This window comes from Mustela nivalis (genome assembly GCF_964662115.1).
Source record: "Mustela nivalis genome assembly, chromosome: 5".
Classification (NCBI taxonomy): Eukaryota; Metazoa; Chordata; class Mammalia; order Carnivora; family Mustelidae; genus Mustela; species Mustela nivalis.
This window is the reverse complement of record NC_139024.1, coordinates 102151303-102295481: the sequence shown is the minus strand read 5'-3', so window position 1 is coordinate 102295481 and position 144179 is coordinate 102151303. Positions and strand designations below refer to the sequence as shown.

At 37.8% G+C, this 144179-nt stretch overlaps 1 protein-coding gene across 4 annotated transcripts; it reads right to left on the bottom strand.

Moving 5' to 3' along the window:
- Positions 1 to 56003: 56003 nt before the first annotated feature.
- Positions 56004 to 136778, bottom strand: PRIM2 (DNA primase subunit 2). 4 transcript variants are annotated; one of them, XM_082731271.1, is made up of 8 exons: positions 136680 to 136778; positions 135774 to 135935; positions 133865 to 133968; positions 131085 to 131164; positions 129598 to 129718; positions 77108 to 77209; positions 74412 to 74549; positions 56004 to 56320 (listed from the first exon to the last, which is right to left on the bottom strand). In XM_082731271.1, exons 2-8 carry the CDS (start codon positions 135925 to 135927, stop codon positions 56243 to 56245), a joined length of 777 nt encoding a protein of 258 aa, XP_082587397.1. In that variant the 5' UTR covers positions 135928 to 135935; positions 136680 to 136778; the 3' UTR covers positions 56004 to 56242. The 4 variants fall into 4 exon arrangements, 3 of the variants coding, with proteins under 3 accessions (XP_082587397.1, XP_082587398.1, XP_082587399.1); XM_082731272.1 differs by lacking the exon at positions 56004 to 56320 and adding an exon at positions 61836 to 63092; XR_014311943.1 differs by lacking the exons at positions 56004 to 56320; positions 74412 to 74549 and adding an exon at positions 120625 to 120774 and having other exon boundaries at positions 77176 to 77209.
- Positions 136779 to 144179: the final 7401 nt, after the last annotated feature.

Sequence of the window (144179 nt, the reverse complement as noted above, 5' to 3'; positions counted from 1 at the left end):
AAACAGAAATTAATGTGTAAATACAGATTATTGTGTTCTAAACACATAGATACATGAGAAAACTGAATATCCCCTCTGGTAGTATATATTAAAATATTAAAAGTTTATACTATTCAACATAAATTCACATCTACTGCATTGAATCCTGGCTCTCATTGCTTATTCTGAATCAAGGACAAAAACTCGAACTATTTTCATACCTTGCATACAAAACAGCTTGGTTCTCTAAAAATCAATAAGTCAAATATTTGACTGCTCTGTATGGTCTGATTAGAGAATTCACATCACTAAGGTCAGAGTGTTCTACCTGCTTTTTCAAGTTTTTCACATTAACAGTCAATATCAGAGGTTGAATTTTCCTAGGTTTAAATGTCACTATCTGTTCGCATTGTAATGGTGACAAAACCATAAATGTGATTCAGTAGTGTTTTTATACTGAGGGTGGTAAGAATTTGCCTGCTGTGAAAATACCAATAGTTCACCTTGCATGACATTTTCCCATTTGAAAGTATCTGCTTTCACAGACTGAAAGCTAATGTGCCAGGAGACATTGTGCTCCTCAGCCACATAAAGAAGAGTTCCAGAGGGAAACTCGGGCTCTGGATGGCCCTTCACTCAGGATGAAAAGTGAGTTAAATAGGCTTTTCATAGATTATCAGCAATAAATGTATGCCCAGATAATTGGAATGGTGAAGATAATGAAATCACCACCAGACAGACAGCCTAACTGTGCGGTGCATTTCACCCTTGGGGGGATCTCTGTTTGAGATTTTGCTCAAATACTGCAATAAGCCAGTAGTCAAAGCATGAGGTTTTGAAAGAAGGAAGTCAATCCAAAACAAACTAGAGAAGGAATTAAGCATTTTAATAAAAATAATACAAGGTTTGGCCCCAACGGACATGCAGAAATGGTTCTATAAATCCCTTCCGAAAAAGAAACCTAGGATGATGGTATGCCGTTCACACAGTTGCCATTCAACAAGTGTATGTTGTCTGGATCAGTCAGGGCGCTAAGCTGCAAGCTGTATACGCCAACCGACATATTCCAGCAGGAAAAAAAAATGTGTTAAAAAGATGATACATACTGGGACGCCTGGGTGGTTCAGTGGGTAAAAGCTTCTGCCTTCGGCTCGGGTCATGATCCCAGGGTCCTGGGATCGAGCCCTGCATCGGGCTCTCTGCTCAGTGGGGAGCCTGCTTCCTCCTCTCTCTCTCTCTGCCTGCCTCTCTGCCTAATTGTGATCTCTGTCAAATAAATAAATAAAAATCTTTAAAAAATAAAAAATAAAAATAAATGTTTAAATTAAAAAAAAAAAAGATGATACATACTTTCAGAAAATATCAAGGTCAGAAAACAATGATAGAAAACACTAATAAACATTGTAATAAGTATGCCAGATACTGTTCTAAGAGTTCACCTCCTCTAATCCTCACAACAACCCTGTGACATACATGCTATTATTTCTTCTTTTTCCATTTGAGGGAGCTAAGGCACAGAGAGATTCACCTCCCCAAGCAAGGTTACAAGCCTGGTGAGAGGCACTGCTGGGATTTGAACAAAGTCACTCCCGCACCAGAGGCCACTCTCTAGGCCGCCCCTCCCAGAGAGCCAGGTCAGGAGCAAAGTCCAAAATCATGCCTGCCTTAACACTGGTCCCATAAAGAAACTACTACTCTGTTTCTGGGCACAAACTCTACAGTTTGTACCACAAATACCACTACTTCTGCACTGTCTCTAGAATGGCTATCAGTGCAATTTCTGAAAACCCAGTTTAGCTACCATTCCTGCCTGACCAATCCTCAGCAGAATAGACTTCCCTTGGCACCGTCTTCTGTGTGTCACTTGCTTCTGATTTGGTAACTGGGACAACTGCATCAAATGCCTATACCTCAACTACAAGAAAAGCTGGGAAGGCAGGTATATGCCATTTTCTACTTCTGTAAAAAGAGGCAGGTTCTGTCCTCATTAAAGGGGAGACAGGATTTTGAAACACAGGAATTTCCCAAGAAATTAGATGTGTGGTAGCCAAAATAAATAACAAAGATAGCCTCTACACTCTGATGACAGTGCTAGATACAACGAAGAATACAAAAAGACTTATTATCAAATGATTTGATTTGCTGGGTTTGTTGGGTTTGCTGGATTTGAGCTGGGTAACAAATGCTAAAGAAAACTTTTGATCTTTTCCTATAATATTCCCAATTGTACAGGATGGTTGCCAAGGACACAGACTCTAGGGTCCATGCCTGGGTCAAAATACTCAGGAAATGGTTGTAATAATGATTATAAAATGTGAGATAATGGGGGCAAGAGCAGAAGAGAGTATGGCACACTGCCAGTACATAATAAATAGCCTCTCCTACTGTGGCTGCTGTTATCATTATTTATTCCAAGTCAGCAACTTTGGCTCATGCATTCATACGACAAATATATACTAAGCACCTACTATGTTCCAGTCACTAAGTTAGGCAACAGAAATAAATGTATACATACAATGGAATATTACTCAGCTACAAAACAGAATAAAACCTTCCCATCTGCAACAACACAGATGGAACTAGTGACTATTAATGTTAGATGAAATAAGTCAGTCACAGGGAAAGACTGTATGATTCCACTTACATGTGGAATTTAAGAAACAAAACAAAATTTAAGATGAACTTGGGGGGGTTGCTGTAGAGAGAGGGAGACAAACCAGAAAACAGACTCTTAACTATAGAGAACAAACTGAAGGTTGATGGAGAGAGGGAGGGGGGAGATGGGTTAAATGGATGACAGACATTAAGAAGGGCACTTGTGATGAGCACTGGGTACTGTATGTAAGTGATCAATAGCAAATTGTACACCTGAAACTAATATTATACTTTATGTCAACTAGCTGGAATTTCAATACAGACTTGGAAAATAAATAAAATACATATAAAGACTGCAAAAATGTGCATGATCCGCACTCTCAAGGAGCTTACAGTACACAGGGGAAGGAAAGACACAAATAAATGACATTATAATGATGGCAAGTGCTACAAAAGAAAGATATGTGGTACTGTGACTGTGTATAAGCAAAAGTGACCTTGTCAGTCAAGTCAGAAGAGTGGCTCCTTTTATGCGATGCTTGAGGGAAGACCTAGAGGGTACGAGTTAGCAACTCACAGAGGTTGAGACAACAAAGAACATTCCCCTGAGGAAGGTAGAACGGCAAAGTGCATTTGTTAGAAGGTTCAGGAGGGAGAGTAAAATATCCCCCAAACTTTTGAGACCAAAAAAAATGAAGCAGGCAGCTCCATCCAGTTTACACAGGGTTTTATTCAGGGTAACTTCCTGACAGTGGGGATCAATCAGGTAACAATCTGGATGCTGCATGGCTCTTCTCTGCAAAAGCTGGACCTTAGCCTGCACATTTTATAGAATGAGATGATACGTGGGAGGGTACTGCCATGAGATCAAAAGGTTTCCATGCACCTGACTGACACCTAACATTCAATTCGATTTCATGGCACCACTTGTGCATCTGGAAGGGAGAGACTACATTATCTTTAACAAATTTATGGGGGGCCAAAGCAAGCCTCTCCCTGTCCCAGCCTTGGTGGACATTTGTATATTAATTTCCAAGGGCCCTCAAACAAAGAGGCCTAGACCTGAACAAAACGGAAGGCTAAAGATGGAGTCAATGTTGTCAGCTCCCCTAAAGCATTCCTGGCAGGAGCAATAGCAAGTAAAAAGACAAGTCAGTGTCAGGAGGAAACACGGAACATCCCAGGAACTACAAGAAGGCCATTATGGCTAGACAGGAAGAAGCAAGGATCAGACTACAAGAGACTTCCAAATCATGTAAGGGAGGCTGATCCAATCCAAAGGCCAAAAAGTAGGACAACAGCACCCCATTTCTCTTCTTTAATCAGTGAATTAACCCACCCTGTGACTCCTGGAATATCACCATCACCTGAAGACCAGAACCTCTGAATGAGGAAAACAGTCTATGTGGGTTTAAGATTCCGTTAATACCCAGTGCTTAATGTACACTGTTGTGAAGACCTGAACAGTTTGCAACCTCTGAAGATGCTCTGAAAGACATTTGTTAGCACTTCTGCCCTCCACCTCTGAAAGAAGTGTTTTGAATCACAGAACCAAAGAAGGGATAATTTAAAGATAAGAAGGACATTATACAGCAGGATCTCCCTCACTTGCTAGTTGAAGAAATCATGCTGGTCGTCAGTAACAAAACCAGGACCAAAATTCAGTCCTCTATTTACAGTCTGAGGCTCTGCTGGCTACTCCACTGCTGCTCAGAAAAATCCCATCTCTTTAATCTGCCCAAAAGCCAGAAGAGCGTCTCAACATGCTGCAAAAGCTGGCTCAGTTCTCACTGCTGAGCACAAGCCTGCCCAGACAGAAACAATACTAACATGCAACATAATGAGCCAGAAACTAAAGAGTAGCAAATAGCTGGGGATGTCAGGCTATATTGGTTTAACAGCTGTCAGCTTTCCTCCAAAGCAGTTAAATCCTGATTAACTGGAAACTTCCCCTTTTTTGTTAAAGACTCTGCTTCCAAAAGAAATCAAATTAGAAGGAAAGAACTAACATCAGAGATTTTTTTGTTGTTAAAAAGAATTATTAAAGGAAAAAAATTAGTATAGGGAATAAAAACTTCTATAGCATACTGGGTGACAAGACACTCTTGACACTAATTCAATCAGAGGAGGAAAAGGTCATGGTCATGACAGCAGCTCCAGGGAAGTAGGGTCGTTTTATGCGGCCAAGGAAACACTCCTCCCAACACTGAGCTCTTCAGCTGCAGCAGCCAAAAGAGGCCAAAGTCTGGGTCTCAGCCAGGTCACAGAGGAAAAATCTAGGGAGAGTAAACCTCTGCACATCTCCTGACACAATCCTACATAAGGGCTGGGTCAGACATCTGAAAAGATCATTAATATTTTTAACAATCAGTAACAAAGATGTTAATTAATTTCATTTTTTCTAACATCAATGAAGGTCTTTGGCTTTTTGTCAAATAAGATAAAACATTAGTGCAAAATTATAACATCGGGACAATAGTTTGGTGAATCCGATATCATCTTCAAATGGATAGAACTGAAAATGCTAACAAATGAGTTGTTCTGAAATTTCACAATTATGTTTTGTTCATTCCTTCAATTTTCATAAAGAGATAGGACTTCTACAACATTCATCTTTGCATACCTCCTTTGATTTTATTTTAATCTTTTGACACAATGGTAACAATCTATATTAATCTAGTGCTATGGACTGAATTTTATCTCGCCAAAAAATCGTATTTTGAAGCCCCAGTACCCAATGCACCTGTATTTGGAGACTGGGTCTTTATGAGGTAATTAGGTGGTGAGAAGGTTAGGACCCTAATCAGATAGGGCTTAGAGGCCTTATAAGAAGAGAGATCCTCCTTCCCATCCTCCATCTGCCACCCAGGAAAAGGGCCCTCCATTAGGAATCATTGGCCCTCACTCTGATCTGAGGCTTCCTAGCCTCCAGGACCATAAGAAAATAAACTTCGGGGGCCCCTGGGTGGCTCAGTGGGTTAAAGCCTCTGTCTTCAGCTCAGGTCATGATCTCAGGGTTCTGGGATCAAGCCCCACATCAGGCTCTCTCTGCTCGGGTGGGAGCCTACTTCCTCCTCTCTCTATCTACCTCTCTGCCTACTTGTGATCTCTATCTGTCGGGTGAATAGAAAGAAAGGAAGGAAGGAAGGAAGGAAGGAAGGAAGGAAGGAAGGAAGGAAGGAAACAAACTTCGATATTTAAACCACCCAGTCTATAGTATTCTGTTATGTCAGCCTGAGCTTACGAAGATACCAAGCTTTCTGCATTTGTTTTGACTTACTGAGCAAAGAGATTGCCACTTCAAGTCACTCAAGGAAAGAGAATGAAGTCATCATCTTTACCATCAAGACAACCTAACATGCACTGAACAGGCGTATGTATCAACTACCCTTTTACCTAATATCTCATTTATAAATTCTTTTGCCAGGGTCACCTGGATGACTCAGGCAGTTAAGTGCTTGTCTCTTGATTCCAACTCAGATTGTGATCTCAGAAAGTGAGATCAAGCCCCAAGCTGGGCTCTGCACTCCATGCAGACTCTCCATGAGATTCTCTCTCCCCGACTCTCACTCTGCTCCTCCCCCAAGTCATGTGCACGCTCTCTCTCTCTCTCTCTCTGTTTCTCTCTCTCAAATAAATAAGACGTGGTTTGTTTTTAATTTTTTAATTTTTTTTAACTCTCTTGCCAGGGCACCTGGCTACCTCAGTCAGAAGAGCATGCAACTCTTGATCTCAGGAGTTGTGAGTTCTAGCAATACTAAAAAATAAAACATTTAAAAGCTCTTTGCCTATTACTAACTACCCTTAAGTTGCAGAAAAGGAAGTGACCCATTGGAGTGCATCAATATTAAAAGAGAAGTGATCTGAACACACAGTCTGATTCTAGGACCCAAGCTTCTAAATACTATACTATAGTATGGCTTTCATATCAGGCAGACTTTTTTTTAATTCTTAATATTTTAATGCCTCAGTTATCTTTTCTTATTTTCCAGGTACTTTCCTATGTAAATTTATTTTGATTGCTATCATTTTTACATGCAAGCTATTCTACAACTGGCTAATTCAACTCTAGAGAAATGCAGTGATTTGACTTCATCTGGGGTATACCATGGTACCCCCAACCCCAACCCCTTATCTGCAAAAATATAATCCAAGACCTTCAGTGGATATCTGAAACCATAGATAGTAATGAACCATATATATATACTACGTTTTTCCTATATATACACAGATCTATGATAGAGCTTCATTTATAAATTAGACACAATAAGTGATTAACAACAATAATAGACCAATTAGAACATACTGCAATAAAAGTTTTGTGAGTGAGGTCTCCCAAAATATCTTATTATATCCTATACTCACTCTTCTTGTGACGTGAGATAATAAAACATCTACGTGACAAGACGAAGTGAGGTGAATGGCACAGGCACTGTGACGTCGCATTAGGCTACTACAGTCCTCCTGAGGATACATTAGAAGGAGGACCATCTGCCTCAGAACCATAACTGAACCCAGGTAACTGAAACCTCAGAAAGCGAACCGCAAATAAGAGGGGACTTATGTATAAATTCTTTTTGCATGAGTTCCCTGTCATTTTATTAAAGGTATATACATTCAAAATTAAACAAAGTTGATCATGCTTATAAAATGTAAACCACAACAGCGCAACCTGATTTCTCATATTTCTCCTCTTCTAAAAGATGATTTACACCAAATTCTCTTGTCGGATTAAGTTACCCAGCATGTTAAAAGCTCTTCTATACTATCCACACATTCAGAAACACTGAAGATGCACTTGCACATCTGCCAGAAGCTTCTGTTGCCAGAACTTGTCAGAGTGAGAATGATTTAGTACTAATTGCAGTGCCCTTGACAGTCTCGAACTACAAGGTTTATCCGTCTCAGTAAGATGGAGCAGGTGAGGCAGCACGTGAGAGCAGATGGAGGAAGTAGCACCCCCTTCTCTGACAGCTAAACAACAAGACAATCAGTAACAGTGCTCATCTTTCTACTGTGTCAGCAAAGCCACTCACTCTACCAAGGTTTTATGTAATGTTTTGCTGGCTGCCCAGATGATTCTCCCCCCACCTCCCCTCAAGTTATTTTCCAAAACTATCACTGCAGGAGCCTTCTCTGTCCCTCCTCTCTCTTATCCACATGGCTTACCCAAACCTGACTTTTCCTTCTCTTTCACGGATCATATCATCCTTCAATAAAGACTTTCAAGTGTCTGACGATGAAAGGAGAGACTTCTAGTTTCCTTGATTCTAATCCCACCACTACACGGTACATTTTTCTTATCTGTGTCATTAATCAATAAAGTAGCTGACGAGAGAGTCACTCAAAATTATGAGCCATTCAGTTGAGCTGAAACATTGCTCAGGTAAAATTCAGAAGAAGTCGTCAGGCTTCATAAAATTGATCTTACCCCAATAAAACTTGGTTAAGGAGTCCTTCTTCATTTTTCATAGGGAAAATCCAAGAGCAAGGAAAACACAGCTTAGAAGCAGTCTTATAAAATTAATAATATTACTTTTGCAGTATATCAAACCCACAGAGAGATTCCAGAAGTTATACCTAGAAGTCAACCTGAAAGTTCAATTTAAAGGCATTTTTTAAAAAGTAAAATCAAGCTGACAGCTATAAGCCAGGCCTATCAAAAGACTTAAATCAGTAAACTCTTAAAAGGCACTCTTAAAAATGACAGAAGTTTAAAATCCAGTAGATATATATATATATATATATTTTTTTAAGATTATTTATTTATTTACTTGACAGACACAGAATATAAGTAAGCAGAGAGGCAGGCAGAAAAAGAGGAGGAAGCAGGCTCCCGACTGAGCAGAGAGCCCGATGTGGGGCTGGATCCCAGGATCTGGGATCATGACCTGAGCCGAAGGCAGGGGCTTTAACCCACTGAGCCACCCAGGTGCCCCCCCCCCCAGTAGATATATTTAACCTGCTAAAGAAGACAGGACTTAACGAGCACTACAGAATAATATCCTCCTGGTGGTTTTCAGAAGTATTATCATCTGTGAAATTGCCGTTCAATTCTCAAAGGAGCAGCTTACTGAGACTCAGGTATATTCTCAAATACCTGAGAAAGAGCTACAAAAGCCCACCAAAAACTATGACTAAATCTAGCACTCCAACACATTCCTAACTTCTCTATCGGTAGCAAGTGACCAGCAGCAGAAAATTTTTTCTCCACCCAACTTCCCTCTGATACTTAACAAGCTACTTTCAGCTCTAATAATGAATAAAACATATTTTTTCTTTAAATATAAGTTTAAGGGGCGCCTGGGTGGCTCATTGGGTTAAAGCCTCTGCCTTCAGCTCAGGTCATGATCTCAGGGTTTGGGATCGAGTCCTGCATCGGGCTCTCTGTTCGGCAGGGAGCCTGCTTCCCTTCCTCTCTCTCTCTGCCTGCCTCTCTGCCTACTTGTGATCTCGCTCTGTCAAATAAATAAATAAATAAAAATATAAGTTTAAGAAACAGAACCCCTGAACAGTTTGGAGACCACAACAAAAGCTCTTCACACTGGTTTATATGCTACTGCCCCCACCGGATGGCATCAAGTGCACTAAGAAAAGCATAGAGAACAAGGCTGCAACAACCTTCAACACAACTGGGGCAAAAGCAGAGTTTCTGAGTCTCAGTATGTCTCCTCTTCTTCTGCCCTTTTCACCTACAAGATGATTAATTTCACATGTCAACGTGACTAGGCTGTGGAGCCCAGTTGAGTCAAACACGAATCTACATATTCTAAGGAAGGTATTCTGTAGATGCAATTAATACTTAAAATCAATATTTACAAAAAGGAAATTACCCCCGACAATGTGGTTGGTTGAGGCTCATTCAATCAGTTCAAGGCCTTAAAAGCAAAAATAAGTTTCCTGGACAATCACTGCCCTCTCCATATTATCTCCTACTGCCTCTATTTCTCTGAAGAACCCAGACTGTTACAACCTGTTTGAATATCTGGAAAATATTTAGAAAATTACTGGGGTAGGAAAAAAAAAAAAAGTAAACAATAAAGAAGTCTTCAGATAAGAATAAAACAGAACATTTTATACTTTATTTTCCAAAATAGGTTGTTTTTCTTCTCTCTGCTCCTTTTAGTATGTTACTAAAAGCATTTTTAACCAGGAACAAATGAAATGTAAATTTTGATGTGACAACTTTTTTTGACTCATTCTGTCCCACTTAAAGGACACACTATATATTGAAAAATATAGTGGGTGTCACTAAAAGGATACTTTATTCAGAGATTTCACTAAGCATCAGTCATCTACTGCTGGGTAATAAATAATTCTAAAATGTATTATCTCACATTACACACTTGGGGTGCTCAGGTGCTTAAGCATCTGACTCCTAATTCACTCAGGTCATGATCTCAAGGTTGTAAGATCAAGCCCCAAGTCAGGTTCTATACTGGGCATGAAGCCAGCTTAGAGTTCTCTCTTTCCCTCTCCTTCCACTCCAACCCCCTTCTCTCCCTTTCTTTTAAAAAAGAAAAAAAAAAAATCTACTTGGCTTATTACTGCATAGGAACCCATCATTTGCAAAAAAAGATTAGTTATTAGAACATCATGGGCTCTCCTCAGAAGGAAATTCTTAAATTTGGGCTAAAAAGGTCCACTCGGGGCAAGCATTTTATCCAATCCCTAATCTCACAACTGATTCTTTTCAATTACCTAATTTCTTTCAAGTAATCCTGTACTTAAACAGGGTGGAAGTACAGGGAGGAGAAATTACATTTATGAACCCTTCTCATGTGTTGAGTACTATACTAAATATTTTTAAGTCATCCAATTTAATCCTCACATCAGAACTATAAGGTAGACATTATCTCCATTCTGCAGATGAAGAAACCCAGACTCAGGGAACTTAAATAACTTACCCAAAATCACACAGCCAGTAGAGTCAACACTCAAAGCCCAGTTTGTTTTAAGTCTAAATTCTGTTGTGTAACATAAGCTTTGCCTGGCAGCAACAAACCCAAAATCTCAGTGACCTAACACACCAAACGATGGTTTTTCTCTTCATGTTAAATGAAAGTTGTAAAGGCTGAGTGGAGCTCTGCTCCATGCTGCAGATCGACTATACAGGTCTCCTCACACTGAAATTCAAGCATAAGAAGCAGGACCTTTTTGGAAAGAATTCAAGTCAAACCACACAAACCACATTTAAAGCTTCTGCTCTGAGCTGCATATTATCATACCTATGTATGTTCCCCTGACCAAAAAGTCACATGGCAAACTTTACCATGGGGAAGAGAGTACACTCTGCCTACCAGAGTCACAGTAAGTCACAAGGCTAAGGACATAGATAAATAATTCCTGTTAGATTTTTAAACTGTATCCTAGGAAAAAAGAGAATGTATTCCATGTAGGAAGAAAAGTGAGTAGCTCTTAGCTAGAGGGGCCAATCGCAATAGCAACTAGTGTTGTCCACTTAAATAACTGAAGTTCTTTTCCAGGGCACACTGACGGATAATACCGTCTCATCCCATTAATGTCATGGGTAGTTAGGTAAGTTGGCCAATAAGAGTCAAAGCAACAGGTCACTTCCAGGTGAAAGCTATATAAGCTGGTATGTGATTGGGCCCTTTTTTTCCTGACAGTGCCTCAAATAATAGCTGCAGCTATTATTATCCTGGAATGAGGATAGTGAGGGATAGCATTCCCATCCAATACATGATGAACATACAGCATGAATAAGAAATTACATGACTCATTTCTGTTACCTCAACATAAATTAGCTTATTTTGGCTGATATACAAGTCAATTAGATTAGTTCCCTCAGGAATGTAAAAAAAGAAAGAGAGAGAACTGGGCGATGAACGGTAAGCAACAAATGCCAAGGTTGAATCTAAGACACTTTATGACAAACCAAAACTAATTATGAGTAAGTAGAAGCTGTGAGACAAAAAAGAGAAACCAAAAAAAAAGATGATGTAGGTAATATGCAGTTAGAATTCTAAAAATAGAGTTGACACAAAGAAAGAAACAGACACACAACACAAAAGGGATCATGTGGCTTATTAGTATATTGATGAAAGTCTCCAAACCCTAGAGCTGCTTTTAACACTATAGCTTTCCGACCCTATTCAGGAAAAGGAATCATTACAATCCCCTGTTTTCTTAAAGAGTCCAAGTTAAGTCTTCAGTGGGGAAAAAAAAGGTGTGGGGGTGGAGACAAGACTTCTTAAGTGCTCTAAGACAATTATTTAGAAAAACTCTATGGTGAGTCCAACTACAGAATAAAGATTCACTTCTTAATGTAAACATTATTTTTCCTTTCTACATAGTTTCTTCCTACATTAACTAACATACAACCAACATCAAGTTAGTTAATGTTCACATATAATCAAAGATAAAATATACACTTACATAAACTCATTAAATATATCCTACTAAATAGCACCCAGATTAATCTCAGAAAAATAGAGAATTAAGGTAAAAATAAGAAATGACTTCCACAGAATCAAGAGGCTAAAAACAAGAGAAAAAGAGGGTCTCACCTACCTAAAAAGTGTTTTTATTTTTATAAAGCTAAGGAAAGAAATGGATTCTTTTATAAACATAGGCTGATCATGTATAAGGCTTAGCCAAGGAAAGTCTTAAGCATATGAAAGTTCCTAGTATAATACTGGGCTCAGAACTGGAATTCAATAAATACTTGGTTGACTATCATATAAATCATTAGGGAAAGCAATTGCTTTATAAATTACTTAATACATACATGCATACTTTAGATCCCAGACAAAAAGCTATTGGTGATAATTACACTGGTAAACTATTAGGCCAGATGCTGTAATTCTAGATCTAAGATCTGAACAGAAATTAAATTAATTAGGCACATGATGGGAGAAACTGAATAGCTCAAGAACATACAGATTTTGTTTAAACACACATGCCAAGACTCTTAAATCAAAATAGGAGGTACTTACTGAAAACCTACTTTATGGCTGGCACAGGCTAAGTTTTTCACAGGAAAGAAGCAAAGAGCATTCAAAAATCTTTTATAAACTATGGTATACCTATTGAAGCACTGAATTTTTTTAGTAAATTCAAATAGTAAATTGGCCAAGTGGATAATAAAGTACAAAAAATTAGTTCCCAGCATGTTTGGGAATTAGACAAGGAAAAGAACTAATAAACAAAAAGTTGTTATGGTGGTTTCAATTGCATTTTTGCAGATCCAATTTTTTTTTTTTTAAGATTTTATTTATTTTGACAGACAGAAATCACAGGGAGGCAGAGAGGCAGAGAGAGGAAAGGAAGCAGGCTCCCTGCTGAGCAGAGAGCCCAATGCGGGGCTCAATCCCCGAACCCCGGGATCATGACCTGAGCCGAAGGCAGAGGCTTTAACCCACTGAGCCACCCAGGTGCCCCCAGATCCAATATTTAAAGCTGCAACTTTTTGAAAGTTATATTACAATCTGTATGCTTCCTCATTACTTAAATCTTGTTTCTGTGTTTAATTCAGCTAGGATGATGGACAGAAAGGAAAGCAACAAAATTTATACTTAATTGATTTTAAAAAGATTGGATAAATTTTCACCTTTAAGTGACAGGCTCTCTAGAATGACAAGTAATGTGACAGGTAAGAGTAAATGAAACAAAAACAAATTACCCTTGTCATCAATCTTGTTCCTTTGTGTGGTAAATCTAGTTTGGGAGTGACACATCCTGAATTTTACTATTCAAGCACTAAATGAATCTGTCTCTTCCACAATGATAGTTTCAGCACAGCAGTGATACATATCCTCATTTTAATTAACCTAATGGTCTATTCACTGATCATACTTGGAGGTCTATTTCATTACCCTAAATTAACATTTTCTTTTCATTAAAGTTACAGATAATAAAAAAAGACATTGCCTTCATGTGTGGTTTACAACACATTTAATCTATAGTACTCTTTTGCTTAGTGATTACAAGCACTTAAATACTCTCTGAAAACCACTTAGAACTACTAGCAGCCCGATGATTTATTCACTCATATGTAGGGAGGACCATTAATAAGGAGAATAAAAACTGCAATATTTCATGAATAAAAGTACCTATCAATTAGCTCAATGAAAGCAATTCTAAGAAAGGTGTTGATTGATCACATTTTAAAAGGTACAATGGTTCTCCTTCAAGTAAATGGCTTTGTATTTACATAAAATAATTGAATAATCCTAACTGACACATTTTGTCATTTTATTTCGCATTGCAATTATAAGATTTAGTTTCTGATGTTTAGAGTCAAACACGAGAACAACAATGAAGTAATTTTAATTGTTCAAGATGACTATTTAATGCAAATGTTTGTCAATTTAATAAGAAATTATTTGATCATAATTCTTTGATACAAATTCAGCACCTAAAGCTAAATGATCAACCCTTAGATAGAAATTTACATATATATCAGGCCATTATTGTTTACTTTCCAAATTAAGCCCTGTTGATCAAAATGAAAACATAAAACTTAATTTGATTTAAGATGGTTTAAATTTTTTTTCACATAATCCCAAGTATAAAACATAGCCTCAAAAGTGTTAACTATTAGACACAAATGCATTCCTTTGAACTTTTCCTCTTCCCGTTCAATCCCCACCTACCTGAGAATTTACTCTTAAAAACTACTAATGCCTCAAAGAAATCACAAATTGCAAGTGAACACTCTATTATCATTACATGATATTGTGAAACTCTTGTTGATATGAAAAATCCAAGTACCTTTTAAAAGTGACTGGATTTTCAGTTAATATATTTTGATTAAAATCTCTTGTCAGAAACACATTTTAGTAAGTGTTCAATTTTTCTATGGAAATTTCTATACAGCACTGTCTTAACAAAATAGTCTTGGAGGTTTGCACTTTAGAAAATGCTTGCCATACATTCAGAGATGGTATTTTTTCATTCTTTGAAACTCACTTCAGAAAACTGAATAATGATTTGGTTATTCCACCTTCCAGAAGTAAATTAAACAAATACTCATAAACACTTCAAGATGAACTATCTCCAGAGTTACCCAGGAAGCTCTGGGAATGGCTTTGCTGTCAATTAGGATAATATCAAAAATAAAAGGTTATGCATTCTAACTATTTTTCTTTAGTGATTAGTATAAAGGGTCCCCAACTTATAATCGCTTGACTTAAAATTTTTCGACTTTGCAATGGTGTGAAACAGATATGCATTCAGTAAAAACTGTACTTAAGAATTTTGACACTTGATCTTTCCCTGGGCTAGTGAGATTCTATAGGATACTTTCATATGCTATGCAGTGGCACTGGACCACAGCTCCTAGTCAGCCACACAATCAAGAGGGTAAAGAAGCAGTACACTTAAACCATTCTGTACCTACAGAAGGTGCAACCAGTAGTAGGCGCAGCCTAGTAAATTAGCAAACCGTAGACTGGTGGATAACCAGCTTAACAAACAAAAATGGAGGTAGCCAGCTGAGTCTGGACTCTTCTTGAGGGAGGAGTAAGCAGATCCCATTCCCAAGATCTACCCCCAGGAAACTAGCAAAGTCCTGTGCAGAAATTTAAAGTTCAGGGGCTGCTAAATGAGCAGCCCTGGACCCAGTCCCCATTAATAACTGCATGGATACTCCTGATGGCTCTCACCTATCCACCTCATTGCCTGTTCCCAACAAAGTAGCCCCCCTACAAGCCTGAATAAGGGATTGTATTCTCCTTCTTTTCTTTCTTGGCACTGAGACAATCCACCATCCACTTAATATGATCTATTACTTAGCTTTCAGACATTGTACTTTCAAACGTATATTCATGAAAGTATATAAATGAAAGTAAAGAGTGAAATCTCATCTATCTTAAATTCCATTTCATCTCTCCTCTAGTTTAAATGGTTGCTATCCATTTTATATGAGTTACAGCTATTCTACAACATTAAGATTGGAACTTAAAAATTAAGAATACTGACAGAGAAATAAGCTAAAGACATAAATAATTCAACATTTTCTAATACTAGTATTTAAAAAACAAAAATCTTTTTTTTAAATAACCCCACGACTGCCTCTCCCCACACACAAAAATCTTTTCTCAAGGATATTTTTAATGAGTAAATACATTGCCCTAAATGCTATGAAAGCTGAAGTTACTTACAATCAGTATTCCAAGATAATTATGTTACTTTGCAGTACCTCTACTGTACTGGATGAAATGGACTTCAGCCACAGCTGTAAGAATCATTCTGAATCAGCCTGAGCCAAGTGGCATAATTTCAGCTCCTTGCTACAATCTTTGGTTCAGGGATATTGAACATGACCTGACTTGCTCCAACCCACATAAAACCAAAATGTTAATTCTGGACCATGTGGTACGTGGATGCAAAATGTGAAACTATTACAGCCATTTTGCCACCACAGAGGACGTTACCCAAGGTCAAAGCTGAGAACAGAGCCAAGAGAATTACAAAGAAATGGAGCCAGGGCCCACCAGGCCTAAAGCCTACCATAACTCTAAATTTTGTCAGTGATATGAACAGATACATTCACCTGCAACTAAAAAGAAATGTCATTCGTAATTCTGAGAACGAAAAAGAGTAAGACCATAGGTTTTTCTAACACAAAGGATTCTTCTATCCTCAAGGGTAAGGATGCTAAAGTTTTATAAGAGACATTTTTCAGATACAACGCTGGCTAGAGCCACAACTTCTGACACAGCCCCTGGGTCTAAGAAAGTGAATACCAAGAAATGGCTTTGTGTGTCAGTACAGAAGAAGCTGGAATTATAGAGCTGGAAAGACTATGGCTGAGCCACTCTCCACCATCAGAAATAAATTCTAGACCATCACTGACAACACATATACCCATAACTGTCTGCTACAAGAACCACATTCTCTCTAGTGAACAAAGACTGTACTGGGCTACAGGGAACACAAGCCTTTTTGTTTCCCTTCTATGAAAATAGTAACCAAAACTGCAGGAATGAGTAAGCACCTGGAGATTCTCAGGCGCCTACACAGGAAGGAATCTTGAAAATAAAAAAAAAAAAATCTTAAGAAAATGTGGCGGAGCTAAGAGTAATATCTATGAAATATTAAAGAATTAGAACCTGCCCTTTCCTTTCCATCTTGCTTTCCTTTTTGTTTCCAGCATGCCAGAGTCAGCACAATAGCTGAGGTGAGTAAGAACACAGCAGTGAGAAAGGGGTAAGGGTTGCAGAGGCCCAGACCAGTCAGGGTACTGGCAGATGTGATATAGAAATGGTAAGCCACAAACACAGCATGGCTACTAGGAGATCTACATACAGCAAATTCTTTTGAATGAGCAAATTAAAAAAAAAAATCACTGCCAGGGAAAATTTTTTAAAAGAACTCCAAGATGCTGGGTTAGAATTGAAGATACCATTAGGAAGCCATGATTTTATTATGTACACACACATGAAAAGAAATAAATATTTATAATGTGTCTATGTAGGCATCTTCAGGGAGAGTGTGTGTGTGTGTGTGTGTGTGTGAGTGTAATCGTCAAATTCTGTCACTAGATAAGATCTTCTATTTCTGTCCCAAGATAAGTTCTCATTTTCTTCAGTTACAGAAAAGAAGAAAAACCCTAGAGTCATCCTGAATCCCTTCCAGCATTAGAATACGGGCAAACACAAAGATACCCACTTTCTGCAATCTGTCTAAACCTACAAAAAAATACCACTTCAGAAACAAACGTCACCGGCGCCTGGGTGGCTCAGCCAGTTCAATGTCTGCTTTCGCTCAGGTCATGATGCCAGAGTCCTGAGATGGGACCCCACATCAGGTTCCCTGCTCAGCGGGGAGTCTGCTTCTCCTTTTCCCTCTGCTCCGCCCCCCACTCATGCTCTCTCTTTCAAATAAATTAATAAATAATCTTTTTTTAAAAAGAAACATGTCATGACAGAAATCTTACAATCAACAGGAGAAAGCAGACTCACCAATTATATCTACCACACAACACACAATATGAAGTCACACATGATAAGTGTTCACTCTCTAGATGTTGTTAGCACTTAAAGAAATTATCACCTCAGCAAATGATTTCTCTTAATGCTAGAAAGACACAACATAAACATCACTCTGCTTTAAAAAGGGAGCAGGGAGGACTATCACTGACAAAAAGCTTATCACTCTAAGTGATTTCACTCCCACTTTACACTAGAGATGAAATTTTAAATATTTAAAGCCAAAATGCATAATACACAGAGAAGAGCCAAGCGAAAGCAATTAGAATTGTGAAATATTCATTTTAGGTTTTGCTTCTTACAACCTTGATAAATATATCAATCAAATTGTTAAGTTTTCTGTTAAAACTAAAGTACAAAAATGCCCTTGCAAAATGAGCACATATCTATGAACCCTTCCACTGTCTTTTACAACTTTGCCACTCCTACCAGTAACAGAAAGAAATTTAACATTAGATACCATAACACTAGAATTCCTACTCTACTCAGGGATTATTTTTCTTTTAAAGATTTTATTAATTTATTTGACAGAGAGAGAGAGATCACAAGTGGGGGGAGGGGGTGCCGCAGGGAGAAGCAGGCCCCCTGCTGGGCAGACAGCCCACTGCAGGGCTCAATCCCAGGACCCTGAGATCATGACCTGAGCCAAAGGCAAAGGCTTAACCCACTGAGCCACCCAGGCGCCCCTCTACTCAGGGATTATTTTGGGAAATACACATTTAGGTAATTGCCTACCATATAATTGGACAGGATTATGTATAGCCACTACTCTGAAATAATGTTTTTAAATAAACAAAATTCAATTTAAATTAACCCTTAACGGTCCCAGCAAGTGAAATCATTATACCAATGGCAGAACCAATACGATATACCACCAGGAATAAATGAGTTGACAAAAGTGGGCAAGGAGCTATACAAAGTCCCCCCCCCATAAAAACCAAACACCTCCCTGACCATAATTCCCTAGTCCTCTGGGCACTTACGTGTGCTACTTTTCATGGTTTTTTACCTTTTTAATATCTTCAACTCCAACCATTTCCTATTGAAAACTCTTAGAGCATGTACTCCCATTAACCACCCATTTAATACTTTGCATATATCCTTCCCTGGGTCATGAGTTTTTTAAAAAATAATATTCAGTACAGCCACTGTGGAAAACAGTATGGAGAGTCCTTAAAAAATTAGAAATGGAAATACCATATGATACAATAATCCCACTGGTTTCTTACCAGGGATATTAAACCGGATATTTACCAGGGAAAATGAAAACACTAACTCAAAAAAATATATGCACCTGTATTTTTATTGCAGCATTATTTTTAATAGCCAAGACATGGAGGCAACCTAAGTGGCCATCAAAAGATGAATGGAGGGGCACCTGGGTGGCTCAGTGGGTTAAAGCCTCTGCCTTCAGCTCAGGTCATGATCCCAGGGTGCTGGGATCGAGCCCCACATCCAGCTCTTTGCTCATCAGGGAGCCTGCTTCCTCCTCTCTCTCTGCCTGCCTCTGCCTACTTGTGATCTCTATCAAATAAACAAATAAAATCTTAAAAAAAAAAAAAAGATGAATGGATAAAGATGTGATACACACACACACACACACACACAGAGGAATATTACACAGCCATAAGAAAAGAACAAGGTCGTGCTATTCAAGTCAACATGGATGGACCTGGAGGATATTATGCTAAGCGAAATAAGTCAGACTAAGAAAGACAAATATTGTATATTTCCACTCATAAAAGGAATCTTTAAAACAACAACAAAAAAGAATACACCAAAAGCAGAATCAGGCAAAAAATACAGAAAACAAACTGATGGTTGTCAGAAGAGAAGAAGGTGAAAAACTGGGCAAAATGGTTGAAGGGGAGAGAGATATAGGCCTCTAGTTATGGAATGAATAAGTCATGGGAATAAAAAGCAGAGCATAAGGAATACAGTCAATGATATTACAGTAGTGATGTAATGGAACAGAGGGTAGCTATACTTGTGATAAACACAACATAATGTATAAACTTGTCAAATCACTAAGTTGTACACCTGAAATTAATGTAACACTATTTGTCAACCATACTCAAATTTAAAAAATTAATTTTAAACATTAAAAATCATGAGTTCCTGGGTGGCTCAGTCAGTTAAGCATCTGCCTTCAGCTCAGGTCATAATCTCAGGGTCCTAGGATGCAGAGCAGGGAGTCTGCTCCTCCCCCTGCCCTTTCCACTGCTTGCACTCAAGCGCTCTCTGTCTCTCTCTCACTCCCTCCTCTCTCACTCTCAAATTAAAAAAAAAAATCAAAAATCAAAACTAATATTCCGTCTCTTCAGCTAGAGCTTAAGCCTTCAAGAGTAGAGATCATAAACATCATATTTTTTTTGTAGTTTAAATATCTTGCACAGAGTTAGCAAGATAACAGTCACACAATAAACATCAAATAAAAATTTTAATTTTCTAAATACTAATGTTTCACAATTATGCATGGACCACAGCACTGTATCAACACTAAGATAGATGGATTTTAGATTTCATTCTGTCCAGAATTAGCCAACGAGTCAGTTACCCTCACTGTGACTCAGGTTCCTCATCCATATACAGAGATGACCTCTAAAATCCTTCTCACTCCAATTCTACATTACGGACCTTTTTTCGAACAATTTTTATTTCTCACAACAGCACAGGGTCTCAAAAGTTAACCAAAATATAAAATGACTCAATAAGTTAACTGCTCAAATGTTAACTGGATCATGGTTATACTGAGAGATTCATTCTAGTCAGCTGCGAAACAAACATGGGTCCTAAAACACGAATGATTCAACAATATCTACGCTTTTCCACTGGTTTTTGGAAAAGCAACTACATTACAGACTAGGAAAAAAGAGAAGATGTTTCCTCTATAACATGAAATGTAGGTGGGTTTTTTTAAGATCAAACACTATCAAAACAAACATTTCTTGCCCGATCAATTAATTCTCTTCTTCTTAATCTATTTCCCTTCATTTTCTCATTTGTAAAAGTCATGTCCTTTCCATCGTTTTCCTTTTCCTTATATCATAAAAAGTATCCAATACCTGGAAAACATCTGGGCACATCTTTTTAACAACAAATGGGGAGGGCAAAGGCACACCAAACAAAGGGACCTAATGAAATTCACTGTTCACTCTTGATAAAAGTCTCCAACTATCTGAAGTCACTTGCTAACTTGTAGATTTTTATTCGAGATGCAAAACATCTGAATTGATGGCTCACCAATTTTCTATCTAACCCAGACACTTCTTTGTTAAACTGCCTATATATATGCCTAACTTCTTAAATGCTCTTTGAACCAGCCATAACATTGCACTGATTTCCTCATCAATTTTGTGAGTTAAATAAAATCTTTGTCACGGGTTCATTTTATATTTACCTGAAAGTGATTTTACCTGAAACAGAAACCATGTCTGCAAAGAATTATGAAGAGCCTTTTTATTTAACCACGGTTATTAACTGCTTAAACAAAATACTGATGAAAATCAAAATCATTTACATATTATTATATACTACTGCCTCCCTTACAGGAATCATTATTTTCAGTGTGAAAAAAAACAACAAAAATTTTTTTGTGATATACTGGTTCATTTTCTCCTTTTGGGTTTATTACAATTTCTCTGGTAAGCTCAGAAAAACTTGAGGCGGCGGGGGGGGGGGGGGGCTGTTGACCATTAAGTATGGCAAAATCAAAAATTCATAGACAAGACAGGAACAGCTCTGGCACCTGGCAGGGGATTCTCTTCTTGACTGGGCTTTCTCTTGAAATTAAGCTTGAGAATGAAAGAGTATACAGAGGTGTGGAAAACCCCTACAAATACATGGATTAATGAGCAATGGGACCTACGCAGCTACAATCATTACAATATCACTGACTCTTATTAAATGACAATGCATTTGACTTCAGCAATCAATAAACAGCAACCTATGATTCTGGTCGCTTCCACAGAGATGCTAAGTCTGAGATGCAGACATTTCTTTATGTGAGGCTCAGTGAGAAGCTATGATGCTGTTTATGCCAAATCAGCACGATTTCTTTTCTGCTATATTTATTTTGTACAAGGGTATTATTTGAATTTTGCTGTTAAATGGCAAGTACAAAGGTCTTATTTTTCTTTGGGAATTTCTATAGGGAAAAGATTTAGACAAAGTGAGGCTTACAGAGAATGAACAAATAAGGCTACTGAGAAGCAATTTAATTTGGTCAACAAATACAGTTACTGTAAAACCTTGTTAGTTGATGGAATCATTCAGGTACTGCCCATCAAAAGTCAAAGTTCGTCTCTGAATGACAGGAGATTCCACGAAGACTGACTTAGAGTACTGGATTTTCAGCAGCCCAGAGAAAACTCTTGAGTCAAGGGCATGCAGTAATGTATGCATATGCTTAAAAGTAAATCAACTGTTTACAAACAACCACAATTGCTTTTTCAAAAGAGAGAATTAAAGACGAATATGATCCCAAACCAAGTACTAATCTCTAATTCCTCTTCTTACATTTCTCTTGTGCTGTCAAAAAATAATCAATACTCTTTACACAATCCTTGGTTGGAAGCCTGATTTAGAAGGTTCTCCTAAAGATAAAATACAATATGAGCTAGAAAAAGTAATGGAAAGCTATTTACCAGAATGTAAATTGTGGTTATTTCTATGTGATGAATTCTAAGTTATTTTAATTTTCTTACCAGCACTGTTCTGTATTTTCTTAAATTTCCAAAGGGAACATATATTACTCTAGTCCTCAGAAAAAGCAAACAGACAAATATATATACATGCGTGTATATGTAATTTTTAAAAAAAATTTTTTTAGATTTATTTGTTTGCTGGAGAGAGAAAGCATGAAAGAGAGAGTGCACGAGCTGGTGGGAAGGGCACAGAGAGAGGGAGAAGTAGATTCCCTGCTGAGCAGGGAGCCTGATGCGGGATTTGATCCCAGGACCCTGGTTTCATGACCTAGTCCAAAGGCAGATGCGCAACTAACTGAGCCACCCAGGTACCCCTAAAATATTTTTAAATGAACCAAGAGATCATTCAAAAGTCTTCTGCTTTAAAATAATTTAGGAAATAGGGGCGCCTGGGTGGCTCAGTGGGTTAAGCCGCTGCTTTTGGCTCAGGTCGTGATCTCAGAGTTCTGGGATCGAGTCCCGCATCTGGCTCTCTGCTCAGCGGGGAGCCTGCTTCCTCCTCTCTCTCTCTCTGCCTGCCTCTCTGCCTACTTGTGATCTCTCTCTGTCAAATAAATAAATAAAATCTTTAAAAATAATAATAATAATAATTTAGGAAATAAGCCTGAATTTTTTTTTAGATTCTGTTTGTTTATTTATTTATTTATTTATTTATTTGCTTGAGGCAGAGAGAGCCCACAAGCATGCAGAGCAGCAGGTAGACAAAGAGGGAAAAGCAGGCTCCCCGCTGAGCAGTGAGCCCTGACACACACATGGGGCTTGATCTCAGGCCCCTGGGATCATGACCTGAGCCAAAGATGCTTAACCAACTGAGATACCCGTGCGCCCCAACAAGCTTGATTTTAAACTGATAACCAAATAATTAGCTTTTTTTTTTAATGCATCAAAAAATTCAACTACAATGTCTGATGCATGAAAACTAAAATTTTGGCACCTATTTTAAATATAGTTTACATAATCTTATATAAAGCACATGAAGCAACATAATTTGCACACATTTTCACAAGGAAAAAAAAGTATTTTCTCAAAGTTCATGGCAGTCTAACCTTCTCAACATAAGAGAAAGGCAATAAAATAATTCAGACTACTGACTAGAATAGGAAGAAGTCCAAGAAAGAGACAGGTTTGCTGAGTTTAGACTCAAAGAAAAAAAGTTAAAATATATAATTTTTTTCCACACAATACTGCCAGCTCCACTAAAAGGACAAAACACCTAAAACCTTCAACAACCTATCCAAAGGACAGGTGACCACAGCTAAAATTTTTCGTTTCTTTTCTTTTTTGTTTTATTCCATGTGATTAGCAATTGAGCAACTAAATTCTTTTTTTTAAAACAAAACCAAAAAAGAGAGAGAGAGAGAAGGAGTCTGATCTAAAAACCATATTATAAATCCAAGAAATGGCTGCTGAACTCCCTTGAAAAACCACTAGTGACAAAGTGATTTCTATCCTATGATGCAACATTTCCTTCAAAAGCTCAAAAGCCAGATACAGAGTTCATTAACTTGGGGAATAAACCTAAGAGAGCCAGGGACCACCCTCCCCTGGAAATAGTATAGCTTTCTGTTCATATAAATAAGCACTGCTTTTAAAAAGATTCATAAAATTCTCCAAGTTCTAGAAAATGATCATTCTAAACTAAATCTCTCAAAAAATAGTAAAATGTATTCCATTTTCCTTCATGCTTGAGGTAATATAACTTTTATGCAACAACACCCAGAATTAGGATGATTTCAGAAATATCTTAATTTTAAAATATGTTCACATTCATTAAGCTCAAAGAGAGCTACAATTGCAGGCTAGGCTTCCTAGGTAATTCTAGAGGCCATCACCTCTTCAGTGGAGTTGTAAGAGTCTTTAAAGCACTTCCCATATTATTTTTAACTACAATTTTCCTTCTCTTCATTTCCCTCACAGTTCCCTAAAATTCAAGGGTATTTGAACCCAGCCCCAAACAATAACCCTTCCTTGAAGGGTTTTTTTGTTTCAAAGTAGTAAAGCTTATAAAGCTTCACTTTCAAAGGCAAAAAGCTTTGGTTGCTGATACACTACTAAAAGGAAAATCTTGCATTCTTTGAGGTTTCAGAAAAAAATCTTAAAGAGTAAATCATATGTTTGAGAAAAATAAGTACTGACCTTTTAATTTATCAATTTAGGCAAAAAGGCTACATTTTAAAAATTTCAAAACTGGGGGTGCCTGGGTGGCTCAGTGGGTTAAAGCCTCTCTGCCTTCAGCTCAGGTCATGATCCCAGGGTCCTGGGATCGAGCCCCGCATCGGGCTCTCTGCTCAGCAGGGAGCCTGCTTCCTTCTCTCTCTGCCTGCCTCTCTGCCTCCTTGTGATCACTGTGTCAAATAAATAAATAAGATCTTTAAAAATTTCAAAACTGAAAACAGACTTTTTAAAAACAATTTTAAAAATGCTTATTAGGAAAACATTTAAATTCTTTTAGTAACCAATACCATTTGAACAGAGAATAGAGTTGGAGAAAAAATATATTTAAAACTCCTTCTCAAGGATCTTTGTTATTTGCCAGTGTATACATCATCTCTCTTTCAATTGCTTAATCTCATAAAAATTCTACAATAAAAATGAAATCTAGGTCTTAACCCTCCCCTCCAAAAAATGTTTATCACCTATGCCACTCCACCTCTGCTAAGCAAAGGATATGAAAGAAAGCTTGAGCAAGAATGTTTAAGAGCCAACAAGATGAAGATAGAGTAACAAGAAGACAAAGACTGAGTGAATAAAAATGGGGTATATAATGACAGCAACCCAAAACTTGACCACTAAGCAAGATTAAAAAAAAAAAAAAAAAAAAGCCTAGTCTGCATGATTAGTTCACAAAAACTACAATAACAAGAGAGAGAGAGAATCTTAAAGTAGTAGTACTCTTCCAATTCCAAAACCAGTGCACAACATAGTAATTTTTGTTAGGCATGTACACACTCTCACAAGATCACAGGATTTGTGCAATTTAATTAAATATTAAAAAAATACCTTTGGGCAAAATGTCCTAGTTTTATTTTTTTCACTCGAATTCTTGGCCAATAGTAAAGTAAATCTGCTCATGATAACAACAAAAAAGGGATAAGCCTTTACATGAAATGGTACCACACAGAAATATATTTCATTACAGGTCCTTCGCACATCAACATTCAAGCCTAATGCACAATTCAAGGGCCCTAAGGGCTGCGTTAGCAGATCCAATCTAAGACAAGTCAGTCTGTATTTCACTCATGAACACTCCCCAGTGGTCAGCACTGCCAATGGGAATCCAACTCATTATTGCTTATAAGTTTGTGACTCTAAAAAAGCTGAAAATCACATTTTCTGAAGACAAATGATCAAACATTTAAATAGGAATTTTTCTCTCATGATTAATGACACCTGCAGCTCACAAAGGGTGACAACTGACAAATCATATTATGCTCTGGAAGAGATCTAGAGACCTTATAAAGATTTATAAGATATGATGTAGTTTCTCACACCTTTACTCACTCAAATCCTCTTCATCCAAAATAAAGTTGTCCCCATGGAGCTTAAAAATATAACCCAGTCAATACCACTGTTGGCGAATGCAGCAAAGGCTCTGAAATAAAGTAGTAGCCTCCTCATTCCAATACGTGAAAAGGAAGTGGGGTGAATCCAAGGAAGAGATAAACATGTAGAGAGGATGGGGCAGAACAAAAGGAGGAGATGGCAGAAGTAACTGAGAAGCTGAACTTAGAACTAATTTTATTACTGAAAATAAGATGGCATAGTTTTGCTAGATTCTAATTTGCCAACTACTGATAAGAAGAATCAATCAGAAGTTCCAGAGAATTCTAAATTAAAAATGATCAGTCACTACACTCAAGAAACATAATAAAGTCCATTGATGAATTAAAAGAATAAACACCCAAGAAACAATATGGGCAATGTCTAGTCACACAAAGGTGGGAGCAATGAAAGATCTTGGAGTCAAAATCAATCAACATTAAAAGAATATGTAAAAGAAACTTCATGTACAACTTGATGGTGGTACAGAAGAAATGAATCTATAACACTAATTAAATACTGGAACAGATTACCAGGACAGGTTGTGAGACTGTCCTTAGACTCTTTTAAAAATAAGAATAGAATAGCTTAAATGCCGGCCTCTCCATAGTCAGGAGAAACAGAAAAGAGCCCCCTACCAGCAATCATATTCCCTGACAATCCCTGCAACATTTGCTACAGGCATATATTTTACAGTGATAGTTACTGAATAACTCTCAATTATCCACAATAATGTTGGCCAGAAGTTGCACATCAAAAGAACCCTGCCCTGGGGCACCTGGATGGCTCAGCTGGTTAAGCATCTGCTGGCTCAGGTCATGACCCCAGCATTGGACTCCTTGCTCACTGGGGAGTCTGCTTCTCCCTCTGCCCACTGCTCCCCCTGCTTGTGTTTACACTCTCCCATGTGGGTGCTCGCTCTCCATCCCACCACACACGCTCTGTCAGATAAACAAAATCTTGAAGAAAAAAAAATAAATTAAAAAAAAAAACAACTTTGCCTTTCCTCTTCTGTCAAATTCTGAACACAATAACACAAATTAATATGCAGATAAAGTACTGTTATATTGTGATACTCTCTTACACAAAGGGCCTAATAAAGAAAATGAAAAGGAAAACTCATTTTGTTGGAGTTGTGTCAGTGAAATGCTCCAGAAAAGTAAAGCGGTAAATCTAGTATTCATTATGATGCTTTAATTATTGGAGCACCTGGGAGGCTCAGCTCCTTGGGCCTCTGACTCTTGGTTTTAACTCATGTCATGATCTCAGGATTGTGAGAAGGAAATCATGTAGGGCTCCAGGCTCAGCAGGGAGTCTGCTTCTCCTCTCCCTCTTCCTATGCTCAATGTGCGTGCTCTAATAAATAAAATAAAATCTTTTTTTTAAAAAAAGATTTGTAAGTATTAATCATGCATATTTACAAATACTACTGAATTTGGGGAGACTCTTGAAGCTAAACTAGGAAGATCTATGAAATCTGGAAATTGTTGAAGGATACTAGGAGTAGGCACTGTATTGAAGTGAAGCAAAATGAGCAGGTAGAGAGCCTTGATGTAGTAATAAGTAAAAGGTGCCCATGAGATCACAACCAGAGGCAGTTTGGCCAGGCAAGTAAGATCAGTTCATCAGCTGCTAGAAAAAAGGGATCTGAGGCTCAATAAAGCTCCTTAGTCTCTTCAAGAGGATTCTTAAAACAGAAGCTCCTATGTCAGATGTGTATTTTAACAACGTCTGTCCCTTCTTTCAAGTATTTATTTTCTCCCTACTTTCCAAATTTCTGTTGGAATTATCAGGTTGTCTTAACAACATTAATCCAGTGTAAGCACAGTTTAGGCTGGAGGTTAAAAGGGGCAAGAAAAGAGAGTCCCAGAACAAAGATAGCAACAAAGAGGCACAATGGTCACACAGTTGACATCATGACCTCCAAAGTCCCTATTCAAACCTCAAATTCTGTGACAGTGATGGAAACCCATTCTCTGTCAATAGTTTCCTCCACAGTTCAGCCTTTTACCAAAAATATTGACAAAAATCAGATAACTCAGTGGTTGCATTTCAAATAATTTTGTTCTCCATATCTGGTTCTCAAATTTCAGTGTGCTTAAGAATCACTAAGGGTTGGAGCACCTGGATGGCTCAGTCAGTTGAGCATCTGCCTTTGGCTCAAGTCATGATTCTGGGGTCCTCGGATTGAATCCCACATTGGGCTCCTTGCTCAGTAGGGAATCCGCCTCTCTCTCTCCCTCTGCTCCGTTCATGCTCTTTCTCACTCACTTTCTCTCAAATAAATTTTTTAAAGATTTTATTTATTTATTTGAGAGAGAGAGAGAGAATGCACACAAGCAGGGGGGAGGGCACAGGGAGAGGCAGGCTCCCTACTGAGCAGGAGCCCAATGCTGGGACTCGATCCCAGGATCCTGAGATCATGACCTGGGCTGAAGGCAGAGGCTTAACGACTGAGCCACCTAGGTGTCCCTCTCAAATAAATTTTTTTAAATTTTTTTTAAAAAGAACACTGAGGGTCTACCTGAGGTTTTGATTCAATGAGGTCAGAGCAGAGACTCAGGAATTTATTAAAAAATATACCCCATTTGCAGAAACTCAAACTGATGGAGAAAAATATTTAAATGGCTAAACTTAGGAAATGAAAAGAAATACTTAAAGAATCAAAAGAAACTTTGCCTCAATTAATTCATTACTGAGTAACTAAAATTGGTTGTACTATACGGGTAATCTTCATGTTACTTGAGAAATGTACCTTTGGGTTCTGCTAAGACACAGCAAAATTTAGATTTTTTTTAAAAAACCAGATAACACATATTCAATTGCCTACTATGTAGATGACCAAGAACTAGTCAGTTCCTCAAAGTTCTATAACAATTTTCTAAGAGTTTAACATCAGGTGAATCATAAAATATAAGTCTCTTAAAATGAAGAAAAGACTGAAAATACTGTTATAGATCTGTGAGTTATAGAAATTCTTTCCAATTTTTTTCCAGTAATTTTATTTAACTATCATACTCTTCAGAGTAAAATGCAAAATATGAAATTTTTACTTTAGGGCCATTTTAAATCTATTTATGGAGAGTGTTTTGTTTGTTTGTTTAAAGATTTTATTTATTTTTGAGAGAGAGAATGAGCAGGGGGAGATGTAGAAGCAGACTCCTGACAGAGCAGGGAGCCTACCACAAGGCTCGATCCCAGGACCCTGGGATCATGACCTGAACCAAAGGCAGATACTTGACTAGAGCCACCCAGGCACCCCAATTTATGAAGGTTTTTTTTAATGCAAAGATTTTACATGCTAGTTGGTTATAATCGAGGCAAACAGGTTTTCTTCTGCTCATTCTCTAAGGACCTATGAAGTGTCCTCTCCCTTCATTCTTAACAGTCCCCATCACAGAACACATGGAACAGAATTTCGACCTCCCAGATTCCTCATTCAAGACCTTTTGGTCCTCCTGCTTCACAAAATACAGTCCTTGGTATCTTAACATACCAAGCCTAAGTATTAAAATCTTCTCAAACTTAACCATTTTCACTAGAATCTGTTTCTTTCATGAAAACAACTGTACCCACCAAAATGGAAGATTTTCTCATTTCTCATAATTTTAAGTCCAGTTAGTTCAAGAGTTGGCAAATTGAATAATCTTATTCATTCTCCTTTCAACACACTCAAAAAAAAAAAAAAAAAGAAAAGAAAAGAAATTTTAAAGGCCAGTATTCTATTCATCTTACTTTTACAAAAGCTAAGTTGGTGAGAATATATTACTTGGAATAGACTACATCTATAAAGGATAAAAATAAATGTTTTAATTATCTTACAATTCCTATGGTAAAACCAAGTGCTACAGAAAACCCAAATCTAAGAGGGCTGCTTCAATCTTACTGTATTTCAGCCATAACTGCTCATAAAATTCTCTTCAGTTCCAAAATACAGAAATAAAGCATACACACAAACACACACACACATATACATGCATATATTTTAGGAAATCTTAACTTAGAAGAATGAGATAATGTTATGTGTAGAAGAAGAGAGATAATGAGATAAGCACAGTGAAGTTAACAAAGCTAGATTTGGGCCACATTACCAGCATATTTGTAACAGTTTTTATATGAAAATATCATTAGGTGCATAATGACTACATATCTAAATTTATCTCTCGAAAAGAACAAAAGTATATCAAGATTGGGGTGCCTGGGGGGGCTCAGTCAGTTAAGCATCCAACTCTTGATTTCAGCTTGGGTCATGATCTCAGGGTCATGAGATCAAGCCCCACATCCAGCTCCATGCCCCACATCCAGCTCCATGCTGGGCATGGCGCCTGCTTAAGAGTCTCTCTCCTCTTCCATGTCCTCTCCCCATGCTCTCTCTCAAAAAAAAAAGATGTCAAGATAGTCTAGTCTGAAGACTGAAACAGACAAATCTTACCTGATCTCCAGGAAGCATATTTACAGAAATGAGGCAGTTCACAGTTGTTATACTAAGTGGAGAAATATGGTTTAGTTATATGACCACCTGAGAAAAACTCAATGTTTCTCTCAGTATGCTTTCCAAATGTAACACAGATTATGAAGACCTAAGAACAGCAATTTACTATTCCCTGTGTGCACACATTAAAAAAGGGAAGATGGAACAGATAAGGAGAAATGTGCAATCCAAAGAAAAGGGAAAATAAAAGGGACTGAAGGAGGACTGTGGGTGCGCACACATGGGTGTGTGTATATATAAGAGCATTCACTCTTAAAACTGTCCCTGAAGTTGCCATCTATAAATCCACAACAGTTACGAATGCTACGTGAGAAAGTGGTCTGATCTGAAATAAGGTGTCATCAACAACATGTAAAAGCTTTTCTGTTTTGATATAACTAATTCCATTAAAACTAGGATAAGTTATCTGAAGAAAATGCCTGAAGTGAACAGAGGATACATTTAAAAATTATTCATTAGCCACATAATCTTCAAAACCTACATTAAGGGATTTAATTCTATGTATTAACTCCTTTAGTCTAGCTTGCTTCTAAAAGCTTCTTGTAGCTTGCCAAGATTGGAGAAATTTGTGTTAGAAGATAACATTTCATATAAAATTGCTTTCTGTTTTCCATTACTTATTTATAGACTCAGCCTTTAATCTAATATCTTCAGGATTCTGGTTTTTACTAGCTACTTACCAACTAACCCCATATAACATTATGTACAAATGTATAAAGGGGTAGAAATTAGTTCACTATTACTCTACATGAGTAAAATTCAAGTATTTTAACGGTCTCTAGCAAAACAGATTTTTCATTCAAGCACACAACACAACCCAGCTGCAGAATTCAATTCAAGGAGCTATTTCAATGCGGCTGAGCTAACAATACACCAGTCCCGAAAGTATCCTACTTCCCCTAATGCCTAAAGAGCTTTATTGCCATTCTCAATTCCAATTTCCTGTCCTTGCTCTAGGCTTGCAATACTCTATACCTGAAGTATCTCCAAATATGGTCACACTCCAATGTAGTGGGTACGGGGTTTCAACATATGAATAAAACATATAACACAATAAAGCCTGTAACAGTATGGTTCCATTTATATAATATTCTCAATATGACCAAATTATAATGATGAAAAACAGATCAGGAGCTGCCAGAATTGAAGGGAAGTTACTGAGGGTAGCATGAGAAAATTTTCTGGACATGATGAAAAAGTCCTATATCCTCTTTGTGGTGGTGTTACAAGTATTAATGCATGTGGTAAAATTTTACAAAACACATGAACCCAGAATACATGTAAAAACTGGTGAATGTGGAAAAGGTCTACAGTTTAGTAGTTGACAGTAGCACTACGATAAGTAAGATGTTACCTTTGGGGAATGATGAGTAAGACTGTAATAGGAACTCTCTGTACTATTTTTTCAACTTTTTAAAAAGATTTTATTTATTTATGGAGAGAAAGAGAGTGAGAGTGAGAGTGCAGGTAAGTGGGGAAAGTAGCAAAGGGAGCGGGACAAGCAGACTCCATGCTGAGCCCGGAACTCCACATGGGGCCCAATCTCACAGCCCTGAGATCATGACCTGAGCTGAAATCAAGAGTCAGATGCTTAACTGAATGAACCACTTAGGCACCCCTACAGATATATATTTTTAACTTTTTATTTGAAAATTATTTTAGAGTCACATAGAAATTGCAGAAATAGAGATGACTCAGTCAGTTAAGCGGATATATGTATACACACATACATATATGTGTGTACATACATATATACACACATATATGTGTGTACATACATATACACACACATATATGTGTGTACATACATATACACACACACACATACACGTATCTGATAAAATATATATATTTGTATATCTAAAGTTACATATATTATATACCTAAAATTATTTGTGTGTGTGTGTGTGTGTGTGTGTGTGTGTGTGTGTGTGTGTATTTTATAGTTCATAGAATCTCTGAGAAAGCCTGGAAAACTATGCTTAATGGCTATATCACCAGGCACAAAAGGCCTCCCTCCACACACCTCCAAAAGAAACATTTTGATAGCAGACTATTCCCCCAACCCAAACACCCACGTCCCATAACAATACTATGGGTATGTTGTCAAAAGGCTGAGAAAACCTGAATAGAAAGCCCTTAATGGGGACGCCTGGGTGGCTCAGTTGGTTAGGCGGCTGCCTTCGGCTCGGGTCATGATCCCAGCGTCCTGGGATCGAGTCCCACATCGGGCTCCTTGCTTGGCGGGGAGCCTGCTTCTCCCTCTGCCTCTGCCTGCCACTCTGTCTGCCTGTGCTTGCTCTCGCTTCTCTCTCTATGACAAATAAATACATAAAATCTTTAAAAAAAAAAAAAAAAAAAAGAAAGAAAGCCCTTAATGGAAAATATTTGAGAATTAATGTTTTAGGCAAAGATTATCAATGGTTTTATTATTTCTTTCTTCAAAGTATCTTTATATAAGGATTTGAATAATTTACCTTTAAAACATAGTGCAGGATTTCAAGAGCAATTTCACACCAATTTCTGTTCATTAATTTTTTTTCTCCCTAGATTTAATTTTGGAACCAATGAAATAAAATGGAAAGGAAAAGTAAACAACGTTATGTCTTGGTATTGATTCATACTCAGTTACTGAAGAGTTGCCTCAAAAATGATTACATTTCAGGGTGTGTGGGTGGCTCAGTGGGTTACAGCCTCTGCCTTCAGCTCAGGTCATGATCTCTGAGTCCTGGGATCGAGTCCCGCATCACGCTCTCTGCTCAGCAAGGAGCCTGCTTCCCTTTCTCTCTGCCTGCCTCTCTGACTACTTGTGATCTCTGTCAAATAAATAAATAAAGTCTTTAAAAAAATTTTTTTTAATGATTACATTTCAGCAATATGACAATGATAGGCTAAATACATATTTTGTCTATATAATTTTTTAAAGAAAACCACTTTGCAAAAGGATAAAATCAATAGAAAACAGCCAAAGATCTGAATGAGCACTTCCAAAAAGACAAAACTTCAAGGTCCAAGATATATGAAAAGATGCTTGTTACAATAGAAAAATAAACAAACTAAAACCACAATGAGATACCATTAACCATTCACAAACTTGAGAAATATTAAAGTCTAACATTACCAAGTGTTGATGAAGATGTAGAGCAAAAGGAAGTCTACCATAAACTGTTGATTAAAGTGTCTCATGCCATCACTTTGGAAAACAGTTTGTAATTACCAAGTAAAATTAGAGAAGTATATATTCTATAGTCCAGCAATTTGTCATCTAGGTATAACTCCCAGAGGATATCTTATCTGTTCGCATAGGGACACATGCATCTGGATGTTCACAGACACATTATTTATTATAGCAAACGTAAGGAAGCAACCTAAATGTTTATAAACTGGATAAGTGTGGTGTATTAATATAGTAGATTACCAAACACGAAAGAAAGAAGGAAAGGAGAGAGGAGGGGAAGGAAGGAGAAGGGAGAGGGGGGGAGAGGAGAGAAGAGGGGAAGGGAGAGGGAAGGAAGAGGGAAGGCGGAAGAAAAGAGAGAGGGGTGAGAGGGAGGAAGGGAAGAAAGAAGAAGGAAAGAACAAACCAGTTTCCAGAGTACAAATAAACCTTGGCTTTAAAATATGTATCAAATCTAATTGTCTAAAAATAAGTCACAAACCTAATACATTCCTTTTCTTTTTAATTTTTAATCTAGCTTCTCCCCTATCTAGATGTAGCCACAGGATTCCTAGAGTTCCCTTAGGAAATAATCACTAACTGACTATTCCACACAGATTTAAATTAATTTGAAACAGCTTGAAATTTGGAGTTAATCTACAATATTTCACTTGTAAGAATAAGGTTTAAATTTATAGTATTCTTATTTCAAAGGAAAAAAAGCATTACAATACACAAACCATAATATGTTAAGGATTCAGAAATTTTGATTTCTGATCTTAGGATTTTTTTTATCATCTCAGTAAGTATTCCTGAGTAAGATAAGGCTCTTAATTCATTATCCCTATTAATTCAGGTAATACAACTTAATTTCATTTATAAATAAACCACATACCCAAAAGAGACTGTAACTATAACACAGACAGCACAGATATAAATTCACTACTCAATGAGGCTGAGAATTAAATGTTAACAGTTAAAACACAATTCCATAAAAGTTTTAGGTTTTAAGGACAATCTAACTAAAAGTTCTTGACATACACATTCTCAAAGTCTTAAATACCTATTAAATGCAGAAAATAAGAAAACTTATAACACAAAAACTAAGTCTGAAAGAGTCTGAGAGGAATGAAAACACACTATTGTTTAAGCCAATTTGTACCATGGTGATACAGAAACCTATCTCATTTTCTAGATAATTCAGTTCTCACCCAGGAGAAGAGAACTTTTAGCAGACTTCTATTTTCAGACAGGTAGAAACACAGCTAGGCCACATGATCAATCAGGTTATACTAGCTTATTCTAGGTCATATAAAAAATGCCAAAAACCCACTGCTTTTTAATTGGTTAGTAACAAGATGAAACAGAATCTTATTGTGGTTTTTCACTTAATAAAGTCCTGGCTATTTTTTAAGAATCTTCCTGTACTTAACTTTCTGAAAATTTTACACATTTCTAAGTTAGCCAAGGACAAACCTCAGGTACAAAATCAAAATCAAATCTATATCATGATGTGCTTATCTATTCATTTGTTAGCTGACATTTGGTAAATGTAAAATTATTTCACAAAAAGGGTTTAGAATCCAAATCAAATGAAATTATTTACTCAAAAAGGACAGGAAATAAAATTATAAATATATAATCAGACAATAAAAATTAGACAGATGTAGTACATACTCTGTTTCAAAAGCTTGAAAAGTCAAAGCTATTCCTAAGAATAATTCTATTATTACTGTCTTAACCAAGAAAATGTTTGATGTACATGTGTATTTGTTCATTCATTCATTCTTCTTCTACCTTATATCTGAAGGAACACTACCAAGGATTTTTCTTTGAACAGCATTTAATACATATACACTTGCATATGTATTAAAAAATCTAAAGTGATACTTGCTAGTTCATTTAATAGTAATAGGGGTGTCTGGGTGGCTTAGTCGGTTAAGTAACTGACTTTTTTTTTTTTTTTAAAGATACTAATTATTCATTCATGAGAGACAAAGGGAAAGGGAGAAGCAGGCTCCCCGCTGAGAAGGGAGCCCCACATGGTGCTCCATCCCAGGACCCTGGGATCATGACCTGCACCGAAGGCAGATGCTTAACAGAACCATCCAGGCACCCTAGCACCTGATTCCTGATCTCAGCTCAAGTCTTGATCTCAGACTCATGAGTTTATGCTCTGCATTGGCCCAGCATGGAGCCTTCTTTTAAAAAAAAATTTCTTAAGTGATTAGTAATAAACTACAGATGTCTCAAATTATGCTGACTGCATCAAGAATAATGATTACTTCTTAATAAACACTTTGCTGATCAGAAAAGATATTTCTCGCATCAGGTGCAATAACTGAAATCAGAAATGTGTATTCCAATCTCTTCAATTTGTAGTATCCAACTTGATGCCTTTTAAATGTATTGCTCAACATAAATGAGATACCCTTAAATTACAGGCCAGTATTAAGTGCTTCTTTGATTTAATGGTAATTTAATCTCTCTTGAATGTAAGAATTTCTCAAATTTCATAGACTCTCAATGAAGCCACTGCAAAGATGTCTATCCTTGATAGGCTGATTACCAATTACTCAACAAGTTGAAATATTTTATTTTCTTTTAGCATTTACTCATGTTATCTTCAGAAGTCAGGCACTTGCTCTTATCTTTTGCATCTGTTCTCACACAATTAACTAAATATTTAAAATCTAGTTGTTTTTCTTTGCCTAGACTTTCAATTTTGTTTAATCTCTCTCTTGATGCAACTTTAAGAATTTTTTCCTATATACTCTACTTTGGGTACTTTTACTATCTTTACATTAATAAAGTAAACTAACGCAAAAACTGTAGGATGTGCTTTATAACAAACAAGAATTTAATTCATCTTGGTCTTTTAGTTAAAAACACCAGAGTTAACCAATAAATAGAAAAAGTTTCTCTACTTTCTGGGAAGATCTGATGTTTAAATTAAATTAAATCCATAGTTTTTCATTGTTTTTTTCTCATAAAAACACTGAAATGAATGCACTTTTTCACAATCCATGCTGGTTAAGATGCATTATCTCTACCTCTGCACCATCTCTACCTCTGCACTAATCCAACTACCACTAGCCTCAAAAAGATTTCTTGTCTGCCCAAAGTCAAAAAACAAGAACACCAGGGCACCTGGGTGGCTCAGTCAGTTACATGTCTGCCTTCAGCTCAGCCATGATCCCAGGGTCCTGGGATGGAGCACCACCCGCATCATGCTTCCTGCTAAGTAGGATGCCCGCTTCTCCCTCTCCCTTTGCCTGCCTCCCTCTGCTTATGTGCACTGGGTGCTCTCTGTCAAATAAATAAACAAAATCTTTAAAAAAAAAAAGAAGAAGAAGAAGAAGAAGAATGCCATTCCTAAGAGATAAGGTGTTAAAGTGTTCAAAACATAGCTTGGACAAATACTGACTGAGCTTTGGGGGCGCCTGGGTGGCTCAGAGGGTTAAACCTCTGCCTTCAGCTCAGGACATGATCTCAGGGTCCTGGGATGGAGCCCCGCACGGGCTCTCTGCTCAGCAGGGAGTCTGCTTTCCCCCCTCTCTCTCTCTGCCTGCCTCTCTGCCTACTTGTGATCTCTCTATGTCAAATAAATAAATAAAATCTAAAAAAAAAAAAAAAAACCACACACACATAACTGACTAAGCTTTGATCCAACTGAAACCTTGTGGGATACACACACGCAGAGGTGCACCCACAGCCACACATATGCCACACACACATACAACACCCAGCACATAGAAGGAATTCCAAATACAGCTGAAAGGTGTAACTCCACCTTCAAATATGAGCCCTTAAGCTTCTGCACTAACTGGATGAGTCACTGGCTCATGGGATCAGTTACTGCACCAATAATCACAATGAGGACGACTCACTTTAAGGGCTGTACCCACCAGGAAACTTCCAAATTAAATTGATCAGAGATGTTTATTAAGGCAACATGAAGTTTCCCTTGGTTTTGCACATACCAAGCTTAATTTGCCACTTTGCCATGATTAGATCAAGAGGACTTGACAGAGACCACATCTTAAGGCTCTAAGTCTTTAACTTAAATCCTACTGCCTAGTAACTACTGACATCTCAACAGACCCTAATTCTTTTGCCCCCAAGATTCTTGACTTTGCCACAACCTCATCCACCACACTTACGTGACTCCCAACTGTCACAGTTCCCATTCCTCAAACCATTCAGGACAACATGGTGTAAGGTAAAGTTTGTGTTGTCTCATATTTTGCACTGGGGCCTTCTACGTTTCTTTTGTATTAACAATGGACTGATTCATCCTGAATAATTTTATATATTGTTGACTGCAGCACTTCTCAGCTCACTGGTCTAAAATGAAGTTTATATACATGGTTATTTGAATAATAATGGAAAACTGAACTATATAAAAGCACTTAAAAGTATATTCAAATAAGCTCCTAAAAACCAGAACTTCTCAGACAATAAATAAATAAATAAATTGTGAGAAAAATACCATAGTCAAATACTAATGAAGGGAGGAAAACAAGCTTTCTAATACACCAACAAGCAACTTCAAAGTGAAAGAAGACAAAGGACACCAGGCTTTTATTGTGTTCCTAAATTATTAGCTTACTTTACTAACCTTGTGTTTGCATATTATAAAAATCATCCATTTGTGTTACAAGAAATTACTTTGGCCTAACACTGGAAATATAGTACCTGAAGTGAATTCTAAGTGACCAGCTCCTCATTAATCATCATTTTGAAACATTCATGCCTCAATGTGGTCTTTTAGCTCATTGTTTAAAATTTCAAGTAAATGGAGCATCCCAAAGATTCACCTGCAAAATACTGTTTTTCCAACCTTTCTTAGCTCTTAGCATCTGACATGCTTGACAATTTATTCTGAAATAATCTTCACCATGTAAATGGACTTTCTGCTGTATCTACAGAAAAAGGCTGATCAGTATAAAACACTGTCATTTGTATACTATCATACTCATTAGGGGAAAAAAAAAATTCCATCAAGAAAAAAATGTAAATGGTATCAATGCCACTGAAATTCTGTTAGGAGTTCAAATAAAGTTAAGTAAAGTTCTTTTAGTATAGCAATTTGTTCTCTAAATAAATTCTAAATTTCACTAATCAGCATAGTCAACACAGCCAATGACAAAAACAAAGACAAAAATTAATTTTCACTATGGACTCTGAAAAACAATCTGAGGGTTTTGAAGGGGCGGAGGGTGGAATGTTGGGGGAACCAGGTAGTGGGTATTAGAGAGGGCACGGATTGCATGGAGCACTGGGTATGGTGCAAAAACAATGAATACTGTTATGCTGAAAAGAAATTTTAAAAAAGTAATAACAACAAAAAAAACCAAAAACTAATTTTCAGACTACCTGGATTACCTTAAAAGTATCTCTGTCAAAATACTTCATTAAAACTGAACTTAACATTTTCTTTTTTTTTTTTTTTAAGATTTTATTTATTTATTTGACAGAGAGAGATCACAAGTAGGCAGAGAGGCAGGCAGAGAGAGAGGAAGAAGCAGGCTCCCTGCTGAGCAGAGAGCCCAATGCGGAACTCGATCCCAGGACCCTGAGATCATGACCTGAGCCTAAGGCAGAGGCTTTAACCCACTGAGCCACCCAGGCGCCCCTGAACTTGGTATTTCCAAGCTAGGAATTCAAAAATCTCTAGTATACATCCATTCTTCAACAGACCTCCACCAAGTGGAATCAACTTTACTGAGCCTCATTTTCTTCATCTTGGGAATGGGTATAGAAGTAACTCTCTACCACCAGGATTAAATGAGATTACATTTAGTGTGTATGCTCTTTGGGATTATGTCATAAACCCAATATCTGAAAGATACTTTAAGCTTTGGTTTGCATACAGAAATAATTTATAGACTCTAAACTAGATGACCACTGTTCTTAACTTATAAGTTAACTTATAAATTCTAGCATATGTAATAATATCCATACCATCTTCCATAAATTGAAAGTGAACTTCAATTAGTTTTAAAACACTCTGCACAAAAATGATGACAGAAAATATAAATAAATCTTTTTTTTTTAAGATTTTATTTATTTATTTGACAGAGAGACAGAGAGAGAGGTAACACAGGCAGGGGGAGTGAGAGAAGGAGCAGCAGGCCTCCGATAGAGCAGGGAGCCTGATGTGGGGCTCGATCCCAGAACCCTGGGGTCATGATCTGAGCCAAAGGCAGACACTTAACCACTGAGCCACCCAGGCGCCCCTATAAATAAATCTTTAAGAAACATTTTGACATTAGGAGAAGGAAGGAAAAAATGAAGGGGGGGAAATGGAGATGAACTATGAGAGACTGTAGACTCTGAGAAACAAACTGAGGGTTTTAGAGGAGACGTTGGTGGGGAGATGGGTTGGCCCCACGATGGGTATTAAGGAGGACATGTACTGCATGGAGCACTGGGTGTTATATGTAATATATATGTAAATATGAATCTTGGAAGACACTGCATCAAAAATGAATGACGTACTGAATGATGACTAACATATCATAATAAAAAGAAAGAAAAGAAACATTTTGAATTTTATGTCTTCTGTTTGACTATATAAATTAAGGTAAAAAATGGATTCTAGAATTTGAACTTTATATTTGATGAAATATTGTAGCTCAAATTACAATGCAAGATACATTTTTAAGACTGGTACAAGACCCAGTCTTGTTGATAATAAACCTTTACAAATTAAGAATGGCATCTTTGCATCTTTCATCTTGCTCGAGTATCTTCTATCTATTCCAGATAATTATTTTGAAGCCAGAATTCAAGGAGCACAGACTTTCATTTCAAGCAGATAATTCTATCAGAATAACATAGAGACAGCTCCTTAAAATAAAGAGAAGGAAAACGTACAAAGACCACTTCAAAAAAAATTTTTAAATCTTGAGTGGCAGAGGCTGTAACCAAAAACAGTAATCGACTTCTCATTCAGTAATAATGAAGTCTGTTGGGGGCAGGGGGGGGCGGGGCTGGAATAAAAGAATATAATTCCTATCACTTTATAGTCTGGCAAAAATGTAAAGCAAGGTCAAACTGTTAACAATTATCACTGTAATACATACAAGAGAAAACTTCTTACACTCACATAAAAACACAGATGTCACAAACATTTAGGTTCTCTAACATTTGCTTACATCTCTAAACATTGTTTACATCTGTAAACATTTGTTTACAGCTTACATAATAATGCTTAATGAACACTATAATTCTAAGGCAAAATATTTCCCCAAGTTTTCTACACCAGACAGTTGCTGCCTCATTAAAACAAAAGAATTTGATACATCAGTGCAGTTACTAAAAAAGACACACTAAACAACTAGCCTGATAAAAATCTGATAAAGATATAGGTTATCTTCTGGTTTTAGAATTTATTCTATGTTTTAGATTCCAAATCTAACAAAATGTCACTAGAATCTCCATTTAACCTCTTTTAGTCCAAATATGATCTCTGCCCTTCACTCTGCTAGTATAAGGTTTAGTTCTATTTTCGATGATTTTCTCCAAAGTTAAAATATAAATGGCCTCTTCTCAGGCTGTATTCTCCTCTATTTGATGACAATCCTAACTATTCGCTCCTTGGAATCCTCTGCTTTCTTTGAGCTTCTCAAATAGCATACTCCCTCACAGCTCTCTTCCATCCTTCCAGAACACTTTCTCGGGTATCTTCACTTTCTCTTTCCCCTATCTTCCCTATAATTATGAACTATTCCCAAGCATCTGTCCTCTATCCTCTTCCCTCCTCATTTCATATTGCTACCCTTAGCACTCTCATCCAGTTTCAATGGAGCCTTGAAATAATTGTCAGCTGAGTAACCCATTTCTACCTCCAAACCCTTTTCTGAATGTTAGAAACTTAGCTCCAACTGGCACAGAGGTCCAAAAATGAGTATTTGTTTTTCTTTTTTTTAAGTAGGCCCCACACTCAGCATGGAGCCCAACGTGGGCCTTGAACTCACAACCCTAACTAACCATGTCCAAAACTGAAACCATTATTTCATACCTCCAACATCCAAAGAGACCATTATCAACCCAGTTATTTTCTACTCCTCTTCCAATTCACCCCAAAATATAATCTAAAACAAGTCCCCATGGATCTGAAGTCAATCCCTAGCCATCCTCATACCTATGCACTGACTGGCTGGCTGACCACACGCTGGCTCAGCTGCAACCCATTACTAGGTGGAATCTGATTAAGCCTAGCAGGCATCCAAAACCTTGTCTTCATATGCTGCCTTAACTCCTAATCAAGCCAGGACCAGCTATGGTTTTTGGGTGAACACACAAGAAGCAGACACCAGCTGATTAACAAAAAAGGAGTTTATTAAGCGATTACTGGGCATCTCAGAATTGTCAGGAGGATAAAAAACTATGCTTAAAAGTTAAGCTTCTAGAAAAATGTTCAAACCATGCTACAAAATAGGACTGATTAGAAAATGGCCCCACCACTACTGTCCCACACAGAACTGAAGAACCAATCCTGTTGCTGGAAATCAATCTTGCCACCACTCAGAAGGCACTGCTGCTACCTACCACCTCCCTCAGCAAAAATGGAAGCTCTGAGAAGAATCTGTTTCCTCAGTTCCAAATCAAGTCTTGTGGGAGGGGAATCTAATTGGTGAGGACTAAGTCATATGCCTATGAACTGGCTATAAATGAGGATGAAAATTTGAGGGCTACCTTCTAATATTGGCAAAACTGACTCCTATGTTAGCAATTCAGAGGAAATTATACAGGGAAAATTTTCCAAATTAAAAAAAAAAAAAAAAAGACTATTCAGAGGTAAGGTTAAATATGAATGCAACTACTACTAAATACCACTCCTCTTTTCTACCTCCGTCTCCAAGTCTACAATGGATCTACAATGGATCCAAGATGCTATCAGAGTTTGGTAAGCATACTCCAATGCACTTACTAAAAATGGGCCCACCCTGTGGCCCACATCACTTGGCAGAGCCCCTATTCCCTCCCTGCCTGAGTACTGCCAGTCACCAGGTCTGGGAAACTATACCTTCCCTTTAGACCAACAACCCATTCTCCAGCCATAGCTAGTTTCTTCTACACACAAGGGAAACCACCAAAATCCACATCAATGTCACCAAAGACTTTAAGCATTGGCAGTAACAAGACACTCTTATAACTGTATCCCATACACCAAAGTGAAACCTCCTGGACACCAAAGCCAATCCAGATTAAGTCTAAATTCTATATAGCCTTTGAACACAAGGATTTGATTGGCAACTCCCCACACTCTGCCCATCCTATCCTCCTGGGCTAGCCCTTCCCCATGAACCAGCCACCAAGATCCCAGTGCACATCTCATGCTCTATTCTTCCCCTTTCATTCTGGGTTGTCTTAACTTCTTATCTAAATATTGCAACAGCGTCCTAAGAAACTCTCCACTGCCAAAGTCCCCTTGCAACACCTCTACCATTACACATGCACATAAAATTCATGTCAAACATTTAATTCTTTGGAAAGTTAAACATCTCAAAAAAGTAAACTGTGTATAAATACAGAAAGCACTGCGGAAAATGTGTTCCAAAATAATTAAATCTCAATGTCTTAAGACATTCCTAGAAATAAGGAAATCTACAACTGCTTCATCATCCCCATCACTTTCACACCACTATGAAATATGAAAGAAAATCCAGTTTGACAAGGTAACTAATCTCTTTTCTGACTGATCTGGCAAAATTAAAATATGAAAAATACTTCCTAAGTTCCTCTTTACAGACTGAACTGGGGAACAACCATGCAATACTTAATGAATAAAAATATAATGGTAATAAAAGTGTATAAACTGCTATAGAACACCACTCTTCCATTTTTCCTTTTAGTCATTCATTCAATAAACATTCATTAAACCTTTATAATATGCAAAGTAGCATGGTAAGCAATGAGAATTCAAAGATGGAAAAGAACCACCTATTTTTTCAATCTATGTTTCTCAATGTAATAAGAATATTCTTGTCCTTCAAATGGATATCATTTGTGACTATCCTTTGCAGAAAATAAAAGAGGCTTCTTATTTACCACTTCAATGTTACCTGAATTCAAAAGGATGAAAACCAGCTGCAGCTCACCTTTATCACAGCAGGTCTCCAAAAGAAGCTGTTCCTATCCCACAACTTATTTCCCACTTAACTAAATATTTCTAGATCTAGATCAAGCAATTTGCATAGTCCAAGCAATATATTTATACTAGTACCTTTAAGCTTACATTTAAATATTTTCTAAAATGTTTCCTGTTGTTCATTTGCCTTCCTGTCTACAACTTAAGCTTTCATGATATAGATACTAAATATGTGTTTCCTTTCAAAGCCCTGGCAACAATGCTGAGTGTATAGGAGCTTCTCAATGAACACTTAGAGAGAAGGGATAAATACCTAATACCAAAATACATACAGAAGAGTTCAAACCAAGTATGTCTACTATAGGGTTTAATCAGAGCATGAAATATACTGAAGGATTTTACCACTTTGATGATTTATTGTGTTTTCTATTAAATCATATATCCTCCATCAGTAAAAATGTCTACTTAACTGGCACAGCACAGTCCTTAAGTCTTGGATACCAGAAACTGATATGACCCCTTCCTTTTGATGTGAATGATTGCTTTCCTTTTTGCCATTATTCCTAGGAAGCTTAAAACCAAATATGAAGTCCAACCATAGCATCCACGTTGACACTTAACAGTTTGTTCCTTAGTCCTAATTTTCTTTTCCTTTTTAACCACCTTCATTCAATGTGCTTGTAAACTGCCTCCGATGCTTTATTGAAAAAGGTTATATGTTAAATTATCTACTATGAAAAAGATACACAAATTTTTATTTGAAAGTTCGTATTTTTTTATCCACGAAAGCATACATTAATTCAATCTTATTCTTCCTTTTTCCTTCTCCTTTAAGTTTTTGTTAGTCATCCATGTTCTTAAATAGTATAGTCTTATCAAATTTAGCATAAAGACCAAATTTTCTGCCTGTATCTTAACATGGTTTCACTGTTATTTTCTTTCACTTTTTTCAAATACTACTTTTGAGTGGATCAGTATCATAGTTGTAAGGCTGAATGTGGTCTCTTTCTCTGCGCTTTAGACACCTATTTTTAGAGAACAGGTAGCTATTCCATAAAAACTTTCATCAATGACACAAGCATAAAACTCATATTTATAAGTATTGAGAGTCTATAACTTTATTAAGTGTTGGTATATTATGAAGAAACCAGACTGTGAGATTCATGACTCTTGTCTTATTCTACATCCATTTCCCAGTAAACTGGTAAGATCATTTAATACAAACTAAATTCCCTTTCCCTTTCCTTATGTTACAGAAAGTCTATAGCCTTATGCATTTGTTCTTCTGTTTGCTTCTTTTACTTCAAGAACTTACTTTCCATATACTTACATCCCCTTAATTCTGCTATTGTGTAACTCTTCTGAATGACTAGTCTAAAAGTCTTCAAGAAATTTTTTAAAATATTTCCCAAATAATTAAAAAATGAAATTAAATGCAATTTAAGATACTGCTTGTACTTACCATACTAAGACTTTTATCTGTAAACTCCCATATCACTAAAGAACAAAACCAGACATGCTTGTACATTACCTGGGGAAGTACAGACTGATGTAGTTTACAGAAAAGCAGTTCTGGGATGCCTGAGTGGCTCAGTCAGTTATGCAACTGACTCTTGGTTTCACTCAGGTCAGGATCTCAGGGTCATGTGATCAGCCCAGCAACGGGCTCACGCTCAGAATAGTCATTTCAGATTCTTTCTCTCTCCTTATCTCTGTCCCTTCCAGCCCTGCTCACTCACTCTCTCTAAAATAAATATATAAAATCTTTAAAATAAAAAAAAGCAGTTCCATAAAATGTACCAGAGCTTTAGTATATTTAGATTTTTGACCCAATAATCTAATTTCTATCTTTTTTTTTTTTTGTTTCAAAGATTTTATCTATTCATTCAACAGACAAAGATAACAAGTAGATGGGATGCCTGGGTGGCTCAGTTGGTTAAACAGCTGCCTTCGGCTCAGGTCATGATCCCAGCGTCCTGGGATCGAGTCCCACATCGGGCTCCTTGCTCAGCAGGGAGCCTGCTTCTCCCTCTGCCTCTGCCTGCCATTCTGTCTGCCTGTGCTCTCTCTCTCTGATAAACAAATAAAATCTTTAAAAAAAAAAAAAAAAAAAGATAACAAGTAGGCAGAGAGGCAGGCAGAGAGAGGAGGAAGCAGGCTCCCCAAGGAGCAGAGAGCCCAATGTGGGGCTCAATCCCAGGACCCTGGGTTCATGACCTGAGCCGAAGGCAGAGGTTTTAACCCACTGAGCCACGCAGGCGCCCCAATCTAATTTCCATCTTTAAAAAGATACAAGAAAGGGGAAGACTGGGTGGCTCAGTGGGTCAAAGCCTCTGCCTTTAGCTCAGGTCATGATCCCAGGGTCTTCGGACCGAGCCCACATCTCGCTCCCTGCTCAACAGGGAGCCTGCTTCCTCCTCTCTCTCTGCCTACCTCTTCCCCTACTTGTGATCTCTGTCAAATAAATAAATAAAATCTTTTTAAAAATAAATAAATAAAAATCTTTAAAAATTTAAAAAAGATACAAGAAAAAAATAAAATTAAAAGCTACAAGAGAAACAAAGGCTAACATCAAAAATTTAAATTATATTAAAAAATTAGAAATAGGGTAAAACTCCAGTATCAACAAAATAATTTCAAGTTCATGTGATAGATTATGTAAATTATTAAAAATGGTGGTAAGGGGCACCAGGGTGGCTAAGCAGCCAACTTTGGATTTCAGCTTAGGTCATGATCCCAGAGTCTGGGATGGAGCCCCAGGTCAGGGGAAGTCTGCTTGAGGATTAGCTCTCTCCCTCTCCACCTCCCAACCATGCTCATTCTCTCAAATAAATAAATAAATCTCTTTTTAAAATCGTGTTAATAGGGGCACCTGGGAGGCTCGATCAGTTAAACATCTGCCTTCTGTTCAGATCATGATCTCAGGGTCCTGGGATCCAGCCCCATGTTAGGCTCCCTGCTCAGCAGGAGGTCTGCTTCACCACTCCCCCTCCATTACCTCCCCCTGCTCATGCTCTGTCTCTGTCTGTCTCTCTCAAATAAATAAATTAAATCTTTTCTAAAATAAATAAATAAATAGGAGTGCCTGGGTAGCTCAGTCAGTTAAGCATCTGCCTTCTGCTCATGAATTGATCCCAGAGTCATGGGATCAAGCTCCATGTTGGGGTCTCTGCTCAGTGAGAAGCCTGCCCTCTCCCTCTGCCTGGCGTTCTGCCTACTTGTGCATGCACACTCGCTCTCTGTCAAAAAAATAAAATCTTTAAATAAATAAAATGGTGTTAATAAACATTGTATTTTGAAAAATGCTTATGAAATAATGTTCAGACAATGGATTCCAAATGTTAAATACCTTATTACCCAGAATATAACTACATAAATCTTCTATTGTCATATATTCCTACACTCTCCAAATTTTTCCAAATTTTCTACAAAATGGCCTACTGTCCTAAGATTATTAGCATAATTATTTTTTAAATCAGTTTTTCCCTATGCTCTTAAAATACTTAATGTTAAAATACTAATTTTTAATTATAAAAATATTAAACCAGCTTGCAACACAAACTTAATTAAGATCTATTTTAAGGGAAAAGAGAAAAATTTGAAGATAACTTATATAATTCCACATATAAAGTAATTAAATTGTATATTTATGCTACACTGCTATATAAACTGCACAGAAGAAAAGGAAACATTTCCCAATTCATTTTATAAGGCCAGCACTAACCTGATTACCAAAATCAGACAGATTTTTTAAAAGCCAGACCATTATCTCTCATGAGCAATGAAGCAAAAATCAGCAATATATTTAAAAAAAATAAATAAATAAAGCAACTTGACACAGTAAGTTTATTCCAGGAATCCACGATTAATTTAATATTTTTTTAAATCCACCACATTAAGAGACTAAACAAATATTTTAAAACAACATGATCACCTCAAAAAATGAATAAATGGTAACACCATTAGACAAAGTTCAACACCCATAAACACCCCCATCCCCCAAAATCAGCAAAGTGGGAAGAGAAGGAAGCTTTCTTAACCTGATAAAAGGATATCAATGAAAAATTTACAGCTAATCTCATACATAATACTGTAAAACTAAATGTGTTCCTCCTAAGATCAGGAATAATACAAGGATGCCCACTCTCACCACTTATATTTAACACTGTACTAGAATCATAGCCAGAATGAAAGGCAAGAAAATAAATACAGGGCATACAAACTGGAAGCAAAGAAGTAAAACTGTCCTTACTCACACATTATATAGGCATCCATGCAGAAAATACTAAAGAACCTACCAAGAGTCTACTAAAATTAATAAGTGAGTTTAGCAAAACTGCAAGATGCAAAGTAAATATTTAAAAATCAATTCTATTTCTATACTCGGCAAAAAATGACAATGAAAAATTATAATGCAATTTTTAAAAAGCAACAAAAACATAAAATATTAAGAAATAAACTAATATATGTAAAAACCTCTATACTGAAAACTACAAAACACTGTTGAGAAAAAATTTTAAAGACCTTAACAAATTAGGAATATACCCTGTTTGTGGAATAAAAGACTCAATACTCAATACCATTAAGATATCAGTTCTCTCTAAATTGATCTACAGATTTGATGCAATCCCAGTCAAAATTCTGGGAGACTATTTTGCAGAGACCAATAAGAAATAAGGAAAATTCAAAAACTTAGATGAGCCAAAACAAACTTTTTCCTCACCATAAAAAGTATAGTCACCATCAGTCAACACACAACATTATTACAATGATATTGACTATATTCCCTTTGCTGCGCTTTTCACCCCTGTGACTTATTTTATAACTGGAAGTTTCTATCTCTTGATCCCCAAAGTTCAAGGTCATCTAACTAGATTAGGTCATTTAACCTAGAAAATATTACTAGTGGTGTTGGAAATCAATATGGAAAAAAGTAAAAGCTGACCTCTACCTTATACCATACCTTAAAATTAACTTAAAATGGATCACAGAGCTAGGTAAAAGCTAAAACAATAAATTTCATAAAATATAAAAAGGATAAATTCTGTGTCCTTAGGTTAAGCAAATATTTCTTAGATGGAAAAATGAATCATTAAAGAAAAAACTGAAAAAAGGGATTTCATCAAAACTTGTAACTTGCTCTTCAGAAGGTATTTTTAAAGCAATAAAAAGCCATGTCCAAACCAGGAGAAAACATTTGCAAAAAGCACATATACATGCCCACATTTATATATATGGATATGTGTATATATAAGCATATATACACATACTTATGTATACACAAAACTCTATGTACGTAGTTGCATATATACACATACACACATAAAAACGTATCTGCAGGGCGCCTGGGTGGCTCAGTGGGTTAAGCCGCTGCCTTCGGCTCAGGTCATGATCTCAGGGTCCTGGGATCGAGTCCCGCATTGGGCTCTCTGCTCAGCAGGGAGCCTGCTTCCCTCTCTCTCTCTCTGCCTGCCTCTCCATCTACTTGTGATTTCTGTCAAATAAATAAATAAAATCTTAAAAAAAAAAAAAGTATCTGCAGACTATATAAAGAACTCATAAAAACCTAATAACAAAACAAACAACCCAATTTCTAAAATGGGAAAATAATATGAGCAAAACATTTTACCAAAGAAGATATATGAATCACAAATTTTAAAGACTGAAAAGATGTTAGTATCTTTAGTTATTAAATTTAAAAAACAATGAGATATCATCATGCACCACTAGAATGGCTGAAATTTAAAATTCTAACAATATCAACTTTTGCCAAGGTTGTAAAGTAACTGGAACTCATATGCTACTGGTAGGAATGCAAAGGAGTCTAGGTACTTGGAAACAGTTTAGAAGTTTCTCATAAAACTGAACATACCTTATTTCCTCCTCTCTCTCTGCCTGCCTCTCTGCCTACTTGTGATCTCTGTCTGTCAAATAAATAAATAAAATCTTTAAAAAAAATTTTAAAAAAATCATGATCTCAGGGTCCTGGGATCGAGCCCCACATCGGGCTCTCTGATCAGCGGGGAGCCTGCTTTCTCCTCTCTCTCTGCCTCTCTGCCTACTTGTGATCTCTGTCTGTCAAATAAATAAATAAATAAAATCTTAAAAAAAAAAAAAAACTGAACATACCTTAAACCTGCTTAACCATAAGCCCCACAATAGCACTCATAAGTATTTATCCACATGTTCACAGTATTCATTATACCCAAAAACCACAAACAGTCAAAATATCCCTCAAGTGGGGATGAGATAAACAAACTCTGGTGCATTCATGCAATGGACTACATAGCAATAAAAGAAAATAAACTGCCGATATGTGAAATGATAGGTGAATATTAAAAACCATTATGTTTTTAAGATTCAAAAAAAAAAAAAAAAAGCCAAACACAGAAGACTGTATTCTGTATGATTAAACTGATGAAATTCTAAAACCAGACAAAATTATCATTATAGAAAGCAGACGAATGTTTGCCCAGGACCAGGCATGGAAGGAGGGGATTCCCTGGGAATTTGGGGAAATTTGGGGGGTGATGTAAATGTTACATATCTTAATTGTGATGATACAATCACATACATGTGTCATCCCACTGTACACTTAAAATTGGTGAATTTCATGTATTTAATTTATACTTCAGTAAATCTGGTTTAAAAATGCAAACATAATACCAGCAAAAAGCACAGTCTCAATCATAAAAAGGAAACAAGAGAAACAACTATTAAGAAGAAAAACATAGCCCATAAACATTAAAAAAAATGCATCTATTAAAAAAAAAATGCATCTATTACTAACCCAAGATATAATATGGCCATATGTAATTCTAGTCTTCACTATAGTTATTCTCCAAGAGTACACTACTTTAACAACAACTACTTTAACAAATAACCTACACTCTTAATTCAAATAGCTTCTATTCTGTTTGATAGTCATGGGAAAAGTGTATCTGATCCTTAAAAAACAAGACTGTGAAAACAGGAGTGAGGGATTCTTAAGTGAATTGGGGCCCAGCCACTGAAAAAGAGGCCCCACTGTGAGACATCTCTTAACAAAATGTCAGTTTCAATGCCTCAGATGCCAAGGATGGCCTTTAAGAGAAATACAAGCACAGTTAAAGCAAACAGGCTAATAAGAGCAAAAAAGATAACTGACATTGTTCCCTTAGGGACACACATACACACATGGGGAGAGGAGTTTTAACAATTTCCAGAAGATGACCCAGAAAGAGAAAATAGCCTGCAATGCATATAAAGGTCAGTACACTTTTCTATTAACAAAGCTTATAGTAGAAGCAACAAAACTATATAATTTAAACTATGACACTCAAATTTCTCCTAATTCTTAAAGCGTTCTCTACCAAAAGTAAAATGCAATCAACATTTGGATATTTCTTTAGTAAAAAATTACATATTAACATAATCGACATTATCGTAACTCAAGATAAAGTTTGTCCAATAGGCCTAAACTACTTAACTTTTTTTAAGATGTTATTTATTTATTTGTCAGAGAGAGAAAAACAGCACAAAAGCAGGGGGAGTGGCAGGCAGAGGGAGAGGCAGGCTCCCGCTGAGCAAGGAGCCCAATTTGGGACTCAAGGACCCTGGGATCATGATCTGAACTGAAGGGAACTGCTTCTGAGTCACCCAGGCATCCCTAGGACAAAGCTACTTCATTTATTTATTTATTTATTTATTTATTCGTTCATTTATTTATTTATTTTGAGATTTTATTTATTTGACAGAGAGAGACATCCAGAGAGGGAACACAAACAGGGGGAGTGGGAGAGGGAGAAGCAGGCTCTCCAATGAACAGTGTAGCCCAATGCAGTACTCGAACCCAGCATCCCGGGATCATGACCTAAGCCAAAGGCAGAGGCTTAACAACTGAGCCACCCAGGCACCAATCTAAGCTACTTTAAACTAAACTACCTGTTGGGGTGCCTGGATAGCTCAGCTGGTTAAGCGTCTGCCTTTGGCTCAGGTCTTGATCCCCGGGTCCTGGGAATGAGCCACACATCAGGCTCCCTGCTCAAGTCTGCTTCTCCCTCTCCTTGTGTGCGCTAGCTCACTCTCTCTCTCTCTCAAACAAATAACTCTTTTAATTAATTAATTAAACTACCTATTATTGCCTAGTTCCATTTTCCCAGAAGTTGTTAATCTTTCTTAACAGAATATTGTGACAAACTAGCAGAGTCATGACTGAAAAAGTTTAAAAAATAAAATCGGCAAGTGTATGTAAATGTATGTGTTTATACATTGAACCATATATTAATGTCCAACACTGAATTATAAATTAAGTCTAAAATGTGCTCAAGTATTCCAATAACATAATAAACAACCAACCAAGAATGTAGCTGAATCATCTGGCACTATAATATGAAACCTTAAAAGTGCCACAATCGTAGTTTTAAAAGATACTTAAAATCTTGTATTTAATACTGATTTTTTTCCTAAATAAAATGATGAGTTCAAATATATGGTATTCTCAGATGTTGAGAACTTACTGGAGGCAAAATAAATTTCAAATTATTGGCTAGCCCAATAACAAGCACCACTCATAGGTTTTTTTTTAAAAATCACTCATGCATTATGTACTTTTAGCAATGGTACATGAAGGAATTACAACTTGAACTGGAGGCAACATAAATTATATTTGGCCACAAAAACACAATAAAAAGGAAAAGTTGTGATCAAGTAATAAGAAATACAACCGTAGTTCACCACTGGAAACAGAAAAAGAACCTACATGGGTTTCTACAACTGCAAAATCAGTACATGGGAGCTTTTCTCACTGGACATTCACCTCCCAGGCAAATCAGAACCAAGTACAACTTCCCCATTATGAAGATGAATTACATCGTCAACAATTTAAAATATATTGTGGCTTATAAACTATGACTTTACTTCTTTCTTTATACCTTTACAAAAGTGCAATAAAATCTCCTATTTCTCAATTTACCCCATATTCTTATTTTCATAGTATTTATTGTGCAATTTTGTCTGCAAAATCACATCTTGCTCACCACCTTAACTGAAGAGTGTACTTTACTGTGCCACACCTAAAATTATAAAGCAATACTGGTAACTTGGTAACTCTCCACCTCTGCACCCCAACCAGAGGAGGTCTTTTTATATTGATTTTTTTTTAGATGTTATTTTTAAGTAATCTCTACACCCAGTGTGGGGTTCAAACTCACAACCCCAGGATCAAGAGTCATATGTTCTATTGACCACATCAGCCAGGTGCCCCTAATATTTCTTTTAAGTAATATTAATGATATACTTATTAAGATTAATTTTCATATAATTATATACTCAATGATACATATACTTTCTTGATATGTTAATATATATTATATTGTATTATTAATATCCCTTCAGGGCATATTTAAGAAATAGTTGAGGAAAACACAATGTTCAAGCCACCAAATATTCTTCAAGTACCACCTATACACTAAATACTATACTAGGAAACAATAAAGACATAAAGTAATTATGGAAAAATCTGATACAGGATGGATATGTAAACAAATTAATGCAATAAAATCCCAAAATAAAATGTGGGAGGATACAAAGCCCTACAGTAATTCCTTAAACACAGTGAACAAGTTTCCTGTATTTCCTATATTTCTCACATCATTTTCATTAAATTATATTAAAACAGACACTTCATTTTACTCAACTAAAAACTAAGTGTTATTTACTAATAAGTTCTTCCCGACCTCACTTTCCCACTTCTTCACACCTTGCCTTGTTTCATCACTGTAAGAGAAAGTAAAAAAAGAAGATACAAGAAAAAGGAAAAAAAAAATACAACAAAACATATGCCTAAAAAAAGAAACCAAAAAAAGAAAAGTTCATTTCCAAAGAATATATTGGAAGTTATCTTGTAAAAATCTTATAAAGAAGACAGATAGTATAAGTACTGTTTATTCAAAGACACATTCAGAAAGAGGAACCTTCTCACACTGTTTGTGGGAATGCAGACTTTAGAAAACAATACGGAAGTTCCTCAAAAAGTTAAAAATGGAACTACCCAACATCCAGCAATTGCACTACTAGGTATTGACCCAAAAAATACAAAAATAATTCAAAGGGATACATGCACCCACGTACCTGATATTTATAACAGCATCATCAACAATAGCCAAATTATGGAAAAAGCCCAAATGTCTATCAACTGATGAATGGATAAAGAAGATGTGGGTGTGGGTGTGTGGGGTGTGTGTGTGTGATGGAATATTACTCAGCCATAAAAAAGAATGATGTCTCGCCATTTGCAATGATATGGATGGAGCTAGAAAGTATTACACAAAGCAAAATAGATCAGTCAGAGAAAGACAAATAGCGTATGAGTTCACTCATATATGTGGAAGTTAAGAAACAAAACAGATGAACACAGTGGCGGGGGTGGGGGGTCTGGCAAACCAAAAAACAGACTCTTAACTATAGAGAACAAACTGAGGGTTACTGGAGAGGAGGTGGGCAGGGGATGGGCTAAGTAGGTGATGGGCATTAAGGTCTGCAATTGTTATGATGAGCACCAGGTGTTTTATATAAGTGCTGAATCACTAAACTCTACACCTGAAACCAAATTACACTGTATGTTAACTGGAACTTACTATTATTTTTTAAAGATTTCATTTATTTGAGAGAAAGAGACAGACAGCAATAGAGATAGCAAGAAAGAGAATGAACAGGAAGGAGAGGGAGAAGCAGGGAGCCCGAAGCAGGGCTCAATCCCAGGATCCTGGGTTCATGACCTGAGCCAAAGGCAAACACTTAATAACTGAGCCACCCAGATACCCCAACTAACTGGAATTTAAATAAAAACTTGGAGGGGGAAAAAAAAGACACATTTAAATAAAAAAGAAATAAACTCACCATCCTGAAAATACATCTGCACTCCCATGTTCACTGCAGCATAATTCATAATAGCAAAGTCAGGGAAACAACATGAACATCTCTTGACAGATGAATTGACAAAGAAAATGTGGGTGGGTGTGTATATACATATACATATACACATACACACACACACACACACACCCCACACTGAAATATTATTCAGCCTTAAAAAAAAAGAAGTGAATCTGGCCATTTGCAACAACATGGATGACCCCTGAGGCATGACACTAAATGAATAAGCCAGGAATAGAAAGGCAAATATTGAATAATCTCACTTTTATGTGCAATCTTTGGTGAAATTCGAATGACAGAGAGTAGAATGGTGGTTACCAGAGGCTGAAGGATGGGGGAATGGTGGGGGCGGGGGGGGGGAGGGCGCAGGAAATAGAATGGTGGTTGCCAGAGACTGGAAGTTGGGAGTAAGGAGAAGTTATGGTTTAATGGGTACAGTTTCTGTTTTGCAAGACTAGGCGAGATCTGGAGATGGATGGTAGTAATGACTGCATAACAGCATAATGTACTTAATACCACTCTATGTACACTTAAAAATAGTTAAGACATTGTATCATGTGTATTTTGCCATAATAAAAAAAAATACCTAAGAAAGGGGCTCCTGGGTGGCTTAGTCATTAAGCATCTGCCTTTGGCTCAGATCATGATCCCGGGGTCCTGGGATCAAACCCTGCATAGGGTTCCCTGCTCAGCAGGAAGCCTGCTTCTCCCTCTCCCACTCCCCCTGTCTATGTTCCCTCTCTCACTATGTCTTTCTCTGTCAAGTAAATAAATAAGATCTTGAAAAAAGAAAGAAAGAAAATGAAAAAATACGAATGACAGAAGCAAAGACACAAGACATGGAGTAGAAAGTTCATGGGCTATGTAAAGTGACAATAAGATCAATATAGGGCATATAAGACATGGGGTGGATAGGTTGTAGGATGGGCAGGGAAAGTGGGAGTCAGGATACAGAGTTTAACTGAGATAGCTTTGAACAATCAGGAAGAGCTACCTAAGTTTTTGCATCCAAGATTAAGCTGGTATAAAAAACAAAAAACATCATATTCTCTCTCTCATGCGTGCGCACGCACACACACACAAACACACACACAAAAGATACTATGAAGTACCTATTCTAAAACAACAGTGAATTAAGGTACCTCATTCAACACAACAATCTAATACAAAAGAATCATAAAGAAAGGAATTTATTTTTGTGAGCGGTAACATACAGATAAGGACTACCTTGTCAACTGCCAGGAACCCAAACACAATAGAGTGAATGAAAACAATAACCTTGCATTTGCTGTGACATCCTCCACTCTCTGCAGACTTTTCCTTTACAATGGTAAGCAAAGAGGGTGTTTTTCTACCTACCCTTGCTACCTTCTCCACCCATACTTGGTGACTTGGGACGTGAGAACACAATCAGTGCCAATCCATTCCCAAGAGTAACCAGATAGTGTGACTTACCCTTACTCCATCACTCAAGAGACTAATAAATCTGGATTTAGTGATTCAAACAGTAAAAATAAGTCCTACATGCTCATTTCAAAAACACCCACTAAAAACAGGAAAAAAGACTGGCAAGCAGTTTATTACTGAGCCCCGATACACACAAGGCATACAAGGATTCAACACATTCTTGATTTTAGTTTCTCTCAATTCAGTTTCTCTTAAAAAGAAGTTCCAAGTTCCTATTCTACCGAAGCCCCTTCTTTCTTCACAACTTAAAGATCACAAGCCTATTTACCCAAACATGAAGGTGTGTCCCAGCTGGTCATCAGCAATACAATCAGCTCCTAGTAGTACCATCCACTATGGAACACAGCTTATCCTACCAGGTACATTTACAACGTCCTCTTCCCTAAGGGAGTAGAGCTTAAAGTTCTCACCCTAACAGGAAAACAAAAAACAAAAAAAAACTATAACCATGTACAGTGACTAGACTTATAGTGGTGATCACTTTGCCATAATGAAATATTATTTAGTTCTATCTCACCAAAATTCAGCAAAGCTGATCAACCCTGAGGCAAACATGTAAAGCTGGCTAGTTCAATTCCCATTTTCTTTGCCTGTCTCTATCAAAAGTGGCTGAAGAAAAAAAAAAAAATATTTGCCCTCCCAATCAAAGAAGGCCATGAGACATAGTTCTGGCCAAGGAGAAATAAAGAGAATTTGCTAAGGAAGAATAATAAGGGATAATGATTCTGAAAAAAACATCTGCTCCTCTTGCTCCTCTGATGAAGAAGAGAAGGAGCTGATCTTCCTAACAAAGACAAGAAAACCAAAGCCACCTGTCCTTGCAACTGAGAGACAATAATTGTGAGGAAAAGTAGATTTAAGAGGACTTAAGAAACACCCTGACATTGTTAAGCCACTGCAGTATGGTGCACAAACACCTATTTCAAGGTGAGTGAGAAAAATAACTCTGATGTTAGTAGTTTCAGATATTTAACTGGCTTAAGATATTTCTAACTGGCAAATTCCCAATTCTACCATTACTCTGTACTAAGGTGCTGACTGACAAATTTATGCTCATCAACACTCATCCAAAAAGAAAACAAAAAAAGAATCCTACTCAGGCCATCTCCCACAAAGAGAAAGATACTCTTAAAGATCATGAGGAGAGAAACCATGGATTCATGAAGACAGGCCCGAAATTCTAGCTTAGCAACTAACTTGCACTGGGATCTTGGTTAAGTTAGTCAACCTTTTAAAGCTTCAGTTTCCACATCTGCAAAAACCATGCTAAGAATCACCTCACAATATTACTAACAGGATTAAATCAGCAATGCATATAACAAATGCAATGGTGTCTGGTGTACAGTAAGTGCTTTAAAAAAATTAGAAACTCGTCTCTATCACCACTACCAGAATCACCATAGCCCAGCAGGTCAGTTCTCCAGCTAAAATACGTCAAGTTCAGAAGCCCTTGACGTAAGAATGATTCAGCACCACATGAAACTGAAGGGGAAAATATAGTTTCAAAGCATGGGTATGTGTGTGTGTACACATCCATGCACGTGCACATGTACATAAGCTTAACTATGGGGTGCAACTGATAAACACTTGCTGAGGAATACGTTCCTTAGTCCATGTTAAGAAATGAGAGTAAAGGGGCACCTGGATGGCTCAGTGGCTTATAGCCTCTGCCTTTGGCTCAGGTCATGATCCCAGGGTTCTGGGATGGAGCCCCAAAGCAGGCTCTCTGCTCAGCAGGGAGCCTGTTTCCTCCTCTCTCTGCCTGTCTCTCTGCCTACTTGTGATCTCTGTCTGTCAAATAAATAAATAAAATCTTAAAAAAAAAAAAAAAGAAGAAGAAGAAGAAGAAATGAGAATAGAAACACATAAAACATTGAAGCTATCAAGGTAAAGAAGTAATTTCTATGACTTACAGTACACAATTTTTTTAGCCATCCTCAAGAAGTAGAGATGATTTCCTTCTTAATATTTCAAACAAAACTCAAAAGTAGTCTGAAGGATTAATGAAAATGTACTTACAAAGCTTTAAGCTACTTGGAAGAAAAGACTATAAATGCAAATTTTTATTCTCTTTCTTTGGGATTACAGCTGCCCTGTCAAAATCCAAAGCTGTATTAGTTTGTTTCTTCCTAAAGACTGAATATTATTTCATCTTCTTTCCATTATTTTAGGCTTTAATGGTCAATGTGATAACTGTGCATTTTTTTATGGAACAGTTATAGAAGATAACATTCTGATTAGCAATCCTGCTTGCTCTTCTTCTGTTTTCAAATTTATGAGAAAGAAATCCATCTTCTCCATCTTCTTCAGTTTCAGTTCTCTATTTTCTAGATCATTACCTCATTCATACCTCAATTTAGTAAGATCACCGACATTGTTCACCTAACTGTTTTGCAACTCAACAAATATAATCTTGTATATGGTCAAAATCGTAGTTTCACAAAGAACAGCAACAATTTCTTTAAATAAAAACTTCAACACGAAATTTCCATATTACTAAAGTTTCCTAACTCTATGATAGGTTTCCAAGCTAATACCATGTTTTGAAATGTACCCTAAAAGCATAACATGATTTTTTTTTAAGGCATTTTTTTAACAGCAAGAGGGATCATAAAACATTTACTCCTACTCTTAAAGTCTCCTTAAAAATTTAGGGGAAACCAAACCTGTGCATTCAGTTACCCTCAATTCCATCATTCCTTGATTATTTCTAATATAAACAAGTCTAGGATAATTTTCATTTGCTCTTTTTATTTTTGTTTTGAACTTATGCATTACTCCCCTAAATATTCTAGATAATATTTCCCACACTACCCCAATGTTAGTATATAACCTGCCTACTTGAGTTCAGAAGGTTCTGTGTCACTTCGATAAAGATGTAAAGCCCTAATAAGATTTTTATTTCTGAGGCACAAGATTCACAATGCATGTAAACCAGAAGATGGATTCTGTACTCTCTGACAAGTTCCTCAACTATATGTGTGCAATTAAACAGACAAGCAGTGAAATTTGAAGGCAAAGAATCAGAAACTGGTATACAAACAGTACTCCTCTCCCTGAATGGAGTGAGCAAGAGGAGAAATGTCAGGGCTTGTTATCAGCCACAGGTACAGACAAGGAAGAAACAAAGAGGGAATTCAAAGATGAAGACAAATAACAGTGATCTTATTCACCATCCCCTACCCCTACTCCCCAAAAAAGAAAAGATCAGGGAACTGTTCATAGCTAAGAAAGAGCTCTGCAAACCCAGATCAAAGCTGCTGTCTTCTTTGAAGCCCTCTCTGGGATCTCCACACTGAATTCATCACTCTTTTCTGTGCTACTCTGTACTTAAGCTTTTACTGACCACGGTGTAGGAGAACCATATACATCTCCCTCCCACTGCTGCTCCCTCTCACATGTTCTGAACACCCTGAAAGCTCAGTCACACCTGTCACCAGTGTTTGCCTGGTCAAAAGTGAATATTCAAGAAAACTTACTAAATTGAATATGAATAAATCTTTTTCTCAACATTATATAACCATGACAAAATTAAATGACAGCTGGTTATAAAAGAAAGCAAACCTGATTATAGACAAATACTTCTTTTTAATATTTCTTTTCTCTGGCACATATATTAAGTGTTACAGGTAAAAGAGTAGACCTGGGCAATTTAATATAGGATGTGGCCAACCTATTTCCATGAAACAAAGCTGGTTTAACTTTTTTTTTTTTAAGATTTATTTATTTATTTGACAGAGAGAGAATGCAAGCAGAGGGAGGAGCGGCAGGCAGAGGGAGAGGGAGAAGCAAGCTCCCCACTTAGCAGAAAGGCCAACTCTGACTCCCCAACTCCAATTCGGACGACTCAGACAACTCGGATTACGGGACTCAGACTCCAACTCTGCCTCCGGGGCTCAATCCCAGGACCCTGGGATCATGACATGTGCCAAATAAAAATGCTTAACCAACTAAGCCACCCAGGCGCCCCGAAGTTGGCTTAATATATTTCTCTTTGGTTTAAATCCTCTGTCCTGTGTGTGTGTGTGTGTGTGTGTGTGTGTGTATGTTTATATCTATCCTCCTCCCATTCTCATTCTTTCTTTCATTAATGATGAATCAGAAACCCTTAAAAAAACTAAAATTCAAGGGGCGCCTGGGTGGCTCAGTGTTAAGTGGCTGCCTCCAGCTCGGGTCACGGTCCCGGGGTCCTGGGACTGAGTCTAGCATCGGGCTCCCTGCTCAGCGGGGAGCCTGCTTCTCCCTCTCTCTCTGCCTGCCCCTCTACCTACTTGTGATCTTTGTCTGTCAAATAAATAAATAAAATCTTTAAAAAAAAAAAACTAAAATTCAAAAATGTCTAATCATTATTTTTCAATGTCCAGTCGTGGTTACAAATTATACTCTCAACATCTAATATTTTTAGATATTAGATATTTCTCAAATATTTTTCATAATCCTAGCTTCCCTGTGCAAAATTTTTAAATTGGAAAACTAAACTAATACAACATTGTACATTAGCTAACTGGAATTAAAATAAAAACTTAAATAAAAAATAAAAATACTTTATAATAAAAAATTAGAAAACAGGTGATGCATCTTTCCTTGTAGTGACTGAATAAATTTTTGCTCTAAGAGAGCAGAACTGTCAAAGATGTGAATTTACAAGTAACCCCCCAAAAAAACTATTTCAGTATTCAGCTGTTTCCTAGCAACAGAATCTGCTGATACTTTCTCATCACAAGTAACAGACAAAAATCTGTATTTTGGTCCTCTCAGGTATCAATAAAAGCAATGCAGCTCAGTGAAAAAAAATTAGTAAAAAAACCATAAATGACATATAAAGTACTATGTTTTTCAAGACAATTTTGGCTACTCCTTTAAAATGGTTAACTATAAATCTTAAATATGATAAATGATCTGAGGAACAGAAGTGTTTATAAAGAGGGATCTTTTCTGTTTCTGGGGGTGGGTAGGATGCACAGAGGACACAGGTGACCACAAAAACAGTAACCTAAGAATTATTCTATAGAGAGTTAGTCCAATCATGAAGAAGGAAGCTGCTATTCTCAAGGTAGCTAGAGTTTAAGCCTGAATTATGTTGCATCATCAGAGTTTCTAAACAAAGTATAAAATTCCCATCTTACATATTCCAGAGGAAAAATGTCAAAAGAGTAACAGTTTAAACCACTATAGACAACTGCATTAGTTCTTCGAAAGTATTCTGAGGTCATAAACAGTTGCACTTTACCCATTATCAAAATTTTACTCTTTTATAGACAGTACACTCAAGTGTAACCTCCTTTCACTTTGGTTTCCTCAACAAATCTGGAGAAAATGCAAACACACAGTTCTCACAAGGTACTTCCTAAGGTCCTGAGCACATACTCTGCACAAGGTACTGTGCTAGGTATCAGAGATAATTAAGCAGGATATAGCACAAGCCCCACCATGGAGAAGATGAATATGGCTCGATCTTTACCCTGGTAAACCCTACATTTAAAACATGTAGGAGTGCCTAGGGTGGCTAAGTCGGTTAATGGTCTGCTGAGTGAATTCTGGTAAACTGTTGAACTTTCTGGTGCTATGCTTTCATGGGCAAAATGAAGAGGCATTACTGGTATTTACAGAGCCTCTCATAATAAGAAAGCATTGCACTAAAGCACTATCACATGGAACAAGACAAGCAAGCATGTCCATTGATATCTATAAACCTAGAGTTTACATTCTAGCTGCCAAAAATAAGGGCAAGAAAACACACAAATGATTACCACACAACTCTAAAACCCTTGCCTGCTCTAAAAATTCTATGTATATGTACCACTAACACTTGCTGGCCACTAAAAAGCCAAGAAAACTTGAAATAAGTGATTCATTAAAATTCTTGCCACCAATAATTTCCATAAACACAAAATGCAAAGGTATACTAAGCATTATAGGGAAAAAATGGTAAAATCGAAACTCCTTAAAATATTCTTCACAAAAACGAACCCCTTCAAAAAACACCTTAAAAAATTACTAGCACTTTGAAACTTTTAAGCACTTTCATGTACATTACTGATTTTTCTCAGTGAATAAACCTTTTTTTTTTTTTTTTTAGATTTTATTTATTTATTTGACCGAGGGAGAGAGAGAAGTCACAAGTAGGCAGAGAGGCAGGCAGAGAGAAAGGGGGAAGCAGGCTCCCCGCTGAGCAGAGAGACCAATGCAAGGTTCGACCCCAGTACCCCGAGATTATGACCCAAGCCGAAGGCAGAGGTTTAACCCACTGAGCCACCCAGGTGCCCAATGAATAAACCTTTCTATCAAAAACCTAGAATATCTCACTAAAACAAGAAAATAATTGTTACCGAGTCCTATTCTGTGAATGGTGCCAAAAGCCTCATTTTCTAAAGTAAAATACATATGGAAAAAGATGGCAAAACTGACTTCTTCTTTTGTGGTATCTAGCTCATTGCACCTCACTGATCCCCATACCCAACCCCGAAATAGTTTAGTATTTGGTCCTCTTCTCTTTTTATTCTTCACTCCTTAGAAATTACATCCACTAGTTCAGGTTCAAATTTCACAACCATGTGGGTAACTCCCAAATCTGTGTCTTAATCGCCAAGAATTTTTCTAAATTTTAACCCAGATTTACCAGAATGTCCTATTAATCCAAGAAATTGAACACACCCAATACCAAAATCACTTTCTATACCAAATAGCTCTGTCTCATATCCCTATTGCTAAAACACATATCCAATGGTAACACAAGCAGTTTTATTCAAAATGGTTTCCAAAATAAAAGCCAAGATGCTCTTCAACAGACAAATGGATAAAGATATGGTTCATATATACAATGGAATATTACTCAGCCATCAGAAGGGATGAATACCCAACTTTTGTATCAGCATGGATAGGACTGGAGGAGATTATGCTCAGTGAAATAAGACAAACAGAAAAAATCAATTATCATAAGGTTTTGCTTACTTGTGGAGCATAAGGAATAACATGGAGGACATTAGGAGAAGGAAAGGAAAAGTGAATTGGGGGAAATCAGAGGGGGAGATGAACCATGAGAGACTGTGGACTCTGAGAAACAAACTGAGGGTTTTGGAGGGGAGAAGGGTGGAGGGATGGGTGAGCCCAGTGGCAGGTATTACAGAGGGCCCGTACTGCATGGAGCACTGGGTGTGATGCACAGACAATGAATCTTGGAACACTGAAAAAAAAAAAATTAAATTTTTAAAAAATGGTTTCCAAAATAGATATATGCAAGATGATCTACTGAGATAGAGAAAGAAATTAACTATCTATTCCCTTTTTTCTTCTTTTTTAAAACTACTTTCTAATATCTACATCTGTACATTGAAGATGTGTGATATTTTAAGTAAGGGAGCACAATCAAAAAGTCTGGAAACCACTAACATATGACTAAAACTCAAACTCATAAGCCTGGTAATATCCACTGTTACAAACTGATCTACTATTCTTCATACACATTAAATCCAAGCAAAGATACCACTAACCAGTCTCTAAATACAGCCTAGGCATTCCAGCACCCCAATCATTTAGCTCTACTACTCTGCAAACTGTTCATCTCTCCATCTAGCAAATGACTTAAAGCCAAGGTCAACTCCATTCTCAAAATTCCCTCAGTTGAGGTGACACAACTCTCAGGACAATGCCCATTTCAACCTAGTCATTAAGTCTTTAGTGTACATTTTAGCTCTCCCTACTAGATAAAAGGGATCTTGAGATCTTGAGGGTCAAAGTTCCGTCTCATAAATGTCCCATCTCCCATCCTAACCTAGGCACTATATAGTAAACCTAATATGTTAAAGAAATTGGACATAATTGTAAGCTGGACATTATATAAGGTTGAATAAACCACTATCTCACATACCAAGTAACGATCAAGTTCAGGTTAGCATCCTCAGTCAACTAGTGTGTCTCAAAATAGAAGGATGATGTTTACTTCTTCCCACAAAATGATTCTTTCCATTAGTTTCATGGCTTTCAACTGCAACGTTTTGTTTCCTACAGATCAGTACCATGAGAGAATAAATGGGCCGGTGTCGGATACTAAATATAAAGGTGCAGGTGAAGCATTAGCTGCAGCACTGATTGATTTATTGTAACCGCCTTAAAATGACATTATATAATCAGGAAGAAATATTAAAAAAGACACAGTAATCAATCTAAAACCCAAGAAAATCAACTAGTTAGACATAAAACAAAAATTCTTGTGTAATTACAAATTAAGTAACCATTCAAGAAAATTAATGTGATTACAAGTTAAGTAACCATTCAAGAAAATTAATTATATTTAACCACAATTTAACAAACTAAACTGAATACAGCTCTTTAAAAGAGGATAAAAGATTTAAGAGGATTGTAAACTCTTTAGAAACAAAAATTACTTGATCAAGTGCTTATAAAGAACATTTTTTCAAAGTAGCAAAACATGGTGAGCCACAAACTTAACTAGTATTCTAAAAATGTGAAAAGGAAACCCTTTTCAAAAAAAGAAAATCTTTCCTTTCACTGTGACTTTGAGAAAGGGCTTCTTATTTGCCTGCCATTATTTCTTTGGGAACTTATCAAAGTCCTTCTTTCTATATCTAAATTAGAAGTGTGTAAATAATACTTTCTGAAAGTCTATATTTTTAATTTGTACCAGCACCTTCTAATGATGAATCTCACAAAGAGAAAGTGAAATTAGTCACACTGGGCGCCTGGGTGGCTCAGTGGGTTAAGCCGCTGCCTTCGGCTCGGGTCATGATCTCAGGGTCCTGGGATCGAGTCCCGCATCGGGCTCTCTGCTCAGCAGGGAGCCTGCTTCCTCCTCTCTCTCTCTGCCTGCCTCTCTGCCTACTTGTGATCTCTCTCTGTCAAATAAATAAATAAAATCTTAAAAAAAAAAAATTAAAAAAAAAAAAAAGAAAGAAATTAGTCACACTATGCCAGAAAAAAAGATAATTTACTTTGAGGAAATTCAGCTACAACTTAAGAAGCTGTTGCATTTTTTTTAAATAAAAAAAAAAAAAACATAGCTTTAAGAAGTCTGTAGAAGATACTGACAAGAAACAGTAAAGACTGAAATCCATCATGGTCTATGCAACATTCCAATACATGTGATCCTTGCAGCCAACTTCCCTAGGAAACGGTCCCCGGTTGTGTTTTAATTCAATCGGGTACTGGTTTCGGCCGGCTCCCAGCGGAGGTCTCGCAGCCAGAAGTGGCTAGACCAGGAATGTGGAAGGGATCACATTAGATCAATCAGGAGGAAACCTCACACGGGAGTCTTAAGATTGGCAGCCGTCCTGGCGACTTAGGTGGCTGTCCCATGCCCAAGAGAGACAATTTTATATAAGAACAGGAATAAAGAGAGGGTATCAAGTTTCTGGGTCTATTGCCATTCCGGCCAGGATACTAACTTACAGCCAAGAGACAGACGCTCTCCTCCCCATAGAGTAGCCACGGGCTAGAGGATTACACCCTGAGCTACTGACATGCAAGTGTTCCAATAAGACCACACTCCTTGAAAAGCCCCTGAAATGAGAGTAAAGGAAGAAAAGAGAAAGAACTCACCAATTTTGCACCGACGCTCAGAGTCCAAATATAAAGACTCACAGCCCCACGTTGGGCGCCATATGATGAAGTTCTAGAACCTAGGTGAGGTTCAGTGGGCTGAGGTCTGGAGCCGATGACCAAGAAAGAATTCTTGAGACATCTTTGGCGCAAAATGATGGTTTATTAAAGCACGGGGACAGGACCCGTGGGCAGGAAGAGCTGCTGCCGAAGCTGTTGCATTTTTTCAAAACAAAGCATATTCTACTGCTTCATGACACAGAGTAAAGGTTGTATGGAAACTCATGCTCAGTTGTGCGCCCTCCTTGGCTCTCCACCAAAGAGCCACTCTCTCCTATGTGATCTCATGTAATCTCATGGCCTCACCTTCTCCTCCCCAGAAATCTAACTTCTAAATCCAACTTCATAACTGCCATCTCCAATTGGATGACTAATAAAGCACCTCCCACTTGACCTAGTCAAAACAGAACTCTTGGTTTTACGTACTTCTCTCACATGCCTCCCCATCTTGGTAAAAGGCATCACCCCCTAATTAGTTATTTAGGACAAAAGTCTAGGCAGTGTAACACAGTGGTCCAGAATACAGACTCCAAGTCCCGATCACATGGATTCAAATATTGCCTCTGCTCCTCTCTACCTATGCAGAGATGTCATAAGCCTCTGAATAGTGACAGCACCCACCTGATACAGTTACCATGAAGATTAAATATGCTAATTCATATAAAGCATTTAGAAATGCACCTGGCAAATATTAAATCCAGTTCCAGCTATCATTATGATTATCTATTTCCTCTTTCCTCTCACACCCAGTCTGTCATCACAGCCTCATGCAATCACCCATTTCAAGCCACCATCTAGACAGCAATAAACTTCCCAACTACTTTTCATGTTTCCATTCTTACTTGCCCCTCAAAGTGCTTTACAAGCAGGAGTCACAGTAATCTATTTAAAACATAAATCAGATCATATCACTCCCAAATTCAAAACCATCCAGTGGTTTTCTACTGAGTTAAATCAAACTCTCAACCCTGGTTTATCCAAAGTCCTGTATTGAGTCATCGCAGGCCCATCTTGTACTACCCTCTGCTGCCTCACTACACTCCAGCCACACGGGCCTTTTACATTCTGCAAAAATGCCAAGATTCTCTTCTGCCTGAAACACTTTCCTCTGTATTTGTTCAGCTGGCTCCCTCATGTTAGATACAATAGTGTTATTATTTATTTCTTTGGTGATTGTCTACCTCCAGTACAATTTGAGATTAAAAAAAAAAAGAAAAAAAACTCATCTATCTCAAGTACTGTGTCTCTAGTACCCAAAACAATATGTGGGTGAACAAAAAGTTATTTAAAAAAATAAACTATTGGGATGCCAATAGTTTATTGGGTGGCTTAGTCCGTTAATTGTTCTGCCTTCGGCTCAGGTCATGATCCCAGGTCTTGGGATCAAGTCCCACATTAGGCCCCCTGCTCAGTGGGGAGCCTGCTTCTCCCTCTGCCTGCTCTGCCTGCTGCTACCCCTGCTTATGCCCTCTCTCTGACAAATAAATAAATAAAATCTTTTAAATAAATAAATAAATAAACCATTAACTGAAATAACTGGCCAAAGCTTCTAAAATTGTTATGTGAGGCAAATAAATACATCTTCCCCTCATTCTTTTCTCTAACTGGTTATCCATTTATTCCAACTCAGCTCCTAATTCAACTTTTTTACCTGTTCTATAACTGGATCCTAATATAATTTTTAGTATTTCCTCAGTTTTTAAAAATCTAAATCCTCAATAATCTAACTCCTTATAAAGATCCAGTTCTCAGTGGGGCCTGGGTGGCTCGGTAGGTTAAAGCCTCTGCTTTCAGCTCGGGTAATGGTCCCAGGGTCCTGGGATCAAGCCCCACATCGGGCTCTCTGCTCAGCAGGAACCCTGCTTCCTCCTCTCTTTCTGCCTGCTTCTCTGCCCACTTGTGATCTGTCTGTCAAATAAATAAATAAAATATTAAAAAAAAAAAAAAAGATCCAGTTCTCATCAAAAGATTCTAAAAATTAAAATTAGAAAACCTGAAATTTAGAGCTCCAGCAATTGCTAGCCAATTACTTAGCCTCTTGGAGCTACATTTTCCTCACTGTATAATGCAGACAGTAGTCCCTGTCTACCTCAGAGGACTGTGGTAAAGGTCCAGTGAGGCAGCAAATAATAAACTCTACACAAGTGGAAGCTATTATAATCTATCAGAGCTCAGTAAAACTTTACCAGGCACTTGCTAGACGTTAAATAACAAATAACAAATTTTAATTAAGACAAGAGCCCCTACTCTCACAGAACTTACATTTTTGTTGAGAGAAAAAAACACATAATGAGCATAACTTCATCATAGTTTGGTATTTTCTTCAGAAGTAAAAAAAGTCATGAAAGTCCAACAGAAACGAAGAACCTGCTCCAGACTGAAGGAGACTAAAAAAACATAACACATCTGATACAGAATTGAATCCTTCTGAAATTAAGGACATAATTCAACTGTGAAACTGTGAAACTTGAATGAGAACTAAGGATTAGATGGTACTCATGTATTGATGCTAATTTTCTTATTCTCAAAGTTGAACTGTCGTTATACAGGAAAATATCTTTGTTTATAAATGCTCACTTCGGCAGCACATATACTAAAATTGGAACAATATAAAATTACAACCTATAGTACTGGGGGCAATGAGGCATCAGGTTGGAAACTTATTTTCAGAAGCCTATGGCAAAATGCTATTGTTTACTTGCAACTTTTTTGTAAGTATGTATTTCAAAATTGTAAAACATTATTACAAAGTTACTTTGTTTTCGTTTTAAGTAGCATGGAGCCCAATTCATGACTTGAACTCACAACCTTGAGATGAAGACCTAAGCTGAGATCAAGAGTCAGGCGCTTAACCAACTAAGCCACCCAGGCGCCGCTTTTTTTTTTTTTTTTTTTTAGATTTTTTATTTATTTATTTGACAGAGATCACAAACAGGCAGAGAGACAGGCAAAGAGAAAAGCAGAAGCAGGCTCCCCACTGAGCAGAGAGCCCAATGGCAGGGCTCCATCCCAGGACCCTGAGATCATGACCTGAGCCAAAGGCAGAGGCTTAACCCACTGAGCCACCCAGGCGCCCCTTTAAAGTTACTATGGAGGGAGGAAAGAATGAGCAGGAGGGAAAAACGAGAAAAGAATTTCCCAATAGGGTACAAAACTTAAATGAAATTTGATTAAAAAATGAAAGTGTTACTAACATAGGAACTTATATAAAAGTTTATCTTTAATATCCAATTTATAAAGTTTGCTAAAAACTGGACATATCCTTCTTTGCACATAGATTATTAGAAAGATAAACTGAAGAGCAAATATGCATGTGCTCATTTTTACTGGCACCCAAACAACTTCTCACATTTTTCAGCCACAATTATTATATTATGTGCACAGATTAACAATTAGGAAAAGAGAAGGAAAAAGACCAAAATCAGCACAGGAGTGGTACCAATACTCTAGAACCTTTCTGAAATGCATGATGACATTTTTGTTTTTCGTGGGACCTGGGAGGTCATTCAGTAAATGAGAGCGAGGGATGCCTAATGTCCTAAAAAGTATACAGTTGATTCACACAAAGAAGTGCTATCCAAAATGTCAGCAGAGAAAATGGGTGAATAAAACCAGTAGTTTTATTTGCCAACTAGTAGGCAAACATCAGTGTCCATTACAGAGATTTACTGTACTGAAAGACACTATCTTCATCCGTAAATAGATACGGTTCAAGGTAAGTCACAAACTACTAAAGAAACTATTTAAAAACATTAACTTTGGTGCTTGGGTGACTCAGTCGGTTAAGCATCTGCCTTCAACTCAGGGCATGACCCCAGATCCTAGAATGGATTCCTGCATTGGGTTCCCTCTGCTTGTATGTGTGCGCATGCTCTCTTTCTTCCTCTCAAATAAAATCTTTTAAAAACTTAAAACATAAGAACATTAACTTTACCGATGATTTTTTTAAGTAAAAAATACAGAATTAGGGAAGGAGGAAAAATATTAATAGTAAATACCTATTGTACTGGTGCTTTCATAAAGTGCCTTATTAATAAAACTAGTTAATATTTTAGTCTTCCCAAATACTGAAATAATTGAATTATACATGTTTAAGTAACCCTGGACAGTCAGTAATAAAAATTATTTAAATGAGAAAATATTGTAATTTTTAACTCAATTGAAAAGGTTGGCCTATGCTTCTGCTGGTATTAGTATAGCCTAACAAGAGCCACATCACAACTTTGAAGTTCTCTTTTGCTTGGAGTACCACAAAGTTATTTAAAAAAACTAGACTCATTTTAAAAGGCAAAGGTACTACAAAATGTATTTTTATTCAAGTATAGTTAACATACATAATTAGTTTCAGGTGTGCAATGTAACAACTCAACAATTCTATACATTACTCATCTGGACAAGTGCACTCTTAATCTTCACCTATTTCACCCAATCCCCTGCCAGCCTCCCCTCTAGGAACCATCAATTTGTTCTCTGTATTTAAGTCTTTTCGTCTCTTTTTTTCTGTATTTCTTAAATTCCACATGAGTGAAATCATGGCTTTCTCTGACTTATTTCACTTAGCATTATACCCTCTAGATCCATCTATGTTATTATTACAGATGCCAAGATTTCATTCTTTATAGGTAATTTTCTTGTGTATGTGTGTGTGTGCATACATCTTCTTATCCATTCATCTGTTGATGGACACTTGGATTATTTCCATATTTTGGCTATTATAAGTAATACTGCAATAAATATATGGGTACATATATCTCTTTGCATTAACACGTTAGTATTCTTTGTGTAAATAGCCAGTAGTGGAATTGCTAGGTCATATGATAGTTCTATTTTTAATTTTTTGAGGAACCTCCATACCATTCTCCACAATGACTACACCACCTTGAATTTCCATAACAGGGCACAGGGGTTCCTTCTTCTCCACATCCTTGCCATTCTGACATATGTGAGATGATAACTCATTGTCATTTTGATTTGCATTTCCTTGATGATGAGTGATGTTGAGCATCTTTTCATGTGTCTTTTGGCTATCTCTATGTCTTCTTTGGAAAAATGTCTATTCAGACCCTTTGTACATTTTTTTTATCAGATTATTTTTTGGTGTTGAGTTGTAGTAAGTTAATACCTTTGGACATTAACTCCTTATGAGATACATCACTTGCAAATACCGTTTCTCATTCAGTAGGCTCTTTTAGTTTTGTTGATGTTTACTTTGCTGTGGAGAAACTTTTTATTTTGAAGTATTCCCAACAATTTAATTTTACTTTTGTTTCCCTTGACAAAGGAAACATATCTAGCAAAATGGTCCTATACCTGATGTCCAAGAGACTAATGTCTATGTTTTCTTCCAGGATTTCTATGGCTTCACATTTCACACTTAGGTTCTTAATCTATTTTGAGTTATTATAGTCTAAGAAAGTGGCCCGGTTTCATTCTTTTGCATGTAGCTGTCCAGTTTTCCCAACACCAATTGTTGAGGAGACTTTTTCCCATTGTATATTCTTACCTCCTTTGTCATAGATTAATTGATCATCAAAAGCATGAATTCATTTCTGGACTCATTCTGTTCGACTGATCTGTTTTATATTTCTATGCCAGAACCATACTGTTTTGATTACTACAGCTTGACACTCTATTTTGAAATTTGAGATTGTGATACCACCAGTTTTGGCTATTTGGGCTCTTCTGTGGTTCCATAAAAATTTTGGAGTTATTTGTTCTAGTTCTCTGAAAAATGCTCTTGGTATTTTGACAGGGATTGCACTAAATCTGTAGACTGCTTTGGGTGGTATAGACATTTTAACAATATTGGTCTCCCAATCCACGAACACGAAATATCTTTCCCTTTGTTAGTGTCATCTTCAATTTCTTTCATCATTGTTTTACAGTTTTCAGAGTACAGGTCTTTCACTTCCTGGCTTAAGTTTATTCCTAAGCATTCTATTAGATTTGCACGTTTGGTACTTGATTCAGAACTTCAAGGTTATGTGATGTGGCTCTTTTAAGCTATACTGATTCCAGTCAGAAATACAGGCCAATCTTTCCTTCAGAGTTAAAAAGGGTAATATTTTCTTGTATAAATAATTTTGATTACTGATTAGGGTTACCAAAATATGTATAATTCAGCTCTATCAGCATTTTGTATACTTATAAACAGAACTGTTTTCTTAATTTCTTCCTGCTACTTCATTATTAGTGTATAAAAATGCAAGATTTGGGGGTGCCTGGGTGGCTCAGTCTCTTAAGTATCTGCCTTCAGCTCAGGTCATGGTCCCAGTGTCCTGGGATGGAGCCCTGCATCAGGTTCCTTGGTCAGTAGAGAGTCTGCTTCTCCATCCCTCCTTCCGACTCCTGCTTATTCTCTCTACCTCTCTGAAGTAAATAAATAAAATCTTAAAAAAAAAAAAAAAGAAGAAATGCAAAATTCCTATTATTAATTGTGTAATCTGTGACCTTACTGAATTCATTTGTCAATTCTAGTAGTTTTTAGTGGAGTCTTTCAGATGTTCTATATATATTATGTCATATGCAGATAGTAAAAGTGACTTCTTCCTTACCAATTTGGATCTCTTCCATCTCTTTTTTCCTATAGGACTACTGTGGCTAGGATTTCCAGTAATGCATTAAATAAAGGCAGGAGAGTGGACATCCTTGTCTTATTCCTGATCTTAAGGTAAAACCTCTCAGTTTTTCACCATGGAGTATGATGTTAGTCTGTGGGTCTTTCATATATGGCCTTTATTGTGTTGAGGTACATTCCCTCTAAACCTATTTTGTTCAGAGTTTTATCATGAATGGACACTGTATTTTGTCAAATGCTTTTTCCACATTTACTGAAATGATCATAAGGCTTTTACCTCCTTGTTGATGAGATTTATCATACTGATCAATTTGTGAATACTGAACCACCCTTGCATCCCTGGAAGGAATCCCACTTTAATGAATTATTGAATTTAGTTTGTTAATATTTTGTTTAAGATTTTTACAACTGTGTTCAGATACTGGCCTATAGTTCTTTTTTGTAGTACCTTTTAGTATTAGGGTAATGCTGACTTACGGAATGAATCTGGAAGCTTTCTCTCTGCTCCTGTTTTTTGGAATAGTTTGAAAAGAGTATTAACTCTTCTTTAAAATTTGGTAGAATTTGCCTGGAAGCCATCTAATCCTGGACTTTTGTTGTTTGTTGGAAGGTTTTAATTACCAATTCAATTTCATTGCTACTAATCAGTCTGCTCAAATTTTCTTTTTATTACTGATTCAGTTTTGGAAGCTTAAATATTTCTAGGAATTTACTCATTTCTTCTTGGTTGTCCAATTGCCTGGCATATAATTGTCCATAACATTCTTTTATAATCCTTTATATTTCTGTGGTATCAGCAGTTATTTCTCCTCTTTCATTTCTGATTTTTATGAGTCCTTTTTTTTTTTTTTTTGGATGAGTCTGGGCAAAGGTTTAACAATTTTATTGATCTTTTCAGAGAACCAACTCTTGGCTCCATTGATCTATTCTATTGTTTCTTCAGTCTCTATTTCATTTATTTCTACTCTAATCTTTATTATTTCCTTCCTTCTACTGGCTCCAAGCTTTGGTTCTTTTTCCAGTTCCTTTAGGTGTAAGGTTTGGTTCTTAATTTGTGATTTTCCTTGCTTCTTAAGGTAGGCCTATACTACTATTATCCTCCCTCTTAGAACCGCTTTTGCTGCATCTCCAAAATTTTGTCATTGTATTTTCATTTGTTTCCAAGTATCTTTTAATTTCCTCTTTGACTTTTCTTGATTGGCCCATTCATCATTTAGCAGTGTGTTATTTAACCTCCATATATTTGTGTTCTTTCCAAAGTTTTCTTGTGACTTGATTTCTAGTTTCATACTATTGTAGTCGCCAAAGATGCATGATATGATTTCAATCTTTTGGAATTTGTTGAAACTTGTTTTGTGGCCCACCATGTGATCTATTCTGAAGAAAGTCCCATGTGCACTTGAAAAGAATGTGTATTCAGCTGTTTGGGGATGGAATGTTCTAAATATATCTCTTAGATCCATCTGGCTCAGTGTGTCAAACAAAGCCACTGTTTCCTTGTTGATTTTCTATCTGGATGGTCAACTCATTAATGTTAAGTAGGGTATTCAAGTCCCCTACCAAAACATGTATTTTTAAGATGTTATCACTTAAGTGTAACTCTTTGAACAAATCCACTGAAAAGCACTCATCATGTTTTGTTTTGTTAAAGATTTTATTTATTTATTTGACATAAAGAGAGAGAAAGAATACATAGGCATGGAGAGCAGCAGGCTCCCCACCGAGCAAGAAGCCCCATGTGGGACTCAATCTCCAGACGCTGGGATCATGACCTGAGCTGAAGGCAGACTCTTAACCAACTGAGCCACCCAGGCATCCCTGATCATATTATTTATTCAAACAGCTACTACCACTTTCACTTAGCAATAGGTTGTTTATTGAAGCAGTAGCGTATCAGCATTTTTATAAAGGCTTTCTTCTATATCGCCCTCTACAGATACAAAATACCAATTCAGAACAGAAATCTAGGGACCACATATACCATAGGCAACAACAATTGTGAAGGGCCTCATAAGAAATCCATCTCCAAGGAAAAAAGGCACAACCTTGAAGACACAACTCACAGAAGCCTCTCACAAAATTAATCAGCTCACTATTAGTATTACTATAAGAAAGATAACTAAGGAAACTAACCATGGGCAGTAACAAAAAAAACCTAGTGGCTCTAGAATTACCAATATCATAAGCAATTAAAGTATCATTATAAAAATCATTTCTTAAGAAGTACAGAACAAAACTACCAAAAGTATATAATTGAAAATGTGACTATGCAGAAATAAGGTAAATACAGAAATAAAGTGAAACACTTACTGCCAAAGCCTTGGACAGTTTGGCTCTGAATTCATTCAGGACTATTGCCACAATATCTTTAAGTGGTACATAAGCGAAGCCACTTTCCAAATAGACTTTTCTTCCTCGGAATAAATCCAGAGCATCAGCAAAAGGGATCTGAATTCATAGTGAAACAGGGAAAACAAGTCAGTACGTGTCATGAAATCTCCCTAAATCTTCCTAAGTACTAAATCTAAATAAAATTCTTCCTGTAAGAATTTGTCCCAGCAGATCAAAAATAAACAAACAAAAAACCAATATATAATCCTTAAAACTAAATGACAAACATTAGGAAGAAATGACAGTCCAAAAATGTGCTCATTTCAGAGTATATGCTTTGAAAAATAATAATAAGCCAAGTTAGAATGCGTTATTTTTATTCTTAACTCATGAATTTACAAATTATAATCTTTACAATTTTAAACACTCAAGTCAAGCCCACTAACCATGTTGCATTCCCCTCATATGACATATTCCACAATTTTACTCTTATCAATTATGTATATACAGTATGTTCGATGACAAAAATTACTAGTAATTCTAAATTTCATCTGTTTCCATTATTTCACTAGAAAAATACATTAGAAAAGTTAATCTCAACACCAAGAAATGAAAATAAAAACTGCTCAGTTCCACTAGTGAAGTATTTACCAGTAAATACCATTTAAAACACAATATTCCACTTGCATTTTTTTTAAATCCTGAGAACTACCCTAAAATTTTATGATATGAGAACACAGTATGAGTAAACTGAAAATCATCCTTACTCTCCAATACAGTTTTTCTTAAATGTGGTAAAAAATTTAGTGAAAGAAATGACCCCCAAATTACCTAGTCACCCAAGTTTTAGAGAAGAGTTAAATCTATATGCCTGGGGCGCCTAGGTGGCTCAGTGGGTTAAGCTTTTACCTTCAGCTCAGGTTATGGTCTCGGGGGTCTTGGGATTGAGCCCCTCGTCCGGCTCCCTGCTCAGCCAGGAGCCTGCTTCCCCCTCTCTCTCTGCCTGCCTCTCTGCCTACCTATGATCTCTTTCTCTGTCAAATAAACAAATAAAATCTTTAAGAAAAATAAAAAATAAATAAATCTATATGCCTAAGAGGCACCTGAAGAGCTCACTTGGTTAAGCATCTAGCTCTTAGTTTCAGTTCAGATCATAATCTCATGGGTCATGGGACTGAGGTGAGTTGGGGTCCATGCTTAGGGGGAGTACGCTTGAAGATTCTCTCCCTCTGCCCTCACCCACCCACACTCTCTTTCTCAAATAAATAAATAAATAAATAATATGTTGATATATCTGTATTTTTTATATATATATAATATATATATCTCTAAGATTTTTCTACATATCCAATAATACCACCCAATAAACAGATTATGTTTTTTAAAAAAAAAACATATCTATGACTACAACAGAGTCCTAAAGAAGTTCATCACTTAATTGAGAAAACAAGACAGACACACGTGGAAAGTCAAACTGTTCTGCAGGGTGGTATGCGTATGACACGGCACTACACAGAACATACTGGAGGAGGCAGTTAGAGGGTTTATTTCAATGATCCAGGCAAGAGATGGGGATAATTTGTAAGCAAGAGTTCTAGTCCAGACTCAGTGACTGATCAGACTTATGATTTATATATATTTAATGAATGCTTCTAAATTTCAGCAAGGAAGGGGAGAGAGATGGTATAAATGACCCTTAGGTGTTCTTTAGCTCTAATATTCCATGATCCTAGCTTATTAAGGTGGTCACAGTGGAAACAAAAACGCTCAAGGAGAAGCAAAAAAATTATGTGAAGAGAGAGCAATAGGAAATGCTTGGTGTGGGGAGAATAAATATTGATTCCCATACTCTACATCTGGAAAGCTGACTGAATGATGGCCTAAATGGTAGAAACAGGGAAGTCGAAATAGGGAGCTAATGTGGAAGCAGGATTTTAAATTACTGGCACTCACTGACAATAATCAGTACATGCTTTTCAAAGGAAATTGTAGTGTTGCAGCTTTCAAATTTTTGAAATTAATTTCGGCTCCACCCCTTCCCCTTCTGGAATTATTCAATCCAAAAGCTATTCAATGGGTTCAAGCAGAGTAGATATCTGTGCTGAGGAAAAGAGGGCAGCAGAGATGGCCCACTTCAAGATGCCAGAACCTGAGTAGTTGTTAAAGAAGGTTTGTCAGGGGAGAGCAAAAGGGCAGAAAATGCCAGGACCCAAATGGAATAAGGAAGAGTCTAGGTGGGAAAAATAGTCCAATCATGGCATCAGAGCCCAAGAGTGATGAAAAGGCTAGCATGCAGAGCAGTGATCCAGAACAAGGTATTGAAGCCCAGTGGGTGAAGAGTGTCCCTGCAGGGGCAGCTCAGCATGGGGAGTCGAAGCCTACGTATTTTGAGAAGAGTATTCCTTTAAGAGAATGGCCTGCTTTGGTTGGGTCAGAGTCTAGCCTAACCAGTCTAGTCTAACCAAATAAGGTTAGACAGTGTGTAGACTCTGTGGGACAGCCCAGCAGACTGTTGGCACACCCTCAGCGGGGGTGAAGATGAATTCTGCACAGGAGAGGGAGAAGAAGAGGGAGTAGTGACCAGAGGCTATACGATTGGGTATATTAACTATGTATAAAAAGCTCAATGGGATATATTTAATAAAACTTAGGATGTATTTTAAAAGTTTACATACCTTATAAACTGACTCCGACTCCCAGTCTACCTTAGATCCACTCAAACTGGGTGATGAAGCAAGAATCTCTGGTTCTCGGAGCTTCTTCTCGTCATCACTTATCTAAAAGGAAATATATTTTATACAATTTAAAAAATTAAAGTTCTTAAAAAAAAGAAATTAAAAATCTACATTCAGTTTCAATAAAATACTTTCCTGTTCTAGTAAGGATTCAATACTTTTATAAAATTTTAAAGTCCTGGTATCTCAAATCATTCCTAATATGAATAATAACTCATTACTATCATTAAGAAAGCCAAAATATGAAAGAAAATTTAAATTCAATATACATTAAAATTTCTACTCCACCATTTTCTGAGAACATACGATAAACAAACAAAAAAACCCGAAAAGTATTACAACAGGTAATTTTTTTTTTAATATTTATTTATTTGACAGGCAGAGATCACAAGTAGGCAGAGAGGCAGGAAGAAAGAGGGAGGAAGCAGTCTCCCTGCTGAGCAGAGAGCCCGATGCGGAGCTCGATCCCAGGACTATGGGATCATGACCTGAGCCAAAGGCAGAGGCTTAACCCACTGAGCCACCCAGGTGCCCCACAATAGGTAATTATAATAAAAACGCAGATTAGGGGTGTCTGGGTGGCTCCATTGTTAAGTGGCTGCCTTCACTCAGGTCATGATCCCAGGATCGAGCCCCGTCTCAGGCTCCCTGCTCCATGGGAAGCCTGCTTCTCCCTCTCCCGCTCTCCCTGCTTGTGTTCCCTCTTTCGCTGTGTATCTCTCTATCAAATAAATAAATAAAATCTTTTTTAAAATAAATAAATAAATAAAAATTTAAAGACAAAAAAAACTCAGGTTACCATAGACTAAAAATAGTCTATGAGAGCATAACAGTCTAACTGGGAACATGATTCCAATTCAAGAGTTATATTAATTTATTACAATATATTATTTGCAATTAAAAGTGGTTTAACATATTTCTCAATTTTCTAGTCATACAAAACAATTTCAAATTTAAAACACCAGCTTTTCTAGAAATATCTGTAGATCTACTATCTCAGACTGATTACATCTTTAAAAATAAAAAGATTGATCTGACTAGATAAAAATTTCAAAATTCTAGAGAAAAAAAGATCTGTAAATGAAGATAAAATATAAATCAAATATTGAGGGGAATACTTAGATCATTTAACATCCAGGTTACACTCAATAAGCCCCAAGATAGTAGGAGGATATAAGTACTAGTAATCTAAAAGCAAAATACACATAATAATCATGTAAGTGACAATAAAAGTAAATTAAAATTACACTCTTTTATAATTGTTAAGATGATCAGAGAAAAGCTTTGTAGCTTTTCTGATCACTTTTTTTTTTTAAGATTTTATTTATTTATTTGACAGAGAAACAGTGAGTAAGGGAACACAAGTAATGAAAGTAGGAGAGGAAGAAGCAGGCTTCCTGCCAAGCAGGGAGCCCAATGCAGGGCTCGATCCTGGGATCATGACCTAGCCAAAGGCAGACACTTGACTGAGCCACCCAGGTGCCCCTTCTGATCACTTTTATAGTCATCTATGTTAGTTAGGATTGGCTAAGTTATGGTGCAATAACAAAGAATTTATAAATTTCAGTGGCTTAACAAAAAATGGTATTTCCTGCTTTTCTCCATGTTCAGGAGGAATGGTGGGGAGGCAGCGGCAGGAGCAGGAATGCTTCACTATCAGTGGTTCTGACCAAGCAACCAGATGCCTGAGGGAGGCTCCAATCTCCTGCATGATAAGCAGAAGGAACAAAAAATGGCAAACCGGTTCTTCTTAAGAGTCATATAGGTCAATTCCACTTACATCTCATTGACAAAAGCGTATCATTTTTTTGCATGCTATCCTCAAAGGAGCAGGAAAGTAATTTTATTACTTGCCCAAAAAGAAGAGAACCCAAATTTACTGGTGAACAGTATCAATGAATACAGCAATCCACTCTTCTAGTCACCAATTTACAGTTCACTCAATTTATGATACAAAATACATTCACTCCTATCAAAAGTGAGATAATCTAAAAGTTCTATACAGTAACAGCATTAATCTCAAAGTTCGGTATCCATGGGTGATGCTTGATAGTCCCTATATAAGAAGGTAAAGCTGCTCATGTCCTCTCCACTTAGACACACACACACAACACCCTCCTCACAAACACTCAATAAATAGTGCTACAATAGGGACAGAATAACCATGGTAAACATTCCTACTTAGAAAGGGGAAGATGGGGTGCTTGGGTGGCTCAGTGAGTTAAGCATCCCATCATTGATTCTAGCTCAGGTCATGATCTCAGGGTCCTGAGACTGAGCTCCACCACTGGGTTTTGAGCTGAGCATGGAGCCTGCTTAAGATTTTTCTCTCTCCCCCTCTCCTGTTGCTCTTCCCCTCTCGCAAGCATGAATTCTCTCTTTTAAAAAAGGAGGGGGTGAAGAATGGGGAGAAGAGTAAATTAAAATAATAATGCAGTATTAGTTTATACCTATTAAAATGCAAAAAGTTCAAAGATTTAGAAAATACAGTGTGTGGAGGGCACTTTGACAATACATATCAAAAAAGACTTCAAATGAGCAGACCCTAACAATTTCACTTCCAGCATCAATCTGAAGTAACAGGAGAAATACATATACAGGAACAATTTCTTTTCATCACAATGTTATTTACAATAAGAAGAGGAAAAAAAACCCAATGTCCAAGAACAGGTATGTAGGTAAGTAAATTTCAGTAGAACTTTAAGTTTCAGTAAAGCAAGCTATATTATTCAGATCAACCTCTCACAAAAAATCAAAGAAATAACAATGAGAAAAAAAGATTTTTAAAGATTTTATTTATTTGACAGACAGAGATCACAAGCAGGCAGAGAGGCAGACAGAGAGAGAGAGGGAGGAAGCAGGCTCCCTGCTGAGCAGAGAGCCTGATGTGGGCCTCAATCCCGGACCCTGATATCATGACCTGAGCCGAAGGCAGAGGCTTAACCCACTAAGCCACCCAGGCGCCCCAACAATGAGAAAATCTTTAAATGCATCTTCTTTAGGGGAAACTGGGTGGCTCAGTTGGAGCCACTCAGGAAACTGGCTGGCTGGGCCTACAGCTCAGGTTATGATTCCAGGGTCCTGGGATCAAGCCCTGCAATGAAGTCCCTACTCAACAGAGAACCTGGTACTCCTTCTCCCTCTGCCCCTCCCCCTGCCCATGATTGCTCTCAATCTCTTTCTCTCAAACAAAATCTTTTAATTAGTAAATAAATAAAAGCATCTTCTTTAAAGCATAGATTAATATATATATATATATATTTTCAAGCTCTGAGTGAGTTCGTATATATGGAGTGGAATCTAACAAGAAATCCTCCTGCTCAAATGTCATCAGTGAAATCCCAAGCCTTGAACTTCTTTTAAGGTGGTCTCTGAATCTAATACCCCCAGACAGCTGGCATAAGCAAACTCATATCCTCTATGAAGAAAAGCACATTCCAGTATGCCTCAAAGGATTCCTGAAAACTCATCTTCAAATACAATGTCAAGCATATTGTATTTTATAACAAGGTTCACAATAAAACATCACTTCATAACTAACAATAAGATTCAAAATATATAGATAATAACTATATTAATATGTATAAAGAAATAAAAGACAAATATGATGGTAGCTGGGGCTCTTGGGTGGCTCAGCTGGTTGACCAACTGCCTTCAGTTTGGGTCATAGTTAGTCTCGGAGTCCTGGAATCAAGCCCTGCATTGGGCTTCCTGCTCAGTGGAAAATCTGCCTCTCTCTCTCTCTCTCCCTCTGCCCTTTCCCCCTGCTTGTTCTCAATCCCTCACATAAATAAATAAAATCTTTTTTTAAAAAATGATTTTTAAAAAAGATTTGAGGGGCACCTGGGTGGCTCAGTTAATGGTTAGGCGACTGTCTTCAGCTCAAGTCATAATCCTGGAGTCCCTGGATCAAATCCCACATCAGGCTCCCTGCACAGCAGGGAGTCTGCTTCTCCAGCTGACCTCTCTCCTCTCATCCTCTCTCTCTCTAATAATAAGAAAAATATTTAAAAAAATAAATAAATAGGGATGCCTGGGTGGCTCAGTGGGTTAAGCCTCTGCCTTCCTTCAGCTCAGGTCATGATCTCAGGGTCCTGGGATAAAGCCCCGCATCGGGCTCTCTGCTCAGCAAGGAGCCTGCTTCCTCCTCTCTCTCTCTGCCTGCCTCTCTGCCTACTTGTGATCTCTGTCTGTCAAATAAATAAATAAAATCTTTTATAAATAAATAAATAAAGATTTGAATAGTGGTTGCCTTTTGGAGAGCAGGAACAGGGATTTTCTGTAGCATGAGGAGACTCTCAGGGTTGAAAGTAATGTTCTATATCTTGCCAAGTTTGAGTTGCACACACTTACGCATTTGTCAAAATTCATGAGTGGTATACTTAAGAGTTGTGCCTTTCATTGTATGTAAGCTTTACCTTAAATAAAGAGAACTGTTAACAAACATTGAACTCTAGCTTTCTGTGCCAGTAGCACTCTTGCAAACATGGTAAACATTCCTAAAACCTGCTGTACCTTCCGCAAGAACTGTGGTAAGCACCAACTCCACAAAGTGACACAGAAGAAGAAAGGCAAAGATTCTTTTTATGCCCAGGGAAAGCAGCTTTACGATAGGAAGCAGAGTGGGTAAAGTGGGCAGATTTTACAGAAAAAGGCTAACTACAAAGACTGTGCTGAGGCTTGAATGTGTTGAGCCAAACAGCAGTTCTAAAAGAATGCCAGTAAGTGATGCAAGTGGGAGGAGATAAGAGAAAGGGCCAAGTGAACCAGTTCTAAGCTTCATTCTTTGTTATATATGAAGACAAGAAAAGCTTGAGGTTATATTCAAACAAACAAACAAGCATTAAACTCTAGTTAAGGGCATGCAGGCTACAGTATCTGGTGGGAACTGTACCAATTTTGAAAGAGACTTACTCTGAAATGGATAAATACAGTAATGGAAAGTAAGTGATAAAACAAGTACACTAAAATGTAAACTATAGAACCTAGATAGTGAGTACATACAGATATTCACTGTAAGATTCTTTCAACTTTCCCGTATGTTTGGAATTTTTTATATTACAATTTTGGGAGCAAAATAACACAATGAAGATACTATTACATACTCACCAGAACTAAAATTCAGTTGGACAACACAGATGAGTGTGTAGAGCAATGGGACTCTCATACTGACAGGAACACCAATTTGTATAAACATTTCAGAAAATCTGGCATTACTTCATAAGTTGAAGGTAAACATATCCCATAACCTGGCAATTAACCCACTGAGCCACCCACACGCCATAAAACATTTTAAAGAAGTAAACAAAAGTGAACTGTGTTGTAATGAAATATAATAGTAAAATGCTTAAAATTATGAATACTTAAGATTACTGTTAAAGAAAGATATCCATGAACACTGTTAGGTAAAAGTAAATTAATACAACTAGGTGAGGACAAATTAAAATAAACCTTTAAGAGATTCCATGTCCATGTTTGTGTGCCTAAGTTTACGGGTGGCAGAAAAGTTTAGACTGAAGTAAAACTGTGTAACTCTGGATAAAGGGACTGCAGATCAGGATGTCTGGGTGGCTCAGTCGGTCAAGCGTCTGCCTTCGGCCAAATCATGGAATCAAGCCCCTCATCGGGCTCCCTGCTCAGCAGAGAGCCTGCTCTCCCTCTCCATCTGCCTGCCACTCTGCCTACTTGTGTGCATTCGTGCACGCTCATTCTCTCTCTCTCTCTCTCTCTGTCAAATAAATAAATAAATAAAATCCTTTAAAACAAAAGGGGGAGGACTAGAGATCATTTTTATTTTCTTCCTTACACTTGCACATACTTTATTAAATTTATTCCTTGTGTATTTCATGAATGTTATTCTAATGGTGTTTTTTTATTCCAATTTCTACATGTTCACTGCCTTCTTGCATATCCTTTTTACTTTGCTCTTTTACTTCAAAATTTAAAAAACTGTTGGCAAGGGATGCTGGCTGGCTCAGTTGGTTAAGCATCTGCCTTCAGCTCAGGTCATGGTCCCAGGGTTCTGGGATCGAGTGCTGTATTGGTCTCCCTGCTCAGTGGAGAGGCTGCTTTTCCCTCTCCCTCTGCCTGCCACTCCCCCTGCCTGTGCTCACACTCTCTCTCTCTCTCTCTCTCTCTCTCTGACAAATAAATAAATAAAATCTTTAAAAAAAAAAAAATATATATATATATATATATGATTTTTTTAAAAAAGAAATTATTGGCTAGCTTAAGTATTAAAGTGGCACTACAGAATCACCACTTTAGGCATGCCTAATGATTTCTATATTTATCCAAATCTGTTAAGTCTAAGACTATTGCTGCTTAACTACTAACATTAGTTAAGCTTCTCTTTCTGTTTATTTCACTGAAAGATAAAAATCCAGCATACTTTGAAAGCCTCCTTGAAAGGAAATCTTACCTAGAAGGGTATTATGTTGCAGAAATGGGGGGGGGGGACCAACACCACTCTGATTGAAGTGAGGCTGGTCCCAAAGCATACCCATCCAATCCAACATCATTCCCTTCCTGCCCTTTTGTGGTTTCTAAAGAGCACAGGCAGAGAACGCCTACAAAATAGTTAAGTAATTACACAAATCATACTATGAAAAGAATGATGGCAATACTACTGAAATAGAATCACAGGCTGGTGGACAGCTATCCCACCACCATGTAATGGCTTAAAGTATTTGCTCATAGGTGTCATATGAAAGTCGAAATACAGCAGAGAGAAAGGCAGTCTAGGTGTGTCCACCAGATTATTTAAAAAGACAATGGAGGTTGAGACCCAAGCATTACCATCTACTTGTTACACTAGTTGATACTATTTCATTTAATCTGCAGGAGAGTTAGACAAACATGTAACATCAAAAGGAAGTTATCAATTAAAATTTTCACTGCAATTCTTCTTTGGTAATGAACAGGATAAAAACACAGAAACTAAAAATATCATATAACTAGATGTCATGCTATAAGTCTTATAGGTAAAAATTTTAAAGGGTGTCACAGCACAAATTATATATAATCAACACTCATTCTACAGTGTTTTAAGTTGAGGCTTAGCAATAGCAAATATTTTCCTAAGAGGTAACACCAGATTACTCCACTTCAGCATTTGTTTTCTTCATCTATCTCTCTATTTAATTGCCTATCTACCTTTTCCTTTGCACATCATAAGGGAAATCCTTCAAAACGCAAATGCATGACCAGATATATACCACAGAGAAAATCTGAGCAAATGTACCTATAGTTTAGACCAGTTTTAGAGTCAAACTGTAATTCTCACACAGCAACTGATAGAGAAACTCATCAGGGAGACATGAAAGGAGAAGAAATCTTAATGTCTTCTTGAAAGTTTTCATTATTTTTTAAGTGAATTTACAACTGGAAATATAAAAAGATAAATAGAAAATTGGACTTTGAATTTGCCTAATGAACACTTACATGGATTTAAATAAAACCCTAGTATACATGCCTTCTCTCCCCACCATTAATGAAAGTAACTATAACTGGTGGCATATTCTTCTTTACCCAAATAGTTTTGACTGAAATGGCTGACAAAACTGAAGTTCAGGTATGTTAATTCATCAGGGCCCTTTTATAATCACTTATTACAGCAACAAAGAAAAAAATATGCATCTTTGAACATACAGACACTTTTCCTAATACTCTTTTGGGTTCCAACTAAACAAATCCCACATCAATATATAATGCTAATACTTCTCCAGGGTAATATAGTATCTCCCCTTTCCCTAAACTCAGCTCAAATATTTGTATTAACAATACCACAGGTAGTTTATAAGCAGTTAACTGCTTGCCTAGTAAATATGAGGGAAGCAGTGGAAGCACACATCACCTTACTGGTCATACAACATAATAAATTATAAGACTTTACTTGTCTAAATAGTCTTTTGCCTTAGAAACAGAGTCAAGACTAACTTTTTTTCTTCAAAAGTTTTTGAATAAAACTAGAATAATAAAGAATGTAATAAAGGGCACCTGGCTAGCTCAGCTGGTAGAATATGCTACTTTTGATCTTGGGGTCATGAGTTCAAGCCCCACACTGGGTATAGGGCTTACTTTAAAAAAATAGCATTTAGGGGCACCTGGGTGGCTCAGTGGGTTAAAGCCTCTGTCTTCGGCTCAGGTCGTGGTTCCAGGGTCCTGGGATCGAGCCCTGCTTCCCCCTCTCTCTCTGCCTGCCTCTCTGCCTACTTGTGATCTCTGTCTGTCAAATAGAGAAATAAAATCTTAAAAAAAAAAAAAAAAAAAGCAATTAGTTCTTTCACTGAAATGAACTTCCCAGGGATGCCTGGGTGGCACAGTCCATTAAGCGTCTCACTCTTGGTTTCGGCTCAGGTCATGATCTCAGGGTCATGAGATTGAACCCTACATTGGGCCCTGAGCTCAGCATGGAATCTGCTTGAGAATCTTTCCCCTTTCTTTCCCTCCTCTTTGCTCCTCCCCATGCTCACGCTCCCACATGCTCTAAAATAAATAAAATCTTAAATTTTTAATTAAAAAAAAAGTACCCTCCCAAAAACTAGAAAAAAAATTGCCTAGTCTTGATTAGATTAGAAATAACAAATAAAATTCTAAGGAATTCAATGTGTTCCTAAATCATTCACCCAAAAGTAGCCCAGTGCATTCCAAATCACACAATACTCTTATCTAAAATTCAGGTTGTTGCTTGTGTTACAGCCTTTCAGTAAATACTGTTTTTCCCTGGTGAATTAAAAAGTTCATCCATTTGTCACACACATTCTAAATTGTCATTTATCAATTTAGTTATAACCAAAATTTAAAAGGCCAAAGTAAGAAAATTCTCAGTGAAAATATAAGATGATTTTACAAAACTTTACTAATTAGTATAAACTGCTACTGACTTGATTATCTCAAATACCTAAATTGGAGTGCCTGGGTGGCTCAGTTAGTTAAGCGACTGCCTTCAACTCTGGTCATGATCCTAGAGTCCTGGGATCGAACCCCGTACTGCCCTATCTGCTTAGCCGGGAGCCTGCTTCTCCCTCTCTCTCTGCCTGCAGCTCTGCCTACTTGTTCTCTTTCGGTCAAATAAATAAAATCTTTAAAAAAAAAATCTAAAATAACCTTGAGTATTCTCAACATCTTCCTGAAAAGAGGTATATAAGCAAACTGTTCTAAATGGAATCACATTTCCTGAGTAACTTAAATTACTATTCCAGAGATGCTCAAACTTCACTCTGATTAATTTTCAATTAGCAAAGGCCCTGAACATTTGATCTCTGAAGCTCTTCTCTTTCCACCACTATTCACAGTTCCCCACAGCTCAATCCCTATTATGCATACACAGTCACCAAATAGTCAGTACCTCTATGTTTCAAATGGCATATTGTATAATGGTATATGTCTTTTTGTCAAGCAAAAATTAATGGGCTTTAACAATTTGTGTAAAGCTTTATTTTTATGTCTTATAATTATACTGTTATAATTACACTGTTTTACATGCTGCCTTACTAACAGAATTAAGGACTCGGGCTTTGTGCATCCTTCTCCTTTTAATACTCTCCACCAAACCAGGAAGTGGGAGAGCAATTTCGCTCTGCCGGCACGCCTAAGAGGAGATTAAAATAGAGCTCTGGTGAGGCAAATGTTCCACACAGTAAACAAGTAAGAGGCTGTCTGTGTATACTGCATTGCTATTCACCCTATGCAGACTCCTTCCCTGACAGAGAGTTGTACATCCCCCACCTGCTGGACTCATGCATTGCCATGTGACTTGCTTCGGCCAGTGAAATCTAAGTGACATGTGTCACACCCAAGCAAAAACTTCATAAGCATGTGCTTTCCCCAGTTCTCTCCTCCCTCTGCCATAGCAACTAGTGAAATTTCAGATAAAAGCTGCTCGATCAATCTGAGTCACAGCATCAATATGACAGAGCAAGGCTGAAGATGAACCACAGGAGACACAGAGCGTGAACAAGAAACAAACCTTTTTAGTAGTCACGGAGATTTAGGGATCATTTGTTATTACCACCGCACAATCTACCTGACTGGCAGAGTGATCTCTAATGCCCATTGGATCCCACATTTTGATCAATAAAATATTGAGCACATACTTCTACATGTATTTTTATAAATTACATACATTACTGTATATTATGTATTCATAACATGCCTTACCCCCCACTCCAGAATGTAAAAAGAATGAGATTAAAACTATATGAGCTGAATTATTTATTTCCTTCCCACACTCCCAAATGATCATCTTAAGCACACAACTTTGGAATCACTAGTCTATTACAATGGCCTCTAGAGTAAAGATATAAATAAGGCTTCCCAGAGATTTTATTCATAAACTTCACATCAACAATATTCAAATGTTTATAAATATTTGGCCAGAAGTTTTCTATTTGCATCCACATAGCTTTCTCTCTCTCAGACCCTGGTCCTTAAACAAGGATGTAAATCAGATTTGCAGTGGAGCTTTCCAAAATTAGATTCCTGGTGCCTCCTAATCTCAGAATGAAGCCCAGGTGTGTATTTTTCTTAAAGACCCATCAGTGATTCTGATGTATATTACCAGTCTAAAGAATAAGTCCCAGAGAAACAATGTTTGTTTGTTTTTTTAAACCTTCATTTGTAAGTAATCTCTATAACCAACATGGGGCTCAAACTCACATACCTGAGATCAAGAGTCAGTCACATGCTCTACCAGTCAACTGAGCCAGTGAGGCATTCTTTTTTTAGAAAAGAATCATCTTTTCTAAAATAAATCTATCACATCCTGGAAATACCACTACCAGTTCTAAACTTTGGGTTTTTTTATGTAGAATTCTTTCTAAAAACACTGAGAACTTATGTACACCAAACACCATTTCCAAGATGGGATCCAGCTACAAACAAGCAAAACAGAACAAAACTGCTCTCATGAAGCTTACATTTTAATGAAATAGACAATACACAATAAACAAGAAACTATCAGGCAGCCATTTATGATGAAAATAAAACAAAAGACACGCTGTGAATGGACGGATTTATACTTTCAGTTGCATGGCCAATCAGTCTCTCTGAAGAAATGGCATTTTAAATGGAAACATGACTGAAAACAAGTCAACCATGCAAAACCTGTGGCAAGAGCATCTCAACCAGAGGAAGGAGCTAGTGCAAAGGTCCTCATAGGTTATTTTTCCAGGGAGGAAAAGGACTGGCAGGTTGCAATAACAGAAAGAAGGTCAATGGAGAGCAGTGACAGGCAGGATGGTGTGAGAGGTGCTGAGAGGCAGAAAGAGCCCTCAGACCAGGGTGAGATAGACTTTATACTAAGAATTGGTCATTAAACAGACATGTTAAGCACAGGAAAATCAAGATCTGATTTACACTGTAATTTTTTTAAGACCATTTTTGTGCTGAACAGAGAAGGAATGGTAAAAGGGACCAGAGAGGAAGAAAGGGAACTAAGGGAAAAGATGATGATGGCCCAAACTAGAGAAGCACTGGTAGAAAAAACAAGTGGACAGATTTGGAATATATTTTGTAGTAACATAGATGGACAGATTATAGATGAAGAGGATAAAGAAAAAGACTCCTAGGTTTAGGTTTTAGCCACTAGGCAGATGGTGATGCCATTTATTAACTGTTTTTCTTGATCCTCATTATCCACTGTTATTTATATGTTACTTCGATACATATTTGTCCTCTGTGTCTTGTTGCAAGTCATCTCAAATCCTTTGTGGAAAGGGGCATGACATCAATACATGTAAATAAATTATTTAAAGTATTAAAAATGAAACACACCTGCACAAGCAGGTAAAAAGACATGTTAACAATTCCAACAATATTAATACAATTATTAATAAAGATTGGTTAATATATCCAGTGTACAGGGGCACCTGGGTGGCTCAGTGGGTTAAGCCTCTGCCTTTGGCTCAGGTCATGATCTCTGAGTCCTGGGATTGAGTCCCGCATCGGGCTCTCTGCTCAGCAGGGAGCCTGCTTCCCCTTCTCTCTTTCTGCCTGCCTCTCCCCCTACTTGTGATCTCTGTCAAATAAATAATTAAAATATTTTTTTTTTAAATCCAGTGTACAATGAAACAATTAAGAATCATTTCTTTTACAATGAAATAAAAAGTGTGTGGATAAAACAAGTAGCGAAGGCAAACATCCTGGTTTTTAATATTGCTATCATGCTTTCCTTTTTTTTTTTAAATTTGAGAGAAAGGGACAGAGAGCACAAGCTGGGGGGAAGAGCCGAAAGAGAGAGAGAAGAAGACTCCCCACTGAGCAGGGAGCCTGATTTGGGGCTTGATCCCAGGAACCTGAGATCATGACCAGGCTTAACCAACTGAGCCACCCAGGTGCCCAGTATTGCTATCACTATTTCTAGTCAATATTGTTCTACATTGGTAGTAAGTATTAAAATCTATAAAGGGCACTTTGTTTCTCAAATGCACAGTGACCTATTAATTAACCTTACTGTGGGGTTTAAAAATGGCTGCAAATTCTTTGACATTCCCATTAAGCTCTAAGCATTAAGAACTGAGATCTGTTCGTCCTCCCTTTGATCTGGGCTGGACTATGACTGCTTTGACTAAAAATATGGCATGAGTGATGCCATGACAGTCCCATGCCTGATCTTTGAGAGGACTGATAGCTTCTGCCTTGCTCTCTTGAACTCCTGGGTCACCAAAGAAGTCTAATCTCCTGCCTTCAGGATCACATGAAGAGATCCCAGCAGAGTCCAGCCTTCTAGAAGTCCTTACCTCAATACTGAGTGAGCATGTGAGTAAAGCTGCCTTGGACATCCCTACAACCAAACTAGCTGCCAACCAAATAACCCCAAATGATATCATGTGGGCAGAAAAACTGCCCTGTGGAGTACCCAGTATGAATCCCTATCCCTCAAAATTGTGAAATATTATAAACTGGTTATTGTTTTAGATTTAGATTTTGGTTTTGATTTTAAGTTTTGCTATTAGGTTTTAGAATTGTTACTTTAGATTGTTGATACTGAACATTGAAACAGCAATATTAAGAAAATTTATTTAAAAACTCTGCTCTAGGGGTGCCTGGGTGGCTGTCATTAAGCGTCTGCCTTCAGCTCAGGTCATGATCCCAGGGTTGTGGGATCAAGCCCCGCATCAGGCTCTCTGCTCAGCGGGAAGCCTGCTTCCCCCTCTCCCATTCCCCCTGCTTGTGTTCCCTCTCTCGCTGTGTCTCTGTCAAATAAGTAAATAAAATCTTAAAAAAAAAATTGTTTTGCTCTATTGCTGAGACCTAATATATAAATACTCTACAAAAGACAATAATTTAAGTATAAAAATATGGAACCTTAGAGAAATAAGGCACAGTGAATAAGTCAATTAGAAAAAAGTATATGCATTATTCTATTCCAATCAGGAGGCTAAAAGCCTGGTAGACACCTGGAGTCAAAACTGAAACAAGTTATACCAAAACTATCAAAGAATCTTTTGTTCATTTATTTTCATTTATGTCTTCTCATCCTTACTCTCAGTGGGTACCCCAAAAATAGACCCCTCTGGAGATCTACCAGAGATCCTGTAGAGTTATTCTCATTTGATTAAGCTCTATCTACCTCATTCATTTGTATAGTCCCTCTGCTGAACACATTCCAAAATATTTTCTACTTTGTCCGATAGTAACCAACCCCCATATGCTCAACCCCTTTCTAAATGCTCCCCTATCTCTGCCACCTCCTGACAACAGAGCTCTATTGTAAATGGACATAAACTCATCCCCCCCTTTTCCCTCTATTGTGGCCAAGTACCTCCCCCCTACAGATGACTGCTCTCCACCATGAACTGCCCCAAATTCATCCAGCCCTTCTGGCACCTCACTATAGTGACCAATCATCCCAGTTTTCCCAGGACTTAAGGGTTTCTCGAAGCCCCAGTCTTTCAGTGTTAAACCTAGGACAGACATTCTCCAAACCCAAACTTTGCCAACATTGTAAAATCCACATTCTTGCCACTGCCCTGACTGACAGATAAATCCATATCCCTCAACACCAGTCTCACAGTCTTTGGAACATTCTGCCCACTCACACTCTATCTTGGCCGCTCACTCTCAAGATCAGAGCCCAGGGGCGCCTGGTTGGCTTAGTGGGTTAAAGCCTCTGCCTTTGGCTCAGGTCATGATCTCAGGGTCCTGGGATCAAGCCCCACATAGGGCTCTCTGCTCAGCAGGGAGCCTTCTTCCTCCTCTCTCTCTCTCTGCCTGCCTCTCTGCCTACTTGTAATCTCTGTCAAGTTTATAAATAAAATCTTAAAAAAAAAAAAAAAAGATCAGAGCCCAATTCACAACTACCCCCCACCCCCCGCAACACACATATACTCCCCCCAACCATACCTCCTCACCTTCCCTGCTCACCTCCTCCACATCACCACTACACAGGCTTCTTGGATCAACAAAGTCTCTACCCCGCCTCTGCCTTTAACTTTTCCTGGTTTTAATTTTCGTCCCCAAAAATATTTCATCTTCCAATTCCATTACTCTACATGCACTCCCTATAGCACACCATGGCTTTTATCTCCATGTCTTTACACTTTATTTCCCATATCTGAAATACCCTTCCATACCCTCTGTTACTACTAGAAAATGTCTATATAGCTAACATATTATCTCTACAAAATCTCCCCAGATTTTCTCAGTAGCAGCTACTTCCTCTTCTGTGCTTCAACATGTGGTATTATACTACTTATGTACTGTACTATAAGGATTTATATATGTTATCTCCTCTGCTATACAAACATAAACACAAAAAATTGTTATACTTATTATTAAGCATATTGTTATACTTATTGTTGTTAGCTCTCAACACAATACCTGGTAAAGTGTTTACAAACTGGAATATATAAACTATGGAGGGTGACAATATTCAACTGAAAAAACAAAGAAAAAGAAGAAAAGGTAAATACTCTGAAAAATATAATGGAACTCTAGAAGACTAAAAATTTATAATCAGAGCATACAGTAATTCATCAAATAAATAATAGTTATGCAGCTATTCTACCTTTTAAGGTTTTGTTTATCTATCTGACAGAGAGAGAGAGAAAAAGAGAGAAAGCACAAGTGCACAAAAGCAGGGGGAACAGCAGGCAGAGGGAGATGAACCAGCAGGCTTCATTGAGCAGAGAACGGACATGGGGGTCAATTCCATGACCCCGGGATCATGACCTGAGCAAAAGGCAGCTGCCCAACCAACTGAGCCATCCAAGTGCCCCTTAACCTTTCTTTTTTTTAAAGATTTTATTTATTTATTTGACAGAGAGAGCGAGAGAGCACAAGCATACAGAGCTCGCGAGAGAGAAGTAGGCTCCCACTGAGCACGGAGCCCAATGCGGGGCTCGATCCCAGGACCCGGGGATCATGACCCAAGCCGAAGGCAGTCACTTAACCAACTGAGTCACCCAGATGCCCACATCCCTTAATCTTTTAAAAAAATTAAAACTCAACCAAGTCAGTATTCTGTCTAGACAGAGACTGCAAAGAATAGGGTGATGGGATAGGGGGGCAAAGCTTGCCGCATCTCCAACATAACAGCAGTAGATGTAGGCTCTTGGGTTCCAGACCTAGCCATCAGGCAGTTTCTAATTAAGTTATTTAGATCATTTTCTAGTGAAAATAATGAAAAATGGTGGATAAACCATTTTTTAAAATTAGTTTACAAGGGGTGCTGAGGTGGCTCAGTCAGTTAAGCATCTGACTCTTCATTTCAGATCAGGTCATTTCAAGATTCCGATCTTGAGGCGGTGAGATCAAGCACTGAGTTGGACTTCATGCTCAGTGCAGAGTCTGCCAGAAATTCTCTCTCTTCCTCAGTCCCTTGCCCCACGTACACGCATGTGAGGTCTCCCTCAAATAAATAAAAGTAAATAACAAATAAAACAAAAATTAGTTTGCAAGAACTAAAAAACTGACAAGACAAGAGGAACTGCCCCTTTCTGAGGGAAATCTAAGCCCAGGAGAACCAAAGCCAGTTTTGCCATGAAGACATCAGCCAATGGCATCCACTTGTACTTCAGATCCTCAGCCTCAAGGTTAAAGTGACAAAAGATAAGGATAAGAGCCTGCCTAATGTTGGATCCTACAGAAGACCTTCCCTACATTAAACTGGGACCCCAAAGGATGACATCCTCAAGGAACCAATGAACTAAAATTGGCCCTCCATCTCTCCCCAACCACAGGAGAATGAAAAGCAGGCAGTTTCAGCACTGAACAAGTCAGGGAAAGAAAAAAGTAGGAAAAACAAAGTCTTTCAGAAGGTTAGCCACTCCAGGTACACATGGACAGTTTTGATGAGCCAGGAAGCCACATCCTAAATATAATTTTTAAAAAGTCCCTGGGGTGCCTGGGTGGCTCAGTGGGGTAAGCCTCTGCCTTCAGCTCAGGTCATAGTCTCAGGGTCCTGGGATCGAGCCCCGCATCAGGCTCTCTGCTCATCTGGGAGCCCGCTTCCCTCTCTCTCTCCATCTACCTCTTTGTCTACTTGTGATCTCTCTCTGTGTGTCAGATAAATAAATAAATAAATAAATAAATAAATAAATAAATAAAATCTTTTTTTTAAAAAGTCTTTGACAGGAAAAAGCCCCAGAAGCCTGGCAGAAGCCAACAGAGTCTCTATCAGAGGAGAGCACACTCATTCTGGGAAACCCCTAAAAGAAACTCTATGAGGGCAATAATCAGTTAAAGATAACCAGGCACACAAAGAAACAAAATAGCAGGAGTGAAAAACAAGCACAAACAACAGCAAGAACAGACCACACAAATTTTAAATCTTAGAATTATCAGACACAGATTAAAAAGCAATCTACATTTATGACAACAGCTTTTAAACTGACTGCAAAAAAAAAATATATATATATATTTTTTAAATATATATAAATATATATAAATATATATAAAAATATATATATATATTTAACGGATTTTTTCTTTAAAGATTTATTTGAGACAGAGAAAGAGCAAGCACACAGGGATTGGAGGAGGAGAGGGAGAGAAAGAGTGAATCTCAAACAAACTCCCCGCTCAGTGGAAAGCCCAGCATAGGGCTCAATCTCATGACCTAGAGTTCATGACCTGAGCCAAAACCAAGAACCAGACACTTAACCAACTGCACCACCCAGGTGCCCCTAACATGGCATATCTTTAAAGGAACCAAACAGAACTTCTAGAATTACAATAACTAAAATTTAAATCCTAATAGCAGCAGGACTGACAAAATGGAATTGAGAAATAAAATGGGAAATGGTTCAAGAGAAATAACCTATAATTCAAAAGATAAAGAATAAAAAAGAAAATGCAGATATTAGAATGAGATGTGAATGACTAAGAAGATCTAAAATACATTTGATTAGAATCCCAGGCAGAGAAGAAAGAATTGGGACAAGAGCACCAATCCACAGATTCAAGAAACCTAGTGAAACTTGAGAAAATAAAAAGAATCCCACTATTCAACAAACAGAACATTTAAATCAAACAGAAGTGAATCAAAATATCTTAAAGGGAGACCACAAGCAAGATGGCTACCTTTTATGTTTGGGGTTTTGGGGGTTTTTTTGTTTTTGTTTTTGTTTTTTTAACTTTAAAGATCAGATTTTCTTTTATTTTTTTTTTAATTTTTTTTAAAGATTTTATTTCTTTATTTGCCAGAGAGAGAGAGAGAGAGAGAGAGAGAGCGCACAGGCAGACAGAGTGGCATCAGAGGCAGAGGGAGAGGCAGGCTCCCCGCCAAGCAAGGAGCCCGATGTGGGACTCAATCCCAGGACGCCGGGATCATGACCTGAGCCGAAGGCAGCCGCCTAACCAACCAAGCCACCCAGGCGTCCCAGATTTTCTTTTTTTTAGAAAACAAACAAAAAACCCCACAACTCAAAGAACAGGATTTTACATCTCAAGACAACTCCCAGGTAGTAAGACTATAGTTTACAAATCATTTTCATATAAGATATTTTGTACAAGTTTTACATATATTAAGAAGTAGGAAATAATCACCATTTCTGTTTTAACAGGGGAGGGGGTGGAGACAGGAGAGGGGAGTGGGGAAAAAACAGCTTTTTTGGACACAACTATTTGGAAGGAGTATACCTGAAGAAGGCAAACCCCACCTTTTCATCCTCTACAGCGAAGAATTTTTTTTAAAAAACAACTTTCAGCCTTGGGTATCTCTTAGAAAGCCACTTCCTGGCTACTGGCCAATCCAAACCAATTATTTAAAGTTACTTCACATGATTTTTATGTCTACTGGGTAAGTCACTCAGTATGCCCACTGTTGCAGCACTCATAAACCAACATGTCTGCAGGCCCAAGCAGGGTCTAACCTAGGACTGAAGGGAGAAGGGCTTGTAACCAAGAGACTAAGGTGTCATTTCTCTGCAGGTACCAATGACACCCATAAGAATACAGTCTACTAGGCTAACAGTACAAAAGTGCACATAAAAACACACAAGTTTTGCTAATGTGCTTCAAGAGAAACAAGGACCTTGTTAAACAGTTCTCTCCATTATCATTTGTTCTCTCTCAAGGGACGTTAAAACAAACCAACCAACCCACAAATTGGTGGAGGCCATATTATAAATCCAAACACTGGTGTGGGATTTCAGTGGAGAGAAGGAAACGTGTAAAAACAAAAACAAAAGCCCCAAAACATGGCTGTAAGAACAGCTCACAATTTACCTGTCCCTATTTATCACACTCTCTCACTACCTAAGACCATTAATTCCAGAGTTTTCTGACATATAAAAGTATAAAAGGGGTCAAAGAAGTAGAATAGGAATGGACCAAAGGAGTAAGAGTCAAAAGACATACGAAAAGGCCAAGATCTCCCAGAGAAAAGCAGTGATTTCTCATTTGCTTCTGCTCCCTGGGGCTGATAAACAATGCCTAGATCAGGTATGTGATTTAAATAGAAACTGCTTTTTGGGGAGGTAATAGCAAGGAGAAGCATGAGGAACATAAGACCAGGAAAAGAGTCTAATAAAGCTTCAAGATCTCAACAATTCAAAATTTCAGAACTTTCAGAAGGGATACTATTTAACAAAGGACAAAACCCTTTCTTCTAAAATAGACTCAGGAATTCCCATGACACCTAAGTACTTCCTGCTCCAGTCAGTGTTCACCATTGGTCATACCATTTCCCCCTACCACTCATGCAAAATAATTTGTCACCTCCCTACAGCTTCTTTTCAAACCACGATTCTCCCACTTATTTTGGTGACCAAACACTCTTGTTCAATAGATGCACTCCCCACTACCCCCTAAGGGGTAAAAATTAAGGAATCCCCCAGGCTGGTCCCAGGAACTCCTAATTAAATAAAAGGAGGAGCAGGCAGCCTCCTGGAGATTTATTTAAAAAAAAAAAAAAAAAAAAAAAAAACACCAACTTCAGAAACTAAACCTACCTTTCCAAAGATGGAAAATGTACTTTCCAAGGATGGAAAATGTATTCAGATGTTTAAGAATTCATATATGCCACAAGAGGACAAAAAAAAAATTAAAAGGTAGAAATCTTACACTCTTCCTTAAAGCCTGCCCTACTGCCCAACCAGATTCCAGACACTGCATCACCGTCATGCCATTTTACTAAATGGAGCCCCCCACCCACACTAATCACACCTGCAACTGCATGTCATAAAAATGCACAACTTTTCCATGAAAAGCTATACATTTCTTTCTCTCAGGCTATACTGGCAATTCTCCAGTTAGTTCAATATTTTAAAGGCTGAGTAGTATGCAAAACAATTTTATTCCATTTCCCTTTTTGGGTGTTTGTTGTTGTTGTTGTTGTTGTTGTTTTCCAAAGAAAGGTGGGTTTTATTGTCTTGTCTGGATAGAGGTTTGATTTGCTCTTGAATACTCCAGGGTGAAGAGACTTGGAGAAAGCACAAGATGCAGAGGTCTATTTGGTATAATCTTCCTCGTTCTCATCTTCACCCCCAATGGAGATAGCAGCATACTTCCTTACAGAACTGAACTTGGAAGACGGATTTTCTTCAGGTTTCTTTGTTTGGCTCAGGTGATTCTTTTTTTTTATCCTTTTCTGCCAACTTTCTTATCTGATGCCTTCAAGTGGTCTTTGTTCCCTCCACCTCCTGGACAGCAGCTGGAGCTCCCACTTTGGCCCTTTAGGACACTTACCCCATCTACTTTATTTTTCATCTTTCCTTACTGTTCCTTCCTTAAATGGTTAAGCCAGAACCACTCCCCCCCCCCGCCCCCACCACTTGTGGGGATTGATGCTGTGTGTCTGAGCTCTGAGACAGAGCAGGAGGATTAGGCCTTCCAAACACCCAAGCACTGTCCTTCGGTAAAGTGGCTTTAGAGGCTGTTGAGGTTTGGGAGGCTTAAGTTGGAGAGGGACACTCTTCTTCCTTATTGAGTGTTTCATTTTCTAGAGACTTCCTCTCTCTCCCCTGCATTTCTGCCAGCTGTAGCTGAGGTCCCAGTCTGTGATGGCTCACTTCCTGTCCAGGATTATTCTGTTCCTGAATTTCTTCACTTGAAGAGCTTGGGTGTCTACCCCGAGGCCATTGTTCCTGTTCTGGCTCATCCAGAAGGCCCTTCACTTTCTTCCACTCCTCCTGTAGCCACTCTTCTATTTCTCAATCTTTAGCAGCTGTGTTGACAGAGTTTCCCCCTCCAAAGACAGAGGTTGCTCCGATAGACTGGTGCTAGCATAGGAATCATCTTCCTTAGGAGTACTCCAAGGCTTTAGATTCAGTTTGCCTTTTTTTAGAGGGAGGGGAAAGTGGAGGAGGACCTCTATCGTTATGCCTGTAGTTATCCTTAGAGTAATCCTCTCTGGAGCTCCATGAGCGATCATCTCATCTGTCATACCCATCTTCATAGCTGTCCCCACCTCCTCTGTAGTCGTCATCCATACGGTACCCCACTACCAAATGGTCTTCTGTCACAGTCTATTCTGGAATCATAGTCTCTGTCATAACCTCTGCTCCTTCAGTCCTCATAGAGATCCCAGCCTCCAAACAGATCCATGGTATCTCAGTGTGGGATATCACGACAGGAGGGTGACTATCTTATACTCAGAGAGGCTACAGCTAGACGATCAGCTGACTTCTCAACAGCAAAAATGGAAGCCAGAAGACAGAAGAATTATATATATTAAACATGTGAGGGGCGCCTGGGTGGCTCAGTGGGTTAAAGCCTCTGCCTTAGGCTCAGGTCATGATCCCAGGGTCCTGGGATTGAGCCCTGAATCAGGCTCTCTGCTCAGCGGGGAGCCTGCTTCCTCCCCCAACCCAGCCTGCCTCTCTGTCTACTTGTGATTTCTCTGCCAAATAAATAAATAAATAATTTTTTTTAAATGTGAAAAAAAAGTACCTACCTTAAAATCTTTAAAGAAAAAGAAAAGGCTGTCTGGCTAGGTCAGTAGAGCAAGCAACTCTTTATCTCAGAGTTATAAGGTTGTAAGTTGGAGCCCCACACTGGGTGTAACAATTACTTAAAAATAAAATCTTGAAAGAAAGAACCTGACAACCTAAAATTCTACATCCAGCAAAAATACCTTTCAGTAAAGAATGCAATCTCCTTTCTTGCTTTTTGGTTTGTGTGACAATGCTTAAAAGGTAAAAGAAGTATAGAAATAAAAACCTTAAAGAACTGTACTTCACCTCAAACTAATGCAACATAAGAGCTGGACATTTATGGAAAGATGAACATTTAATGATGTTCTGTATGTCTCCCTGATACACACAAAACTTTTTTAATTAATTGGTTATTTATATAATTGTGTCATGATTACCCAACAGATAAGAAGACCCAAGGGTCAGGTACCATTTATCTGCTTCGTTGGATATCCTTCCTACACATAGTCATAATCACTCTATGCCCAATTTTGGAAATATTTACTGACTGCTGAGACAGTCAACATTTCAAGACAGAGCTCCTATGATCATTATTTCACTTCGCCCAAACATATTTGGAATTTTATTTCCGTAGTTTAACATAAAATCAGATTAACAATTCTTCTGATTTTACATTATCAAATATTTTGGAGCAAAACTGGAATGAACAGTAAGTACACTTTCAGCTTTCAAACTACCACAACGTGAAGTTTTTTTCCCACTCCCCAGTTTCCCTATGAACTAAGTTAATCAAGTCTTCGAAATTTGCAACTGTTTCTTTAATTCCAAGCTATTTATTTCAAGCACCCAGTTAATTGGCAGAATGCCTATTTCTTCACACAGCTTTCTATTACTGAGCTTCAAATTTTCTTCTTTATGACATCTCCCTTATGTTATCTTCTGCAATAACCTTTTGGTGCACAATTAAAGGCCTCCCAAACCCAATCTTTGTTGAGGCTCCAACTGGCAAATGTTTTCCAAAAAAACAAAAGAAAGTAATTTTCCTTTCCCATTTTTACAATGTAGCCCAGTAGAAAACTGCTCAACTTAACTTGGCTCTAAGTTTTTAAACTATGTAGCACTTTGGACATTTTAAAGATGAATAGAAGAGAAGAAGCCAAACTCTAATTCATGAAAGATATGATGATAACTGAAGCTTCCCAAATTAAGCAGCTAATAGCAGATTACAAAAATATGGCTTACTTAGCTGGGGAAGAAAGTCTGAAGCTTTCTCAAGAGTCAGTATGGACTCAGGGTATGTGGCTGCCTCAGTCAGAAGAGCATTCTACTCTTGATCTTGGGGTTGTGAGTTCAAGCCCCATGTTGGGTGTAGAGACTATTTAAATAAATAAACTTTTTTTTAAAAAAAAAGTCAGTATGGACCAATGATGCAGCTATGTTTATCCAAGCAAATGGAGAATGAAACGAGCAGAAAAAAATAAAGTCAGAAAAAGAAAGTGATTTGTTACCATTTTCTCTTATAGGCCATAGGAAATCAAGTCTTATCATTAATTTTACATTTTCATCATACTATATGAAATTCAAACAATGAGAATACTAGCTATTGTTTGTGCCTTGGATAAAGAGAAAGGAGGTATTTATTTCAGGAGATGTTTAAATATACAGGTTTGCAACTGAAAATATTAGAAAACAATTTTATGGCCTTGACAAAGGTTTCCTATCTGTTGACCCAGTTCAACATTTTCAGTTCCTCAGAAAATTATTCAAACTTTTGATGGTGTAGTTGGCACAATACCCCACCCACCAGAATATTTCTGCTACCTCCTTTCTGCCTTATCTTTTAAGACTCAGTTCAAATACTGTCAGCTCAATGATGCCTTTCTAAATTAATCCAGTCTGTAGCAATATCCTGCTTACTTTTTCATAACTCTTAGAGACTATATCAAACTTTCTGGCATGTGATTATTTTGCCTTGTTCTCTGTTTCATGAAAAGTCTCTTTCTACTTTCTCAAACTAAAAACGTTACAAATCCTCCATAACGCAGAACATAATGCTGGATAAATATAAAGCATTATCAAACATTAAGTATAAAGTACTATGAAGGACACCAATAGCTCCAGATATTCTGTGTCATGTGTACTTGACTGAGGGACTGAGCTTAAAGATACATCTGCACAGCAAGCACACTTTCTATAAACCATGTGTTAATCTGGGTACCTCAGTAGGGAAGAGGCTGGTAGATTCAAGTCCCTCCAAGCCACTTCCTAACGATGACAGGGAGTTAGTAAGTGTTCCCAACATCTTATACATTTACCCTCCATTAAGGCAGAAAGAGCCTACTTAGCCATTTGTCTTACTTCAAAGTCCATCAAGAGCTCCCTTCCCTTGCCTATACTCCTTTCTCAATTTACAGTTCTATCTCAAATTCCATTCCTAAAACAGTCAAGCGTTTCAGCTGCACTTAAAATACGGATTCAAATACCGGAAAAAGCCATGATACCACCTAGAAGGGCTGGTGTTATTCAGGGACATCCAGTTCTGAGGGGAACACCAGATGTGAGGGGAAGCAGTGCTAGCTGCACTACTCAGAGGCCCCTTTGTACGTCATCAAGTCACAGCCCTCCTCCTACTCCTCTCCAGCAGAAACATGAAAAAAAGAGCTCCTTTCTGCCTTGAAGAACAGATAATCATGTGAACCTCACCATAACAGCCCTCAATCTTATAATATTATAATTATGTATTTTATCCATATTGTAGTGTAACAGCTTCTTCCAAAGCTAAACTCCTACCCCACCTAAATGTAGCCATTTTCATTCCATGTGCTCAAAATTGCAAAAAGAGAAAACACTGAATTCATCCATTCTAGAGCCATTATGTTGTTCTCTGTAATGATCCTGACATTGATCTCTTAAAATACCACTTGGTTCCTTATCTATATCTTCCCTGCTACTGTTAACTTCAAGTTACCAAAAAAGAAAAAAAGGCAAAATTATTACTTCTATTTTATAGAAATAAATAAAAGCAGCCTTGGGAAACGTATATGAGAATCATCTTGTTCACTTTGTTTCTTGCCTCCAGTAAGACCGTTACAACCCAAAAGTGATACAGCTTAAGGAATCCAGAAAGCTAAGCAGCAAATTCAAACCGCTCCTCAAATGGCCATGTATGTACTACATTTATCCTTGACTCTCCCATTCCTTAAGCAAAGGGTTATAATAGCAGTAATGTGTCTGCCAACACAAAAAGGTTTTATTAGGCCTCAAATGTCCTGCTTCCCTGGACTTATGAAATAAGTTTTTTAATCCATTTTCAGTTTTTCAATAAGAAATCTCCATATGAATTAAAATTTCTCCCTTAACTACCATAATCCAAACTCCACATACTGAGAGCCAGAATAAACCATTAAATGCTGAAAATTAAAAAGAAAATAGAAATCTGCAAATGTTTCAAAACAGCACACAAAAAACAAAAATCAAGAAGCCTGTATGGTACGGTGTCAATAGTAACTCATGACTGCTTTTACTCACTTATTTATAACCCTTTCTAATTAAGAAAGTGCTTTAAATTCCCCATAGCACCTACACAGGGCCCTAACCATATCTCTTAGTTCACCATCTCTTGGCTGAATTGAGTATAGCAAGCAAAAAGGACTATCCGCAATCTATGCTACTAATTGAAGTCATTAATTTGGACTACTGTAAATTTTGTCAAATTCATGAGAGGTAACACTGTATAAAAACATTAACTACCAGGGCGCGTGGGTGGCTCAGTGGGTTAAAGCCTCTGCCTTCGGCTCAGGTCGTGATCTCAGGGTCCTGGGATCGAGCCCCGCATTGGGCTCTGCTCAGCAAGGAGCCTGCATCTCTCTCTCTCTCTCTCTCTCTTTCTCTCTCTCTCTGCCTGCCTCTCTGCCTACTTGTGATCTGTCAAATAAATAAATTTTTTAAAAAAATTAACTACCTTATACCTTCTTACCTCTCTTTCCCAGGTTCTGAAACATAAAAAAGTATCTCTGAAAATAAAGAAGATCTCAAAGGATTCTGAGACTCCTGGCAAGTTTCAGAAATGCAGCAAGCCTCTCTTCAAAGTTAAAAAGCCATAAACTTCTCAGCTAACTCTATTGAAGCAGCTTCACCAAAGTTCTAAAAAGTGGAAAGCATTTATCAAGAATGTTTCCATTTCTCTCTCTTCTGAGTAATCTGAGCTCCCTCAGAGTTACCTTCTCTAGTTATCAAATTATCTGAATTTCATTTTCCATATTACCATGTTTCATAGTCTTTCCAAATCATGGCATAGTTGTTGAAACTATTTAGGATACACTGTTTTGGCTTCTGTTCAAATTTAAGAAGTCAGAAGCTCCAGGGGCACCTGGGTGGCTCAGTGGTTTAAGCCTCTGCCTTTGGCTCAGGTCATGATCTCAGGGTCCTGGGATGGAGCCCCACGTCGGGCTCTCTGCTCAGCGGGGAGCCTGCTTCCCCCTCTCTCTCTACCTGCCTCTCTGCCTACTTGTGATCTCTATCAAATAAATAAATAAATAAATAAATAAATCTTAAAAAAAAAAAAAGAAGTCAGAAGCTCCAGCTTAGCTACCATTTCCAGTTATGTATCACTGCATAATAAATTACCCCTAAAACTTAGCAGCTTAAAGCAACAACCATTTTCTTTTCTCCGATTTTGTTGGTCAGAAATTCAGAAAGCATACAGCCAGCAATTCATCTGTTCCATGTGGCATCAAATGACATCCCTTGTGGTCTTAAGCTGATGAACAGACTGAAGAGTCCAAGATGGCCCCACTCACCTGCCTGGGACCTTGGTAGAGATGGCTAAATGGCCAGGCTCCACTGGGAATGTCCAGGAGTGCTGAGACACGGCCTCTCCAGTATGACAGTTGCTAGTGTATGCCAGCCTTCAGAACAGACCTCTCTAGCAAGTACATTTCAGCAAGTCTAGTCAGATCTTACATGACATCTCAGGACTCCCAAAGAAAGTATGTCAGACAGAGGAAGTGGAAGCTGCCAGTTTCTTAAGGTCTGCACCCAGAAACAGGTACAGTGTCACTTCCACCAAATTCTATCTAAGTAGTTACAAAACTCACAGCATTCCATTACCCTTTATCCATTACACAATAAATTGTTTTAATCTTCTGAGAATTAGAAAACAAGTGAATTCAAAGGAACCTTCTTTTCTACCCTTTGAATCCAGATATAAAAAATATGTATGATCAGGGACTGTCCAGTTGTCAGTCTAGCAACTATCTCTACACACCCCTAAAACCACTCATACTACATAAAAAGAATCAGACCAAAATCTGCACTTTTTTGTTTTAATAAAACTCCAGTATTCCAAATTCTATTTTTTTTTTCCTAAAGATTTTATTTATTTATTTGTCAGAGAAAGAGCAGAAGCACGGAGAGCTACAGGCAGAACAGGCAGTGCAGGCAGAGGGAGAAACAGGCTCCCCACTAAACAAGGAGCGCAATATGGGACTTGATCCCAGGACCCTGGGATCATGACCTGAGCCAAACGCAAACGCTTACCCGACTGAGCCATCCAGGCATCCCACCAGTATTCCAACTTCTATTGGCTTATCTATTAGCTTATCCAAATATCTATTAGCTTACCTATTAGCTAAATTATATTAGCTAACCACAACTGAGGTTCTTATATTTTTTATTATACATGTATGTATAGCAATAAGTTTTTTCCTTCCAAGATTTTATTTAAATTCACATTAACATATAGTGAAATATTAGTTTCAGGAGTAGAATTTAGTGATTCATCACTTACATACAACAAACACCCAGTGCTCATCACAAGTGCCCTCCTTAATTCCCAACAGTTCATTTTTGCCCTTGCTTCCCTTGCCTTTGGTGATGTTTCTAGGAAGAAGTCACCGTGGATGCCTGTGTTCTCCTCTAGGATTTTGATGGATTCCTGTCTCACATTTAAGTCTTTCATCCATTTTGAATTTATTTTTGTGTATGGTTTAAGAAAGTGGTCCAGTTCTATTCTTCTGCATGTGGCTATCCAACTTCCCCAGCACCATTTGTGGAAGAAAGTGTCTTTTTTCTATTGGATATTCTTTCCTGCTTTGCCAAAAATTGGTTGACCATACAATTGAGGGTCCATTTCCAGGTCCTCTATTCTGCTCCATCGCTCTGTGTCTGTTTTTGTGCTAGTACCATACTATCTTGATGATTACAGCACTGGAATACAGTTTGAAGTTTGGAATTACAGTACCCCCAGCTTTGGTTTTCCTTTTCAACCATCCTTTGGCTATTCAGGATCTTTTCTGGTTCCAAACAAATTTTAGGATTGTTTGTTCTAGCTCTGTAGAAAATGCTGGTGGTATTTTGATAGAGATTGCATTGGATGTAAAAATTGCTTTGGGTAGTACAGACATTTTACCAGTATTTGTTCCTCCAATCCATGAGCATGGAACACTTACCCATTTCTTTGTGTCTTCCTCAATTTCTTTCCTAAGTGTTCTATAGTTTTCAGATTACCAATCTTTTACCTCTTTGGTCAGACTTATTCCTAGGTATTTTATGGGTTATGGTGCATGTAGCAATCATTTTCAAATGACTGAAAGGGATATTAGGGGTAAGAACCCAATGTTCTCTATGTACACCATCTTTTGCAAATCTCACAAAGAAGCCAGAATGTAACAAACAAAAATAATAATAGTTAAAATTTATTATGTGCTTACTTACTATCTGCTAGGCAGTGTTTTAAGTACTTAACATGTATTAGCTTTATTGAAGCCATCTAACCTTATGAGATAGTATTATTATGTTTTCTATTTTTCAGATGAGAAAACCAAATTGCATGGGGAAGAAAAAAAAAACACTACTAAGTGACAGCACCAGTATTCAACCCCAGGTAGTATGGCACCAGTGCATTCTACCCCTAGGGCCGTATGACATATAGATTATCCCCACTTAGACATCATGCTACCTCATCCTACCAGACTTTGACCTGGGTACAGGTCAAAGCAGGATTGTATGTATGCACCTCAGATCCTCTATCCTAATACCCTACCTGCAATGAAAAATCCCAAACATTTCCTGTTACTGGGCCTTTTGTATCTGACTCAAATTAGGAATAGTGTCTGCCTTGGTTTCTCCACTCTTAACCCTATGTCAGCCACAGACACTTGAATGGACTGTAAATGGTTTTATATCTTCGCACACACTGAGAAAAAGACAAGCCAGCAAGAATAAAAGGCTGGGAGCATGGATCCAAATTGTTCCTCAGTTAGTGAACTAAGATGCTGCCCCCACCGCTTCCTGGAGTTAACACTGACCCATGCCTACCAACAGTTTCCTGCCACATCTCTCAGATTTGTAAGAGGAAGTTTTGGTCACCTCTGAGGAACCTAGTATACCGATCTACAATACACCTGAATATGTATGAATATGTATCAATACACCTGAATATGCATGGTTTAAACATATATGCATGGCATTGTCTTGGCTCCCTTGCAGTGTCCTTTTCCTTCCTAGAAGAAGGCAAAAAGGGCCAGGAAAAACATCAGAGACCCAAAGGACCAACAAAGGTAAGACCAGACAATCTAATGAGCTCAGTACAAAAGGCAAAGTTCAACTCTTAAACTTAGAAAATACTGAAATGCCTAATAACACGGTATACACCAAGTCTCTGATGCACAGCATTTGTGAATTATCCAGCCTTGCATTACACGGAAAGTAAACAGATAACTATTGGTATTTGTTATTCCTTAAATTTATGTCTTAATTAGTTTGACAAGTTGATTTTAAATAATGAAAGCCATCTCTGAAAGGTCCATTTAGACTTGTGTAGATAATCAGCATCTGCCTCTAATCAAACTGAGATGATTAGCAAATTAAACCCTTTAATTAGCATTTTGCATAATTTAGCCAAATTATGCTTCTTAGGTCTAAGAAGGTGAAACAGGGTGAATTTATCAGTAGATATTCCTTTAAATCTTTATTAATTATCAAATTTTACCACATATACAGTAAAAATAAAGACATACAAATTAAATTCAGCCTAGTTGGCTAAAACCTAACACTTCACACAACATTTAAGCTAATTATGTCATTTGGGGCAAATTAATACAATACTCAGAAGAGAAGAAAAATATTTCATTTCAATTTTCTCCATCAACTACCTCAGAGGTCAACTTACCAAACTATATTCAAACAGCATTTTTTAAGAAGGAAGGAAAAAGCAAGCATCTCTCTGCTGCCATTCAGTACTGCAGAAGCCAAGGTTAATTTCACTACTCATTCAATCATACAGTTCTCAAGAAAAGCACTCACAAAAAGGTAAGCAACCTGTCAATTTTCTTTGTTAGACAGAAAGAGACCACAAAACAATATAGTAGCAAAGATGCCATCACAAAAAACCAAGATAAGCCATTAATTTTAGCTACAAGCAATACATTCTCTGACACACAGAGTGATGCTTTTTTTTTTTTTTTTAAGTATCTCCACTCTCAACTGACCAAAACACCCCATTAGCCATCAACAGTACCAATTTCCAGGGTTTGATAAACAAGTCAAGTAATAAATAGCAAGAGCTTAAAAAACAGTGGAGGAATTGTATATCTTTTCTAACATACATCAAACCCCAGCTTCTGATGAAGACATGGTCTTGGAAATAGCCCCTCTGTTCTAGAATTAATCCTCTTACCAAAAAGAGGCAGTGAAATTTCAAAGTAGACTTTTCTCATGACTAAAGATAACAACCTACTAAAAACTTCAAATAAATTATCTTTCTTCTGCTATGAATACTACCCAAACTGTAGCTCTTTGTGTGTGTGTCTGTGTGTGTGTGTCTGTGTGTGTGTGTGCATGTGGGTGTGTGCCTGTGTGTCAAAGGGAGTGATAAATATAAAGAAAAATAATCATGTCAAGCTTATATTAAAAAAGGGTCACTCAAATAAATTGTAATTCATTTTAAAGAATATACAACACACCAAATGAAAACTGACACAGAATAAACAAGAAGCTATCCTTTCCAAATCCAAATTGCAATCTATTTGTATGCAGGTCCTACTGCATCCCTGAACAACCTGTATTTGGAGAGCCCAAACAATAGCTCTGATGTACACTAATCAACCAAATAGTACCAAAATTGTTTCTTTAAGGACTTACTCGAGTGGCAATATTTTTAATATAATTTAGTGTTTTGCATCTACAGGCACTCCGAAAATATTAGTCGGTTCACTGACTGGAAAAATCAAGCCTACATTCCAGAGACTGTTCTTTTGGTATTTCATAGCAGGTCTCAGGGAAAGCATCCACAGTCTAATTTGGCTCTGAAGTGACATGATATATATCCAGCCAAAAATACTTACTTCTCTTAACCCTTGAAGTATCAATAGGGCAACTAAAATCAAATGTAAAAAAGTTAAAACTCTAGGAACATAAATGCTCAACCTTTAGTCTTATTCATTTGCTATTTAACAAACCCCACTAGCCACTTAATATTAAAGCAGAAGGAAGAGACACATAAACACCTGCAAAGCATGAACTTCAATTCATTTCACTACTTTTTTCCCTTCTAAACAGACTGATGTAAGTTTAAGTACAGTGCTTTGGCTCCCCCAAATGACACTTCTAGAGCATAATAATCCTGTCACAGAGAAAAGAAACAGAAGCTAAATAAATACAGCTGGATTCCTTGTATCCCATCTTCATTGGAAGAAACTTGTCCCTAGATTCAGTTTTAGTATCATCCCTCATCTACTCCACTTTCAGTAAATAAACAAAAATATTACATATTCAACCAAGAGTTTATCTCCAAGTCCCAAAAGGTGAAAGAATTATATAACAAACAGGAAAAAGATGAAGGTAAAAGTATTGTACCAAAGTTTGCGTCACAGAGGTATTAACAGTCAAAAAAAAGGGGGGGGGGACACGTTTTTATTAAAAATGCCTTAAAGTAATTAACCACAAAGACTAGTTCCAAGATTACAACTAACCAGACCTTCAAACACCAAAAAGTTCTATTTCGAGAAATTAAAAATGTCACTGCCAATAAAAAAATCACTGTTTAATTTTAAACATTCAATATAACTTTCAGAGTTAGAGTCCACTGTTTTCATATGCATAACCAAAAAGTGCTTACTAAATAATAAAATGGCTAGCCATTAGTGTTCACAATGTGCCAAGCACTGTGCAATTTAGATAGATGATTTCTTTTAGTTTCACAACAATTCTATGAGGAATATACTATGATATTCTCTACCTCACTTCTCTTACCTTACTCATGAAGAAAATAAGGCACTGAAAAGTTAGGTAACTTACTCAGGGTCATAAAAAAGTCCATTATGAGATTAATTTTCCCCCATTTTCTCACTCATACATTTTCCCTTAGCAATCTTCTTTTCCACAGATTCAAATACTACTGTTACATATTTTGATTATGTACTTTCAACCATGATCTCTTGAACGCAGCCTAGTATGTTGAACTGTCCACAGCCTATCCCCACCAGCCCACCAGCACTCATAAGCAGTATGCTCACAACAAAATATACCACCCTATCCACAAAACATACTCCTATTTCTATATTCCCTACCATTACTAAGACACTATTCTTTATCTACCAAACAGCCTGGAGTCCTATTCATTTCACACTCCATTACATCATCCAACCTTCAGGCTCTGTCCATATCTATCATATTGGCCCACTTCTTTCCATTGTCACAGCCACTACTGTAATTCAGACCCTCATTCAGTCCTTCATTTGGTCAAATCTTCCTTGGTGTTAACACAGAAATTGGCAATATCTCAACAGAACTCTGCTGTAAATCTCAACATTCTATTACTTGTCAATCTTTTTTTCTTTCAACTTTCAATTTTTTTTAGCTTTCATTTTAAAATAATTATGGACTCACAAGTTGCAAAAAACAGTACAGAGAGTTTCCTTGTACCCTTCAGGGTCCCTCAATGGTTATATGTTACATAACTAGAGTACAAAACCTAAACCAGGACAAATGATACTGGTACAGTGCATGAGTACAGTTCCATGCCATTTCACCACATCTGTAGATATGTGAAACAACCACAATTGAGAGGAATTATTTTTACTCTGAGGGTCTTAGTGTTAATTAATCTCATCAAGGCTTTAACAGACTCATTCTCATGGTCAGCTAGCAGGGAGGTCCACTATTACCTGACGTAATATGTCCAATATTACCTGACAATCTTAAATCTCAACTTGGGTCTCAACTCTAGACTTCCTTATTCACTCAGCCACTGTGCTTCTCTTTTACCATACTAAATTAAAACATGTCAGTCCCCTCCTCAAAAAGTCAGCAATTACCTCTTGCCCTTATCCTATCTCACTAACCTTCCCTCCCTCTCTTCCCCATAATTTTTTTTTTTAAGATTTTACTCATTTATTTGATACAGAGAGTGAGAGAGCACAAGCAGAGGGAACAGCAAGTGGAGAGAGAGGGGGAAACAGGTTCCACGCTGAGAAGAGAGCCCGATGCAGGGTTCGATCCCCAGACCCTGGGATCATGACCTGAGTGGAAAGCAGACACTTAATCAACTGAGGCACCCAGTGCCCCTTCCCCATAATCTAACTACAAGCTTCCTTCTCATTAAAAATGTATAACCAAAACCAGATTAATGTGGGGGATTATGTGAATGTACTTCCTTGAAATTCATAAAGCCATTAAAATAATGCCAAATGAACAGAGTATGTGATATCTAGAAGATCTCACAGGAGTAGGGGTTAGGAAAAATAGAATGACAAAACTATGAGTGTTCAAGCTGGAAAGAAGAAAGAGTACCATACCACATGAAGGAAGAGCAGGCTGCTGTTTCTAGTGGGGGAAAAAAGGCAGGTTCCAAGGCCCTCTATTACCAACCAGTCCTCAGAACAGAGTTCCAACAGTTGGTAAGCCCCCACAAAGATGCAAAAGAAAGAGATCACCTTAATCCACCCATTCTATCCCTTAGGTTTATCTTCAGAACCTGTAAGCCGACAAGGCAATAAATTTTATAGGTCCCTAGGTCCAAAGGCAAAGTTCTCTCAACAGTTTGGTGCTTGGAATTCCTCTATTGTTTATATACATCATCATCCCCATGTATTAAAATATAAATAAATAAATTTAAAAATTAGAATTCTTATGATTAATATTCCTCAAGTCTTACTATCTTAAGTCACCATAAATACATAATTTCTAGGAATTATTTCTATACATAAGTGATCCAAAGACCAGAAACCTCACTAGATGAACAGCACAATCTCAGGAAAAAAAGCACCTTCACTATATGTTCTATGATGATATCTCCAAAGGAAATAGAAAGAACTGAATGTCCTACCCCAGGCCCACCAAATGATCTATGAGCAGCCAGCCAGTCTTAACTCTCCCAATCTGAGAAGTTTGCTTGCCCTCTTACACTAGGATACTAGGAAACTCTGCATCCACAATAATGAAGAGTTTTGAACTCTGTTTATAAAGCAGACTAAAAAGAAGTATTATTTTCATGCCACTTTTGACTGTCTCCATGTGTTATACTCACAGTTGTTGTGCATACTGGAACTACACAATACAGAGGGTTTAAGAAGATTATTTTTTACAAATAATAGGAAGACATCCAGATATAACCTTAGTAATGGAAATAGTAAGTCTGGGATGACAGTTACTTTAGTGTTAGTAAAGAGTTAGTAAACAGTCTGTTTTTTAAAAAGGGGTAATTCGGGACACCTGGGTGGCTCAGTCAATTAAGCCGCTGCCTTCAGCTCAGGCCATAATCCCAGGGTTCTGGGATCGAGTCCCGCATTGGGCTCCTTGCTCCACAGGGAGCCTGCTTCTCTCTCCGCCTCTGCCTGCCACGCTTCCTGTTTGCACGTGCTCTCTCTTTCCCTCTCTCTCTCACACACAAATAAATAAATAAATAAAATCTTTTTTTAAAAAGGGGGGAGGGGTAATTCCATAACTAAAATATAAAAGAAACAGAAAAGCAATCTAAAACAAAATAATACTAACAAACATAAAGAATCACATATAGTGTATTAAATGTCATAATCAAGGGGCACCTAGGTGGCTCAGTCAGTTAAGCGTCTAACTCTTGGTTTCGGTTCAGGTCATGATCTCAGGGTCATGAGACTGAGCCCTGCATCCACTTCTGTGCTTAGTGCACAGTCTGCTGGAGATTCTCTCTTCCTCTCTCAGTGCTCCTGCCCCCATTCACATGGACGCACTCTCTCAAATAAACCTTTTTTTAAAAATGTCATAATCAAGTGGTTAAATACTGTACCCACTCCTAGAAACTTTTGTGAATGCAATATCCACCAATGTAGACTGGTATAGTGTGTGTGTGTTGGTGCCTCAAATGCCCCATCTTTTCCAAAAAGGTGAAGTTACAGAAACATACAGAACAAAATAAAGTATAATTATCCATCAATTCACACAGTAGTTTCATTCCAGGAACTATCAGGGTACACAAAAACCATGGGGGAAAAAACATTTTATGTATATTTATAAAACAGTGTTTGGGTCTAGATTCAGGTCATTAAAACAGGCTTGTGATTTTTTTTTAACCCCACATAAATTTTTAAAAGGAAAAAGAAAAATCAAAAGGACATGGAAAAATTCATTGTTGTACAGAACTATCCAGTGCATTGCAGACACTCCAGCATCCCCATTTCCTGTCTATTAAATGCTTGTAAAACACACCAGTCATTGTTAAAACCATCAGCAATACACCACAAAGATGTCCAAAGTACAGGAAGTAGTCCCTGAAGTCCAGAACCCCTAAATGAACCAAGGAGTTATCCTAAAAGGCCCAGTCTGAAACAACCAGTGGACCTCTCTCCAAAGAAGGTGCTCCTCCTTTCTCCTAAGCCAAAAACAAAACCAAATCAAGGCTGTAATTTCCTTTTTATAATACTATTATTATTATTAGATATTATTCCTATCTCAAGCATAAAGTCTACTTTGGAATTTTAGTTTCCACTGACATTTGAGTATCACATGAGTCTATTGTTGAACATGAACTAAAACATACAATGTGACTAAAAAGATATTAAAAAAAAAAAAAAGTACCAGAGAAAATCAACATAGGGTATAGAAAAGCCATGGTTGAGATAATAGCCCTTCAACAATGGAGCTGTATAAATATAGTGTTTTCCTTAGAGGTAGCACACATATTATATTGGGAAAACTAGCTATGGCATATTTAATATATTGTGTTTCCATTTCTGCCAGGAACTGTCAGCTAAAATAAAACATCCTCGTAAAATTACAGTTAATGCTTTAATTTCCTACATTAATGTAAATCTCTAATCTCACACCTGTGTTTGCATATCCCTTTTGATGGGCACTGTCACCTTAAATGTCAGCATCTATTCCACATCATTTCAGTGTAGTTAAGGACTAGCTGGGAGGAAATGTGCTCATATATTTAGTAACATGCTTTGCAATAAACACATTTCAAAAATCTACAGATTGGATTTTTTAGTTCCAGTTCCATCATTTAACTCTGGAGAGGTTACTTCACCTCTCTAACCTTTCCTCTTGGAGCTGAAAGACCCGCGGATCCCCTTACCCAAGAATCCAACACTGCCACTGGATGCAATCAGCAAGAGGTTCTTTATTGTTACGCAGGCGCCTGCGGGTGGTCAGCAGCTCCTGCTAGCTGAGCACCCCTGGCTGGGGTGGTGCAGGATTTTTATAGACAGGTGCAAACAAGTTTTGGGTGGGACGCAACTGATTGGTTGACAGTTAGAACTTTTGAAAAAGGCATATGTGGAGTTTGCTGATTGGCTTTGGGGACCCGCTCGCGCGGAAGAGAGAGGCGGGAAGGGGGAACAAGCTGATTGGTTCTGAGGGCCCGTGCGCGGGAGGAGAGAGGCAGGGAGGGGGAACAAGAAGGGGGAAGGTAGGAATGCCATCATGGCGTCTTCTATTATTTCTATAAGCCAAACAGTTACAGAAGGGCAAAAGAGCAATTAATCACGCAATTAATAACCCAATCTACGCCTAAAAGCCAGCGGTTCACAGAAAAGCAAACAAGCGGTTAGTTATCCTATCTATCTTCCAGGGGAGGGGACTTTTCAGGGCAGGGGTCTTTCAGAGCTGCTGTCTGGATTAATTTATATAATCCATTTAAAGCATTTAGCTTAGTGCCTGGCATTCAGTAAACACATAACAAAAGTTAGCTATTTAGTGACAAACTTCTCTCCTCTGTCTCCTCAGATCACTGTGGACACCCAAAGCTTAAGAAGCCCACTGCTCGTTTAGGTATCAACAAGTATTACTTCCTCGGGGAACAACATTCATACAAAGGTGACAGTCTCTGTATCAACTAAAAAAAATACTGGAAATTATTTGCCTACTAGGCTCCAATATGGACAACAGAAGGATTCTCTTGCCCAAAAGCGTCAGGCGACACTGAAACTGGGAGAGCACACTTCAAGCAGAGCTGAACAAGAGAAAAAGCCAGACAGCTGGCGGGTATCAATAGCTGGAGTATGGCACCAAGAATCTGAAAGCCAAGGAGGTTAGCAATCAGTGGAACTAGGGAGTAAAGAGCATAAAGAGAGCGTAACTACTTCATCTCTGTCTTCTGAGGGGTAGGGAGTGGCAGGATGGTTATACTGATGGGGCCTGGGCTAACTGCAACTATTTCCTCCTGCCTTTGTAACTCAACCTTAGCCACTCAATGACTAGAACACATAATGTTTTTTTCCTGCAACTCCATCAGGCTTCCACATCCCTGGTTCTTATTCTCATCCCAAAGACCTAGGATAAGGCACTCTGATCTAGGCTCTGAATTAGCCCATGACAGGACTAGTTCAATTAAAAAGGATTTAATGTTCAGGGAGGAGGGGGCAGCAGGAGACAAGAAAAAGGACTGTTATAGGTTGAAAAAATAAAGTACACATTTGAAAGGTCAGTATATGCTCTTTTTTTGGAAGACCTTCAGAAAACATCACTAACACTTCACAATGTAATGTTTAACGAAAAGAATATCAGAATACTAAAGATATATTTAGTAAATTAATTTCATTCTTTTAGGATCTAAATAGTAACATATATATAATATTATTAGGTGAGAAACTTCAGCTAAGTTACAGTCATACTTTTTCAAGGGCAAAGTCAGAGACATGAAGTCATCATCAATAAGAATACAAAGACTTCTATATTCAAAAGCTATACGAAAACTTTAAAAAACAAAAATGACTCTCGTAAGTTATTTGAAAATTTTTGCATATGTTAATTTTAGCCTTCAAGGGTAATTCAGCTTGAAGTTTCACATTTAGTCATAGCATCTCTAAGTTTAAACTATAATGAGCAAAATCTAATTTTGTAGCTTGATAAGGAAAATCCAAATTCTGTGAACTTCTAAAATATTGCCACGAAAGACCATCTGCTATGGCATATTTTTACAATTATATGCATAAATGGTGAGTCCTCAATTAAGTAAAAGAATTCAATGAACCTTTCCTCACTCTCCAAATATAATACTAGAGCTGCACAAAAATATATATGAAACAATATAAAGTTAGCTTCCATAATTATTTGATGTCAAAAACAACATGAAGATAAGTGTATTGTTTATGGAGTGTGCTTACAGAAAAAAAAGCCCTATTAATGCTTTCACTTACATCATTTGAAAAGAAGTTAAAAGTATGCATTGTAACAGAAACACATAAAGAGCTCTGTGTAAATCATAAATTTTCCTATAAAGAATAGAGAACAAATTGAACTCTGCTAACCAGCGTAATCCCTCAAATTCAGTTCAAAAGCAAAAGCTCATTTCATATACAACATATATATATGTGTGTGTGTGTATATATATATATATACATATATATATACTTATTACCTAATATTTAACCCTGAGAAAAAGTAAGTATTCCATGTTACTGTACTCATCTTAAAGATTACTTTGTTTATATAAGATAAATAGAGGTAAATCCTTTGAACTGACTACTATTTTCTCTGGAAATTGACTTGTTTACTCAACATTCAGCACCACGCTTGAATCCATCAGGCAATTCAACTCAAAACTGCCCACTTCAAATTCTCGGAATATAAAATTATCTACAGGGTGCCTGCGTGGCTCAGTCAGTTGAGCACCTGACTCTTGGTTTTGGCTTAGGTCATGATCTGACAGGTCGTGAGACTGAGCCCTACATTGGGCTCCACACTCAGTGGGGAGTCTGCTTGGAGATTCTTTCCCTTTGCCCCTCCCCCTGTGCTCTTTCTCTCAAATAAATAAATCATAAAAAATAAACAAATAAATAAAAGGGTTTACTTCGCCACTCTGAAAATAAACTTGAACCTTCGTCTGATCATCATTAATCCTTTCTCCTTCAGTTCCTTTAAGTCGAAATTCCAACAAGAGTTAATGGTATGAGCTTACCATCCCACTTCACTCTTCTCCAAGCCCCTTTCCACTCCTTTCATAGTCAATGGCTTGTCAGATGCCCAAGAAAAGCTTCCATGCTCATCAAACACATGTTCCCCAGTGTGTTCCACTAGATATCCATTCTGACATCCGCAGGTCCTGTCTCAGCTGTAACATTAGACTCCTCATTGGCTGAAATTTATGCTGCATCAAAGGGAAAATTGAGGGGCGCCTGGGTGGCTCAGTGGGTTTAAGCCTCTGCCTTCGGCTCAGGTCATGATCCCAGGGTCCTGGGATCGAGCCCCACATCAGGCTCTCTGCTCAGCAGGAAGCCCGTTTCCTCCTCTCTAGGTCTGCCTGCTTCTCTGCCTACTTGTGATCTCTGTCTGTCAAATAAATAAATAAAATCTTTAAAAAAAAATTTTTTTTTAAAGGGAAAATTGAAGGTACGCATTTCTAGATTTTGCAAGCACATTAAAACTGCTTTGCAACTTATTAATAGGCTTATAATAATTTACAATAATATCCCAGAGGACAGCTACAAAATGAGTCATATATATCAAATGAATGGCATTTTCCTATTTATGTAATAGAGTTGACCACAATAATGAATGCACAGTCCAAAAGAGCTACAACAACCCAAACTAGATCAACCAGCTATGAAAACAATATAATAAAGGCCAAAATGATCAGAAAACCATGACTACCTCAAGGCCAACTTGCAAATAACTAAGAAATAATAATGTACAAGTGAACCCCCAAAACCATTTTAAACTTCAACATATAAAACTATTAAATCAATGCAAAATCAATGTTCCAATGTTAACTAGAGAAAAGTACCCAGAAGTTCCTAATAAATTCACATAATTGACATTTCCAATAACAAATGACAAATTAAACATTAACTCATGATCACCAAAAAGGAGTAAGCCAAAAATAACATGAAATTATTTCTAAGATAGAAGAATAAGATTTCAAACTTCAAGGGATAAGAAACAAATTTTAAATATCAGATTCAGGATAAGGAAAATTATTTTAAAATAGGTAAAAATAAGCAATCTGAAGTTTTACAAGTACTTATTTTCAGTGAGCCAGGTAATAAGGTTACCAACCACAATGCCTTCACTCAAAAACCCTCCCTTCCGGGGCACCTGGGTGGCTCAGTGGGTTAAGCCGCTGCCTTCGGCTCAGGTCATGATCTCGGGGTCCTGGGATCGAGCCCCGCATCGGGCTCTCTGCTCAGCAGGGAGCCTGCTTCCTTCTCTCTCTCTCTCTCTGCCTGCCTCTGAGTGTACTTATAATTTCTCTCTGTCAAATAAATAAATAAAATCTTTAAAAAAAAAAAAAAAGCCCTCCCTTCCTGAACATATTTGACAACTGAACAACACTATTTCTATTTAATATGCAGTGGATTTCGCATTTATGATACACAGAATACACTGGATATCTTTTAAGATACTTACCTTCACTGTCCCTGCCACTCTGGGCTATTTGGATGAAAAGCATCCTGCCATTAAATCCACTGGTATTTCAAATCAGGTAAAAAATATTTTTTGACTGTCCTAAGAAGATTTTTAAAAACATCAAGGTAAATTATAAACAGCTATCAGACTGTGAACTGCAAGAGCACAGAGAACCTTTGTCTGCGAGGATGACACATGTCAAAGCCTGACCTTTGCCTAACTGGTAAACTGAAAAATCGTTAATAGTATATTTGACCTTACTCATTCACCTTTAATGTGACACAAGGTTAAGTCAATCAATTCAGCAATGAGATCCAAAATACCCACCAAAGACAGCATTTCTAATCCTTCCTAGAAATTTCAGATTTAAAATACAAATTATTTACACATAAAGCCAAGAATGAAAAATAAGTTTTTCCTTTCTGAATAATTCACATTAAAGTTTTATGTTATATATCTTAAAGATTCAGGAGCTCCTCTCCACTAAAAACCCAAACACAGACTACAAAAGCCAAATTTTCAAAACACGGCCAGAACAAGAAACACAATGGAAGAATCCCAGTCTGATAACTGGCCTCATTCACCTCCTTCAAAATTCTATTCAATAAAACTACATCAACTATGGCAAACAACAAAAAAATTTAAGAAAAAAAAACCTTGCAAAGAAATTATTTTTCTGTACATATTTCTCCATCAAGTAAACACAATGCAATTTAGTTGTAACACTGCATCTCCTTCTAACATAAAAATACATTTATTTTACAGAAAGAGATTGACATAAAAGTCAATGCATCTGGGTGCCTGGGTGGCTCAGTTGGTAGAGCCTGTGACTTGATTTCAGGGTTGTAAGTTCAAGTCCCACACTAGGTGTGCAGATTACTTAAAAATAATGTCCATTCTGACATCTGCAGGTCTTGTCTCAGCTGTAAATAGTAAAAAAAGTCATTGCATCTTTAATGAATCTGAAAGATAAATGTATACAAATATAGAGTCCAGGTAGACTCTAAGATGTATGCCAGCAACCCAGCTTCTGTAACATGTAAGCCAAGATGGCCTTGTGTCTCTACTCCCCACTATTTCCCTCTGCCTCAACTTATGCGGAAGGGTCTATTACTCATCAGAGACAAGCTTTTACTATAAATAGTAATAACTTTACCCTAGCTCTTGCTTTCCCGAGTCTAAAAGCATCACTGACATCTGTTTGAGCACAACAGTTTCAAATGCAAACCAAATATTCCAATCAAAGTGAAGAAGAAAAATATACATATTCCCATTAATTAAATGGTAAAAGTTGGGAAATGGGAAGGAAGAGCCACAGGGAGCTATAGTCAAGCTAATCAAAAACACCTGAATTCAAGTGCCTCGTTTACTAGTATCAGTTGCCATGAGTATACCAGAAAAAGGCAAAAGGTTTCTGCCAGTAAAGTGGTACAATCTATCACAGAAATGGGTTTTCTGCCAAGCCCCTGCAAAACTCTCTCTTTTCTTTCCTCCATGACTCAGATCAGCTACAAATACTTGATCCAGTTTTATATTCCACACTGTTTATTTCAAAAACAAAAAAATTTTTTATACTCTGTACACCTCCAACCAAAGTTCTGATCAACCCCCTAGGAGGACTACTCGCATCCTATCCCCCAACTATGAATCACTGAACTAAAAAAACAAAGTCACACAAGAAGCCAAAAGTTACTATTCCTTTTAGAAACTGCATAGGATCCCCAGTGACATGCAAATGCAGGCATTAATCTTCCCTACATTCAATTTTCCAATCTTATCCGTATTTCTACATCTTACTTTAATACATGTTTATTATAATGCACGTCAAGGGGCACCTGGGTGGCTCAGTGGGTTAAGCCTCTGCCTTTGCCTCAGGTCATGATCTCAGGGTCCTGGGATCAAGCCCCGCATCCGGCTCTCTCTCAGCAGGAAGCCTGCTTCCCTTCCTCTCTCTCTGCCTGCCTCTCGGCCTACTTGTGATCTGTCTCTGTCAAATAAATAAATAAAATCTTAAAACAAACAAAACAAAACAATGCACCTAAAATGACCTGCAGAATGAAACAGAATATAAATACAGTAATTATAGCAGACTGGATGTAATCAGAATAGTATTAATAGCCAATCATGACTGCCAAGACACTTGTTAAAAGTATGTCTGTATGTGCCATAAATTCCACTCTCCTATAATAATAAGACCCAAAATAGATTTTAAGTTCGTTTCTAATCCCAGTTAGCTAACAAATAGTGTTATATTAATTTCAGGGGTATAACATAGTGATGCAACACTTCCATACATCCCCTGGTGCTCATAACCTCAAGTGCATTCCTAATCCCCATCACCTATTCAATCTACCCCCCACCCACCCACCTCCCCTCTGGTAACCATCAGTTTGTTCTCTATGGTTAAGCCTCTCTTTTTTCTTTCCCTTTACTCATGCTGTGTTCCTTAAATTACACACGAGTGAAATCATATGGTATTTGATTTCTTTCTCTGACTTATTTCACTTAGCGTAATACTCTCTAGTTCCATCCAAGTCATTACAAATGTCAAGGTTCCATTCTCCTTGTTGGCTAAACAATATTCCATTGCATATATATACCACATCTTCTTTACTCATTCATCTATTGATGGACACTTGGATTGCTTCCATAGTTTGGCTATTGTAAATAATGTTGCAACAAACAAAGGAGTACACTTATCCTTTTGAATTAGTGTTTTTGTATTCTTTGGGTTAATACCTTGTAGTGTGACTGCTGGATCACATAGGCTTGTTCTATTAACTTTTTGAGGTACCTCCATACTGTTTTCCTGAGTGGCTGCGCAAGTTTGCATTCCCACCAACAGTGCAAAAAGGCTCCCCTTTGTCCACAGCCACAGCCTCACCAACACTTGCTGTTTCTCGTGTTTTTGATTTTAGCCATTCTGACAGGTATGAGGTGACATCTCATTGTAGTTTTGACCTGCATTCCCCTGATGGTAAGTGATGAAGAACATTTTTTCATGTGTCTGTTGGCCATCTGTACGTTTTTTTTTTTAAGAGAAATGTCTGTTCATTCTTCTGCCCATTTTTAATTAGATTATCAGGGGGGTGCTGTTCAGTTTTGTTTTGTTCTGTTTTTAAAGATTTTATTTCAGAGAGAGAGAGAGATCACAAGAAGGCAGAGAGGCAGCAGGAGGAAGCTCAGCAGGGCTTGATCCCAGGACCCTGAGATCATGGCCTGAGGCGAAGGCAGAGGCTTAACCTACTGAGCCACCCAGGTGCCCCAGTGCTGTTCAGTTTTGTAAGTTCTTTATATACTTTGGATACTAACCTTTTATCAGATATGTCATTTGCAATTATCTTCTTCCATTCCACAGATTGCCTCTTAGTTTTGTTGACTGTTTCCTTCACTGTACAGGAGCTTTTTATTTTGATGTGGAATTTATTTTTGTTTTTGTTTGTCTTGTCTCAGGAGGCATATCTAGAAAAAAAAGTTCCTACGACCTATGTAAAAAAACTTAGTGCCTGTGTTCTCTTCTAGGATTTTTATAAGGTTCAGAACTCCAAAACAGATTTTTTTAATTGCAGCAAAAACATATCAAATCTAATTAACCCCACACTTCTGCAAATACAGACATTTGCTGCCTCTACATCTACCACAATATTACTAGTTAATACACGTGCCAGGCACAATACTAAGAACTCTATATACTCTTTTTTTTAAGATTTCATTTATTTAGAGAGAGAGAGAGCATGAGTAGGGGGGCAGGAGCAGAGGCATAAGCAGACTTTCCGCTGAGCAGGGAGCCTACAACAGGGCTCAATCCCAGGACCTTGAGATCATGACCAGAAGGCAGCCACTTAACTGACTGAACCATCCAGGCACCCCTACTCTAATTTAAAACTCAGGAATCTGTGGTGAGGATTAAGAGTATCCTGATTTTTTTTTTAAGATTTTTTTTTTTTTTTAAGGGGAGAGAGAGAGAGAACAGGAACAGGGGAAGGAGCAAAGGGAATGGAGAGGGAGGGGTTAAAAAATCTCAAGCATACTCCATGCTGAACACAGAGCCCAACGAAGGGCTCAATCTCATAACGCTGATATCAAAAGTCACACATTCAATCGAATGAGCCACCCAAGCACTCCAGGATTATCCTTATTTTAAAAATGAGGAAACGAGTACAGATTAGGAAATCTACTCAAAATCACAAAGCTGTCAAGTAGGGGACTGAATTTTAGGTTACCTATTAAGTCAAAAGTTAGCCTATTACTGTTTAATGGATGCTGACACAAGACAAAGACTCCTACATTAGAGACAAAGAAATTTTATTACTCCTCTATCACAAGAAGCAGCAAGAGACCCAAAACATTGTGTCATCCTTACAGTCAAGTTCTTTGGGGGACAACATGACATATTCCAGATGAATGGTCAAGTAGAATGGGTTTGCACTACAGCAAGGAACACTGAGAAACAATCACTTTTACAGCAAGCAGTAAGCAAGTCTCCTCTATATATCAGGAAGGTTATTACTTCATCCCTCAAGGCTGCTTGTCAAAAACACAGCTGTGAGAAATGGGCTGGGTGAAGAGTAGTCATGATCGTATTTTCTTGACATACCAAGCAAGACATGTAGGATCAGAAGGGGGAAGTTCCAACAGTAATATGCATCAGACAGGGAATTCAAACTCCACAAATACAACACCAGAGTCTGGACTATTAACCACTATTAACAAATCACATTCAAAAACATTATTGATGGGGTGCCTGGGTGGCTCTGTTGGTTAAGCGTCTGCCTTCGGCTCAGGTCATGATCCCAGGGTCCTGGGATCAAGCCCCACATCGGGCTCTCTGCTAGGCAGGGAGTCTGCTTCTCCCTCCCTTACCCCCTGCTTGTGCTATCTGTGAAACAGATAAAATCTTAAAAAAAAAAAAAGAAAAAAAAAAACTTTATTGTTGTTGTTCCCCTAATTTAAAACTATAATTACTGAGATCATTGAGAACTCTCACTAAATATGGCAAACTGAATATAAATATTTATTTCCATTACCTCCACAACAAAATGAAAATGACAATAATGATATAAAAAGAATATAAACCACCAACGACAAACAAAATAGTGGAAGAGGGAGTTCAACGTGTTTTTGGAAAGAGGATGAAAATGTGCTAACTGATCGAAACGAGAACAGGACACCACAATTTAAATCCATAAAGATACTGAAAAGAGAGCTGGTATTATCTCATTATTCATAATTCATTATCATGAATTAGATGCACCAAACACAAAAAATGAAGAATGAAGAAAAAGAGAGAGAGAAATAAATCACCATAGTAAACAGTGGGCTCCTGGCTCTCTGATACAAGAATGTTGCTATTAAGACATAAATCACTGTGGAAAGAGATTGGAGGCTTCCTTTGACATATTAACTTTGGCAGGGATCATCAACCAATTATTTTTTAGAAAATAAGTGAATAACACCCAATAGTAAATAAGTATCTCATACACTTCCATGTACAAAATATAAACCCCAATCTTCCAGTCCACTTTTTAGTATCTCTATATTAAACATAAACAGAAAGCCAAAGATCATTAGACACTTAAGAAAAATATTGAGGGGCGCCTGGGTGGCTCAGTAGGTTAAAGCCTCTGCCTTCGGCTCAGGTCATGATCTCAGGGTCCTGGGATCGAGCCCCACCATCGGGCTCTCTGCTCGGCAGGGAGCCTGCTTCTCCTTCTCTCTCTGCCTGCTTCTCTGCCTACTTGTGATCTCTGTCTGTCAAATAAAAAAATAAAATCTTTTTTTTAAAAAAGGATTTTAAGGAAATACTATGAATGAATGTATACACCAATTAGATAATTCAGATGAATGGAGAAATTCCTATAAAACACAAACTACCAAAACTGACTCAGGAAGAAATAGAAAATTTGGAAAGATCTATAATAAGAGTAAATCGGTAACTTTAAAACACCCCGCAGAATGCAAGCTAGTGCAACCACTCTGGAAAGCAGCATGGAGATTCCTCAAAAAGTTGAAAATAGAGCTACCCTACGACCCAGCAATTGCACTACTGGGTATTTACCCTAAAGATACAAACATAGGGGGCGCCTGGGTGGCTCAGCAGGTTAAAGCCTCTGCCTTCAGCCCAGGTCATGATCCCAGGGTCCTGGGATCGAGCCCCGCATCAGGCTCTCTGCTCAGTGCAGAGCCTACTTCTCTCTCTCTCTCTCTGCCTGCCTCTCTGCCTACTTGTGTTCTCTGTCAAATAAATAAAATCTTAAAAAAAAAAAAAAAAAGATACAAACATAGTGATGCAAAGGGGCACATGCACCTGAATGTTTATAGCAGCAATGTCCACAATAGCCAAACTATGGAAAGAACCTAGATGTCCATTAACAGATGAATGGATAAAGAAAATGTGGTATATATATATATACACATATACACACACACACACACACACACACACACACACACACACACACACAATGGAATACTATGCAGCCATCAAAAGAAATGAAATCTTGCCATTTGTGACAACGTGGATGGAACTAGAGCGTATCATGCTTAGCGAAATAAGTCAATCGGAGAAAGACAACTATCATATGATCTCCCTGATATGAGGAAGTGGAGCTGCAACGTGGGGGGTTTGGGGGGCAGGAAAAGAATAAATGAAACAAGATGGGATCAGGAGGGAGACAAACCATAAGAAACTCAATCTCACAAAACAAACTGAGGGTTGCCAGGGGGAGGAAGAGGATGGTGGGGTCAGGGACACTGAGGAGGGTATGGGCTATGGTGAGTGCTATGAAGTGTGTAAACCTGGCGATTCACAGACCTATACCCCTGGGGCTAATAATACATTACATGTTTATTAGAAAAATAAAAAATAATAATAAATAATAAGTACATTAATTAATTTAATTAAATAAAAAAAACAAAACACCCCACAAAGAGATGCCTAAGCTCAGACAGATTCCCCGGTTAAATTCTACCAACTGTTTAAAGAAAAATTAACACTAATCCTTCACAATCTCATCCAAAAAAAAAAAAAAAACATCACCCAGAAGAGCAGGACACACTTCACACTTCCCAACCTCTTCTAAGACCAAGATTACCTGATACCAAATCTAGACAATGACATCACAAGAAAACTACAGACTAACATCTCTTACCAATAAATACAAATATCCTCCAAAAAATACTAGCAAATCAAATTCAGCAACATATAAAAAGGATCATACAGGGGTACCTGGGTGGCGCAGTGTGGAGTCTGCTGGAGATTCTGTCTCTCCCTCCCCTCCCCCCTTGGTGCATGTGTGCTCACTCTCTCTCAAATCAATCAATCATACAGTATAACCAAAAGGGATTTATCCCAGAACTATCCATCAAGGTCAGGATCAAAAATCAATTAATGTAACTCACCATACTAATAAAATCATACAATCACCTCAACAAGTGCAAAAAAAAGCACACGACAAAATCCAAACCCTTTCATGATGAGAATGCTCAAATAAAATTTGAAGGAAATTTGCTCAATCTGAAGAAAAGACATCTGTAAAAAACATATACCTAATATCACAGATCACAGTGAAAGACTGAATGCTTTCCCCCTAAAATCAGGAACAAGACAAAGATATCCACTACTGCCACTTCTATTCAACATTGTACTAGAGATTCTAGAAGGGAAATTAGTCAAAAATAAAGAAATAAAAGGCATCCATATTGGAAAGTAATGAATAAGATTTGTCTCTATTTGTGAGACATAATCTCCTAAGAATCCACTAAAACCTCTTAGTATTAAGAGTTCCATTAGGTTGCAGGATATAAGATCAATATACAAAAATCAATTGAACTTTTATACATTAGGATAAACATTCCAAAAATAAAGAAATAACTCCACTTACAGTGACATTAAAGAATAAAATACTTCACATCCATTAGGATGGCTACATTCAAAAATAAATAACAGCAATTGTGGGTGAGAATATGGAGAAAGGAAAACCATCATATACCAGTAAGATATAAAATGGTGCAGCCCTAGTGGGTATTTACCCCAAAGATACAGATGTAGTGAAAAGAAGGGCCATATGTACCCCAATGTTCATAGCAACAATGTCCACAATAGCTAAACTGTGGAAAGAGCTGAAATGCCCTTTGACAGACAAATGAATAAGAAGTTATGGTCCATATATACAATGGAATATTACACAGCCATCAGAAATGATGAATACCCAACTTTTCTATGAACATGGTTGGGACTGGAGGATATTATGCTGAGTAAAATAAGTCAAGCAGAGAAAGTCAATTATCATATGGTTTCACTTACTTGCGGAACATAAGGAATAACATGGAGGATATTAGAAGAAGGAAAGGAAAAGTGAATTGGGATAAATTGGAGGGGGAGACAAACCATGAGAGAGACTGTGGACTCTTGAGAAACAAACTGAGGGTTTCAGCGGTGAGGGGTGGAGGAGGAGGGATGGGTGAGCCTGGTGGTGGGTATTAAGGAGGGCATGTATTGCATGGAGCAGTGGGTGTTGTACATAAACAATGAATCTTGGAACACTGCATCATAAAGTAATGATGTATTTTATGGTGACTAACAACACAATAAAAAAAAAAATTACCTAGAAAGAAGATAGAGGAAGAAAAGCCTGAAATGCCAATAAAAATGTTCAGATGCATCAAATATTAAACCAAATATTTTGCCTGAAAAAAATAAAATAAAACCGTGCATCCACTTTGAAAAAGTCTGGCAGTTCCTCAAAAGTTTAAACACAGAATTACCCGATGACCTAGTAATTCCATTTCCAAATACATATCTAAAGTAAAAAGATATCCACACAAAAACCTGTACATAAATATTCACTACAACATTATTCCTTTTTTTTCTTTTTAAAGATTTTATTTATTTATTTGAGAGAGAGAGACAGTGAGAGAGAGCATGAGCGAGGAGAAGGTCAGAGGGAGAAGAAGACTCCCCATGGAGCTGGGAGCCTAATGCGGGACTCGATCCTGGAACTCCAGGATCATGACCAGAGCTGAAGGCAGTCGTCCAACCAACTGAGCCACCCAGGCACCCTTACAACATTATTCCTAATAGCCAAAATGTAGAAACAATCCAAAAGTCCATCAACCTGTTAAACAGAGAAATAGTACTTGACAATAAAAAAGAAGTACTGATTTTTGCTACAACGTGGATGAAACTTTAAAATATTGTGTTACCAGGCTCTCTGCTCAGCAGGGAGCCTGCTTCCCCTCCTCTCTCTCTGCCTGCCACTCTACCTAGTTGTGATCTATGTCTGTCAAATAAATAAATAAAATCTTTTAAAAAAAAAAAAATAAAATAAAATAATAAATAAAACATTGTGCTAAGTAAAGCATTATTCACAATGGCCAAGATACAAAAGCAACCCACGTATTCTTCCACAGATGAATGGATAAAAAAGATGTGGTGTATATATACACAATGGAATATTACTCAGCCATAAAAAAAAATGCAATCTCTTCCTTTGCAACAACATGGATGGACCTAGAAGATATAATGCTAAGTGAAATAAGTCAATCAGAGAAAGACAAATACTATACGATTTCATTCATATGTGGGATTTAAGAAAAGGAACAACAAAAAAGAGGGAAACCAAAAAACAGATTCACATATAGAGAACAAACTGGTGGTTGCCAGAGGGGAGGTAGGTGGGAAGATGGGTGAAATACATAAGGGGATTAAGAATACATTTTTTTGTGATAAGCACTGAGAATTGTACAAAAATATATACTGAAAATAGGGGCACCTGGGTGGCTCAGTGGGTTAAAGCCTCTGCCTTCGGCTCAGGTTATGATCCCAGGGTCCTGGGATCAAGCTCTGGGATCACCAGGGAGCCTGCTTCCTCCTCTCTCTCTGCCTGTCTCTCTGCCTACTTGTGATCTCTGTCTAGCCAATAAATTTTAAAAATCTTCAAAAAAAATTAAAAATATGTATATATATACTTTATTTCTAAAAAAAATTATGCTAAGTGAAAAATAAAAAAAGGGGCACCTGGCTCAGTTGGTTGAGTGACTGCCTTCAGCTCAGTTCATGATCCCAGAGTCCCAGGATCAAGTCCTACTTCGGGCTCCCTGCTCAGCAGGGAGTCTATTTTTCCCTCTGACCCTCCTCACTCTCATGCTCTCTCAAACAAATAAATAAAATCTTTTAAAAAAAAAAATTATGCTAAGTGAAAGAAACCAGTAACAAGACCACAAGTTACACAGAATTCCATTTATGTAAATATACAGAATAGGCAAATTCAGAGAAAGAAAGCAGATTAGTGGTTTCCAAGGGATGAGAGGGAGAAATGAAAAGGGACTACTAATGTGTAGGATAATGAAATGTTCTCAGATTCTTTTCTAAGGTAATGAAATGTTCTAAAATCAGATCGTGGGAATGGTTGTACAATTCTGTGATTATACTAAAAACCAAACCAATAAATTGTACGTTTTGTTTTTTTCCCTTCCCCTAAGTTGTACATTTTAAAAGGGTGAATTTCAAGGTATGTGAATGCTATCTCAATAAAGGTATTATAAAATATTATACCTGTGATCTCACTTACATGTGGAATCTAAAAAAACCAAATGCACAGAAGCAGAGAACAGAATGGTAACTGCCAGGAGCTGGGAGGAGGGGGGTGATGAGACAGTGGTCAAAAAGTACAAGCTTCCAGTAGCATAATACCACAATGACTATAGTTAACAACACTGTATTATACAATTAAAAGTTGCCGTGAGAATAAATTTTAAATGTTCTCACCATAACTACGACAAAATGGTAATTATGTGAGGTGAAGGATGTGTTAATTAGTCTTATTGTAGTAAACACTTCACAATATATACGTGTATGAAATGATCACCTTGGACTCCTTAAACTTACACAATGCTATACCTCAATTATGTCTCAACAGAGCTGAGGAAAAAAAGACATACTGTATGATACTATTTATATAAAGTTCAAAAACAGGAAGACTTTAAGATATAAGAAGTTAGATAGTGGCTAATTTTAGGTGGGAGACAGGAGGTATTGACTAAGAGGAGGCACAAAGTGCGCAGGTGATAGCAATATTCCATTTAACTTTGGTAATCATCACTGTGATACTTTATAGAGCTATACAATTATGATCAGTTATATGATTAGTTATGATCAGCTATACAGTTATGAAAAGTATACACTACACCCTTCTGTACAGAATTAAATTGTAAAGTTTTAAAAAAAAATACGGTTTTTGGTTAAAAAAAATTATACTTGGCAGTACACTGAAACACTTTAAAATAAAAAAATAGAGATTTAGAGGTGCCTGGATGGCTCAGTTAATTAAGCGTCTACCTTCAGCTCTGGTCATGATCCCAGAGTCCTAGGATCGAGCCCCTCTTGGGGCTTCCTGCTCAGCGGGGAGTCTGCTTCTCCCTCTCTCCCTGCCCCTCCCCCTGTTCATGTTTTCTCTCTTTCTCTTTAATAAATAATCTTAAAAAAAAAAAAAAAGAATTAAAAATATCCTCTCAAGGACACATCTCTATTCATTTCTATCCATCTATCCATTTACTTATTTATAAGTAGGCTCCATGCCCAGCACCCAGCATAGAACCTAATGTGGGGACTGAACTCACAACCCTGTGATCAACACCTGAGCTGAGATCAAGAGTCAGATACTTAATGGACTGAGCCACCCAAGCACTACTCTGTTTTCTTTAACATATTATTAGCTTTAAATTTTTGGCCTAGAAGACTGTGGTAAAGATGAACTTTTCTGGGGGCGCCTGGGTGGCTCAGTAGGTTAAAGCCTCTGCCTTTGGCTCAGGTCATGATCTCAGGGTCCTGGGATCGAGGCCCTCATCTGGCTCTTTGCTCAGCAAGGGAGCCTGCTTCCCCCTCCCTGGCACTCTGCTCGGTTGGGAGCCTGCTCCCCTCCCCTCTTTCACTGCCTCTCTGCCTACTTGTGATCTCTCGCTCTCTCTCTGTCAAATAAATAAATAAAATCTTTAAAAAAAAAAAAAAAGAACCTTTATAAACTAATTTTTTTGTGTGCTTTCATAAGTCACATATTTAACAAAGTTACTAAACGTGACACTTCAGTACTAAGGAGTCCCCTTTCTTCTAGTCATGGAGAGGGAAGGGGTCATTGTTGTGCAAAACCAACAGATATGCTTTCAGGCAGGTACTTCAGAAGAAAATGTAAAGAGAAAGAATTCCACACATTAATACTCATACCTAAGGTTAACAGGAAGGGATGAATGATGAAAACAATTTGAAAATGCATACAAAACTATACTTACAGCCTCAAAGTGCAAATGGCTATCCTTTAAGAAATTCTGAATTTTGTCCTTGGGTAAAATACTGAATCGAAATCGAAGGAGATCCATTTCTTGTTGAATGAACCAGCGTCTAAGATCCTCACTGAAATGGTCACAAGAAATGGTAATCATAAATGAAAAGCCCAGTGATTATTTTAAAAGTCCACTGATTATTAAATCCAAGAAATATTTATGAACTAAAACTCAAACACAAGCAAGATGCCAAAAGACAGAAGCTAAAAGCATACAAGCGCTGTATTATGATAAACAGCATAGATACAGACCACAATCTACCAGGGATGTGCTGATCATGGGGACAGGTATTATGAATATAAAATTAAAAGAACTAAATAAAGAATACCTTAAGCCTAGCTGATTATCAAATAATATAAAAGAGTTCATTGTATTTAACTGCAAAATAGTCATTTACATCAGAAAATGGGATATTCCTTCAGTCTAAGGTGGGTTTCATCAATACCAAATAAACACCAATTTTTTTTTATTTTTTTAAAACACCAAATTTTTTAAAGGTAACTTTATCTCTGAATAGATTATGATCAGAGAAACTCTGAAATTAAACTTTGCTTATAGCTTTATAAGCTTACAAAATTTAATTGTGAAAGTATGCCTCAATTTTTTAAAAGCCAACATACAAATACATTAATTCATAAAATATACAAAGGACATTATTTTTGTCACAAAATAATTATACTACTGCATGTAAAATATAACACAGACTGTCAGCAATTTATTTACTGCATAAACTACATAAACTGTCCATGCTTTTTTACAAAAGAAAAACTCCAGGACCAAACACAGTCAATAAGTTCTCAGTTATAATCTGGTGATAGTAAACAGTTTCAAGATCCTCACTGGATAAGCCTTTCAGTAGAAAGAAACAGGAAAAAAAACTTACAATGAGTGTTATTTAGCCAAAATTAATACAGGAAAAAAAACACAAAGTTGAAAAAAAAAAAAAAAGGCAACTAACTCCTTCTCCCTCTGGGTGGCACTATATTATAACAAACCAACTAGCAAAGGAGACGGCCACCCTTAATCTAATGGCCACTAACCCATACATCTCAATTTCAAAAAATCTGTACCAAGTACATGTTTGAGTTACTATTTCTTAGAAATAGTCCCACTATTTTTTTCTGGGAAAACAGAAGCAAAAGTCCTTCTTATTGAAATCCCCTCCAATTTCAAATCCCAAGTTTTGGGAAAGAACCTGTCCCATGAAGCTAACAAGTGTTTCAACAGGCAAACTTCACAACAGAATTTTTTTCAGTATTTTTTAGAAAACAACTGGCTTCAAATAATTCACCGCAATGTGTTCAAATCATGAATTGCCAGTTTCTGATGTTATTCTGAGTTTTTCAATGTTCAGTACAATACATGTCATTTTCCCATGTACCAATTTACAACTCAAGATGTCAGATTCGACTGTGAGAGCGTAAATGTGTACTCACGACTGGCAATAAGCAAGGCGTAAAATAAAGTGAGAAATATGATCTTTCCTTCGTGGTTCATATTCATTCTCTAAGCTTTCCTAAAAATAATGACACATGGATAAGATAAATGCATTAGAATGATAAGAGGTATAAAGAAACACAGAGTCAGCATAAGCCAATGGTAAAGTAAAAATTTCGAAAACAAATTTCATAAATATGCTTTCCAAGATAATTACCATTTTATGTAAGGTAGCAATCAAGTGAGATTGAGAACTAAACTGACATCAACAAAACCTCCCAGATTTGGACTCCTCTTCTCTTCCTATCAACTTCCCTCTTAACTTCCTTTCTTACACACCCCATACCCAGGGCTCTCGCCTCTTCAACCACCTCTTGCATCAGCCCTCAACTGCTTTCATTTAACCATTTGTCAAAACTTAGATTTTTAAATAAATCTATAGCTACACTCTACAGTCCTATTCCCAAAACACTGAGAACCTCTGGGAAAAAAATACACCATTATTGAGAATATGGAATATTAAAAATTGACAATCTCTAAAATAAACTTGACTTTTACAAGCACTAAGGAATCCTTATGCAAGCTCAACACAGTAAGAGCAAACAGGTCTTGAGCACTTACGAGGTCCCAGGCACTGTTATAAGCATTTTTAATCTTATTAACCCATTTAATCCTTTGAAAACAATCTCTTAGTAGTAAGAGATTAGTAAAAGATAGTAAGCACTACTATATCCCTATTTTAAAAATGAGAAAACTGAGGCACAGGAATGTCATATAATTTTTCCAGGGTAACAATACTTATAAGCAATAAAACAGGGATCTGACTCATAATCATCTTTCCTCACTCTTAGAAAAGCTGTTTCAGTCTTCACTAGTTGACCCAAGCTCCCTACCACACCACCTACCCTTCTCTCTCAACAGATAACTTCGCCTACTTTACAGAAATTAAAGGCCACAGGCCAACTTTTGCAGCTCCAGGCTTCTGCATCCACACTGTACGACCTTCCCTTCCATCTCTGTGGACAAAAGATCTCTCCCTCCTCCTACATAAACTAATCCCTAAACCTAAGCCATACAACCCTTCTGCTCTTACCCCCTAATGATATTGCTTAATCAAATGCTCTCTCAAAGTGTCTTCAAATTCCCTCTTCTTTGTCTTCCAGATTTCTTCCCTCAGCTTATAAGCATGTTCAAGTATCTCCTGTTGTGTATGCATGACTTCTCTTTTCCCTATACATTTTTCTGTATTCAGACCTGCTTCTCCCTGTCTTTTCAGCTAGCCATCTTAAAACAGTACATATCCCATACCCACCTCTCTCCCCCAAACACTGCCATCACTGGCTTCTGCCTCTATCTACAAGGCCCAACCAAGCTAATAAATCCAATGGATTCTATGCAATTCATCTTTTATGAGCCTAACCTTCTGAAATTAAGTAGTTAAGGGTAACATGAGGGAGACAAAATGTCCAGATTTGAATCTTGGCTCTACCATCTACTATCTTTCTTATAAGCCTGGGCCAGTTACGTAGCTCATCAATAACTCCATTCCCTTATCTAAATATAGGGGTGACGATAGTATCTGTCTCATAAGACTGTTAACTGAATTACACAGATTAATATATGTAGTGTGCTTAAACTGGGATACAGTAAGCATAATATGAAAGCTTGTTATAATATGAATGCTGTTAATTGCTATGGTATTGCTATCATGATCATTACGTCAACTCCAGCCTTCCTTGGCTACCATGCCATTATTATCTCCGCTGATCTCCTACCTCTCCGGCAATTCCTTCTCAATCTCCTTCCCAGACTCTCCCAATTCTACTTCACTTTAAACATTGGTATTCTTCACATCCTGTCTGCCATCATCTTCTCACTCAAATATTTTCCTCCTCCTGATGATACCAACTTTCTTCTTAAATCCATACCTCCACTCCAGAGATCTCCTGAGTACAACCTGTATGCATATCCAACTATCCACTAGGCCCTTCCATGAGCACCCAAATTCATGTCTAGAACTCAACATCTTTCTAAGATTTGCTTCTCCTCCTGTAGATCATCTCTCAAACTACTATCACCATCCACCTAGTTGTCCTAACCAGAAACCTGGGTGTCATTCCTAACTCTTCTCTCCCTTCTCCCTGCAATCAGTCACTAAAATCTTTTCCTCCAACCTTCAGAGTATCTCTTAATATCAGTCCCCTTTTCCCCATTCAATTCATTCTCATCATTTTCAAGCTGACTGGTTTTCCTCCTACCAGACATGGCCCACTCAATCTGCTGTTGGCAGCTATCTTCCCAAAATAAAAATCTGATCACATCTATCAGATTCAGTTCCAGCACTACCTGGAACCGTGATGCCTTCCCAAACCTCCACAGTGTGAGCTGGGTAATTATATGTGCTCTTGGAGTTCCTAGAGCAAATATCTAACAGCACCCCAATGCTGTGGTGCCCAGGGTACGTCTGGCAATGTCTGGAGATATCTACTGGGCAGAAGCCAGAGACGCTATTGAGCATCCTACAATGCAGAGAACACTCCCTACACCAAGGAATTATCAGACCCAAATGTCAGTAGTCCTGAGGTTGAGAAACCCTGCTGTTTTATAATCACTATAAGCCAATCACCCCTAGTGGACTGCAGATATCCCTTCGGGCAGAGTCTATACTACATTAGTCTTTTTAAAAGCCCTGTGCCTAATAACAGATCTTTTCTACAACCAAAACTCACTATATAAATATATACAAACTGAAGAACATCTCTTTCCCACTTTTACTTACTCTGAAGGAAAACTTGAGTCTTCTTATCTCACTCTCCAACTTACTCTGGTATGGCTCAGTTCCTTTCACATAGCTCACACCAAGATTTTCAACTGCTTTTAGCACTAGAAAATATTTTAAAAACAGAAGAAAACAACATATGAATGCAAGAAAATTTTTAAAAACTAAGTCCCAAGACAAACTCTTTCTTTGAATAGCAATCCCATAATTACTTATTTTTAAAAGATGACAAACTATAATGACTTTACTTTCTGCAAGTACACTATATAAATTATATAAATTTATAGGAAAATAATCTCCATCCATGTGCAGAAAATATCCATGTCCCATAACATAATCTAATACCAGGGATTCTGAGGAAGAAGGATGGGGGATCATCACTGCTGTACTGAGCCACCACTGTTGAGGAATTCAAGTGTGTTGGTACGAAAAGAAAATTGAGCACCCTTGTTTGCATCCCTCATGTGGAACTGTCAGTTTGCTTCATTTGCTCAGCATACACGCAACAGAAAAAATAGCCTTTCCTTTACTGATGAAGTAGAAAAGGAGAAGACAAAAGCAAAAAAGCAGAACCTTTCAACAATTCAAGTGAACTGTCCTGAATAGATCCACACAACTGTTCAAAGGTTCCCAATGTACCTTGTCATTCCTTCCGCAGGTGAACTCTACTCCCATCATTATGAAAAGCATTTTTTATAATTCAAGAATGAAAACCTTCTAAAATGAATCCTGAGCGTAAACCCATGCCCCACAAGCACCTCACTATGGTATCCCAAACTAAACTCATTCTCTTCCCTTCCATCCTACCCCTCTTCTGGCCATCCCCATCTCCACTAGCAAAGTTTCTAACCACTAGATCATCCAGTTTCAGCCACTCCTACCTGCCCTCTCACTCCTCACATCCAAACAGTTACCAAATCCTTCAGGAATACCTCCTTAGTATCACTTAAATGGCTCCCTTCCTATCCCTGACACTGTTACCCGACTTAGCTCAGGCCCACACCATCTCACTCCTTAAGTGCCTAATGTAAGGGGCACTTTTCAATCACCTTAATCTCTATGAAGCACCTGACACTGCTAAGCTTCCTAAAACCCTCTTCTCCTGTGTCTTCACTCTTCATTCATCAGCTCTGAGAGCTCCCTCTCTGTATTGTCACTCGGCTCTTCTAAAAGTGACTAACAGTATCATACCTTACCTTCTGATTTTCCCACAAGGATATCCTAGAACATAAACTCAGAAGACACTGCTATTATTTGTTTCCGTTTATGCCTAGCTTATTTCTCTCTTTCACCAGCACTCTGACGATAAGCAGGCCCGCAATACTTACACCCAGATATTACACCACTAGCTTGGCACAAAATGCCCTTGGTTATCCATTCTTCTCCACCTAACCTAAACTTGTCCTTGTCACTGTTCCTCAAATATAACATTCTCTCTTGTGCCTCCAAGTCTCTGTACAGTCCACTTTCTCAGCTTGAAAAAAATTTTACTTTTCTTTTTTTGAGAAATTTCTACTCATCCTTCAAAGTCCAGATTACATTTCAACTTCTCTACGGAGTCTTAATCAGTCTGAGTCACTCCCACCTCTTTCAAGAGCACTACTATTAACCTCTAGTACGACACTTAAAATACTAAATTACAGTTATTATTTTGGACGTCTGTATCTATGTCCTAGAATACAGCTTCAACGAATGTGAGAATTACATTATTCATCTGAAAATCCCCACCCAACCTAGAATATAGTGGCATTCAATAAATATATACTGTACAACAAATAAAATAACAAGCCCTCAATATATACATTTCTTGAATGAATTGAATGAAGGAAATAAATTACCCTCATTCATTCCCCCAAAGTGTAAGTGAAGTTGTCAAGAACATACAAACTCTAATACAAGTATCGCTCACATTTAACTCTATCGATAGCCAAGCTTTCAAATTCGATCAACGATATGCTTTCAGAAGGTGGCTCCAAGTAAAACTGAAGGCTATGAGGGTAGCAAACATTCCTTTGGTCACCTGTCAACCTCAGTCTTTTCCAATTTGCTCGAGAAAACTGCATCTCGTTACCTTGGAAGGAAACATAAAATGGTTAAAATAATGGCAAATAAGAGTTGAAAACCACAAACAAGTACAAAACATAAACTTCACATACATAGGAAAAAACTGAAGGGCATGCATAAAATGTTAACCGCGGTCGTCCCTGGGTAATAGGTCCTTCTGTATACTCCAGAGTTTCTACAACACACCTGTAACAATTCTGTCAGGAGAGTGGGGGCGGTGTGTGCAAGGTGAAATGCAGGTGGTGGTCAAAACGTCCAAGAACAGGAACGTGAGGCTACGCTGCCTGTTCACTATAGGTCTGTGGGCCACCGCCCTCGGACCTCTGCAGCCCCAAGAGTTAAGATGAGAAGTTATACGGGCTGCCATCGTGAATTCGGAGCAAAGTGCGGTAGGTTCTGGTTTCCAGAGAAGAGGCTTAAGGGACCGGGTCCGGTGACTCACTTCCCAACTCATGACCCTGGGAAACAGAACACGTCTTTCCAATTCAATCTTTCCGAACTCTGTAAGAAGCATCTACAAGCTCCTTATAAAAATCAGCCCCCTCGATCCTACCGGAGCCCTTCGGCGAAGCTTCCCGCTCCACTCGCCCGCCCCGGCATCTCAGCCCCAACCAATCAAAATCTGATACCCCCTCCCCGCCGTGTCATCCTTCGGCTCCCACCGCTGGTAAAGTGCTCTCCCTTCTTTCCCCACTGCCAAGCTCCACACCGCGACCACTGTCCGTCCCAAAGCCGCAGGAGGTCCTCTTACCTGCAACCACACAAAATACCAACCACACAAACCCCCGACCGGCACTTTCCTCGGATGGCGGGAGAGTTCATACGGGATCGGAAACGGAAGTGACGGGACCTCAGAGCCCGCCCCCCGAGCGTCCCGCCGGCCCAGGCCGCGCCCTGCGCATGCTCCGTGAAGCGTTCCTGAGTTCTGGAGCGAGTATAGTCGGCTTTGCCGGCTTAAAATTTTTAAAAATACGCTCTTGTGTGTTTCCAAATTATAAACTGCACCTCCTGTGTGTGCCGTCAGTAGCTTTTGATGATTGAAACTGGGGTCCTGAAAGGCTAGCGGCAGAAATGTCCACGCTCCGAAGAGTATGGAGCTTTAACCCAGAGGGCTAGACCGACTCCTCTGAAGCTAGCAGAGGAATGGAGAAATGGGCGTTTAAGGAGCTCCTTTCGCACCCGGCTCACTAACAGGGGCTCTCTTTTCTTGTTTAATCTCTCACCGACCCTATAAGATAGGTTGTATTACCCCCATTTTACAGATGAGAAAATAGAAGCTAAAAAATGAATGGTAGTTTGTCCACCTATGCACAGTACATCTTGTTTTTTTCCCTAAGGGACGGCAAGCCCCGTAAAGACAGACTCTACCTTCAGTTCTCCCCCGCCCACGCCCCGCAAGATAACGAACTAGAATGCATGAACGCACACACGCAGAAATCACTCCGGGGCCTACAAAAGTTAGAAGAGATTAGGCTCAGGGAGCAAGTAAGAGCCCATCAGAAGAGGTGGGTCAGAAGCACACGAACTCCGACTCGACAGAGCTGTAGGGTTTTTAAGAGCTGGAAAAAAGCTTCATCTGTAGCCTCTAGGAGGCGTGCCTTACTAAAGTGGCTGGGGAAAGATCTAGTAAAGGTAATCAGCAATTTGAAATGAAATATTCAAATTTTTAGAAATACAAAACATATCGAAGCAATACCAAACTTAAAAGCATCCCATCATGAATCACACCGGCTAGCACTGACTTTGTATCAGGACGTGTTCTAAGTGATTTCCCTATCAAGTCATTTTATTCTCATAACTTTATGAGATAGGTTATATTATTAACCCATTTTACAGATCAGGAAACCGCAGAACAGGGAAAGAAGCTACTTCAAAGATCACCCAAGTGACAGAGCCAGGTTCAAAGTGAGGGAGACTGTCTCCAAGCACCAGTGCTAACCAGCATACAATACTAATGCCACGTTATGACAGCAGCGCCTCACTTTCTTTCCTCTCTGTATCAAACAACATAATTAACATAACCTGGTATAAAGAAGACACCTGAAAGCATGAGAACTGCCTGAAAAAACCTGGAGCACAGATGATAACATTTACATGAATATTTGTCTGATCTCTGGATAGGGAACAAATGCAAATAAACTGCAAAGAAATCTAAGGATTTGACTATAAAAATGTAAAATTGGGCATCTAAAAAAAATGACAAAATTGGGGTGCCTGGGTGGCTCAGTCGTTGGGCTTCTGTCTTCGGCTTGGGTCATGATCCCAGGCTCCCTGCATCGGACTCCTTGCTTGGTGGGAAGCCTGCTTCTCCCTCTCCCATTCTCCCTGCTTGTGTTCCCTCTCTTGCTGTTGTCTTTCTCTGTCAAATAAAATCTTTTTAAAAATTTTTTTAAAATGACAAAATTTTTGCTGTCATCACACAAGGGGAAAGATTTACCATAACTAATACCATCAAAATGTAAAGAGCTTTGTAAGTTAATTAGAAAAAATACTGACGCAGATTGAAAAATGGTAAAAAGAACAGCAATAAATAACCAATGATAAAATGTGGGGAAAAAATTTATCACTGGCAGCAAAAAAAATTTCTCCTACAAAATTGGCAAAGATTTTACATTGAAAATACTCAGTGCTGGGCAAATTCCAGTACAATGACCTCATACAGGAATTGATTGTGGTGCTACAAGTCCGGAGTGCAATATAGTAATGTGTGTTGTGAGCCCTGAAAGAATTCATACAGTTTGACAAAAAAGTCACATATATGAATCTGTTCAGAAACGGAAACAAAAATTTGTGTTCAAAGAACTTTATTACACCACATGTAGAGTGAAAACCCAGAAAAAAGAATAAATAAATGGTAGTATAGTCATACCATGACACATTACACAGCCATTCAGAATACATGTTTTTGAAGAATACTGACTTGGAAAAATGCTCAGGATACTATCAACAGAAGAATACATAAAACCACATATGCCATATGAGCCCAATTTTGTAAAAACATTACCTAATTGACAACAGTCATTTTTAAACTACCTTTCCTAGTAAATAAAATTTTAGAAAATTTGGAAAATGTCAAATGAAAAATCCACTTATGATGCTGCTATCTGCTTATACTGTCACTCAGGGACAAACACTGCAAACATTTTGTTTTAAGCAATAAAACTTCATGTTTGATGAGAAAGAATGAAAGATGATTTTGACATGCCAAAACAGTTTTCTGCAATGCTTCTCACTTCCACAAGGAGGCTGCCCTCTGCAACTCTTTCTCCCTCCACTTGTGCACCTAACCCCAAACTCCCCTACTCCTACAATCTGGGCAGATTGTAGCCTTTGCAATCAAAATTTGAGGTGCAAGGCAGCCACTCTGAGCTATATCTAGTTTTTATTTAAATTTTTTAGCTTTGTCCTCAGTCCAGTCTTAAATTTGCCCACCTTTAAGGGTCAATACCCATTTTTCTACAATAGTCGATATCTTCTAAATAATTTTTTGGACTATTAAGAAAAAATTAGTCTACTACAATATAAAACTGCTCTATGTTAGTGGCAACTAAGCCACTGGCAGTGAGGCAGACTATAGGGGCATTTTATGGTATTTTTATTTTTTTTAAGATTTTATTTTATTTTATTTGACAGAGAGAGAGATCACAAGTAGGCAGAGTCAGGCAGAGAGAGAAGGGGAAGCAGGCTCCCTGCTGAGCAGAGAGACCGAGCGCGAGGCTTGATCCCAGGACACTGAGATCATGACCTGAGCCGAAGGCAGCGGCTTAATCCACTGAGCCACCCAGGCGCCCCTTATGGTATTTTTAAAGTTCTGTTTTAATCATTCAAAAACATCTGAAGGCTTTCCACAGCGTGGCCCGAAGATTTAATGACTTTATTGTCTTGCCCTTCAGCCTATGCTCTGAAATACCAACTCTTTCCCAAAAGGCCTTGCACTTCCCTGTCTTATATCTCTCTTTGTGGTGATGCCTCCACTTCAAAAGCCCTAACCAACCCTCCTGTAAGAATTCTACCTATCATTCAAGTATTCAGCTGCTGCCTTCCTCCATCCTCTACAGCCTTTGCTTATGCCACCTGGGCTGCTCCTCACTTAAACCACCATGTTCCTTGTAATTCTATATAGTGTAATTCTTCTTCTAGTCATAGCCCTACACTACAGAGGTTAATCTTCTGAGAACATGAACCACAGAATGATCTGATGAACACACTCCTCAGAATACCCTCCCTTGGTCATCACCTCACCATGAAGAGTGTTTTCTGTATTCAGAGGCAACTGTAATATACATCTACACATCTACCAATGATGCACAACGTTATACATTTCAGTAACCGTATTTGGTAAGTCACGCAAGCTCTTTTGTATATTTATTTCATCAAAAAGAATTAACACAATGCTCAACCATGGCAACCAAGATGCATATAAATTACAGACCTCAACCTCACAATCCGGGGGAGGAAAAACACATATAAACATACAACTTTTACTTCCATTAGACCATAAACATCTCAAAAACAGGAACCAGTAGGTCATTCATCTTTGTAACCCCAGTGTATGGCACTCCAGGGGCCGCCAACAAATATTTACTATACTGAATTAATGTAAAATATGAAAGGTATATTTTTAAAAAAACTGATGGGTTCAGCCTGCCATACAACAGATGGTTTGAATCAAAGGTTTGAATCCAACATATAAAACCTCAAGTCCTCATCTGAAAACTCCATACACATTCCTTCCAAAATGAGTTGGCTCCCCAGCTTAGCCTATAATAAGCACAGAGTACCATCTCTGACAAAATTTCCATGAATCATCACTGCTCACGTGGGTACCTTTCTGGACATGACCCAGCTAAAGGCGGACTGCCTCATAGGGCATTCACTCTTAGATGACTCCACAGCTCTTAAGAGTTCTGTCCTGTAGTATGTCACCTTTACAACTAAAATTTTAGTTGCTGTGCTTGCTAAGACAAAGTGAGTGTTCGTTCTTCTCCTGTGCAGGGTGTGCTGCCCTAAAAATCAAAGGTGTGGTACATTTCCTTACACAGTGAGGACTCCATAAACTCTAGGTCCAGCCAGCATTGCTTGCCGTGGAAAGCAAAGACAGAAGGGATTTCCAGCAGGAGAGCCAACCCAGAAAATACCACACAGCCAACACCGATCCCTCCAACCTTTCGTTTTCACTGACCACCTCTGGGACATGGCAAGGAAAAAAACCTAAAGGAGCACTCTCTTCTTTCTCCCTTCAGATTGCTTTTATTCATTTAGCATCAAGAAGCGAGAGAATTAGAGAAAAAGCATATTTGTAAGGGGAAGTACAGGAGGGGAAGATGACCCTTTCACATATCAACCTTATATGATTTGGGTTGTTTTGTTTTGTTTTCCTTAATCCCCTTCTATTTTTATTTTTTATTAATATATAATGTATTATTTGCCCCAGGGGTACAGGTCGGTGAATCATCAAGCTTACACACTTCACAGCACTCACCATAGCACATAACGTCCCCAATGTCCATAACCCAACCACCTTCTTCATACCCTCCTCACCCCGGCAACCCTCAGTTTGTTTTGTGAGATTAAGAGTCCTTTACGTTTTGTCTCCCTCCCGATACCATCTTGCTTCATTTTTTTCTTCCCTACTCCCTAAGTCCCCTACTTTGCCTCTCAAATTCCTATCAGGGAGATCATATGATAATTATCTTTCTCTGATTGACTTATTTCGCTCAGCATCATACCCTCTAGTTCCATCCACATCATTGCAAATGGCAAGATTTCATTTCTTTTGATGGCTGCATAGTATTCCATTGTGTATATATATACCACCTCTTCTTTATCCATTCATCTGTTGATGGAACATCTAGGTTCTTTCTGTAATTTGACTATTGCAGACATACTGCTATGAACATTCAGGGAAGCATGCCCCTTCGGATCATTACATCCGTATCCTTAGGGTAAATATCCAGTAGTGTGATTGCTGGGTTGTAGGGTAGCTCTATTTTCAACTTTTTGAGGAAGCTCCATGCTGTTTTCCAGTGGCTACATCAGCCTGCATTCCCACCAACAGTGTAGGAAGGTTCCCCTTTCTCTCCAACCTCGCCAACATCTGTCATTTCCTGACTTGTTAATTTCAGCCATTCTGACTGGTGTGAAGTGGTATCTCATTGTGGTTTTGATTTGTATTTCCCTGATGCTGAGTAATGTTGAGCACCTTTTCATGTGTCTATTGGCCATCTGGATGTCTTCTTTGTAGAAATGTCTGTTCATGTCTTCTGCCCATTTCTTGATTAGATTATTTTTCTTTAGGTGTTGAGTTTGATAAGTTCTTTATAGATTTTGGATACTAGCCCTTTATCTGATATGTCACTTGCAAATATCTTCTCCCATTCTGTCAGTTGTCTTTTGGTTTTGTTGACTATTTCCAACCTTATATGATTTGTTTTAGAAATACTAATTCAGTACCTACTGAGTGCCAGGCAATGTCTTCTGTGTTAGGGACACAAAAGTGATGAAACAACCAAAATCCCTGCCCTCATAATCCTTTCTTCTAGTGGGAAAGAGAGACAACAAACAAAAGAAGTATATACATCATTATTTAATACATTTATACATTTAATAATGATATATGTACTTGCTAAGAAGAAAGAAAAAAGCACAATAAGAGGATATAAAGTTTTTAGTGGAGGCTCCAGAATTTTAGAAAGGGTAGCCAGGAAAGACTAGCTATGGACATGATCATGAAGCAGAGACCAGAAGAAAATTAGGGATTTAGTTACATGCATCTTTAGGAGAATAGAAGTTCAGAAAGATGGTATGGTATATCATAGTTCCTTTGTATTTAAAACAATGTGAAACTGGGCCAGAAATAGATCAACCAAAGAAACAGAAAAGAGAAGCAGAAATGGACCCACACCTATGAAGAAACTTGGTATACAAACATCTACTGTATAGCCTGATGCAGAGAAAATGGACAGCTCTAAATGGTGCTGGGGCAACCAGCTATCTATATGGGAGAAAATGTGTTTCCTACCTCCCACTATAAACAAAACCCAATTCCAGATGGTTCAATGACTTAAATGTGGAAGGCAAAATTTTAAGAATTTAGAGAAAATATAAGGATGGTCTTAATATAGCAAAGACTTTCTTAAACAAGACATTATGAAAAAGCACAGCTTTTTCACAGCACAGCACACCACTCTGGAGATGAATGGTGGTGATGGTTGTACAACTATGTAAATATATTTAATGCCACTCAACTGTACACTAAAAAATGGTTAAAATGGTAAGCTTTACATTATGTCTATTTAACACAATTTTTTTAAAAAGTACATGGCTAGGGGCACCTGCGTGGCTCAGTGGGTTAAAGCCTCTGCCTTCGGCTCATGTCATGGTCTCAGGGTCCTGGGATCAAGCCCTTATCAGGCTCTCTGCTCAGCAGGGAGCCTTCCCCACCCCGCCTCTCTGCCTACTTGTGATCTCTGTCAAATAAATAAATAAAATCTTTTTTTAAAAAATTAAGAACTTGTTAAAAACACATAAAAATACATTTTTAAAATCACTGTCAAATTGGAAAAGAAACTTATAAAATATAATTAACCTAGGATTAGTGTCAGAATAGAATCAATAGAAAAAAGAATGCCAGGACCCTGGGATCATGACCTGAGCCAAAGGCAGGGGGTTTAACCCACTGAGCCACCCAAGCGCCCCCAATTCTGTCTTTCAATTAGTCTCTTTTGAGCATGCCATCTCTCACTGAATATAATTCAGCCTTTATATAAAAGCTAAAAAAAATAAAGAAATAATACGTTGTTCAGGGATATATACTGAAGGTGCAAAATTATCCACAAAACAAGACACAGTGTGGCATCTGGCTGGCTCAGTCAGAAGAGCTTGAGACTCTTGATCTCAGGGTCATAAGTTGGAGCCCCACTCTGGGCATAGACATAACTTTTCTTTATTTTTTTTTAGAGATTACTTAAACACAAAACTTAAAAAAAAAAAGAAAAGAAAAGAAAGCAAGCTAGAGAGTGACCCATATCAAATTCAAGATAGTGGTTAACTGGGGCGCCTTGGTGGCTCTGTCAGTTAGGCATCCAACTCTTGATTTCAGCTCAGGTCATGATCTCAGGGTCATAAGATCAAGCCCTGTGTCTGGCTCACACTCAGTGAGGAGTCTGCTTGACATTTTCTCCCTCTTCTTCTGCCCCTCCCCCCCAACTGCTCATGCACTCTCCCTAATAAATCTTAAAAAGAAAAAGAT

What these genes read in the sequence shown, in the direction of transcription:
- PRIM2 (XM_082731271.1), bottom strand. Translation starts at nt 135,927, where the DNA reads ATGCAGTTTTCTCGAGCAAATTGGAAAAGACTGAGGTTGACAGGTGAC. An exon ending in GCCATTTGCACTTTGAGGCT is followed by an intron (nt 77,210 to 129,597) that starts GTAAGTATAGTT and finishes ATTTCCTTTTAG; the next exon opens with ATAAGTGATGACGAGAAGAA. An exon ending in AGTCGGAGTCAGTTTATAAG is followed by an intron (nt 74,550 to 77,107) that starts GTATGTAAACTT and finishes CTATGAATTCAG; the next exon opens with ATCCCTTTTGCTGATGCTCT.